Below are 102702 nucleotides of genomic sequence, written 5' to 3'. Positions count from 1 at the left end.
GGATCTGCCCACTGTACAGAGGGCTCAGAAGGGCCCTCCTTTTGAGCCGCTACAGTCAACCAACAATCGGTCATTGTCACTGAAGACTGCTCTGCTTCTGGCAATAGCATCAGTAAAGCAAATAGGGGACCTGCATGCAATCTCTCTATAAGACCTGCCAGCCTGGAATTCGGGCCTAAGAACTCTAAGATCATCCTGAAACCAAGGCATGGTTACGTACCAAAGGTGCTCTACACTCCATTCAGAGCAGAGGTCATACGCTCTCTGCACTTCCCCCCTCTGAAGAGGACAGAGAGTTATCTCTGTTCTGCTCTGTCAGAGTTCTGAGAATTTACATTGAGCGTTCTGCCCCTAATAGATGGTCGGAACAACTCTTTGTCAACTTCGGTAACCACACCAAAAGGCATCCTGTCACGAAGCGAAGACTCTCTAGATGGATAGTAGATGCCATCACACTAGCATACTCTTCCTTGGGCCTTCAATGTCCCATCGGAGTTTGGGTCCATTCTACCAGAGGCATCACCTTGTCTTTGGCATGGTCCAGTGGTGTGTCCATTGCAGATATTTGTGAGTCGGCCGGCTGGGCCTCGCCATCCACATGTGCAAGGTTTTACAACCTGGAAGTCCCAGCCTTGCAGGTCAGGATCTTCTTCGCTTGAAGGGACATGCGCTGTGTTACACAAACAGATCTAAAGTACAAGTGTAGTATCGACAGAGAATGTACTCGGTTACTAATGTAACTTCAGTTCCCTGATATACCATGGCCGAAGTTGCAGGAGTACTCTGAAACGATTCACCAGGCCGGGTATGACCTCAAGAAGCTCAGCCCGTCTTAGCCTTGGGTTGTTGTTAACTTCTCTATGGGCATTGTTTTGCTTATGGAATTTATGATACTTATAGTTGTTCCTCTGCCATTGACAGTACAAGTGTAGTATCGACAGAGAATGTACTCGGACAGTACAAGTGTAGTATCGACAGAGAATGTACTCGGTTACTAATGTAACTTCAGTTCCCTGATATACCATGTAGCCCCTATCCCTATGTAGCCGCACAACTCAGTTGTCACTTCAGTCGAAGTAATCTGAGAATCCTGTGGCAAACACACGCTTATATAGCCAGATGCTATATTTTTATAGTTTTTTATACACTGCATGAACCAATGGCCGTGTAGTTTCACTGCATGATTGAAAAAAGACCAGTTCAGGAGAAAAAAGGCTTTTTCCCATAACGCTTAGCAGATGCAGTACTCATTCCCGTATCTCAGAGAACCATGGTTACGTTAGTAACCGAGTACGTTATTAAGTTCTTTTATTCAAACTATGGAAACTACAGCTATTTTTTAAATTAGAGTTTGCACATTAAGTGTAGGTTGTTGTGTGTAACAGAACATTTTTTTTACAATAAAACAAATAAACTGTGACACAAATTTGTTTCAATGTGAAATTAAGGGGGAAAAAAATCACTGAAAAATCTTAAAAGATGAGTGAAGAAAAATTACCTCTTTCTCCAGATTCTGAATCTAATAATCAAAACGAAGTATCTTGATACAGTAATCAAGACATAATAAACATTTATTCAACACTGCAGGTTATTTACAGTGTCATGCAGTGTTAGCAGCTGCATAAAACTAATAAAATATTAATTGCTTATGCAAGACAGTTTGTTTCTGTTATCGTCTGATACTCATTACCTGTTAGTAATACCAGAATAATATCACAAATGCTGGTCTAGACCAGTTCACTACTCAAAATGCAAAATTAACTGAGTACCTTTTACATTTACATACCGTTTCAATCAATTAAATCCCATGTGTGCAAACTGATCCATCACATTTAAAAACATATACTCTGCCTTGCATGCATTGATTAGCCAATTCAATTATTCAGCCTTTTGTTGAATTGGCACAGACCCTGCAATTTTACTTACATTTTGTGTACCAAAACCATTTAAAAACGACTGTTTTGAAAAGTGGCATCAAGGGCACCAACAGCACTGAAAGGCCCTTTGCTATGAAGTAGGCTATGACAAATGTACTTTTTAGACTGTGTAGTAGACAAAGGTCAAAACATTGAATTTGCTTGATTTGTATATTTTTGACAGCAGTTGTGCTTTATATCTTGCCTCAAAGGTTTAATTTCTATTAAATGTGAATCAAAGCAGAATAAACAAAAACAAAGTACAAATAGAGCATCAGGAACACTGTGTAATAGAACAAATCACACCTCGTCACCTACCTCACCTTTTCTCTTTTTCTCACCACTTCTCCTCAGTCAGGTAAACAGAAATGCTTGTAATGACTGCTCTTTATAGATGTGATATTCTTTGTGGTGTCAGTCAGAAGAGCTTTGATCTGTGTTAAATATTCCCTCACTCATCTTCATTCCCTCTGCACATTTCTATATGGTGTCTGATTTGAATTCTTATTGTGTCCTGTTGAATTACAGACAGTGTGGTTTGTGATCTCATCATGCCAGCTGATGCTACTTAGGTATCTTTATGTTGAGATGAGATGGAAGCTGTTTTTTCTGTCTGGAATCCAGTTTTCAGTCAAGGCCCACAAGTTAAACGCAAAAGGATAATTTATAAAAAAAAAAAAATAAATAAAAAAAAAATACAATTTTGTCATTATTTACTCACACTCATGTCATTCCAAACCTATATGACTTTCTACATCTTTGGAACAAAAAAAAGAAGATACTTTAAAAAAATATATAAATTTTCCTGCAGAAGAAAAAAGAAACAACAAGAGAGTGCGTACATTATATTTTCATTTCATTTTAAATTTGTATTTGTATTTCTTTAAAGATCTGTGCTAAAGTCAGGATTCCAAAAAAAAAAAAAAAAAAAAAAAAAAAAAAAAAAAACAGATTTACTAAATTACAGGTTAGAAAAATGTCCTTTAAAAACCATTTTATATTCAGAATATTTTTGTTTATACAAGTAAAACTTGTAAGTAAATAAACAAAATGTCCTTTTTCTTCAACTGTCTTCTCTTTTTCTGATGACCAAAGTGCCTACATAAACGTGTGGCCCAGCAGGATGACCAAAGTGCCTGTAATGATTTAATTTATGCACATGTATTATTCTGTGACTGGGCATCTACATGCCAAAAATACAGATTCTTTATTGGCATCAATGGTTCTATGAAGAACATTGAACATCCATGGAACCTTTCAAATGCAGAAAAGGTTCCTTATAGTTGATAAAGGTCCTTTAGATTTTTAAAATGTTCTTCAAAATGGTTCTTTTAGGAACTGTTCACTGAAAGGTTCTTTTGGGAACCAAAAATGGTTCTTTACTGCAAAAACACCCTTTTGGAACCTTGATTAGTTGCAAAACCTTCAGAGTGGTTAAAGCAAATTTCTTCAGATGTACTTGCAAAATAGGACACAGTGTACTTTTCAAGGACAAAGGAACTCCACAGCACAAAAGAAATGTAGGCTGAGTGATGCAGGGCCAGACAGCTCCACCATATGCTTCATGCTGGAATCTGAGAATGCTAGGTTGAAGTACATCTTCAAAGTGTGTCTCATCACATGCTGAATTCCTACACCAATCCTTATGAGTGAGGATCTGTGTATTTATAACCACAGCTAAAACATATTAAAGGAATTTAGCAAAAACCATGTTTTATCAGCCTCTATTGGCCTTATAATAAAGCAAAAAAATATGAAAATAGGCATTAAACATACAAATCTTAAGCTCTCTGCACTATTGATATCCATTAGAAGCAAGATTTGGTCACTCGAAAACAGCAAGTGCAGACAAAGGGAAAATAAATAAATAAATAAAAATTTACTAAGTTATAATCCTTAGATCTGAAATAGAGCATTATTTTTAGCTACATTGTGCACATTGTGTTTTGCATGTTTTCATAAAAAATAGAATATCTGCATTTTCGGCATAATTTTATATCTTTATAACTCTCTATATCTGGAACTCTGAGACTCAAGCAGCTTTCTTTTCTGTTCACTGGTCCTTGATGGCCCAAGCTTTTGCAAATCTTTATTCAAGATTCCTTCTCTTATTTCAGGGATGATTTGTCAAATAAGTCTCTTTAAGGCTTTTTTCTTCTATTTTCATTTTTGGTAAACTTATCATTCCACCCTGTGGGCTTTGAAATCATTTCCAGCCAATAAAAAACAGCGTGTTAGCACCTCTTTGCCAATGCATAAATGAGTTGTGCTGGGCCAATTTTCAGTAATGGCAGGAAGTGAATGCATTAAAATGTTCTCTCTCTTATTTCATCCTTATTTCTTTACCAGCGGCAGTCTGTACTCTCGCTCTATAAACAGGCCTCATGGATTAACAACATTGGTACCTCAATTAGCACATTTATTATGTGCAGATGTTTTCCAGCAGGCTGTAGGGTTCACTGATGTATTGAGAGTGTCCGCACATTATTATGTGGACATGTTAGTTTTACACTTGGGTGCCTGTGTGTTTGCAGTTTAGGACATTATGGAGTAAAGATGGAGGAATTTTCACATTTTGAGTGTTATTACAGAGTCCACAGGGCCAGAACTTTCCTTTCAGGACACATAAAATGGATTTGGTTTAGGTGTCCAAAAGATACTGCTAACCAATCTCAAATCATCAGGCCTCTTCCTCTTCCTGATTAACAGCTCTTGCTGATTTATGCATTTAATAATGTTTGCAAACAGCTTATTGTTCTTTAATGGACTCCTTGCAGTACAAAATGTATTATAACAATAAACCTGACATTTTCTGATTATAGGTACCATAATCTTAAGTAGCCACAATTGCATTCATAATATTTTAGAAAGAAACACTATTGTTCAAAAACAATCAAATCATAACTGCTGATATTATGGCTTTATTTATATAAAAATATATTATCAGACTCTGCATGACTTAAAAAAAAAGATCATTAAAAAATATATAAAGCATAATCTCAGAGACAGAACTTCATATGCAGTACTTTATTAGAAAGCAACACATCCGGTGACTTTCTCCCTCCTTTTATTCTTAAATCTAGCACTCAAAGAGAAAAAAATCTCAGTGAATTAATCAATCAGTCGATGTTTCATTGACTCAAAAATGTGTAACTACATATGTGATAATCCTAAATATGAATATACTTTAGAAAGTTTTGATATGATGAAAGTGGAAAAGGAGTAAGAGAAATTAATTTAACTAAATTTAAATTAATTTAACTAATAAATAAATAATAGTAATGTGAATCAAAAGTTTATTTGGCATCATTAATTCTTATATACAAATCAAACCATTTATTTCTATTTTATTTTAGCTTTGCATTTTACTTCCTTCATTGAGTCTGTCCTGTGGTCATCCATAACTGTCTGGTTTGGTTGAGCTACCAAATCAGACATCAAGAGACTACAACGTGGAAAAAGAAAAAAAAAACAAAACAAAAACCTAAAGGGAGATTAAATTAACTAAGCAATTTGCCAAATGCTCTCTTATGATGTAACATGTAATTGCAAATGCATTTTCTTTGTAAAGATCCTCTCCAGATGTATCACATGATTTGTCAGTGAGCTAGAAAGCCCTAAATGATACAAGCTAAATGACAATGTAACAAATGAATATGGCTGAATGCAAATACTTTCACACAAACAGAACGATGAACAATTTTCTGAAGGAGGATAATGTTCACAATTGAGAGCGATATAGCTACAAGATCTCTGTGTTGAATTTAAAGTTGTTTATGATGTTTGTATGCATGAATGAAGATGTTAATTATCTCTGTAGCATGAAGCCTCTGAAAGCACATTCAGAGTGGTTGCGGTCACAGGGTCCTGCTCTGCCTTGGAATTCACAACCAAATGAACACAACTGTTGCCATTAATTTTCCCAGATGAAAGGCAGTGTTTAGCATGTTATTTGCATAATGAATGTGATCTTGAAAAGTTCTTGGCCTCTGAACTAATGAAGAAAAATATTGCCATTCAGTCCGTTGCCTGGGGAACAAGCTCAGCTCACAACAATCTTATTGATGACCAATTACAAAGACTGAGAACTAATAGAGATGCTTTATCCTTCCTTATCCCTGATGTTATTGCAGTTAGTGTGGTCAGCCTTTTCTCAGTTAAATGTAGAAAAGTTCTGTCCACAAGGATCAAAATCATTGTTCTACCTTGTTGTTTGTATTCTATTGTTGTATATTTCAGGCTGGCAGAGGCAATAGACTAGTCTGCCAGCATTCAGGGAACAAAAGAAGCAGAGATACCTCTAAACAGAATGTGAACAATGACAGAGGATGACACTAGACAAATCATTGGACAAATAATGCAGACACACAGTCTGTCACAGAATTTCAGTCTGTCGATAAGATGAAAGACATCACACAGAAGAGGAAATAAATATGAGTGTGAGAGGAGAATAAAAGTTCAATCTAATGAGGACAGAGTGTTTTTCCCTCTCTCAATATTAAAAGGATTTAAAAGATGAAACGCTCATGCAAAACTGAGGTTGCTCAGGTTAATACATAAAAGAGTCTGGCTTTCACCAAAGTGCATGTCAAACATGAAGGAAATTCAAACCAACACATATTTACATATAAACCTTAAAACCTGAAATCCCTCAAACCCTTACACACTTACTCACTTTCTCGTTTTCTCCAGCAGGGGGCAGAATATTAATAAAGCGGAGTCTCGGCGTATCAAGAGGTGGCGCTAAAGAGCCATGTCCAGCTTCACTCTGTTTAAACTAAGGTTGCAAACAATTTTATATATATATATATATATATATATATATATATATATATAGAATTAGTCTTTATTTTGAGATTTTCCGTTTTCATTTTTATTTTAGTTAAAGTTTAGTTTTTTATTAGCTTTTATTTCAGTTTTAGTTATTTTTGTAAATTTGCAAAAAGATGTAAACTCTTGCCTTGGAAACTATATATATATATTTTATCATTTTATTTCAGTAAACATTTATATTTATTTTCAATAATGGAAATTATTATTTTGGTCACACTTTATTTTAAAGTCAAATTCTTGCTATTAACACACCATCAACTATGATTTTTGCCTCAGTAAACTCCTAATTTGCTGCTTATTTATAGTTAGTAAGGTAGTTGTTAAGTTTAGGTATACTGGGTAGGAATAGCGATGTGGAATATTGTCATGCAGAATATGTGCTTTATAAGTACTATTAAACAGCCAATATGTTAATAATGGGCATGCTTATAAGCAGAGAATTGGTCCCTATACCAAAGTGTTACCATTATTTTTAGTGGGGTTAGTTTTAGTAAGCAAACCCTGAAGTAATGTTCCAGTAAGCTTTTGAACACACTTTGTAGAGAACCGCAAAGTGCACAAATTTGGAACAGTGAAAATAGCTTTTTTCTGTCTCTCAGTTTGTTCATTTGACATAATCATTCAAATGAACAGCTGACACTCTAGCAAAATAAATGGAAATGTTCATACACTTATTGAGATGCACCACATTGCTTGTATCATTATAAGCCATTTTATTAAATTACAATGAGATTTACATTAAAAAGAGATTCAAATATAAATAATATCTATAAAAAAGATGCAAATTAGAAAGCACAAACTGTACAGTAGAACCAAATGACTTGCAGCCTAGATAATGTCATTCAGTAATGTCAATGAAGCATTGCTCAGTTGGACCAAACACTCATTAACCTTGTGGGAAAGGGACAGAGCTCACAGCTTTTATTGAGCTGATACACATAACCTCCGCAAACTGTGTCTATAAGGTTAAAGGAATGTCAGGTCAAAGTGGAAACTTACATCAAAAGGTCACATGCCAAATAAATGTGAGTTTAAAGTCTTCAGATCAAATCAAGCCTGTGTTTTTGGACCATCTACTGTTAAAAAAATAGTGTGTTATGTCCATTAATATATAAAATTAGAATTATTACTGTTAACTAAACCTACAACTAAAATAATAAAATAAACTTTTGCTACTTGAGCTTGATCTAAAATAAAATAAAATATAAAAAAGATTGAACTTATTTTATTTCAGATAGTTCCCAAGGCAACATTCTTATTTTTATTTAGTTTAACTTTTTATTACTTACAAAGTAATAAAAATGATATAAAAAATACATAACATATTGGGGGGGGGGGATCAAAATATTAATAAAACCTATAATAGATTTGCAATAATATTAATACTAGCAATTACTATACAATGTTTCCTGTGAGGGGTAGATTTAGGTGTAGGGTTGGTGTAGGGCGATAGAAAATACAGTCACTATAGTATAAAAACCAATACTACAACACAATGACCAAATAAAACAACAAAAAACAACAGTGTCTGTGTGTGTGCATGCAGATTATATGTCTAAATAAACATCATATATATGCATGTGCGTATTCATATATTTAGGCTACATTTCTGATGTTTGCATTATACAGTATAGTCAGTGTATTTTGCATGTTGCCTGGCAACAGTCTGGTCAGGTATGATTAGTACAAGCAGCGAGAGAGATGTTACATGATTGTCTTTGCAAAAAAAAAAATTTTAATCAAATACACACTTGCAGAGTAACATAATTATGTATTTAACAAAATATAAAAACTTCTCTCATTATATTTGGTCTTACCTCAGCTATAGTGAATTGTAAAATATTTATTTGATCATTATATGTGTGTAGATGTGTGAAGCACAGTGAATTATGCCTGGCTCTGCAGTTCTGTCAATGTGTGTTGTGATGAAATGTCATCCTCGCATCAAAGATTCCTCTGGGGTCGTATCAAGAGAGGTTATCTTATGTCATAAAGCACTAAAGGACAGAGTTTCTCTCAAATACATCAAGCATTATTCGGTTCTCGATATTTAATCTTCTTTTATTTAATCTGTGAGGAATGTCAATGTAAAACAAAGCGCATATTATCACTGCTCCTCCCTATGGAGTCCATTATGACTGTCATCCCGGCATCCATTGTGCAGACAAAAGAAAGGATGACCACAGACCGATGCATTGCTTATCTCAGCTCAGCGGTACAGTTGATAGGCTTTCAGGTCCTTTTGTGCTGCCTTTATGGCACAGGAGTCATTCACAGGCCCTGCTGTCTACACGCCTGAGGCAGATCCTCTTCACTCACTTCTTTTCCTACTTTTCCCTCATCCCTCACTCCCGATTCCAGGAGCATATGTCACTTGGAAGTGCTCTGCTAATTAGAGGGCTCTTTTGTCTGTGGGTTTCTCTTTTCTCTGCTCTTGTTGTTGATGGTATTGTCACTGAAGTATCTGTGGGAGTCCTGCCGTCCCGACAGAAGGTTTTTATTGGACTCTTAATGAGTTTACCTCAGGTGGTCTCCTCTGCAAATCTGCACCTCTCATTCTGTGCCCAGAGGGAGCAGAGCCAGATTTCAGCCATCAGGGGCTCTTATTTCTTCAATTCAGGGTGTTTAAATGTGCGTATCTATGTGTGTGTCCTGTGCAGGGACACAGAGAAAATCATATTCTCAGGAATATGTGCTTTAAACAAGTTCAACCTGATTGTTTTGACAGTGCAGTACTTTACAGAGCACAAAAAAAAGTTAGCGTGAGGAGAATTGTCAACAGTGTCGACTTGATTTCTCATTCTCTTGAGAAAGTGGCACGTGTGCCATGTCACAGCTAGTAAATAAGAAGGGACCCTCAGTGACCCTGTCCTGGCATTCTCTAGGGTCATCTCTCCTACAGCACCTGCTCTCTAAAATAAAGAGATCAACAAAGGTCACGACCCCTGTGTACAAATCACCTCAGTGGGTCAGAGGTCAAGCAGAGGTGAGGCTGTCCCAAAGTGACTCCGATTCACTGCATCCAATCGTAACGCGACCCGGAAGCATTCAGTTCCCTAGTGGGCTGTCGGGACATGTCAGAGGTTATGGTTATTAGTTTGGGACTTTTGCTATTAAAGTGTGTTTCTGATCAAATTCTGTAAATAAATAAATAAATAAATAAATAAAGGTCTTGATATGCCATCAAAGAAATTAATTTGTGGAGGAAACTTAGTACATGTACACTACCATTAATTTTTTTATTGGCCTTTTTTGATCAGCTTGGGGGTTGTTTTTTATTTGTGTGTGTGTGTGTGTGTGTGTGTTTTTTAATAAAAAAAAGGTATTATTATTTTATAAAAAAAAAAAAATTATTTCATTCAGCAAGGATGCATTAAATTGATCAGAAGTGATGGTAAATACATTTATAATGTTACCAAGAATTTCTATTTCAAATAAATTCTGTTCTTTAAACTTTATCCATCGAAGAATTATGAAAAATGTAACACTTTTGTAATTTTCACAAAAAATTATTAAGTACTATATTACACACTGAATACCGGAGTAATGGCTTTCCTATCACAGGAATAAATTTCATTTGAAAATGTATTAAAATAGAAAATGGTTACTTTTTTAACTTTTGGAAGGTATATGCAGTGAAAATGTGTAGAGAAAACGAGTCTTAAAGGAGATGCACTATAAAAAGTTGCAGTCACATTTAACAGTTAGATCAAAATAAATACGGAACTTAGAAAAGGGAAATTTAAACTAAAATCAAACAAATCAAAATCTATAAAATAAAATATTTAAAATTATTTAAAAATATAAAATTAAATAGAAATAATAGAAATAAACCTAAAAAGTGGAAAAAAAAGTAATAATAGAACCCATTTAAATACCCCCAATATTTTACACGGGATTGAAAAATGTAAATGTGTAATTGCCTCTTAACCCTTTGTGATTCGCCTACCCAGTGATTACTTTAAATCACTATTATCTGAAAAGTTGCAGATGGCGACTGAGTATGGATATTTGAATAGGAATTTCCAAGCCAGCCAGTCAGCTGTGCATGCTCACAATATCCACCAATTTAGTCTTTGTAGTGCTGGGGAAAGCAGTCTCACCCCCCCTTCTGATGTATGTACTTTCTATACTATTTAGTTTATTTGCATACAGATGTCTAGTAAGCCCCACTTTGGGCCTGAAAGGGAGGGAGGGCTGCAGTCCTGGCAACAAGGCAAGAGTTGCTGACTGGCCCATAATTTCCAAGCATACTTTATAGCACCATGGCTACTGTGTTTCGTTCACTGGGCACAGGTGGCATCTTAATTATCATGGCTATTTTTGAGAGAAAGAGTGAGGGCCATTAGTATTGGATCACTAATTGAGCAGACCCTCTCAAAATACCATTAGCACCACTTAGATCATTAAATTTAAGGGCCTGATAACACAGAATTACATTATGGCTTAGCCAACATTTAAATAGAGCAACTTTTAGGGGACTTCTGCGCTCAGATATGAGGGTGGGTATCCATCATGTAAGAGTCAAGATCACCAATCTAGACTTTTGTGTCCAGAATGTGAATAATTAGTGAGGGGAATTGTGGGGCATGGGAACAGGTGGAGCAGAGACTGTGGATGAGGGGAGATTGTCTCAGTAGTGTGTGTGTGTGTGTGTGTGTGAGAGAAAGAGAGAGAGAGCAGGAGGGATGGTGTGAAAAGAGCTTGTCTCCTGTTCTTTTAGCTACTTTTGCTTTATTCTCTCACTAATACAAGAAAATCTATACTTTAGGACAGCTGCTAAGCTGATTTTCCCAGAGATTAGCTGCATATCAGTTGTCAAAGAACTGAACACATAATGCAGGCCATTGTCTTTGAGGTGTTAGTAGTCAGCAAAGTTTCCCAAAACCTGAAAGTTCTTATTGAACTTTTGAGGTTTAAGTTCACAGGCAATCTAGGACTTTGTCTTTTCACAATATAACAATATTGCACAGCCAGACAAAACAGACTAACAATATAAGCTTATATTTCGCAAGTTAGGACAAGTAATGTATAGGTTTAATATTTTGTCTGGCCATGTAAAAGTGTTTTAAAATGACTTTATGCTGTATATAGTGTGTAGGTTCTTTTTTGATTTATTCATATTTTATTTTTATTTATTTTATGTTATTTTGTTCATATTTTTATCTATATCATTATATAATATACAATAAAATATCCAATATACTTTTAATTTGAAACTTTAAATAAAAACTAAACAAAAAAGACTTTTAAATAATTATTTGGATAAAAAGATAGATAAAAATAGACAGATAGGATATTTAATTAACACTACAAGGAAAGTTGCAAAAGTTTTCCAAACATACACTTATAAAAATAAAGACAGTAAAATGCTTAATTTGCCATTTGTTCTGTTGATTGATGTTGTGCAGTGTATAATATCACTCATTGTCCAGTCATAACTTGATTGCTGTTATCTCATTTAAACTTTAGCTCTTTCTTTTCTCATTTCCTTCCCCCGTTTTTTTCTCACAAGATTCTTGAAAAAAGCAAACTAGCTGGGCTTGCCTGATATCACCCTCCAGGGTAACAGCTGTGCCAAAAAGCCCTTCACCACACACACATACACAAAGCTCATTTAGGGAGCCTGGCTCAGTGGCCTGGAAATCACACTCTAAGCTCCGCCCTAAAGTGTGGTTAGCCATTGTTATTGAAATGGGGCCATGTGCATGTGTATAAAGAAGAAGTAAGTGGGTTTAGACTTCTTCCCTCCCCGTAGACCTATTCCACATACAACCACAGAAGTTTGCCTGAGTTTTCATTCAAGTTAAAGACTACTAAAATCTCTACAATATGTCATATAATAATAAACAGTCATCATCAACCATTATGTATGAGGCAAGAGTGTAAATAATTAATAATTAACACTCTCTCTCAAAGAAACAGAACCAAAACAGACACAATAAACTCCTTTATCATCAATATTCACTAACATGAGACGATCTGCAGTTAAACACATAAAAGCCACTGCTGACAGACTCCAGGTGCTCATATGTTCATATGAGTCCTTTCAAATAAACCTCTAAAAGCTTTTCACACTTTCTACAAGCCTGGTGTCCACTAAGTGCAAATGCCTTAATAAGCACCCCAGGTCCCCTCTGCACGTCCCATGGTCCCCCTCCTTACTCACCATGGCAACAGCAAGTTGGAAGTGTTTGGGGGGGGGGGGTTGGGGTTCTCAGCATCATTATCAGCAGGCCCATCTGTCATGGGGGGTAAGAATTCAGATCATGTAAAGAGGCCTACATGGGCTCCAGCAGCAAGCAAGCACATGCATATGCCTTCTCACTGGCCTAACAGGGGAAATGGTGGGGGAGAAGAAAGGGAAGATAGGTACACAAGAGTGCACAGATTGAGTTTGGGAAAAAATGAGAAGGCCTGATCTGAGGGCATGAGTTTTCATTGATTGATTGATTGATTAACTGATTTATAGAGTTTATAGAGACTAAAAGTCTTTCTAAAAGAAAATTTCTAAATTTTTTTTTAATTATAAGAAAAGTTTTTAAATATATGTTTTTATTTTAAAATTAGTTTCCCTTTTTCCTTTGTAAAGTGACCTGAAAGGCCCTGCCTATTATATATATATTTAAACACGTGTGTGTGTGTGTGTGTGTGTGTGTGTGTGTGTGTGTGTGTGTGTGTTGTTGTTATTATTGGGGTGAACATCAGTTAAACCAAACCGAAATCACAGGGATGAAATGTAATATAAACAATATAATATAAAATTTCCTGTCTGCTTTATAATTTAGGATCATGTTACTAATGTTTAATTTGAACATCCACATAAACTTTGTATTTGGATGTCTAAAATACTATAAATGTCATAGCCGACCAGTTTCAGACACACAGCATAAAAGTAGTGGCAAACAATGAGCCAAAAATTATCTTAACTCTTTGTCTCTTTTGTCTTTCTAGAAAATTTCTCTAAACAAGGAACAATAGTTTCAGGGTGTGCTCTCTTACCTTGTGTAAAAGTGTTTAAAATATGTATTTTTTGAGGTAATGCCATTTTTTTTTTTTTTTTTTTTAATCACTCAGTTAAAAGTTTTACAGAGAGACTTTAAAGTCCTGACATATGTCTCGAGGCGTACAAGACAAGCTTTTGTTTTCATTTTTAGAGGTCATTGTGTGGGGGACAGGCAGTGAGGCGCGCCCTCATTGGCTTCTAGAGATGAACAAAAACTACCCCGCCGCCGCTGATTGGCGGAAACAAGCTTCTAGTAAATAAGACCGCCCACCTCTGTCTGTAAGTTTTCTTTAAAGAAACTTTCTCTGTAATGAAGTTGAGTAGTTTTGCGGTGTCATAGGCGAAGAAATCACCGCAAAGATGAAGTTGTGTAAAACTTTTCTCGGTGAGTGCTGGACTTCTTACTTTTATCTTACTTCAGTCTTTTGCTCGCGTCAAACTTAGATTTAGTCTGGTGCGCCGTGGTTTTGTTGATAGCCGGTGTTTTTGGGTTTGGTTAACTTTTTGTTAACAATAACTCACAACACGTTTATTATTGTAATTTAACACGAGTGATATAATTATACGGACTGATTATACTGATTATAAACCTACAGCCTATACCAACAGACACCGTTGTTGTTTCTTTCTTTGTTTACTTTCATTTTAAGTATTAATATAAAATGTTGACTAAATAGACTTGGATTACGTTTTAATAACTAATTTTATTGCCGAACGCATAGTAGTGACCCAGGTCCCTGATTTGTTGCATCTTTTAAAAGTTGCGAATCGAAATCCCTGTCCAGTTTTTAAACAAAGGCAACTTTTGTCTCCCAGAGGGAGTTGTGCTACAAACTCAGAGGCCGTCGGACTTCTGGCGTATTAAAACTTTTGTGTTCAGATCAGTCCATCTGGCTGTGGGGGATTCCTTGTGTTGTCGCTCAGCTGGCATCCTATGTAATATTTATACACAGTAGTGTCTGGCCAGTGGGAACAGGCTGTGGCTTTAATTGTATGCTGGGCTATCCATCTGTATACGAAACTTTAGGATCAGGGGGTGAGCAAAGTTCCAGCTGGTAACCGAAGAACTTCGGTGTCATTAAATATGCAAAACCCTCAATGGCTTTTGCAAGCTTCATATATGATAAGAAAACTTTTTTGAAGTTTAGTAAAGAGTTCCACTACCCCTTTATTATAGAGAAAATGCATTTTCCGTTTTAAGTTACATCTCTTTCCACTACAAGTAACCTATAATAACTTATTGTAATATATTATTATTTATAGATTGATTTTGATATTTTACCAGTAATCGAACTTTGCCACTGCGCTATGTTTGGTTGGTTTACTGCACTGTAAAATGATTTCAGTAATAATATTAACAACATGTTTTGTTTTGTTTTGTTTTATTTTTTAACAGTTTATTTTCGAAAAGTGAAATTAACTTATTTTTTGATGTTCATTACTCAAGTAGAAAATTTTTTTTTTTTTTTTTTTTTTTTTTTAAACAGTTAAAATCACTTTGACATCATAAAATAAACATAAGCTTCACTTTTATTCAACATTTTACAGTCTGGCAACCTAGGAAGAAATCATAGTAATTTATCCGATTACTTAGACAGATGAAGTTAATTCGATAATTTTCCACAAAATTAGGTCATGTTGTTAGGTTTCTAGAAGAATTTCAGCGCTTTTGAAACAAGGCAAATGTGTCACTAAGCAAGAAAAAAAAAAATAGATCCATATTAAAAAATTGTTTTTCCAGTTACAGAAATTATTATTTTTCTTGTCAATACCGAATAGTATCGTGTATGGCAATCGGACAATAGTCTTTTAAAAATAAAACAAATGCTTGTATTTGATGTTTAAACTACTCTCTTTTTTTAAAAAAACGTAATAGTCATTGTATTCATCGTTAAACTGCTATATACTCATTGAAAACAGCGTTTTCTTACTAGACACCTGCCACGGAAAGCACTCTTGTCCATGGTACTGAAACAGCGCTGTTCTGGGTGCTGAACTTTCAGGGGAGCTCCTGCTTCTAAACGTAGAGATATTTTCCAAAATAACCAAATTAATTCGTTTAGATTGTAAGTTAAATGTCAAACTTTTGTGTGAGTATTTTATATCGGGTGGGTGGGGGTCAGTAGCGGCCCTCTCTCCATCTTGTGTTGGTTTACTATGATGATGATGTCACGGCGCAGGGTAGAGGAGGGGTGGACAATGGGCCTGTGAGCGAAAGGTAAGTCAGAATCGTTCGACAAAGCGTGTGGAGAGATGATTTTGGCAGCATTTGCGCTCACATTACATGTCGATTAATGGATATATGCGTCTTGCTTACAAACATGAGGAGGTTTTGGACCGGTCCTGAGCGAATTATTAAAGGTTTTTAACGGTAGCGGCACGAGACTCATTCTGAAGGGGAGGTGTACAACACTGAAGTTAACACACAGAGCCTACAAAGAGCAAGAGGCCGCTGGCATCTCCTTGAAAAAAAACGTCGTTTGCTTGTGGTATTTTTTTAAATTTACTAATTCAGATGCTGTTGTGGATAAAAATTCAATGTTTGGAAAGGTTTGCTGGTTTGGATTTACGTTACTATTGAAGCCAAATGGATGCCGGACTTGTAATCTCTTAAAGAAGAAGTGCCATTCCACCGTGTTTGAATTCCTTGCACATTTTGTCTTATTTTCGCTTGCGTACTATACGCCACAATTACGTTGTTTAAAAAGAACGATTCTAGAATGGTTTTTGGATAATTGTATTTGCAGTTACATCGCTGCTCTATTTTCAAGAAACCCAAGAACTTAAAAGGGCCTCTATCGCATCTAGCTATAACACAATATCCAGCCTCTCATATTACATTTTTAGCGTTGAGCTTGTTTTAAAACAATATCTATAGACGAATTGGAAATGTGGAAGTTTAAAGCCAAAAGGATTATTAATTGGAAGTTTGTCTATTCACACTAAGTCAGAGATACATGTACAAATACAATGCATTTTATGGGAGCGGACAAACAGTAACCCTTAAGCAACGCAAAAGCAGCATATGTTATATCGTCTTGTGTGCGTGCGTTATCTACACGAACCATCTGTTTACTTCAGGCTAGGCCTACATAATACACCATTCATTTATTAGATGATCGACTTTCTTTCTGTTTTACATTTTAATTGCTTTTTATTCATCGCTTATTCTTGTTTTAGGACCTCTGTAGGTTGGGCTCTAACGTTATTGCTCTAATAATACAGTCGCAGGTCTTGTAAACATATTCTGCTAGATATTGTTTATCCTCCAGGAAAGTGACAGTGTTTTAAAGGCGGAGGGTTTGGCTGATAATAATTGAAAGGCGTGGTGTGCTAGAAGAGGTTATGCGCAGCAGCATCATGGTCCTTTTTTGAAGTTAAGGGCCTGATGCGACAAAATAAATACTAATATTAGTCTATATTAAAACGTAATAGCATTTTGGGGCTAACATGTACTCCCATTGAACCATTTCATGCATAGGCCTACTATATAAGAGTCAAACTGTTTTTTGTATGCTGGGAGATACAGTAATTTAAGAGAATGGGCACTATTTTGTCCCTTTAAAGGGATGACTGAAACTATTTAGGTCAAGTGACTGGTATAAAAAAAAAATCTGTCATCTACTCACCATTTTCATCTAGAAATAACATGTAGCAGCATGCAAATGTTCCTTATCTTTTACATGCCATTGTCTTTGGAGGTGTCTTTGAAAGGAATATTTTGAAGAATTTATGTGTATTTATATTACTTGACTCCTAATGTGTTGGAAAATAGGATACATTATTTTCAAAGATATTATGTTCCTCCCTTTTGTATTCAACTTACTTTTATAGAAAGTTTTCAGCAAATGCAAAGAAATCAGATTAATTTGTTTCCATGCAAACAGACACGGGTCACTGACTTCTAAGAAAGGTTTGCATTGCATATTGTATAATATGTGGCAAGTGCCGCAATTGTTGCAGTTCTCAAGGGAATTCCCTCCCCTGGTACGTGTGTGATTTGACTGAGCACCAGGTGCTGCTTAAAACGTAATCAGACCACATGTAATGACGCCCTGATAAAAAACAGCTGGGTCACGGCCAGATCTCTCGTCACCCAGGAAGAATAATCAACACCAGAGCCATGAAGGCACGCAGACCATGATGGACTGCTGGAAGCCCATTCAGTGACCAAAGTGCATGGGTCCTCTGGGGGCTTTTTAATGTTTGCTTCTGGATTACGGTTTTTTTTTATCTTTTATAGTCATCCTGTGGAAAATGACATCACAATAGTTGCATATGAATCAGCATTACTGGCATAGATTAGCTTACTTTCTGATCTTAGAGGCACCTTCTAATGCACCTTTAAATATTTGGACATGTCAGACTGAAATTGTTGTCTTATTCTTTCTGTCCAACAGAGAATGAGTTCAGAGGGCAGCTGCTGAGCCAGAGGTGGACACGAGGGGACAGAGTCAGCAGCTGTGAGAACAAGAGGAGTAGGAGACTAAAAGTGAGACATTATGTGTGTTTATGTATGTCACAGTAGCTTCATTTTCATTGATTATCTCTTGTCTTATACTATACCACAAAACCAAAGAAGCTAAAAGTACATTTCCCTTTCTGAAGCTCTGATATCTTTATAAGCCTGGGAGGGCCTAGTTTCTTTCTTATATTTCACTTCACTTCCACTAAGGATTGGGAGGGATGTGCAACTTATTGGATGTGAATTATTGATAGAGCTCTTTACAAGCATTTAAGAGGATTGGGGGCTACTCTGGTGTCTGTAAAATTAGACCTGCTCAGATCTTAAGACAAAAATCATAGTCTATAAAAGCCAGGGAACAGTGATATTGTATGATTTTAGAAACACATTAGAGAAACGGATAGTGTAAATATCTTAAGACTTTAATAAAATTTTATTATAATCTCATAACCACTCATGTGTTTGTGTTCCAGATGAGCCAAGATGCAGATGAGAAGTGGACAAGGACACGCTCAAAAGGAATCAGAGGTGAGAGCCTCTTAAAAACTTGAAAAATATGTTTTGTCCATTTCAGTGAATTTAATGACTGACAGAGCTTTTATCTCACTCCTTATATCAGTTCCTCTTGAGCTTGTTGGACAAGAGTATAGGTGAGAGCTTTTATGCTTTTGTAGTGCTACTCATCATGTTTTTAAAGACCAGAGTTTAGTAGGTTAATGTATATAGCTAATAAAAACCCCTGTTTTACAGCTGCCCTACACCAGGATGTGACGGCTTAGGCCATGTCAGTGGAAAGTATGCACGACACAGAAGGTAGGTAGTAAGAATTTAGTCTCTTATAGATATGGCAATATAAAAAAAGAAAAAAGAAAAAGTGAGCAACTGAGTTTTTTTGTCAAACCTTTTCATCTGTTCCAGTGCATTGGGCTGCCCATTAGCTAAGAAAAGAAAACTCCAGGAGGCAGAGGAGAATCAGCCAGCCCCCCAAAAGAAGTCCAACCCCCTAAAGCTGGCCATGGATGAAGGGTTTAATGCAGAGAGTGACACAAACAGTGAAACAGAAACAAAAGATGAGGGAGTGGAATCTGAAGAAGACACTACTGATAAAGAGATGGAAGCAAAAGAAAAAACACCTACATCAGAAGCAATGATAGGTGGGTTAATAACCTATTAACTACAAAGAAGTGTATTATTTTTAAAGTTATGTACCATGCAGTTCACATACTATGGTCTTTATGTATATATGCTTTATTATATCACCCAAACTTGTCAAGAAACATCAAAAAATCATTTAGTTAATGATGGCCTTTTTTGGCATTCCCTTAGAAGAAATATCACAAGTGGATTCAGAAGAGAAAAAGACACCTTTCAGAGAAACATCAAGTTTAGTGCCAGAGAGCGAAATTGAGAAGGAAGAAGCCAATATCGAGGCTACGTCTATCCAACAAATCACCATGGATGCTGAGGCAGAGGAGGGGCTACAGGTCACCGAAGAAATTCAGGCTCGAGAGGAAGAGGTAGAGGAGGAAGAAGAAGAGATTACAGAAGAAGAGCGAGTGACCCAGCAGCTGAAAGAGACAGACGAGCCTTTGACAACTGTTGAAGAAGAAGAGGAGGAGGAGGAGGAAGAAGAGGAGGGGGAAGAGGAGACACAATGTTTGAGCCAGAAGAACAACTCAGACCACCAGTACTTCAGTGGAGACTTTGGCAAAATCCAGACCAAAGACACTGGGGAGACAGAGAAGGACAGTGAAGATGATGATGATGATGAGGAAGAGGATGAGGAGATCCAATCCCAGGTAGAGCCTTCCTCCCTAATTGCCCCTGTCCCCACTGCTTCAGATCAGGAATTAGATATGATGACACACAGCGACATCAATCTAAACCACCCTCTTGGAGAAGATGAGGAGGAGGAGGATGAAGAAGAAAGAGATGATGCTTCAGATAAAGACTCACCCACTGTAGTCATCGAGCTGGGTTCAGAGGGAGAGGAAGAGGGACTAGAGGAAGAAGAAGATGACGGAGAAGAAGAGGAGGCTGATGAAGCGGATGATGACGAGTTGGACAGCATGTCACAGAGATCAGATGTCACAGATGACTCAGAGACGTACGACATGACACGGGGGAACTTGGGACTTCTGGAACAGGCCATTGCACTGAAAGCCAAACAAACTGGCCGCAGTTCTGAAGAGAGCTGCTCTCCTGAGCAGCAGCACTACCACAGCTCAGAGGAGAGGATGAATAAGACCATGGACATCACAGCTCGCAGAGCATTCTATGGCAAAGGTGACAGGAAATTGCTGCCTACCTCTTATGACCCCAATTAAATTTAGATAAAATTATCATGCAGGTACAGTGTGTGGGAGTTTAATTTGCTTTTGCCTCCTCACTCTTGGGCACAGAAGGTTCTAGATCGGAGAAGAAGGAAGTAAAGTGCCCTACTCCAGGATGTGATGGGACAGGTCATGTGACTGGATTATACCCACACCACCGCAGCCTTTCTGGGTGCCCACACAAGGACAGAATCCCTCCAGAGAGTAAGCATTGTGTTGCACTATTATTATAATATGTGATACACACACACACACACATAATATATATTAATACAAATTTAAAACACATTTACATTTATATACATTTATTTGTAAAAATTGTATAAACATGATAAAATGTGTACATATTTTATATACATTTTTAATATATGTATATTACCGACTTTAAAAAAAGTATTTTGCTGCATTTATTTGATTAAATATACAGTAAAAACACATTTAATCACAATTTAAAATAAATGTTTTCTATTTTATATATATATAATATAATTTATTCCTGTGATGGCAAAGCTGAATTTTCAGCAGTCTTTAGTGTCACATGATCCTTCAAAAATCATGCCAACATGCTGATCTGGTGCTTAAGAAACATTTTTTATATATATATATGTATATATATTTTATCAATGTTAAAGAGAGCTTGTGCTACTTAATATTTTTGTGTAAACCATGATTTTTTTTTCAAGATTCTTTGAATAATAGAAAGAACATTTATTTAAAAAGTTTATATATATATATATATATATATATATATTATAAATATGTCTTTACTGTCACTTTTGGTCATTTTAATGCATCATTGCTGAATATAAGTATTAATTTCTTTAAAAAAAATAACATTTGAACGGTAGTAAGCTAATGTGTTTTTTCGGCACTAGTCTTGGCAATGCACGAGAACGTACTTATTTTTCGGCACTAGTCTTGGCAATGCACGAGAACGTACTTAAGTGTCCAACACCTGGATGCACTGGACAGGGACATGTGAACAGCAACCGCAACACACATCGCAGGTACTGCTCCATAACTATTGTAAACTTTCCAGGCTTCAATTTCTGTTCACATCAGGTTTCCCTAAAACCATGTGTTTTCTTACTTTGTACACTTTTAGTCTCTCTGGCTGTCCTGTTGCTGCTGCAGGGAAACAGAAAAGCAATGAAAAGCAGTCACAGCCGCAGACTTCTGTCAGTGATCCTGCCAGTGGAGGCTCAAACTCTGACAGAGTTCTCAGGTGAGGTCCTCTCAAGTCCTCTTCTCAACATCCCAGCTAGATCTTTAACAGGCAAAAGAACCTGATAGGGAAACATTGTGACTAAACACTCTTTCCTCTACAGGCCGATGTGTTTTGTGAAACAGCTAGACATCCCTCAGTACGGTAGCTACAGGCCCAATGCCATGCCAGCCACTCCTCGTGCCAACCTGGCTAAGGAGCTGGAGAAGTATTCTAAGGTGTCTTTCGACTATGCAACCTTTGATGTACAGGTGTTCGGCAAGCGCTTGCTTGCACCCAAGATGCCCACCAGCGAAACCTCACCTAAAGCCTTCAAATGTAAGCACCCCCTAATTCCCTTTAAAATAACAGATACAAATACAACAGATATTACTAGATAATGAATTATTGATAGCATACTGAAACATATATTATTATTATTATTATTACTATTATAATGAACAGCCAAACCATTCCCCAAAGCCTTGTCCCCCAGCCACAGCCTGTCAGGAGGCTACACCAAAAGCAGCTCCTCTTCCACCTCAAGTGGGTATGATTATACCCATGATGCCGAAGCCGCACACATGGCTGCCACTGCCATTCTCAACCTGTCCACCCGCTGCTGGGAGAGGCCTGAAAACCTCAGCACCACACAGCCAGATCAGGCCAGCAAAGTGAGTTCCTCTCTGTCTATATCTGGAAAGTGGAGTTCCATAACATCCACGTTATATATACGCTAGATTCTAATTAATGTCTTCTACAATCTAGGACATGGACATTGAGGTGGATGAGAATGGCACACTGGACCTCAGCATGAAGAAACCTAAGAGGGAAGGAGTCAGGTCACCAGACCCATCTTCATCCTCGTCATCATCTTCTCAACACCATGGCATCACCTCACCCCACTCCAGCCACACTAACAAACAAGAGGAGTGGGAGGGGCCTCTGGACTACACCAAGTCAAACCAACAGAAAGAGGAGGAGCCAGAGGAGGTATCAATCCACTGTAAAAAAAAAAGTCTGTAGTTTTTACAAAATAATTTTGGCAGCTGTGGTTGCCAGAATACTTTTGTAAAAAATACAGAAAAAAAATTACTGTAAACACAATTACGGCCAAAAACTGTAAATTTTACAGTACACTGTAAAAAAAAAGTCTGTAGTTTTTACAAAATAATTTTGGCAGCTGTGGTTGCCAGAATACTTTTGTAAAAAATACAGAAAAACTGTAAACACAATTACGGCCAAAAACTGTAAATTTTACAGTACACTGTAAAAAAAAAAGTCTGTAGTTTTTACAAAATAATTTTGGCAGCTGTGGTTGCCAGAATACTTTTGTAAAAAATACAGAAAAAACTGTAAACACAATTACGGCCAAAAACTGTAAATTTTACAGTATAAAACTGTTATTTACAAACAAGAAAATTTGAATGTAAACCAGTAAATTCAACAACGCACACTGCTATTAAAATCTGTTTTGTACCTTTAACATACTGACAACCACCATAATAATGCAGGTGGTAAAAGAGAAAGCCACATGAAGAATCGAAGTTCATCACAAGTAGCTTCGCCACAAGCAGAAGTTTATATTAATATTTAGAAGGTGCACAAAGTCATTCATGCAAACACAAAACACCATCATGGTGACACACGATACTTAAACAATTCAATAAACTTTCATTAAACAGCAGAAGATGTAACATAAAGCCCAAATGTACAACTGATAACAAAACACTATTAAAAAACATGATTATTTAAACAAAATACTTTTCAAATGTGGAGCGTCACACAGGGAATTCTGGGAATATCAGTTTACAGTTTTTGACTGTAAATTATACATTGATTTGTTCTTTTTTTATTTCTAAAAAAAAAACTGTAAAATTAACAGCATTTTACTGTAAAATTACATGAAATGTCTGGTTAGATCTTTTACAGTTTTTTCCCTGTATATAGTACAGGAACTTACTGTTAACCTATTAACACTTTTTTTTTTTGTAGCGTTTTTACAAAATTGTACAGTTAAAATGACACTTATTTTTTACAGTGTACAATATGCTACAAACACATAGCCTAAATTATAAAACACAATATTCTTATAATTGTAGCCATATTTTTATATATATAGATGGGCAACCTCTCAGGTTCACAATTATTTTTATTTTTTTTGTGGAAAAAAATGTATTACCTCAATTTGCATTGTTTCATCAATCATGCTAAAATTAGTCTACAGCATAAACTTGTAAAGTGACATACATACTTTATTTGTATTTTTAAAAACAACAGACTAAAACTTTAGTTTTTACAATATTTGCATGTCAAATTAACAAAATTGTTTTGTTATGAGTATTACAGTATTTCTCTGTTTTTGATACCAATAATTTGTAATTTTAACAAATAATTTTGATTACAATCACATATTGTTATTGTAAATATAACAAAATATTATGTTTAATAGTTTACAAAATTCCACTGTGAATTAAACAAAAAAATATGTTTTGGGGTTTACAATACTTTTCTGTATGGATTATAAATAAAAACCCTCAAAATATCAATTAAACTTTCAAAAATGTATATCAATCTGAGATATATTAATATAGTCTCACTTCATGGTTAAATCATGGTTAATGAATAAAAACCTTCATTCTATGAATTAAACTGTCACAGTTTTGCACCTGTTTGACTGTTGTTTGTCTGTTGTGTCCAGGTTGAATACACCACACACTCATACGCTTCCTCTGATGGAGACGATGATGATGCCACTCAGGAGAGCATGGAGGACAGAAAGTACCCTGGTGATGTCACAACCTCCAGCTTCAAAGTCAAATTCCAGCCCAAGGACAGCAAGAAAGAGGTCTTGCTGTAAGTGTCTGCTGCAACAACAGCCTTATTTAAACACAAAACACATCTGCTAAGCCAATAAAAGAAGTCTGTAATTTTAGTGTCTTGCAAAGGTTAATAAATTACCTGAATGATTCCACAGGGATTTAATACTCTCTTTACCTCCCTCCAGATGTCCCACCCCAGGTTGTGATGGCAGTGGACATATAACTGGGAACTATGCATCACACCGCAGGTATGCCAGAAGCTGACACAGTATTTCAGCTCTGAACACAAGCCCTACTTGTGTTTTCTTTTTTTTCTTTATCTGTTTTCCTCTCTGTTGAACCCTAACAGCTTCAGCTCTCTATAACATAAACCTGTATATTGACTGCAGACAAATGCTGTATGTCTCTTTAATGCATTTGGGTAACTCATTTACTCATGTCTCTTTGTATGTATATATTTGCTAAAATACATACATAGAAATGACGAATCAGTGACATACTACAAAATATATATCTCTTCCATCTTCAATGAAATCTTCCTCCCTCTATTCTTTCTTCCTGGTGTGTTTCTACTGTTCTTCAGTCTCTCTGGTTGTCCCCTTGCTGATAAAAGTCTTCGGACCCTCATGGCTGCCCACACTGCTGAACTCAAGTATGTCTGTGCTCTATTTTTTCCTCTAATGAATCCTTTACCGATTACTGCTTCTACTTGACTCTATATAATACTGCTGTTACAGCAAAACACTGTTTACTGTCCCTTTTGCTGGCTATTCTTATATTCTTGAACCACTAATCACTTTATATTTTCAGTGGCCAAAAATATAAATTTCTTGGACTGTATCCTAGAGATGCATCAAACCAGCTGAGACACATTAAGCATCCAGGCTGAAGCCCAAATGTTTATTTAGATTTCCAGTATGATTTTATGTGGGATACTTGAAATGTATCTTTCTAAAGCAATGCTATGTTCACACTAACCTGTCTTTCTCTTTGTGACCTCCAGATGCCCTACCCCAGGTTGTGATGGATCAGGACACATCACTGGAAACTATGCTTCCCATAGAAGGTATGTTAATTAAAAGATATTACATTTACTGTACCTACTTTCAAGATGCACTTTTTGGATTCAGGGTCAAGCTTTGCAACAAGTCAAAATTAGATGGCGGATGTAAAAAAAATAATAACATTCACATTTTCTCTATTGCAGTCTGTCTGGGTGTCCACGTGCCAAGAAGGGAGGAATCAAAACCACCCCGACTAAGGATGACAAGGAAGATTCTGAGCTCCTAAGGTATGTTTTTTTAATTTTTAATTTTTATTTTTAAAAAACAATCTCAACATTTAATGTACGAAAATTGTTGCGCACAGCCTGTATATTTAGAGAATGCCTAACCTGACTGCCAGTTCGTCACTTACCTCTCTATAGGTGCCCGGTGCCAGGTTGTGACAGTCTGGGGCATATCAGTGGGAAATATGCCACCCACCGCAGTGCCTATGGGTGCCCGCTGGCAGCACGCCGGCAGAAGGAGGGCATGTTAAATGGCACACCATTCTCCTGGAAGGCCTTCAAGGCTGAGGGCCCGACCTGCCCTACGCCAGGATGTGATGGATCAGGACATGCCAATGGCAGCTTTCTCACTCATCGCAGGTACAGACGGGACATAGTAAAATTTACAGATAAATATTAGTATTATGGTATTAAATAGTCCTGATAAATGGCAAGCTGTGAGTGAATTAAAATTGCTATATATGCTAGATATATAATAAAACTAATTGTCTTGAAAATGCCATATGTAAGTAATATGTTTTGAAATATTAGAAATGGCTTTCTGGGGTTACCGAAGGATGGTGTAATAAAAACAACAAATCTAAGACAATACATCTCTTAATCATAATGTTTCTACAGTCTATCAGGTTGCCCTAGAGCTTCAGCTAACAAGAAGAGAGCCAGGTTCCCAGGAGATGATTACATCAGCAAGAAATTCAGGGCAAGTGATGGTAAGAGCAAATATAATTTGCTTCTCTTCTTTTATCCCCATTATGTTCATTTTGTGCTCTTCATTAACATATGCATTGTTTTTCTATCCCCTCAGTTCTTGACAATGATGAAGACATAAAACAGCTGAACAAAGAGATCAGTGAACTGAATGAGTCGAACTCTGAGATGGAAGCAGACATGGCCAACCTCCATACACAGGTCTGCTTTTATTAAATGCATATTTGTAAATGCATATATACACTACTATTCAAAAGTTTGAGGTTTGTAAATTTAAAAAAAAAAATGTTTTTGAAAGAAGTAACCAAAGCTACATTTATTTGATCAAAAATACAAAAAAACAGTAACATTGTGAAATATTATTTCAATTTAAAACATCATCACTGAAAATCCCGTAATTGAAAAAATAATTTTTGTGACTTCTTTCCATAAGAAATATAATGATAATGATATGTACAGTACCTTAAACACAATATTACAAATGACAGTATTTTATCATCACAAAGATAGAATACACAGTTTGACCTCACAGCTGCTGTTTATTCATGCAATTCTATCCCTCAATAGATCTCATCCATGGAGAAGAACCTCAAGAGCATGGAGGAAGAGAATAAACTCATAGAGGAGAAGAATGAGGCTCTGTTCATGGAACTGTCAGGCCTGAGCAAGGCTCTTATCCGCAGCCTTGCCAACATCCGTCTACCACAGATGGTCAGTCCGCTTGCTGTCTACCTTTGACTACGCCCAGCAAGCATTGTACATTATACTTTTATGTAGCTTGCTTTTAACAAACTGTAATCTGTTGTTTACCACAGCAAGAGCCAATTACTGAGCAGAATTTTGACGCCTGCGTGGACACCCTGACCCACATGTTCACCGATAAGGAGTGCTATCAGAACCCAGAGAACCGAGCCCTACTCGAGTCGATCAACCAGGCCGTCAAAGGCATTGAGGTGTGAGCAGAGGAGCAGCAGCTGCAAGACACTGTGGGTTAAATAACCAGACTAACAACATAAAAATACTGTTTAAGGACATTCAGGTTTTGTATGTGGCACCCTCCGAAAATGTGGAACGTCACGAGACCCGTGGAAGTCAGAGAAAAGGACCAAATTCCAATTCCAAACTATGCTGCTTAGCAATTTTGATCCTTTGCCTCTTAAACCAAGCTGGCTTTTCTTGTTTTGGGGTATCTTTTGGAGCAAACCATTTGTTACTGTTTTCTAGAGCAACTCTCACCGACACTGATCTGCCTTTTTACTTCCCTCAGTGCATGGAGGTTGCCGTGAACAATAAGTTGTGAGACTGTCGTGTGTCTGTGGAGGAGAGTCTATGTGTGTATGTGTAACAGAGTGTTTTATGTGTAACGTCCGAAGATGAATTCACAATTAATGACCTCCCTTGACAAAATATGATTAGTATGCAGCACTGCTACATTTGAACCCTGTATGATAATGTTGTCTCATAATTGGTGTAAATGTTCTCCTGTTCCATTCAGTAATATTTATTGTATTTGAGAACATAGATATTGCACTTCCATGGATAGTTTGTAGTTCCATCGTCATGTTATTATTGTAATAATTATTATTATTATTGTGGCTATTTAAATTGTGTCCTTGAAATGTAAGTTTAATTTATTATTTATTCATGTTAAGGGTTACTTTATTTATTTATTAATCAGTGTGTATTTATGGACTTAATTTATTTCACAAAGCAAAATTCTATACACAGCTTTTAAACAGTTATGAAGAGGAGAGACGTTGCCTTCTGCGTTGTGAGAAAGGCAATATTTTAAGAATATCGACAGCAAATTGTTTTTATAAACCTTCCTATTTATTTATCTTTTTTAAGTGCAAATATTTTCTACCTAACAATTTTTATATTGTTTTTTAATATTCTTCTTTATTTAATGAGTTCTGTTTTCCATAAAAGTATTTTGACACCCTCCAGAGTGAAGTGGGTTGAACATATATGATGTATTTATTATTATTTATTTAGTATTTAAGAACAAATTGAATGGAGATCTTGTTGCATATTTATTTTGTAAATGTCTCTGTGTTAGTGGTTGCTGCATATGGATATTCTTTGCCCATGTTGTTGATAAAATAAATGGGAATTCTATCACCTACAACAGAGAGCATTTAATGCTGGTGGCTTCTATTGAGTTATTATGACTGCATATTTACAAGCTTGTATTTGCCCTTGTTCCAACAATGATATTTTGTGAGACATTGGTCAGTCCCAATAATTTTGGATTCTCTGACATTTATTAGAGCAAAGATAAAATACGAACCAAACACACTCTCAGTAGGATACTTGGCTGACATCTGCTGGATACAAAATTATTCAGTCACGATTTCTGTTCAGCTGATAAAGTCTTAAAGCAACATTTTGAAAGTGTGCATATAGTGATTCTTTCCTTCATATTTGATTTGAAATGGTCAAGGAGACCAGCTAGTTGTCACGTCTTTTAAAAGTTACAGATTTATTTTACTGTCTACATGTCACTGAAAAACCATTAATAGGCTATTGATATATGACTCCTCTGTGACAACTTATCCCATATGGTGTGACATCATGCCCTGCTACAGGTCAACACTCTTTTCTTTTGTGCAATAAAGGTGGAAAAGTTCAATCTAGGCCCTATATATCTAAAATATATATGTGCTCATACAATAATTAAACAGAAATGACCACCTTGAGAATTATTCACCAATAAAAATGTGTTGACTGCTTCCGTTTTCCCCCTATCCTTATCGACGCCAGAAGGCTGCTGTTTATGAGTATGTCATAAAAATAATGTAGTGCAGGACCCATGTGCTCCATGGCCCATATTTTGTGTTTGTGTGCGTGACGTCACAGAATCAGCTGGCCAATGTTTACATCCAGCGCTGCTCGCCGTGAACGTTTATGGGAAGAAACCAAGAGATAGAAACAACAGGAGACAGTTAACCGAATGGACAGCTAACGGACCTTAATAAGGGTGTTTTAGGGTGTCAGACGATTCAGCTCTGTCGACTGTGAAGTCATCGTTGGGGTGTTTCCCGTGACGAGTACCCAAAACACCTCCATCCCGATTTTTCCCGTCTTCGTCTTTATTTGCGTCTACTTTTTGCAGGTAAGCGCATTATATGAGTCGTGCTCGCTGTTATCTAGTATAATTCTGGCGTGATAACAGAATGATAAACTCTTGGTTAGTGCATTTTCACTGAGCCTAATGAACGGCAGGTCTTGATGATTAAAAATACAGGGCTGGTGTATGTTATTTCATATTTAACTGTATTTGAGTAACTACCCGGATGTTCAACAAAACACTGCACAATATGCGTTTGTTAGCGAATGGCGCAGCTGCATTTGAGCGCGCGGTGATTGGTGGGAGTCTTCCTCACATCTGCAGTTTCTACACAGCGTCTCTGGGGAAGCTTTAACTTTCCAGCAGCGCAGCCCAGCGCCACCACCCGTTAACTGGACAAAAATGCTGTTTTATTAGGCCCAAGACATGTGCAGTAGCCCCAAAATTATTTGGACACTTAAAGACATATGTATGTCATTGCATTAGATAGGAAAAAAGTAAATACAGTGGCATTTAAAGAGATACATCACTAAAACACTTCTTAAGCAAAATGTTCCTCAAAAAGAAGTCTTATGGACTTGTGAACGGAGTTTTCAGATTGATTAGAAAATGTATTTGGACAAATTTTGCTTGACAGTAGTTAAATGCCCAGATGTATAAGCAGACATGCAATCCATCATCTTTTAGAGAAGTGGTTCTCAACAAGTGGGCCACAATCTAAAGTGTTGTGTGGGACAGCAATGCGTTATATGCATTTTATACAAAAACATAAAATTCCACTAATATGATTGTGCATAGTTAGGATAGCAAAATAAACAGGCTTACCACAATTTGTCAACCCTAGTTTGATTTGTATGTTTAATTACTGGCTGCCAAGAGCAAGGAACCACCAAAATTCAAGTGAAATTTAACCAAACTTAAGAAAACATTTGGCGGCAGTAGGTAGTATATTTTAAAAAATAAATGAATACTTTTATTAAGATGCATTAAATTGATCATAAGTAACAGGAAAAAAAAACATATCACAAAGGATTTCTATTTGACATAAATGCTATTATTTAGAAATTTCTATTCATCAAAAAACTAAATAAAAACAAAAATTATAAAATAAATAAAAAATAAATAGAAGTTGTTTTCAACATTGATAATAATGAATGTTAAAAGTTATCTTAAATTGTAAAAAAAAATTACATTGTGATAATATTTCATTACTGTTTTACTGTATTTTTTAATCAAAAAAATGTATCCTTGGTGAGCATAAAAGACTTCTTAGAAAATTAAAAATTATTACTGACCACACTTTTGAATAGGAGCATAAAAAAAATTAAGAAAATAAATTTGTGAATTTTCCTATTCAGCCTATGTCAAGTTAATAATTTAGCACATTATTTGGTCTATTCATTTCATGGTAATATTAATAAATTTCAGTTTTATATGTTACTCAGTCCTGGTACTATGTTGGGGTGCCACTTTTCTGAAGCAAAATCAGTTCAGATCCAGTTATAACAAGAAAGTAATGAAAGTGTTTCTTTATGAGTTGAGCTTTTATAAAGGCCCAAATCAACATGAAGTATGTTTCCAGTTTTTCACCTTTCTTTACATGCATTCTTATGTTTTTTTATTTTCTTCTCTTCTGTTTTGCACCCAAAAAAAGAGCTAAAATGGGAGGTGCAGTCAGCGCTGGGGAGGACAATGACGAGTTAATTGACAACCTGAAGGAGGCCCAGTACATTCGCTCAGATCTGGTTGAACATGCCTTCAGGGCCATTGATCGTGCTGACTACTATCTGGAAGAATTCCGTGACAGTGCCTACAAGGATCTGGCCTGGAGACACGGCAACATCCACCTCTCTGCACCCTGTATCTACTCTGAGGTGATGGAGGCTCTAGACCTGCAGCCTGGCTTGTCCTTTCTTAACCTGGGCAGTGGCACAGGATACCTCAGTACCATGGTGGGACTTATACCATTCTCATTGATAGAGAATATGAAGGCTTTCATTTTGCTCTGCCATCATTTACTCCCCCTATGTCGTTATTGAATTTCATTGTGTTTTTTTCATACAATTGAAATAAATTATAACCAAACCAAACAATTTAAAAAAATTCCATTCTCATTGAATTTCATTGTGTTTTTTTCATACAATGGAAATAATTGAGAACCAAACCTATTTGGTTACCATCATTCTTCAAAATATCTTCTTTTGTGTTCAAGAAAATATGCCATAATGTGCTCACTGAATTTTTCTGTCATATTTCCAGGACCATTTGGTGTGAATCATGGTGTGGAATTACATGAAGATGTTATGGAATATGCTTATCAGAAGCTGGACTTCTTCATCAAGACAAATGATAGTTTTGACAGGTGTAGTAACTTTTGGGTGTTTGCTTTTATATTAAAGGGTTACTCCACCCCAAAATGAAAATTTTGTCATTAATCACTTACCCCCATGTCGTTCCAAACCCGTAAAAGCTCTGTTCGTCTTCGCAAAACAATTTAAGATATTTTGGATGAAAACCTGGAGGCTTGAGACTGTCCCATAGACTGCCAAGTAAATAACAGTGACAAGGTCCATAAAAGGTATGAAAAGTCGTCTTCAGAATACTCCATTTGCCATCAGACATGCAATCTGGGTTATATGAAGCGACGGGAACTCTTTTTGTAAGCAAAGAAAACAAAAATAACGACTTTATTCAATAATTCCTTTGTCAGCGGTCTCCTATGTGTCTTTCCATATCACTGTATGCTGTGTATGCTCTTCTGTGTCATCCGCGCCAAAAGGATGCGCTGTTTCAATGTGTATTTAGCTTTGATTTGAAATAAAATTGTGCATCCTTGTGTTCCCGTCTCTTCATATAATCCAAAATATCTTAAATTGTGTTCCGAAGACGAACAGAGCTTTTACGGGTTTGGAACGACATGGGGGTAAGTGATTAATGACAAAATTTTAAAATCAGAACAGATTATACCAAAAATATAAACTCATTCCCTTGTTCAAAGTGTAGTGTGCAAAATGAAGTGACTGACACTGTCAATATATTTGGTCTAGGTTTGAGTTCTGTGAGCCTTCCTTTGTGGTGGGCAACTGTCTGGAGATTGTCCTGGAAAGCAGGCAGTATGACAGGGTTTACTGTGGTGCAGGGGTCCAGAGAGAACATGAAGACTACATGAAGAAGCTGCTGAAGATCGGGGGCATCTTAGTACTGCCTCTGGAAGAAAAGGTGAATAATCGAAAGGCAAAGCAACTTTACAGTACATCTGGTTTCAGGTAATCCAGGAGAGATAGTGTGTGAAATGTATGTGTGTCTATGCATTTCTAATTTGTTCTAGCTCACCAAAATTACTCGGACAGGATATAACACATGGGAGACGAGAAAGATAATTGCTGTGTCCTTCGCACCACTTGTGCTCCCTAAACACAGAGAAAATGGCAAACCTAGAGCAGTCTCTCTACGTAAGTCACATGCTGTATTTTAAATTGTTTTATTAAATTAGATTATTGTGGCCTTTTCTTTATTTTGGTATGTTAAATTAGAAAAATACAAAATAGAAGCAATTTCACTTCTATTAGACATTTGAACACCACTACGGTTCAAAAGTTTTTAAAAAAAAATGTATTTAGCAAGGATAAGAAGTGTCAATAAAAACTTGCATTGTTACAATTTTTTTTACATTGTTATAATTCATATATGTTAGAATGCTGAAAATATTCATATGGTTTCAACTGTTTTCAACATGATTTATTACTCTTGTCACTGAAAACTGGAGTCATAAAAGAAAAAAAAACAGAAAATAAATCAAAATAATGAATTACATTTTAAAATATTTTAAAATGGAAAACAGCTATTTTGAATTGTAATACTATTTTACAATATTACTGTTTTTACAGCATTTTGAATCAAATAAATGCAGCCTCTGTGAGAAAAAAAAATGTAGAAATAATGATAAAAAAAATACTAGATAAAAAATGATAAAAAAAAATCTTACCAACCCAACTTCTGAACTGTAGTGTATACTGAATATAATGATAATAGGATTGGTGTATATACATACATGCAGTCAAAACCCCCCCATGTTTCATGCTGTCCAGCTGCCATGTTCGAGGTGCGGAGTCTTCAGGATCTGGCCCGCATCTCCATCCGTCACATTCTAAAGAAATCTGGTTCTGGATCCTTGCCGCTTCCACGGAGAAATGGATTGAAGCGAAGAAATCACCTTAAACTTAGACGAGAGCATCGTGACACCCCTCTTCTGACCAATAGTTATCTGTTCATGAGTCGCTTGATTCCCGGACCCATGGACAACAACAACAACCAGTCATCCACAGACAATGAGGATGAAGATGAAGACTGCAGAAGGGTTTGTGAACAACTAGAAGAGAATGAGAGAAGGAATGAGGGCAGTGTTTTGGTGATAGAGACTCCAGTTAACCTCTTAAGAGAGAGGATCCTTAGCCTGCCTTTGCCAGAGCCTCTCAAGATGTATCTTCTTTACTACAGAGAGAAGTAGACTTCTCCTTCCAGTGAATAGTCTATTCTAAACTACTCACATCTACCTAGCACTGTCACATCAAGAATTCACTTTTTGCATTATCCCGATAACCTTTCTCATAGAATTTTACCTCTCTTTGTTCTGCCATGTCAGATGGCAGACATACTTAATTTTATTTATCTATAAAGGAGAATTCTCATTTGGTTTAATGCTGGATCTGGATTAATGGTCTAGAATGCTAACCATTAATCATGAAATCAAGAAAAAGTGAAAACTGATTTATTAATCTGTGTTATTTGTGCATTGACATTTTAAAATTGACATTAGTGGCTAACAGTTTACTAAATCATAAATGCAGTGTATTCCCACCTGTTTTGTGAGTTATGTGACATCTAGTTTCAGTTCAGATTTACCATGAAAAGTGAAAATCAAAATATTCTTCTGGTGTATGGATTTGTAAAACAATGTCTAATTGTGTGCTGAATACACTTATATTGTGTGAAAATATAATGGCACATTTAAAAATGTGATCGTCCAACATAATCAGATTATCTGAGGTGTTTTGCCAAATTGAAATAGTCATGGGTTTGTACTGTGTTCACGGCCTTTGCTATATAGAAGTATAAAAGGTATAGTCTATAGTTGTGTAACAAGTTATAAAATGGTGCTCTGAATTGTGGTTATGCTCTGATGTGCACTTTGTCCAGTGATGTAGAATGCACTAATTGAAAGAAAAAAAAAATTGTTTTTTGAATTATACATTTATATAATCTATATCATGACCAAAATCCTTCACCTTTAAAATGAGATTCTTTTCATTATGCAAATGAAAGTGTGCATGTGGCATACAATTAACAATGAGGTGCCAAATGTAGCAAAGGCTAGAGGGTCCAAATTGACTTGTAAATCAATTTACAGTTTTTGGAGAACACAAACCAAAGCATCATGTATTTTTAAAACAAACTCAGACCGTTGTCTCTGCAACCATTTAATGTAAAATTAAATAAATTCTAAACACTGATAAACATTGGGCTCACATGTGAGACAGATTAAATGATTAAATGCATAATTTAGATTTCTGAAAGTGCGGACCATACTGTATGCATTATTATTATTATGAGGGCTGAAGACAATAAGTAGTCCCTAAATGGGTGACATTAAAAGAAATATCAGCACATGCTGTGGAAACAAATACAATGATACCAATGTATCACTGTGATGATACAATGATACCTTTTTTCCCCAAACACAACTTTGGCCCACTTTACCCTCAGTTAAAAAAAACAAATAGAGAAAATACGCTCACTTTCAGCTTTATTAGATTTGAATACTGTGCTTAACCGCCAAGTACAGACTGGACTTCGCTTTGGATAAGAAAATAAAAATGGAAACAAAAAGAAGAGAGAAAGCACTTATAAAATAACAAAAATGTGTTTTCTTATTTAATAATTAAAAAAATAATCTTTGCAAGACATTACACACAAAATTCTCCTAAAGCTCTCTTCACTGAGAGGAATTCAAGAGAAGAAAGCAAACAGGAACGCCACCATTTTCACACTGAACTGATGACTGGTGTCAAGAAGATGAGGTAAATGTTTTGTTGGGGGAAAAAAAGGCACAATTTACAATCAACCGTGCCATGTAAATCCATGTAATAATACCAATAATAATAACAACATCATTATTATTGTAATCATAGTAAGATTAATAATAATAATAATAATAATAATAATAATAATAATAACACCATAACAGCAATAGAAAAAATATGCAACAAAAATACAGACTGAATTTTTATCTTACAAGTAATCTTCCAGCCCTATTGTATTGCCTGGCCCATCAAAAAAAAAAAAAAAAAAAGGAAAAGAGGAAAAAGAAAACAGTCCCATTTGAACAATGCAGTGTCCTGCCTTATTCTTTGCTCAAAAGAGTCCAAGACTTCCAGTGGTATCCAACCACAGGCAAAGGGCTAGAATTGTCTGGAGTGGTCAAAGCATTTGCTCTGACCAACCGGCTCAGTTTGGAGGAGCTGCAACAAACTATCTGACAACCAGACATGACACACACAGTTTTGATGGGCCAATGCAATCGTCATGGCAGAAAGCGCCACAGCCCTGGCACATGATCATAGCCTTAAGTCGGCAGGAACACTTGAGAGCCACTTCTTCTGCAGCACTCTCCGCGAATGCCTGAATGCTAAGTGTAGCATTCTGGCCTCCACTGTTGCTGACACTCACACGTGGCCTTAGCTGCAGCACACCATCGGCTAAACTGCGGGAGAACCCGTTACCGTCCACCACGGACACATTAGCTGTATAACTGAAGCTGGATGAGGACCCACCGTTGCCCCCACTCTGCTGTAGTTTTGGTAGCTTGCCATATAGCTGGTAAGGGAGACTAGAGGCCAATGAGGAAGGGGAGGAGGAGACAGGAGAAGCCGAGGTGTCTGCTTGGCGGGCATATGGATTTTTGACTTGTTCCTTCTTGGCCATTCTAACAAGAGACATTTCCATATTTAGCAGTCCTTCCATAGCTCCACCACCTCCATGAAAATTGTCCAGAGGCTCCTTTTTGGTTATTACAACAGAAGTATTGCCACTGTTTGGAGCAGGCAAGTTTTTGGTCAGAGCTTGTTGGCACGAAGGGCGTGAGGAGACTTCATTCTTTACTGTAGCTACAGGAGACAGCTGTTGCTGATACTTTTGATGCTGAGGTGGTTGGGGTTTGCTCGGGCGCCAGTTAATCTTAACAGTAGGTACAACCTCCGATGGACAAAAGTCGCCATGTGGAGGTGAGGGAGCATCAGGTGTGGTTCTGCACACAGACTGGGAGAGATTGTTAGGATGCTGTTGAAAGCCAGCTGGCCTCTCTGGAGTTTCACCCCTTGGAGGAAGAGGTCCAGGGTGCTCTTTAATGACAGCTGATTCATAAACTGGAGCATTCTGAGAGTTCACATCCATTGAGATTCTAGCAGAGGAGTTTGAAGGGAGGGATGTTATGACAGGTACTGCTCCGGGGGGCACTGCACCTCCGGGTTGTTGAGAAGTGAACTGAACATTTGCGGATCTTGGGCTAGCTTCCTCAAACAAGCATGCCATTCGAGATGGAGTAGAACCCGGTGGTGAAGAACCAAAGTTCCGACCAGGTCCAGGAGACACTCGGGTGGATGGGACTTTGTGCTGGAAGTCAGATCCACCAGTTTCTATAGGTCCTCCTGACTCAGACGGGCCTCTAAAACGTGGTCCCAGATTTCTTGGAGGTTGGCGACTGGTTGAGTTACTGGCAGGGTTACCTGGAAATCGATTAATTTCCAGCTTGCTGACTAAGTGAGGCTGGGGTAAGACCTTCTCCAAGGGTAGGCTGCCCTGAAGAAGTTGGGTTACAAGAGGGTTGTTGGCCTCTACAGAGGAAACTGGTCGAGATGAACCTTGGACTCTTCTGGCAACGGGAGGAACTGCAGAATTCTTTAAAGCAAAATCTTCTCCAGGCGCTCTGCCGAGAGGTTTGGTGTCATCATCTGTTGAGACAAACAACTTCAGTCCATTGCCATTATCATTCAGTCGTAGATTTCTACTTTGGTCCCTCTCTGCCTGTGTCTGGTAAGCTTGCACTTGGGCTTGTGATGGTGCAGTGGCAATCTGGTCCTGAGCATGGTTTATAGCATGGCTATGAATTTGATGCTGCTTGTGGGGATGAATGATGGGCTGGTTTGGCACACCATTAGGGAAGCGAGGCTGAATGACAGTTTGAGTATGGTTGGGGTTAGATATATGGGCTTGTATGACTGGTTGCTGGTGCTGAGGAGGATTCAACACTGAAGTGAGTCGACTTGAGGTCTGAATGACAGGTTGATTCTGCGACTTTGTATTCTGAGCTTGCATGCCGTTACTATTCATCTGGGTTTCATGCCAGTCCAGTGTTTCATCCTCTTGAGTTTCATTTTCAAAGTCAGATGCTGTCTCCGTAGAATCACTGTGTGCTCCAGTGTCTTCCTCGCCAGCATTACTTGGTAGACAAGGCAGAGAGGCTGATTCATATTTGCCATCAGCATCACTTCCTCCATTCCTATGCAAATGTAGCATCTCCTCTCTCATGGAATGCTCTTCACTACTTTCTACCCATCCATTTCGGGCTGTAACAAGTGTCTCTTTGGGCATTTTCAAGTCTGAGCCATGCTGGATAACTCCAGTTGTCCCTGGTTGATGTTCACCACCATTCTTTTCACTTTCCCAGGATTGAGAAGAAGCTGCCAAGGTCCTGATGACATCCACACCCTGGGCACCAAATCTTGGCAGCGAGTCTGGTATAGAGGTGGGCATTAAAGAAATGGCATCATTAGATGCTGAGGTGCAAACAGGTGTAGTTGTTCTGCTCTCACTGGACTCTGCCTCCTCACCTCTCCCCTCTTGGTGACTGCAAAAAGACTCTGGTTCACTTGGCGTAGGCACTGGGGTGTCTAAGGTCTGCTCTGAGGCTTTATCACTTGGGCAGGCAGTCACCTCTTCCACTCCACAAATCTCCTCCACCTGATCCTGGGAAGCAGGGCTGTCAGTTGCAGGTGACGATAGCGTGAGTGTTTTCGGAGACTCTGATGGTGGTAGAGATGGGTTTGAAGACACAGAAGAAGGAGATGGTTCGGTAGGTGGGGTGGAGGTTTGAGGCCTGTCTGTTGAGTCTACACTGGACAGCTGTAGTTGTGCTCCAGACGAATAAGAGCTTGCAGGCGATTCCTGCTCCTCCAAATCAACTCTTTCTCCTCGTCTTCCTCCTCCTCCAGGTTCAACGGGACCTGGGTGCTCTCTCGAACGCCTCCCGCTGGAGCGATCCGGTATCCCAGTACCACCCCCCGGGCCGCTCCCCCCAGGCCCTCCCCCATCCCCAGAGGCTGCAACAGCAGCAGCGGCTTCCCGCTGGGCACGGGCTTGCTGTGCACGGGCCTTGATGTCCGCCAGGGTGCGCGCCCCTGTCCCAGAGCGCCGCGACCCTTCACTGGGGGAGACGATGCGGGGACAGATTTGGTACGTTGGCGGCCCCTTGACCCAGGGCGGTTTGATCCGGGAGAGCTGTATCTAGTGAAATGGGCAGAAGAGAAACACTCATATGAGTTGTGATTTACATAAATACTGTTTTTAACTACAACGAGGTGTACAAGAAACTAATCTGGAAAAAATAACGTGTCCAACATACCCGGATTGGCGGGACCTTGGGCTCCTCTGTTGTAGGTTGTGGCTTTTCTGAGTGCACACAGTCAACTGTGTTACGAAAGGACTGACGCTCATCCAGCCGCGCCCTTTTCTCGGGAAAGCTGGTGAAGGCCTGGGACTCGTCTGGCCTTCTCTTCTGCTCCTTGAGCTGAATTGCTGGACTTGATGTGGCAGGACTGGCAGCGGGGCTGCTCTCTCGGCTGCTTGTGCCAGTGCCTGCTGTACCAGTGGTAATGACTGAAGCCACATCATCCAGCGGGTCGGTAGCAACAGCAGCCATGGAGGAGGAAGAGGAAGAAGAGGAATCTGAGCTTGCAGCAAAAGTCTGTCTTTCTGAGGCAGAGGAGGGAGAAGAAGAGGGCGATGATGATGATGATGATGATGATGTTGAAGAGGAGGATGAGGAAGGAGAGGAAGTGGATGCAACAGCTGGTTCAGGAACTTCAGGCAACAGGTGTGTGGAGGCTGCTGGTTCATCGCAGGTTGAGCTTGTAGAAGCTGGAGGAGGTGTGGGTACAGGAGCAGGAGAGGGGACTGCCTCTGCAGGAAGGTTTTCTTCTGGAGCTTCCAGTCCGAGGTCTGTTTGAAGGACCACCTCTCCCTGAACTGCTGTCGCTTCTGGGACTGGTGATGCAACTGATGGTTCAACATCTGGAGTTGCAGTGCTTTCTGTTGTCTCTGCTGGAGGTACAGCTACTGTTGTAGTTTTGCAAAGTGTTCGCCGAGCTCTGCGTCTGAGGTCAGCCCGTGAACGCCGCCGGATACGGCCTTCCCTCCGTCTTCTTCCAACACTTCGCCTCTTGGGTGTAGCCACTGTAGCAGAATCAGACTCAAGAACTGCACTGGCAACATCTCCAGTATCACTCATTGTGAGCTTTAATGCCTCTTCTCTCGTCAACCCAGACCTGAAGAAATAAATGGGGAAAAAAATATTTTAAATCAACATAATAATTCTAGGAATTAAGCGGTTTAAAAATATTTTAAAAAGGCTATCGAACCTTTGGCCATGGTACTCCTCAAAAAATTTCTCCTTCCATGCTTCTACTTTTTTCTCCTTTTCCATCTCTTGCCTGAAGCGAACCTGCATCTCATGCGTGAACTCACCTTCAAGAGAGTAAAAATATTCCCATTTTATCCACCATTATAGTAAACTATCTAGAGTCACCTGTCTTGGTCAGTTTCTGTCACTTCTTTACATATATTACAGAAAAATACTAAGAGATTTACCCTCAGCTAGACGCTCTTTCCAGCTCTGGGATGCATGAGTGAAGAATTCATTATTGAGGGCCGAGCTGCTTAGCCGAGCAAGGCCATCAGGGCCAACCTACACATTAAAATAAATTTTACAATTTGGTGAGAAAAAAAAGAAAAGAAAAAAAGTACAAATAAATACAAATATAGCTGTAACAAGTGAAAATTAAAAAGCCTTTAAGAAACATACCTGTCTGTCCACCTCTGGTAAAAGCTGGAGTAGTTGCTGCTGGGAGTGAGGAGGAAAAGCAGCAAAGGTGCGTGTGTTGATGAGAGCACGAATGTTGGTGTTGACTAGGATGGAGCCTGGAGTCTCAAAATCCACCTCCACTCCGCCTCGATTCCTTTTCATGGGACCTGCAAAATAAAGTCTTACATTGAGCATACAAAAGATCATTGCTTAATGAAACCTTGCACGGCAGGGAGATATTTATGTAATATATTTAGAGCAGACTCTGGTCTACATTTACAAAACTGTGAGTGTATGATAATGTAAATTCAAAGCGCCAGTAAATCTAAATAATCAGAGGGTGTTATGGCAGAACTAATAAAGCAATAATAATAGTTTAATTCCACCTGAGCTATTGATCAATCCACACAGCTTTTATATTATTTATCAACTGAACATTACATCAGCCAGTGCTGCCATTAATAAACCAAAGCATAATGCACACTACAAAACATATCTTCAATGAAAATAGACATGTAGACATGACAGTCTCTCACTAAGCTGGTCTTAGCTAGATCTGACAGAATAAAACAAAGTACACTGACACTGGAAAAGGTGTTTGAGGTGTAACAGGTCAAAACACATGTTTACACACTTTGAGACACTGGCATGACAAGATACACATAGCAACCTATGTCCTTCATTTAATAGGATCAAGGCAAAAAAAAATAAAAATACACATACACCCTTTTTTGCATGCAACCATCCACTGCAAATAATAAATGATAAAACTAAAACTAACTGAATAATTGGTTATTTGTTTATTTTCCCCACTCCAGCCAAATGCCTAAATTTCTGGTTGGAAATAATGAAGACTGGGACAAAGTTTGTCATTAGATTGGCTCAAACTTGTTAGCTATTCACCCCCTCTGTGTAATACCTGGAAAGGAGTTATTGAATTACTGATGTTCTATGGAAAGTGGTAAGCAAGGGGCTAAGGGGTAGTAATTAATACATGGGGGTCCTTGGTTTTCATCCTCTGTACCTGAACGAAGACCACGTATGCTCTTGAAGTGCTGGGTGCGTTTCCAGCCCAGCTCGGAGCGGGTACGGAGAGTGGGGCCTGGACCCCCCCTAGAGCCTTCCCTGCGCCTCCCCGCTGCTCCTGAGGGTAAAGGTGGGGGGAGGATGGAGGCTGGTGAGACTCTCTGAGAACGAGTGAGTGTGGGTAGGGCAGCTGAGGCATTAAGGCTAGTGGCACTAAAGAGGCCAAAGTGACAGGCAAAGATTTGGCATGTGCGTGAAACACGAAAAGTCAAAGGGACGGATATCCCAAAGCACAGAGACAAAGAGGAAGAGGGGTGAATGGATATCTCTAAGGCACAAATGCAAAGCAGATATCCAAGGGGAACAGAGCATGGCTGACAGGACAAACCAGAAACACTGCTTTTACACTGAGGGGTATTGATGTTCAAGTGACAAACACGTCAGTGGCTTCTAGAAAAGATGCTGCTTTTAGTGCAAAGTTAACCAAGAAATAGAGGAGGCGGCTGTCAACAGGAGGGAACTGTGGGAAAACTGCCCTTGAGGAGACTGCACTATAAATGATTAGAGTGTGTCAGTGCATAAAATTACAAACACTGTCAGGCCACTCAGATATAGAGCATCCACAGTCAGAGGGAGCAGGTATACAAAACCACTGCAGAGATGGGGGAAAACAGAAAGAAGGGGGAGGAAAAAAAGTGAACAAGAAAAAGAGCTATTGTAACCTGATGGGACGTGTTCACCGTTGACCTTGAGAGGGGTGAGCACTACACGGGGCATCATCACAGCTTTCTTCCTCTGTCTCCCCTAAGAGAGATGGGAAAAATAATCATGAGCACATACACCCAGGTCCTCCACAGACATGGAAAATAGCAGCATGCTTGGAGGAGAATTGAAATGGCTGAGTGGCTGGCAGGGGATTGTGAGACTGACAAGAACTTTACTAATAAAATATTAAGATTAATGCAAGTACGAAGAATATAAAAGTGTGAGACTGACAAGAAGTACAAGCGTCTAAGTTCAACAATAAGAAAAGAAGAGAGGAGCTGAGTGGCTGGCAGGGGATTGTGAGACTGACAAGAAGTACAAGCGTCTAAGTTCAACAATAAGCAAATGAGAGGGGAAAAGCATGAAGGCACCCTTAAGTTTCAAAATCTGCTGATTGATGCCAGAGTTTCTTGTGGATTCAGTGCTTAAATCACAAAATATTTTACTGCATTTACTGTAAATGATCAACCAAGCAAATGATCTGTTTAGAACCTGATGATTTATTCAAATCAAGAAATCCCGGCCTGTAATTGAAACGACAGTGCAAAAAGCAAAAGGTCTTAGTCATGACTAATGTTGTCAGCGTTATCTGTGGGGTTTTCTTGATTTGACTCATAACGTCAACTTTCAGCACTTCACTAATGACTCATTTTCACATAGTGACGTCATGCATTCATCTGCCTTCTGGCATAACTGGTGATCTGAGGAGGAGTTGAGTGCTGTGCATAAGAATGATGGTGAGATGGAAATCCATTCTTGGAGGGTCCTGCATGTAAAAAGTAGTTATGAAGGTGATGGTTCAGTGCAAAGGTGAAGTTAGGCACTGCTGGTACCTGTGAGGAGCGACTGAGTCTTGTCTGTGGTTCTGTGGAGCAAGAGGCACTGGAGGATGTCTCATCCACAGAAGCTGGAACAAAGAGGAAACAAGCAGAACATCCATCAACAATATTACTGCAGCAAATCACATTTTAATCCTGTTCTTGTGTTAATTTGATACACCGAGAGAAAAGGAGAAAAAAATATACTGAGAAATTATAATTTTGGTAAAATAGTGTTTCTCATTTCAGATGCTCATTAAAAAGATCAGATTAAATATACACCTTTACAACTATCTACAGCACATTACAATGTAAATACCGTAAGTAAACATCTTCATAATTCAATAGTGTAGGTGCAGTGAATTATTGTAATTTCTCACGTGTTATTTACTGACACATGGGCCTAGGTGAACATTTATGTTTTCTTTGTTATGTATTGTAGGTTGATGGTTTGGTATCGGGAGTAGAGAGTACGGCAACCTTCTGTTTGCCGTGTGTTGCGTTTACATTGCATTTGTCCTAAATATGCTTCACCACAATAAAATGAACATATATACATATATATATATACATACATATATATATATATATATATACATACATAAAAAAAATAACACACACACACATACATACATATATACATATACTATATATATATATATATATATATATATACACACACACATACATATATTATATATATATATATATATATAAAAACACAAAAAAATATAAAAACTCAAGGACACACAAATACAAATATATATATACACACACACACACACACACATACATATATATATATATATATATATATATATATATATATATATATATATATATATATATATATATATATATATATATATATATATATATAAACGTGTTTTTTCATGACAAATAAACATGTTTTATATATATATATATATATATATATACATATAGGGATGAGTGCTTGTAAATGAGTTCCCCCACTATCTAGCCTCTCGGTAGCTACTGGTTGTTGCTAATGATAAGCAATCACTTGTCATAAACATGCGATATTCATTGATTATAAACTGCTCTGAACCCGTAAGCCAATAAAACATGCAAAGATCAAATTTATTTACTAAAATCCCAGTCTTTTTAAAGTATAGTCATCATATTAGGCTGTATTGCAATTCATGTCTATCTGTACTCAAATGTAAGACTTTATCAAAAAGATCATTAAAACTTACACCATTCAAGATATATGATTTTTGATCAAACTAATTTTAAAACATTTTAAGAACTTGCAGGAACCCGATAGAATAGCAGCTATTTCCTGACTGATCAGATTCTGAAAAGACAAAATATTTATCATTGTATACTTTTATCCCCCACATACCATTTATAATTATTTAAAGAAGGTAGTATGTAATTTATACTTTGCAATAGGTGGTAAAGGTGCATGTATTCCATTCCATAAACTTTCTAAACCAGAGGAAAAAAGATAAATACTGGGTTCCAGCACCCAATTCAGTGGTTGAAAAACACATGCAAGTACTGAATACTTGTAATTGCCTTATAATGCTTATGACATCTAGTAATCTTTTGCATTTTTTAGTTATGGTGAATATTATATATATATATATATATATATATATATATATTTTTTTTTTTTTTTTAAAGATACTGCTGATGTCTAGAAACATCAGTCTTTGAAATACCATCCTTCCACATCTATCAAGAACAAAATGAATCAGATTTTCACACAAATTCAGAAAATAGAGCAAATGTGAAATTCATTGTCATTTCCAGGTATAATCTTGCACGTATTCTCCTTCACGCAACACACAAATACATGTTCTAAACCACTCTCATCTAGGTCACTGCGGGATGTGTCATGTGCTGCAGTATCCATGGCAACACACACATCCAAAGCAAAAAAGAAATCAATGTCTCTCAGGCACAACATGCTTCTTAAGCTCAGGGTATTTAAATGTTCATCACCATTTGGAATCAAAGCTTTTCTTAAAATGAAAATATGGGGCCTCTACTTTTCAGTTCTTTTATACGCTTCTTTAATTTATAAGCCTGTTCCACTTACTGGAAAAAAGGCTGAATGAATCAATTCTGGGGGGAAAAAAAAAAAAAAATGAAAAGAATGAATAGTCCACACACCATCATTTTCACCACTAGCAGCAGCCGTCTCTGTGGAGTCACAACTCTCCTGCTCTGCTCCTTCAACTGTTGATGTGGTGGATGCTGTTGGAGTGCCAGTCCCATCTCCAGACTCATTTGCAGTCGGGCTCTTTGTCCACTGAAGTGCATTTTTCTGTAGGCATCAGTGGGTACATGCAGACACAGGATATGTAGCTCTTTCTTTGCGGGTTTTGGCATCATAATCCAGTTGCAAAACCAGAGTGAAATGTGTAAAGCACTGAAAGGAAGCTAGAGGGATTTATAGACTCTCTACCTTTAGGGTAAACAAACTCATCCTTCCAGGAAGCTTGAAGAAAATACTGTTCTTCACTCTGTCTCCTCTGACCTGAGAGTGAAGCATGGTGACCAGGCAGGCTAGTGGAGCTGTGCCACTAATGAAAGATGGAAAGTAGGGAAGAAATGTCTAAGTGCTGCTCAAGAAAGTAAGATTAAACATAAAAATACAATAGATAATTAAATTCATCTTACCTTCTATTTTGGGGTGAAAAGGGTTTGAGAAAAAGAGAGAGAGAGAAACACAAAATAAAATTTTACTCAAACCCAGTAAAGACGCAGCAAAAATTTACTCAAACAAACAAATCTCAAGCATAAAAAAAATTATTCTCAAAAACAGTACATAAATATTCATGAATAGTTTATACTAGACCTCATTTCTTTGAGCCCCTTTGTTTGGATGACATGCAGAATCTGTTTGGGTGTCATTGGGGCATCAGAAAAGTTCTCCAGAACCTGCAAGAGGTCAAACAAATCACATCAAATCAAATCAACAACTATACAATTTAGTGTACATTTAACTCACTCATTCATATTACGGATAGGAACAGTTAGGGATAGGTTGGTGGGTTGCATGAACAATCAGTTGTTTAAAAAAGCAATTGTAATGACAAGAGAGACTCAAAAACAGTTGCATGTCCAACTGTATCTATATGAACATAGCTGTGGCATTTAAAGAGAATGAAAAAAAAGGACAGTCTGTGAGGGTTTTACTGTGAAAACCACTTAACAGTTAAAGCACAGAACACTCTCAGCTTGCCAATTACAGTGCCACAGCAACTCATACTTATTTTAAGACCATGTCAGTTTTTACAGAAACACTCAGCTTTCTTCTGTTATGTCCATATTACACAGGTTCTGCACAACATACAAAGCATAACATCGACCTGCAGCTGTCACACACAGCTGAGTAGTTCCAGGCATAAATGACAGGCTTTTAGCCTGAATGACTAGCAAAAAAATAGGAAAGGAATTGTGGAATGGAAGACGGATAACAATACCAAACATTTCTCTCTCCATTTATAAAGAGCAAATTATTTCCTCCTAGTCCTGGTGCACAAGAGCATGTAACCTTCTGCCTGTATGGTGGTTAAAACGGGAAGCACTGCTCCCGCTGTGCTGTGCTCTACTAAGTCTAGAACCAAGGACACTGGAAAAGGAAATGGAACAGCACAAGATACAAAAGAAAGGTGCACTAAATTATAAAATACAAGGTTCACTTCCTGCAAGGAAGCAGGCACGAAAAACGTCAAGCTATGAGAACTACTAGGCCAATGACAAGAAAAACTTTCCAGTTATTTATAATAACAAAATTTGAAGTGTACAAAATGTGATTGAAAGGAGAGGCACATTTAAGCATTGCTTCTGGAGAGTCATGCATTGTGCCAGCCTGGTCTTTATTCCTCTCACTCCAGCCATTTTATGGTATCATAGGGAATAAAAAAAAATGGAGTGATATTATACACCATCATAATTCAGAGAACAGAAAACATAGCTAATGTTTCTGCTCTTAAATATATGTGGTTCGGTATTCTTAAAGCCATGATAAAACTGAAGTAGCATCTTCATTGCTTCCATATTTGGGGCGTACATCTGAGTGAAACAGATTATCCAAAGAGAAAAAAAATAATAAAGGTCGGGACTTTACTTGTTGATTGGATGCAGGTAGATCTGAATGCGAAGTTGCAGTTTAAGAAAGGAGTGAGGTGTATGCAGATGAAATAACAGAAAAAGTCATTATTTTAATATTATTATTTTATTATTAAACATGCATTTAGAAAAGAGAATTTCAATTTCATTCCAACTTTGAAATAATGTATTAAAGGGATATAAAAGGGACCCAAAAATTATTTTAATATTATTATTTTATTATTATTATTTTAAATAACCCGATTAACCAAAAAGTTATTGAACTATTTTAAATAATGCGGGTAACCAAACAGTTGTTGATCCCGATTGACTTCAATAGTATGGAAAATATACATCCAAAGTTTTGTTCAGGAGAAGAAATTCATACAGGTTTGGAACAGCTTAAGGGTGAGTAAATGACCATTTTCATTTTTGGGCAAATTATTTCTTTAAGTAGTAGGCAAACATTTTCTGAGAACTATCTAAGACTAACAATATTAGGTAAAAAATAACCTGAACCAAGTGTAAAATAATCTTTTTAAAGACCTTACATAGAACAATTCGTCACTATATGGATTTCAGGAATAAATATCCAACAGACTGGGCAAGGGGTTAAATTTACAAACAAAACTCCTGCTGGATGAAAAGGCTCTGATCCTCATTTAGCCTAAGTCTGTGACATTTTCCTTGTTCCCACAAACATCCAAACCATTTGTAGAAGACCCAATATTAAAACCACAAAAAACAAACCACAGCTTCACCCACATCCAGAATCAGGACTAATGAAACCAAATTTTCTCTCACAAAAATAGGTTCTGTTTTTTTTAAACACACCAAGAATGGCTATATACACTGTTACAATCACCTTAAGCAAGGAACTGTCGAGAAGGACCAGAAAGGCTAAAATAGGTGGCCTGCTTTACATTTCCTATTGCTTCCAAGAGTATCGCCAAGATGATCTGATATACAATGGCCTTGAGCCCAAGCATCTGGCTGCATCTTACTCCCAAAGCTGCCATTTCACACCGCTGCTTTTGTTTTAAAGTCATTATATAATTCTGCAATGCTCTTTTAAGCTCCAAGATCATTCACACAACTGAATCATCTAAAATATCGGATCATCCTTTAATTAATGAAATTCTACTTTCACATTTAAAGTATTCAGTCTATTTGGTTGTGAGTGTTCCCTTTTGCCTGCATCTCCCCGAGAGCCTGTCCTAATACTACAGAAGAGGAGCCAGACCACAGACAATACATTAAATATACATTCATATGAGATCAGAAGTGGCTTTACAGACCTGGCATCACATTTTTTATGAATTATAGCTTCTAAACTGTGACATACATAACACAGCATTGTAGTAAATGATACAAGTTGTTGTTTCTCTAGCACATGAGATCCCCACCCAAAACGGCACCCTTTGAGTTTCAAGATGTACTTTTACCAGCTAGCACGGTCTGTGGCTCATCCAACCTTTCTTGCTCTTAATCTCAAACTAGCCACAAGTTAAATTGCAGAAATGACTAAAATCAAAGACAGTCTGGGCTGTTTGGGCGGATCAAATTCAAGAGCGAGAACTGCCAAGATCACCTAGAAAAGCAGACAAAGACCTGACAGACATAAATGACTATAACCACCTAAGATTTTTCATAGACAAAGCAAAAACAGGTTGATGAATTCAACTGCACAGGCTCATTTTGTCTGAGACACTGTATTTAACATAAGGTCTGGTACATTCTCACATTTATCAGGTCTGTTTCTACTAAAGCTTTTTATAACATCACTAAGATTAAAGTCTAGAGGTCAGACACATGAAGAGGCTAGTTTTTGTGTGAAACAATACTTACCGTGACACATTTTCCATTTAATCTACACTAAATGTAACAAAGAAACTAGGATTATGCAGATAATCTAAGAAAAGCATCTTCCAAAGAATATAAACCACAGGATGTAGAATTTACAGTTAATATGCCACAATATATGCATGACAGACCAATTTTACACACCCTTGGACCACCACAGTGGAGAATAAAGGAGAAACCCTACCATCACAATAGCAAACCTGTTTAGTCTTAACATATTATTTGCCACAATGCATGTTTTGATCCGGAGGTGTAGCATTAAAATGCTTATTGACCCTAATAGTCATTTTATTTATTTAGTATCCAAAACTGCATAAGATGATCAATGGCATACGAGCTGGATAGAAACATACAAATATGGCCTGCTACATTTTAACACAGTCACTGCTTAAAACAAACAAGTAGTACAAAGCAGCATTTAAGACACAGATTTGGTATATAAAAGTCTTTAATGACAGACAAGGATCCCACAATGGGTATTTTCAGCATTTTACTCAGCTCGCTAAAAGGAGCCCTGCAAACAAAGGGTCAAACAGAAAGAGCAGCTAATTCGCTAGGCTACCAGCAAGGGCTCTTTCATTCAAATGGGACACACACACTAGAAATGTGACGCTTATGTTGACAGGGTAGGTACAGGACCGTGGATTAAGAGCCACGTAAACACAAATGTAAAAGCCGGGTTATGAAACATCACATACTGCCTTCAGATACACAAAACAGCAGCGGTGGCGGCGCCTGCATGTGTCCAACCCGACAACAGCTCGAGCCCACCGCGACACAGCTTTGTTCGCGGCTCCCGTACAACACCCCTAACCACACGCACAGGGATTAAACCGCTACAGTTGACTTAAAACGATTAATATATTACCATACGAGCTGCCTCGGCCCACGTGCGCTCCTTCTTTCTCTTCTGTTTGTCCTTCATTTCCTCAGCGTTGTCGCGCGGGTGCGGATTCCTGCAGCGGATATGAAACGTGTTCGTGATACACGGCAAGCCCGCTAGCGTGCTAGGCTAGTTGCAACACCAAACGGGTCTTTGATACCCTTTCGCTCCAAGTACTTGCGTAGTCGCTCTGTTCAAGCACGCACGCGTTTCCGTATAACGGCTTGCCAAAAAAAGCTGTCGGTTGTTGCAGCAGCGGCGTTCCAGATAGTTTTTGTAACGTCTCGCTGGTTAAACGGAGGTAAACAGAGACAGGGAGAAGAACAGGCAAGCCCCAGCAGCCTTTGGCATACTGCAGGAAATCCTTGGTGAATGCAAGACGAGGAGAACACAACAATGAGGTCAAAGGTCAAACACACTGCAGGAATGCAACACAAAAACAATTCTCCCCATCCCCCACTTTTTCAGTCGCTCCTACAGCCGCGGCTCATCTGACGCATCTGACGGGATGAGGCCACGCCCATTGTTGTGTGCGGCGAGATCAAACGTGATTCATGTCAGCACGACACATATATAAAATACTAGAATTATTGTTTTTTTGTGCTTTGTAAAGTTTCTCTGGTGATTTTTACTACACAAAAAAATCGCACACTTATCAAAGCATTATTTAAGCAAAAGAAATCACTGCAAATAAATAGTTCTACATGCAAATTAAAATACAATACGTCATGGTTCCGTGGAATCACTACGGATTCCACGGAATCATTATATAGATAAGTGATATTAACCAGTTTTAACAATAGTAGAATAAGCGTTGTAGTTAAATAGCAGCTGTACTGTCATGTTTTACATGCTTCCTTTTAAGGAGTTTTCACATAGATTCATCCTTTGGGTGGGACTTTAAAACCGTGTATCTCTTAACCTGTCATGTAAAATGTTCACATAAAGTCAAATCTTTTATTTATAATTGTCATAGCATAAATAGATATATTACCAGAAGAATTAAATGGGTAAAGAAATCTTGCTTAAATGAGTTACCAAACAAAGTCCCTCAAAAGGACTTTTATGGATTTCTAGTGTTTGACTGAGGTGCACCTTCATATACGACCTTAGGACTTTTATTTTGAAAAGTTCGGAGGCGAATCACCGGAAAACGTAACTGAAATCAATAGAACACAGTTCGTTTTAAGGATTGTTTTTTTGTGAATAAGAAAATGTTATCTCGGAGTTATCTAAGTTTTATTGATTGTGATATAATGAATATATCAAACAATACAGCAAAGATCATGTTCATGTTATAGGTTTTAATAATTTTGAGACACTGCGGGGCTTTTGATAAGCGCCATCTTTGTTCGGGGCAAAGATGCCGAAAAGTTGTTCTGCATATAATTGCACAAATAGGTACAATAACAAAAATCCCGAAATCACGTTCCACAGGTAGGTAATGATGGACAGCTTACTTTCAAGATGATTAAACACAACCTAAATACATTTCGTAAGACATTTCATCTTTATTCCTTGCCAGGTTTCCTTTCAGTAAACCATCGGTTCTGAAACAATGGTTAGAGAACATTGGACGTGATGACTTTCAGCCAAGGAAGCACATGGTTATCTGTTCACTTCATTTCACCCCTGATTGTTTCAGTGGTTTGGGGAACCGTAAAAATCTATTGTGGAACGCAGTGCCAACTCTCTTTACAGTCCCATCTCAGGATACAAAGGTAAATAAGGTCACAATATACATACATTTTAATACAAAATGTGTTTTTCATCTTAGTCTCGTTGTCATCTTTGTGCCGTCAGCAAAATAATTGTAGGAAGAGGCTGAAGAGAGCTTTAAAATCTGCTGCTGATAAATGGGATGACACAGCACCTGACAGGACACCTCCTTTCACTGAGGATACCAAAACTGAGCAGATGCATGAGGATGCTCAGCACTCTCACAGCAATGAAGAGGCTTACTGTCAAACCACAAAGGTGAATCTTTTATCTTACAGCCTACTCTTATATTCCTGTGTCTATATAATAATAGTTATGGATTAAATGCTTTTTTGTTTTTTATACAGGATTTAGCTGCCACAGACCACACCTATTCTCTTTTGGACCCATGCACGACTAAAGCCCGTTTGTTTAACGTTTTAGATGCTAACAGCTGGCTACAGAAAAGATTGCAGACCAAATGCAGATTGATAAAAAGAATGAAACTCAAACTGCAAGATGCTCAAAGAGAACTTCTGACTTTGCGTCGACAGCTCAGATATAGATATACGAATCGCCAAAGATATTCCGAGCTCTCAATGGGGAAGTTACTTCAAGACCTAGTCAAGCAATAATGAAGACCTCGGGTTGCACAAACATCTTTGAGCTTTAAAGAAGCCTGAACTTTTGGTCATGGAAAATGTGTTCAACAAATATATTTCATGAAAAGCAGCAAAAGTGACAAGTTTTTTCTTTAATTGGACAGATATGTCCAATTAAAACTTAAATTACTGTGCTTTTGACTTGTGTGAAAATTTTTAGGAGAACATTTCTAGAATAAATGGTAACATTTTACAGGAAGGTCCCTTTCATTAATCTTTGTCAGCATTAGTTGATAAAAATATAAAAGTTAATTGCTAGTAGCTCAGGTCCATCAAATATTACCAGATAAAACTTCTGATTTTAATAACGTATTAGTGAATGTTGAAATGAACATGAACTAGTTAACTGCTGTTAAACAGAACCTTATTGTAAAGTGTTATTGACTTAATTCAATCAAATGTCACCCTGCTGAAAACATTTGAGGAAACATTGTTGTAAGTTTGCTCTATTCTTTTTCTTTTTAAATAAAAATCATGTACACCATTCAAACACAATATACGTTTCCATTGTTCCTTGAAGATTTATTTAAAAAAAATGACAGTCTATACTTGCTGCAAGTGGTAGGCCATTAGTTAAAGTATAACAAACACCTTTGAACTCCAGCCAACAATTATAGATTGTCTTTTTTTAACATCATTCAAATGGCAAGTGTGCAGAATGGACACATTTCATATAATTATACTACTCAAAAATTAAACAGGAAAAGACATTCCATACAGCCAGTCTTTTAAATAAATGATTAGTCATTTATCAAGACAAATGAATTTTCTTGCATAAAGATCCCAAATACCAAAAAGGCAACAAAAATTTAAATAACCCAAAGACTGTAATGGGGGTTTAGATCTTCCCTGTATGAATTATGGCACTAAAATGCATGGATTAAGGGAGATACAAACAGAGAGGATGTTCCACTAATATCCCTTCATCCACTGCTATTCAAGTCTTTGGACACAAGGTGGGAGACTAGCCCTACATGAAATTTAGTGTACAGTTCACAATACCGGCATACTGTGTGCATTGGCCCCTTCAATTCCTATGACACTGCTGGCAGAAGTGAAGTACGAGAGGTGGGCCTCCAAATATTAGACTCGAGGGAAGGGATGAAAGAGAAAAATAATGCAAATGATTAAGCAGCCAGGGTTTCACTAAGAACATGTTTTGCCTCCTAAACACTTGCAGGATCATTTATTTGGAAGCTGGTGGTACAAAAAGTCAGATATAGAAAGAAGGCTGACAGCTGGGGTACACCAGCTCCCGCGGGATTCAGTGAGTCGGATCAAGCAGCAATGTTTCTGTGTGATGTAATGAGGGTAAAATAGCTCTCTCTGCTGAGTGCTGATTACTGATTACAGGCACCGTTGTGGCTCCATATTTGAGGAGGGCGGCCTTTGTTTAAAAATGGTTTTAAGGCCTACCAACACAAAAATATATTTGTTGTTTAAGCTTTTTTTCTGGGAAAAGACATACTTATTCATGGAAATCCAGTGAATTAAATGTTCCAATTAAATGTTCTAATTTGCAAACAGACATCATGTAACGTAATATTTAAAACAGCAACAAAATAAAGGATAAATAGGTATATGAAGACTTTTAAGGGCACAGAGTTTTTCCAGGGCACTACTCCAGAACATCTGTGTCTCATCAGTCTATACCAGTCCAAACTGTCCCTTTCAGCTGAAGAGATACACGTTCCTAACTGTCATTATCAATCCTGTGTGCTACAAGGGAGAGGAAAGACAAAAGAATATGAGATTTTAAATTACAATTGGGAATAGCATTCATCTTTACTGGTGGTAAACACAATTAAGCATTTGCCATCATAAAGTCAGGATATTACAAATTAAAATAAATGCTCTAAAACAACTGGTGATTGTTTTGTCTGGTTTGCGTACTCACATTGTTTTGGTATCCTGAGTGCTTCTGTGTCACCACACAGAACTTGGTGCATCACGCCTCTGAACTGATACAGCACCTTCAGACTCTTCTCCTCAGCTACACAGGGGTCGTAGAAGCCTGGTAACCCAGCCTGAGGACATGCATGCAAAAACAATCAATTAATACCCGCTACAGCATTTAACATTAGGGGTGAAACATTTCAGATTGCTCAAGGTATGTTTTTTGTATCTTTTTGTTTGTTAAACATTTCATGCAACAGTATTATAGTGCAACATTAGGACAGTTGAGGCTTTTTTTATACATTAAGCTATATTTCAAAACTACAAACTTTTTCTTTTTTTTAATTTCAACATTTATTGGAATATTAAGGAAACCTACACTATAATCTATAATGCTGAAAACAGTTCTTCAGGTTAATATATTTGTGGAAACTGATACTACTTTGATGATCAAAGCTCAAAAGAACAGCGTTTATATGAAATTGTAGTTTTTGTGACATAACTGTCTTTACTGCCAGGGCAGTCGTGGCCTAATGGATAGAGAGTTGGACGTGTAACCCGAAGGTCATGATGAGTCTCGGGTCTGGCAGGGATTGTAGGTGGGGGGAGTGAATATCCAGCGCTCTCTTCCACCCTCAATACCACGACTGATGTCAGACCCTTGAGCAACCCACCGAACCCCCAACTGCTCCCCAGGCTGCCCACTGCTACGGGCGTGTGCACTTGAATGGGTTAAATGCAGAGCACAAATTCCGAGTATGGGACACCATACTTGGCCACACGTCACTTCACTTTTTTTACTCATTTTTTATCCCTTATTTGTCTTCTGGACCAAAACCTATGACAAAGCAAGCATAACTGTGCTTTACCTTAGAGGCTTCTGTGAGAACGAGCTTGGAGTCCTTCACCAGGCACTGTAGAGGCACCGTCACATCAATGACCCTTGCCCTTTCGTGCTTCCGGCTGTTGTCTGTCACAAACTTGCCATACCAGGCATTGAGGATGATCAGACCTGGTACACAAGGAGTTTAAGTCACCAATCCTCACTTGGCAGAAAGTTCAAATCATAGTTTGATCACGTCCAATGCTATCGGGTGTTTTGCGGTCATACCCATTCTGGACTCTTCTGCTTCGATAATTCTACGCACAGACTCTTGCATCAGCAGAACCTAGAGAAAAGAGTGATGTCAAATAAGACTGCTTGTATATGCACATAGTGAAGGCACACATTTATCACCCTGACACAGCGACTGATGTGCAGACAGGAACGATAGCCTGATGCTAACTCACTGTTTCTCTAAACACATAGACCCTTCTGTGAAAGTTATGACCACTTTAAATGGTCATGCATTATAAATTCTTTGCAGTGTATTAAGACATTATGAACTCACAGCTGCTTCTGCCTCTTGCTTCTTTTTGGCAATGTCTGATGCCGAACTCTCCCGCTGCTTCTCAAGCTCCCTAAACAAAAGACCAAAGGTTCTATTTTAATTTACTGTTTTGCTCTTTTACTCAGTTTCACAACCACTTAGACGGATTTCAGTCTATTATTTTCCAGACTCACAGGGGATAAAGGTTGGAGAAGAGTGTTGAGAAGTGAACTGGCCAATAAAAGACAACAAAATGAAACATGTTAGTGTGACTCTGCACATTTAATCAGCTAAAAAGGCTTACTGTTCCTGCTGAGCACGAAGGTAAGGTCTGATAACTAGCCGCTGGATCGCCAAGTAGAACACCAGGGGTCCGACAGTGGCATAAAAAATGGCGCTTGGTAGAAGCTGGTCTGTTAAGTGAATAGGGAACAAGTATGTCTGGCTTGCTCGGTTCAACCTGGGATAGACAAAAATAACATGATTTCAGAGCTACTGAGAAACTGCTATTGGAATATAGCCTCAAAATGATCAAAAGCATTTTACTTGATCTTGAGAGAGACGCCTTGAGGTACTCCGACACTGACAGTTGCGCCCAGGATACTGTGTCGACTGATCTTAGTTTCAGCACCATATTCTACCACCGTACCGAAAAACCCTGACCTGCAACACAAGTGCTGTTATTTTACCAGGCTAGAAACAGAAAATGAGAATTATTAAGACAGCTGGTACTGATCAGCAACAAATAAACTGCAGGTCACATGAACACAGAATCTAGCGTATCAGACAGATGCTGCATTTATACTGCAGGGACAAATACACAGATTTTCTGTTTATTTACATGCAATAGACCAGCTAGGGAGTCCGAAGCAATACTGCAGAGTGTTTTCTATATAATATTTTAAAATCAAATGTGAAATAAGCAAACAAAAATACAGGGCTAACCTAATTCAATTACAAAACAGCTCAAACCAAAGTTTGCAGATGATTAAAATAGGCAGTACTAATATGATTAAAAGTGATTTTCAACATGTATATGGTTTTCAATATACAAGCATTAAGAGGTCAGACAGGGTACAGATCTGATTCAATCCAAACTAGATGCAAACCTTGTTTTTTAATTTTTTTACACGTGCAAATATTCAAGATAAACTCTGTGCCAGATAGGGTGCAACTATAAAGTACAACAATGATAAAGAATTTGATTAAGCAGAACTCTTCACAGCAAAAGTAATGAAATAATGTAAAAATAAAAATAAAATAAAAATACAACTTTATCAACAAATAATTATTTTAAAAAAAATTGTGCATAAGCAAATATAGGCTGAAAAATTCTACCGGTACCTTTTTTGGAACTACCTGTTTTAACTAACCAAATTCATGAACTATCTGTTTAAACTAACCATCTTCTTTTTGGTTAAAAGTCCAAATGTAGCTATATAAAAATACAACTACAATCTGCATCTATATGCAAAACACAAAAAGACAAAGGCAGCATCCACAGATACATACTTGACAGAGCCCTTGATCTTGGTCTGGTCATCATCCTGGAATTTGTGCTGGTAGCTCATCATGATAAATGTGTGTGGAATTCCCAACTATGGCAATAATAAAAAATCATGAACAGTGGTTGAGAAAAAAAAAAACTGGAATAAAGATCAGGTGGTCCTGTGCAAAACAAGCAACTGACTTGCACAGCGAAGGTGAAGTGGCTGCTTTTGGTGTCCCTGACGATGCTGGTGTTCATGGAAGACTGAGTTCCCCAGCGCCACTGTAAATAACCCATAGTGTTTTTGTCCAGGTGGCGTGCAAGCATAGTAGTGAGCCCCGGCCGTATGCCGCGGGATGAAAACTGCATGCCACAATGAGCCGTTGTGAAGCTAAAAAACACAAATATATCTTCAATATACAAAGGGACAATAGTTAAACTAAATTTCTCAAACACAAGATGTGCTATACTCACCAGCGTGAAGTTAAGTTACGGAAAATTTTTAACCCCAAGAGAGGGCCATGTGTGTCTCCTGCCCCAAACTCAACCTGTATTATACATGTATGAATCATGTTTGATTAGAAGCTCAGCAAAAATGATAATCTAGTCCATTATTATGTAATGCATTTACTGAAAGCACTTACTTCTCCCCAGCCCTTTGCCGAGGTGACTCGCCGCAAGGCCAAGTTTATGTTTCCTCCCCCATTTCCATTGTGTGTGGAGAGAGAGCCGGAAAGAATGGCTGTGTCTGAGGTTGTCAAAGGGGCCTATGAGAGCAGAGATGGACAGTATATAAGCCCCATGACTGTATTAAGATCAGGGCCAATGACATATAAGTGCACTTCCACAATAAATGAAAGTAAAAATCTTTTAAAAGAAAGGAAATATCTAGTTTAAATCACAAGTTTCTTAGAAAGTATTTTTTTAAATTTAGGTTTCATGTTTGAATTTAATGGATTAAATATAAATATATTTTTATAATTCTATATATTTAACACAGAAACATACATTTCTTTTTTCAAAGTGAAAAGTGTTTCAAACAAATACAGAGAATTGTATACATGAAATACCAAGTCACTGTAATGAATGCATTTTTAAATACATAAATACAACAGGACAAAAAAATGAGCATTGTGTCATTTAACCATACACAGAAAGCATATTTATATGTAAACACTTGCATTGTTCCCTATTATAACTTCATAACTGACTGGAGTTAATATGTTTTCTTAAGTTTTTTTTTTTTTTAAGAAGTCTCTCATGCTCACCAAGGCTGAATTTTTAAAAACAAAATACAGTGAAACCAGTAATACTGTGAAACATTATTAGTATTTATTTTATATATATATATATATATATATATATATATATATATATATATATATATATATATATATATATATATATATATATATATATATATATATATTTATTTATCTCTGTGATAATCTGTGAAATCTGAATTTTAAGCAGCCATTACTCCAGTGTCACAGGATCCTTCAGAAATCATTCTAATATACTGATTTATTGCTAAAAAGACTGATGCAGTATATAATCAACAGTTCTTATCACACCAGAAAACCGCTGCACTACTTAATATTTTTGTGGAAACATGATTAATTTTTTCAAGTATTTTTTAAAAAACAGAAAGCTCAAAAGTACAACATTTATTTGAAATAGAAATCTTTTGTAACATTACACAGCTTTATGGTTTTTAATTCCATGCATCCTTTCTGAATAATATATTTGTCTTTCAAAAGAAACACAAAAACCTTCCTGACCCAAACTTCTGAACAGTAATGTATCTATGAGAATATACATCAGAAAAAAGATGATGTAAGGGCTATACCTCTATTGACTGTGATATGTGCATCCTGTTGATCTCAATGTGCGGTAGGCCACCACCACCACCAGAGATCTCTTCATAATCCTCCTCATAGCGATCAAAGAGGTCTGTTGCATCAATACCCACGCTTATCGTCCCCTGAGTGAGACAGAGAACAATCAGCGAGACCTGTATTAATGATGACAGTGACTGCTGCTTTGAGGGCATTAGGTCAAACCTTAGGGTTGGTCCTTTGCTGTAGTCTTCTCTCCTCTCTCTCTCTTTGAAGTCGCTCATACTCTTCACGGATCTCTGCTGGTGTTCTTTTCCTCTCCACTACCTAGAAATCATTATTGTGGTGAGCAGAAAAAAGATGACACAAACGCCCACTGGGAAAGTGATTTGCTTGAAATGTTATGGAAGTATGAAACGAATGCTGAAGCATTTTTTAGTCTTATGAATAGCCGACTTACCTCCCATCCTTCCACATCCAGCCCTCTTTTCCCATATATGTCATAGATTGCTCTAGATTGTGGGTCACTTAGTACTGCAAAAGAACAAATCAAAATTATGAAATATTCATGACTTGGTATTAAAAACTTGTTTTACTACAGAGAAAGCGTCCGTTAAAGAGATAGTTCACCCAAAAATGAAAAGTTTGTCATCATTTACCTAATGATGTTCCAAACCTGTATGATTGTGGAACACTGAAGATGATATATTAAAGAATGTTGGTAACTAAACAGTTTCAGTTTTCATTGGAAACAATGGGAACTGGTTTGGTTAACATTTTTCATAATATGTCATAAAATGCATACAGGTTTGGAACAACATGAGAGTGATTAAATGATGACTATCCCTTTAAAAACAAAATGCTTCCTTGACAGTAAAAACAAAGACAACAATGCAACAAAAGTGGCTTTTTTGTCAAAGGCTTTAAAAGACTGAGCGTGCAAAAACAATATGAGCGTGCAATACCTTCATATGCCTGGTGAACCAAGTTAAAAAGCTGCTCTGCCTGACTTTTAAGCTCTGGATCTCTGTGCTTGTCTGGATGGTAGAGCATGCAAAGACGTCGATATGAAGCCTTGAGCTCATCCTGTGTGGCCTGAATATAAAGTTAAACAGAAATCATTCATCATAAACCTAAATTACTAAATTGCTCTTGGGAGGACATAACAGAAAAAGGTGCAAAATCAAGCCCAGAAGCTTCAAGAAATGTCCAAAAACAAGTTCCGAAGTTGAAATCAAGACAAATCAAAATCCTTTCAAGGCTTCTGTGAAAACTTTAAAGTGTCATAAATGTTGAACTTTTTGTTCTGTTCCACTAAATTAGATAAAATGAAAACGTCAAAGTCACAATTTGATTACGTTGTATGCCAAAAGATGGCTGTCTGTCAGTCAGTCCATAACATTCTGCATAACGTCTCCACAGAAGAAAGTTATACAGATTTGGAGCAACATGGGGTGAGTAAAGGGTAGAAGATTTTTCATTTTTAGGTAAATTATTCTTTCTAATAATCTTAACAGCTGACAAAGACAAAACAATGCCGTTTAATAGATGTGTTAAATATAGTTTCCAAAGTTTTGTTGATAGAAGTCAACACTTTGGAAGCAGTTTCACTTTTACAGTTGAGAAGCAACAAAAAGAATCACCTACATAGTGTTTTCACTCAGTGCTTCTCGTTTAAGGTTAAAGAGAACAGAAGGCATATATTATATGCATCCGATCTATTAATGACCATGCAGTCAAATTCCTGCTTGAAGACAATGATAAGTAAGGGTCACGGTGTGCTGAGTGAGCCACAGCTTAACGACATGCTGTTGGATCCTGTTTAAAAGCTCGATAACTGAAGCGCCTGCATTTACTGTTCACTTGCGGCTTTCTCTTCTTAAGCTTCTCTGCTAATAGCAATATGGCATACCTCCCTGCGGACGTTTAACAGAGAATAATAATCATCATTGTCGATTTCATCTTCTTCCAAGGCCGCCGCCATATTTACCACCTTTCAACCCCGCCCCAGCGCCAGATCAAACTACGCTGATTTTTGGTGTGTAGAGTCGCAGCGCAAGCAGGGCCTCAGCGCCACCCTCAGGATGGGAGGAAAGACTGGGCAAAAGGATACAAGGAAGCGTTCTTTGGGCCTGTCCCAAATAGATATGTATACGGACCCAATACCCACACTTGTGGTCCTTTCTGTATTTAGATCGCAAGTGTTGGTCGAACTTTGGGGACAAAAACATGTTGTAAAAAATGCACAGAGCCTTATTTTCGCATTTTGCACTTTACAATAAACTTCTAAATGTTTGTTCAGTAGTCCAGGCGACATAAAAATAGTTTGTTTCATGCTTTATAATTAGGAAAATCAACATACTCATCTATGTACCAATAAAATATGCAACATTTTATATTTTACAACCACATTATGTGCTATGTAATATATAGCCTATTAATATAAATAAATATACAATAAAAATAACTCACCGAAAACTAGAAATTTCTCCCCAAACATTACCAACTTTCAATTCAAGTTTATCAATGTTCAAGTGTGTTTTTATTAGTCTACTGATGGGATGTTAAAAGTATGTTCTAATTTAAATAATTTTACGTGATGCAAACGCAAAATATAGACTTTAAGGAGCGTCATTCAAAAGTGTCCACAAAGAATATGTAAAAAATAATAAATACATTCCAAGTGAAGACTTAAAATATGTTTCTAGCAGATTTTTATTCATTATAGACATTTTATTCATGCAACGTTCTAGTTTAATTGAATTTATTCAGTTAAAAAGTCAACCGGCGCCCCCTTTTGGCCTTAATTAACATTCAGTTAGTTAATGGGCTGTGGTTGACGTCAGATCCAAGCTGAGTTCCATTAGTGTTTGAAAAAAAAGCCAATGATAAATCAGTGTCATGTCAGTATGTGTGCAATCATTAAATAAGTCCACTTGGATTTTAATTACAGACGAAAAAAATCAACTTCGAAAAGTCATAAAATCGAGTAGAAATGATTGTGATAAGTTTAATGGATGGAAACAAAGATGTTGTTGTGACGTAATGGTATTTAATTAAGGAGCAGATAGCCTGTGAAGACCTCTGTGTGATGCCTTGTGTGATACTTGGCAAGAATAGATTGCAGATGTTCCATAAGGAATTGTGCTGTAGTATAATTTTCAGTCCCTTGGAGAATTGAAGTGCCTCAAGAGCTGTTCTAAACCAACATTTTTCAAGAGCTTTATGTATTATTATTAGCCTTCTGAACACGTTTCTAATCCTAAATTAAACCTTTGCTACATATACATTAAGCTTGATTTATTCAGTCATATGTTGTTTATAAGTCACAATGTTATGTTTATTCCATTACCAGATAGACTGGCCCGAATGTTTTCTCCACGGGTCATTTAGAATGTTTTATTCAACAATCCAAGATTTTTCTCTTCGAAAATGAACAGATAAGGATTGGGAGAGCACTCGTGTTATCAAGCAACTGCAAGCAATAAAGATGACGCTTTAATGATAACATTTCATGGAGGGTATTCGCTGCGGGCAGAGAGGCATTTAAGCCATTATCTATATGCTCAATGCAATTAACGAATGCTTAATCTAACGAATAATTAATCAGCTCGGTTATAATACGACATCAATATTCCTAAACGCAGTTTTGAGGTTTTCTAAGCAAGTCAGATGGGACCCACATCACAGCATTATGCATACACTATTGGAATCGGCTGTTAGAAACTATTTCTCTCGCAAGTTCAGCAGTGTAGGATACTTTTCGGATACTTTCAGTGAACCATAAGACATTTAGGAGGTCTGGGGTTCTACATTTTTCGTGAAAGCGCACTGTGACAGTAGACCGCTGCTCCCACCTGGAGCTGTCCGTTCAGCACCATGGCGCACGCTTCAGCGCATTCAGCCCAAACGTTGCTTCATCTTCAAGGTTATCCTATGGATTGCTATGTATCTATCTCTAATGGCATACATTGCTTAAAAAAAATAAAAGTCAGCTTTTGCGCTTCAACGCAGGTGGCTTTATATACAAATCAGTAATTTGTAAAAAAAAAAAATGTTTCCATAATTGTCATACAACATCCATTGAACTTGTCACAATGACTTCTGCCATTTTACGTGATTCTATGAGTTTTCAACTCGATTTTATTAATTGCAAATTCAATTCAACGTGGTCGAAAGTTTTCAATCTGAGCAGTAAAAAATATTACACTGCATTGGTAGCAGATATAAAATAAAATGGATAAAGGCCATTAACTTGACGTACAAATAACCTGTCCTGAATTGCTTACTAATAAAATTTCAGCGCAAAAAGCTCAGAAAATACGTTTTCTGCCTTTGAATTTAGCAACTTGAAACATTTGCATCGTCTTTTCATTTGCACGCGTACGTCTCACGAGCGCTCACTTTGGATTGGTTCGGTTCTTCTTAAGGTGTATCTACACATCACGCTTTACCCAATGGTTCTCAGAGACACTTTGAAGGGGAGGATATTTGCTTTGCTCTCGCTAACCATTTTAGAACAACATGGTCAGTCATAGTTCGACAGCCAATCGTGAGTGCGCTCCGGTTGGGCTCGTCTCTGCCTCGCCAGTCCCTGCTTCTCGTGCTGCTGTCCTCGGCGTGAACGCGCGTGGTACCCAACGCTCGTGAAGAGGAGGAGGAGGATGTGGCGCGCGGAGGGGAAATGGCTGCCGAAAACAAGCCGGAAGGTAAGTCAGAAACATCGGGGATTTTTTTTACTTGTACGACAAGAGTGTGCGAGGGGAAAAATTTGGAGGCAGCCAGGGAAGAGCCGCCAGTTGAGAACCGAGGAGCTTTTGGGATTGTAAAGCCTCTGTGTTTATCCTCACACACTCGTTATTCCAGCACGGAGACATCACATCACCCTAGCCAGCATCGGTAGCTAGCCAGCAATGTGCATCACACATATTTAAAAACAATCCGGAGCAAAAGCGCGAGCGCCTCTGAAAAATTTAAAAATATCCGTCTCGCGCTCCGTTTCCTTCAGCCTAACGGTCGCGCTCAAAGCAAAACTTGTGAGCCGCAACGACTGTCGATTTCTAACTTCTATTTTCGATTTACCAAGCTTCCTCGGATGCGTGAATTGTTTCTGAGTTGGCGGGGATAGAGTTCTGGAGACCGTAGTTTGACCTAAAACTACCATACAGCCAGGAGTCATAAAAATACTGCTGGTAAGCTTGTTTAATAGTAGATTATTTTTCTCTCTCGGTCACTTTCACGCGTCCATAGACTCCAACTGACCTTCTTTTTTGCGGTTTTGTAATGTGTGGTCAAAGCTATTTCACTTTTAAATTTGCTTCAAGGACACATTCTTCTATACCAGTTTGCCCCCTTTACGTCAGATACACATAAACAATAGTTTAAATCTCTGAACTAGATTCTTGTATAGCCAAGAATGGAATGTGGCGACCATGACGCAAAATTAAATTTTATTCTTATGCAAGGAAGAAAGAAGAGGTGCTATTGAAGATTATACATAACAATTTCTCTTTAACACTGTTTCGAATACTTTTACAGATTTGTTTCATAAATGAATAAGGCATCGAGTTTTTTTTCACTCAGAGATAACTGTTACTCTAATACAGTTGCATCGCAATGCATGTCCTCAGTATTTCGCTGCTAAATTTGGCTGAAATACGATTTTTAATTATTATTGTCAGACGTAGTTGTTTTTAGTATTATTGAAGCTCTTTGACCAGAATTACATTATGAACAGTTGTGTCAAGCTGCCACCAGCTCATATGACAGATTTCCTTGAATATAAAATGTATACACAACGAGGTTTTGGCAAGTCGTCATTAGTTGCGAGGGTTTTTTTGTTTGTAATTCACCGTCAGTGTGAGATCAAAGCAAAAAATTGTTTATTAACCACAAGGTGGCGACATTGAGTTAAAAGAAACTTTATTTGGGGAAATCGTGATAACATCTCGAAAAAAATTACGTTTGGCTAAAACAAAAATTCTGTCTATAAATCGTTTTTGATAGTTAACAAACTAGCCTCTAGGGAACCTTTGAAGACAGCATAACGAGTTGATAAATAATGGTGTGATGATGAATTGTCCATTTTCATGATGGTGAATAGCCTAGTAGAAGGTGAAAGATACGTTTGATCATAAAACCTCACTTTTGTGTAGTAAAATATGCATATTGATAAACTATAGATAAGAATAAATTATCCTAATATAAACTGACATTTAAACATGAATCCAGACAAACACAGGGATCCGAACATATAGATATCCACAAGGGGGTGGTATTGAGCTTCCTAAATGTTCACTGTTATATTTTTAACACTGTGTCAGCTAAGAATACAAGCGTTACCATAAATATAAATCTACGTTTGTTTTCAAAACAGCACTGAGGCTAACTACCTAAATCAGCTTTTTCTTTGTGTGTGTATGTGTGTGATTGTGGGTGTATGCATGTGTTTGTCAATCTCTGCATGTCTGTGTGTGCATTTCAGATGCAAACAAACAGAACCAGCCTTGAAACGTGTGTCAGACTGGCCTGCTTCCTGCCAATGCATCTCAGTAGCCAAGAGCTTTTTAGAAACCCTGACCTGTGTCTCCCATTGCAGAACAGGCTCAGTTATTTTTGTCATGCTTGTCAGGTCAATATATGGGGGAGGAGCTAGTGTTCCACACCTCCATAGTAATATAGAGTGCTCTGCACCGTATGGCTACAGCTAAATTCAGAATCCCATATAGCCAGCAGTGTGTTATATTTAATTTCTAGGCCTATTCACTTTAAGCATGTAGTTTGCCATTATATGTGTTGCACGCCATTCATTTTAGCACTGATTGTTGCCTGTATTTTAACCTTTTGTCCTTGAAGCATTTAAAATGTTTGCATAGAGCACGGTTCTCCAGGGCCTTATTATTTGGCAGGGTTGTTTGCACATAAGGACAGGCTGTTCTTAGCTGGAGGCTGCTATGAAAACATGGTTAATGTCTCACACACCCCATAGAGTTCTTCTGTCTCCTGATATGACCTAGCTCACATTTTAGATTGCCAGGAACTGGGACTGTACCTATGGAAGGTGGCGACGGTGGATTGAGATGTGCGAAGGAACTGTACATTTAAAGGGACAGTTCACCCAAAAACAACAACAACAATAAAAACTCACTGTCATCAAGTTCCAAACCTGACTTTCTTTCTTCTGTGAAACACAAAAATAAGTAAATGATAACAGATTATTTAAATTTTTGATGAAGTTGGTGCTCCATATTTTTACACACGTCCATTTGAATTTGGTGGTTAATTCAGAGACTAGGGTGCTGTTTATCACAACAACTGACTGTTAGTAGAAGCAGGAAGGATCACCACAAGTTCTCCAAAGAGGGATTTGTGACATATTGAGCCATTATGTAGAAAATCAACTTTTAAAGATCTCTGCATAGTCATTTTCCTTAGTTTAAAAATATGCTCTGAGATCTTTTATTTTTTAAATGAATTAGTGAATGACAGGGATAGATGGAGATGCCACTACTTCCTGGGGAGTCATAACAGGTCCTTTCGACTTGTCTCGATCCTTCCCTACCTGCCTCACACAGAAACACATTAAGTTCATCGATTGGTGTAGCTTACTAAAATTGAGCCTCACCAAACAGCCCTGGGACCACAATGAATTTGATTGCTGCCCTCATTGCTACCTGTTAGGGGCTGTTTCTTGACTGTTTATTTCAGCACCTACAGATTTATCAGATAGACTGAGGTGAAAAGTGAAAAAATACAAGAAACACAGGCAAACGCACAACAAGTCAGGTGATTTTGAACAAACCAGTTAGCATTGGAGTTACTACTGTATATACAGTGGTCTAGATAGATTGTTTTCTCCCTTGGCAGTGTAACACTTCTAGCCATTAACAGCTGGAGCCATCTATGACACTTTGTTATAGTTAATGAAAATGTGCATGCGGTCTGAAGTTACAAGGGAACCAGGTGCTTTTACATTCCTCGTCCATACCCCTGCCTGCAAATGAAACTGCATTTTCTCCCCACAAGGCAGCACCTTAGGCCAAAGTAATCCCTTTAAATGCACCCTTGAATGTGCTTGATAAAAAAAGGGGGAGAAGTAAATAGGCACACTGAACTCTGAGGCCGAATGGTGCATTTTGTTTGGGAGAGGTGTTCTTCAGCATGGAGATGGACACATTTGGGATGCATGGGCTTGCTGATGGGAGGGAGACTGGGGTTCGGCAGATGCGACACTGCTGACCCTGGTAAACATTCTTATAAGTTTCTGCTATGTGCATGGGGGATATAAAAACTAAAACAAAGTTATACATCCGGGAATGTGTACTTTTCCCAGAATTCTTTTTTTTCTTCTCCACTCTCTCTTTGCTTCCTGAAGGACTGAAGAAAATCCGTAATCCGGATCGAATGTACAGATCAGCTGTGTGTTATTCGGCCCATGCTCCTCCTAAGAGTGTCAGTGATGACACAGAGACGAACAGTAAGAGCTGCTTATTAATATTGCATTCGTGACATTGCTCGAAGGGGCCACTTGCTGCCTAATCTATTATTCATCCATCGATTCATTTATTTACCTCTTGATTTCATTTGTCGTCCTCTCCTCCCTTGGGACTTCATGTTGGGGCTTTCTGTGATGATTGACGAGTCAGTGCTTTGACAGGGGTATGCTGTCGATATCAGATGTGTTGTTAGTAACTGAAAGTGACAGTGGGTGGGTAAGGTCTGGCACACCTTGGTTATGTACACACTGTAAAGCTTCAGGAGTGACAACCGCATTTAAATATGGGAGTAAATTCCCCAAATTATTGTTTTGTGTGTTTATGGAACAAAACTGACTGAAATTTTCATGATTGACTCCATGGTAAGTAAGTAAAAGTGTGTCTCACACTTTTGATATCCTCTATTACCAAAGTAATATTACAGTGACCAAAGAATTGCTATGTTTGGTGATTTTAACTAGACCACTCTCGACAGAACTGTCATGTTTTGTTTAAGATGGGAAAGTTGTTTCACAGAGCTCACTCTTGAAGTGTTGCCATGCCCACTTATTATAAGTGTCTTAGGGCTTGTTGTTTGGGCTCATATGGCCATCCAATTTATGGAAATAATAAAGTAGGCAGGTTCAGGTCATGAACATTTTGGTCTTCTTTCCAAGATGAAGTATTTGGATTTATTTGGGCTTGTTCTTGTTTGCTGTCTTTTTGTTGGCAAGATCTGGCAACAAGAATGAATCAAGACACCTCTTTTCCAGTGATTTCTTGCATGGCACATACAGAAGAGAGACACAACTGTGATGCATTTTTAAATACATCATTAATAACTAGTTGTTTAGTTAAATTCTGTACGCAGTGCATAGGATTTTTGTAAATTGTCACTACCTACATTTTTCGGAACTTAATTCTGTTGTAGAATGTGGTTGTCAGTCCAATAAATTACTGAACTCTGTGTGTACAGAACGGATTTAAGCACTAAAAGGTGAGCTGACAACCAAATTTAGCTGCAGTGTGTATGTAGCCCCTGTGCTTTAAATGCTAGCGTCGACCTTTGAAAAACATCCATCCAATAGTGCAGCAAGACTGAGCTCTACTTTTTGTTGAAAGGATTTGTCAACACTACTAGACACATTTCCCCTTAGAGTATAAAACATGCATATTTTATGTTGGACTTTAAGCATAAAGCATTTGTTGTGGGATCATGTGCATGTTAATACGGGTTGTGTGTTGTATGGAGCTCTGGTTACCCTAGAAGTGGCTCTGTTCTCATGTTTAATAGGCAGTATATCTTCTCTCTTGGCACCTCTGAACACATAGTTGATCTGTGTAATTAAGCCTGTTCATTTTTTGTGTAAATTTGTAAGTGGAGTTAAATCAGCCTCATCTTCTTGTTATGCTGTCTGCTCATTATGCCATTGAGTGAGTCCTTGCCATTTCAAAGCTCAAAGATTTTAATGACCATGCCCAGAGATGTAAAGTAAACGGCAGAAGCGGCTGTTTGCAGTCATGTTGATATTATTTCAAATGGTGTGTGTACATATGTGACCATGCCGCCCTGTGTATCTGTCTACGCTTTAAGTATTGCATCTCACACTCTCATACTCCAACATGATGTAACTGCTGTGTGTGCCTGTCTGTAGCGGCCCAGTTAGTGTTTGGTGCCTAGTGGTTTTCGTATCACTAGGACAGTAAAAATGCAGCATGGCTTGGCGGAAACAGGTAAACCACTCATGTGAGTAATTGTGGGAGTAGTTATGATAAGGATAAAGGGCTTTAGTGAGGATCTGGCGGCGTGTCCTTTACTGTCTGCTGTGTGCGAGTGAATGTGTGTGCGCTCGCAGGTCTTCACCTCCTCTCTCCCTGAGATGGGATTTTCATGGATGGGTGAGCTTGGCTGAGGCTGAAAATACATAAGAAGGCTCGTTTTTCTCTTCAGTTTGTTGCAGGCACTTTGGTAGCTGAATTAAGTTGCTGTTTTGGGCTTCGTGGATTCAGGCCAGCCCCCTACTGTATATGAATGCCGACAACTTTGAGGTGAAATGTTCGGAACGATTTAGTCAGCGTGGAACCAAAAAGGCTAGATTTAGTTTAGAAATTACTTTAACTATGTGAAAAAGAAATACAAAACATGCAAACTTCAGCCAGAATTCTGATCGCTCTAGTGGATATGGCTGGTCACTAATGTCTGCTGAGAGCTCATCAAATGTACCCAAGTCTCGGACGTCACCCATTAAACCACATCAGTGTTTTAACAAGGCTGCCTGCTGGTGATTTGTCACAGTGGCTATAGCCAGCCTGACAAACAGCACTATGGGCAGACACAGCTGTCTAGTCTGAGGATTCAGGGCAAATATTGAAAAATAGAAAGTGTCTCAGTATTTCTTATGGCCATATACTAGCAGCATTCAAAGGCAGTGAAGGCAGACAGTTTGTCCATACATGGCTGGTTCACATTATTAATGTATTCTTTACATTATGCTTCTAATATGAGCTCACTTTGTCGTCTGTCCTTTTACAGACAATATTACTGCTTTCTAATACATCAAAAAGTTGAACAACAACATAATCAGGTGAAAGAGAGATGCTGATATGATGTTGTTTGTGCTTCTTAATTTAGACACCATCATCCACAGACCAGGTTTTTGCAATTAATCAAGCATTGATTTTTCAAAAAGCAAATCATGAAAAAACAAAGTATGTAATGTATATTTAAAGAGATGACACTGATTAATTGTCCGTTTACAACAACACAGTAAAAGACCACAAAGCATTGTATGCTGCAAACTGTGGACAGGATTGTGGATTGTTTCCTTTAGACTCAAATTTTTGGACAGAAAAAAATGGTCTGTCAAAAAAAGAATACTTAATGGCCAAAGTTGTAAAGCTACAGTTGAAATAAGACTTATACATACAAAGTAGTTTAATATTACAATAAATCTATCAAACTCTTATGAGATGCCCATTAAAATAAAAAAAGTTTTAAAGGACCATTACTTTTGCACTTTGGCTGAAGTGCCATTATGTCTGTTGTAAGTGTGCTTTATTTTACTTAAATAAAAATATGAATGTTGATATTGCTGTTTGATTAGCTAAGAATATCAAGAGATATTCAGTCACTCACAGTCAGTCGTGCCAATAATCATTTTCTTACTTCTCACAACTATCACGATTAAGTATAACTGATTGCCACTGAATAGTAGCAGATGATTTAGTCAACATTATGCTGGTTCAAAGGGCTTTTGGTATTATGCCTCAATCCATGCTTCTTTTTTTTTTTTTTTCAAGATAATAGTAAGGTCTGGCTTCTTACAATGTAGAAATACTCCCAGTGAAGTGGTAATTGTGACTTAGCATTGGGCCTCGTTCCAGGTAACCATTTGTTCCTAGTTTGACATCCGTTTAAGAAAATTGATGGTTTATTTTGAGTCATTGATTTATTGATGTGGTGGTTTCAAAGATGTTTATGATTTTACATGGTGAATCTGTCTCTCAAATTAGCTAAACTAATTCACTGGAGAGTTAGTGAGTGGAATATCAGTCATATGTTATTGGAGGAAATGAAGTGAGTCTGTGAAACTGTTTTTATCCATAATAATACATTGTATGTCTGTGGTAATTCAGCTTGGCTTTTCTAACAGCTGTCTAGTATTTGCTTGTGGGCCTTGTGCACACATGCCTGTCGCTTGTACTTTAAGCCTTGTATGCTTGTCTCTTCTTAATCCATAATGTCTCAGAAGCTACATCTTAATAAGTTGCCCAGCAGAGCTCTCAGCATTTATTCTCATTGCCCATTAAATAGCTTTAGAATGTTCAATAACAAACGTACATTATTTTCCCAAAACCCATGCTTCTTTCAAAATTTAGACACTTTGGGGCCTGTGATTTCTGTGAAAAACACAGACAGAAAAATAGTAGAATAAGAATTGCACAGAGAAGTTTTTAATTTAATGAATCCCAATTTGGGCATAGTAAAAGTTTATAATGCGAAAGACTAAAATTCTAAATGTCTATAACAAACAAATGACCAATATTAAAATTCTATGCTATTTTGTCTAAACAAATATAAAAAAAAAATAAAACATCAAGAAAAAAATTAATGCTACTGCTACATTTAGGTATGCAGAGCTCCAGACTAACTATTTTTTACTAGGAGCATTGTAGCCACTGATTGAAAAATTTTAGGAGCACAAGCAGAAAATTTAAGGGCACACCTTAAATCAGCTTACAATGCAATTTGCTAGTTGCTAATAAATAGACTTAACTCTTTTACAACTTTTAATTTCAGAGAGATATGACATATATACACACTCCCTTATTTTAGCCCAGAGAGGATTCCAGTCCCCGAGTCGGGCACAGAAAGGGCTCCACTTCCCATGTCCAGCCCAAGGAGGGCTCCAGTCCCCAAATCAAGCCCAGGGAGGGCCACAGTTCCCGAGTTAGGCCTACGGCGGGCCTCTGAAACTGACATTCTCCCCATGTTTTTTTTTTTTTGTGGGGTGGGGGGGATGGTAGTAGGGGTCTGTCCGTGGAGGCCAGGCCAAGTGCCGAGGCCAGGCCCCCTGAGTTCCCTGTTCCGCCATGGCCTCCTGAACAGTCTGCACCGACATGGCTCCCCAAGCTCCCTGTTCTGCCATGGCCTCCTGAACTGTCTGCTCCGCTATTGCCCCCTCGAGTTCCCTGTTCTGTCATGGCCTCCTGAACTGTCTGCTCCACTATGGCCCCTTCGAGCTCCCTGTTTTGCCATGGCCTCCTGAACTGTCTGCTCCGCCATGGCCCCCTCGAGCTCCCTGTTTTGGCATGGCCTCCTGAACTGTCTGCTCCGCCATGGCCCCCTCGAGCTCCCTGTTCTGCCATGGCCTCCTAAACTGTCTGCTCAGCCATGGCCCCCTCGAGCTCCCTGTTCTGCCATGGCCTTCTGAACTGTCTGCTCCGCCATGGCCCCCTTGAGCTCCCTGTTCCCCCATAGCCTCCTGAACTTTCTGCTCCGCCATGGCCCCCTCGAGCTCTCTGTTCTGCCAAGGCCTCCTGAACTGTCTGCTCCGACATGGCCCCCTTGAGCTCCCTGTTCCCCCATGGCCTCCTGAACTGTCTGCTCCGACATGGCCCCCTTGAGCTCCCTGTTCCCCCATGGCCTCCTGAACTGTCTGCTCCGCCATGGCCCCCTTGAGCTCCCTGTTCCCCCATGGCCTCCTGAACTTTCTGCTCCGCCATGGCCCCCTCGAGCTCCCTGTTCTGCCATGGCCTCCTAAACTGTCTGCTCAGCCATGGCCCCCTCGAAGTTCCCTGTTCTGCCATGGCCTCCTGAACTGTCTGCTCCGACATGGATCCCTGAGCTCCCTGTTCCCCCATGGCCTCCTAAACTGTCTGCTCCGACATGGATCCCTGAGCTCCCTGTTCCCCCATGGCCTCCTAAACTGTCTGCTCAGCCATGGCCCCCTCGAGCTCCCTGTTCTGCCATGGCCTCCTAAACTATCTGCTCAGCCATGGCCCCCTCGAGCTCCCTGTTCTGCCATGGCCTTCTGAACTGTCTGCTTCGACATGGCTCCCTGAGCTCCCTGTTCCGCCATGGCTCACCAAGTTCTCTGTTCCGCCATGGCCTCCTGAACTGCCTGCTCCGCCATGGCTTCCTAGTCTGCCTGCTCCACCATGGCTTCCTAGTCTGTCTGATCTGCCATGGGTCCCGGAACGTGTAACGCCCTGTAAGCCTGTCCTTAGAGGCCTCCAGAGCGTCCAACCCCCCTCCCTGTTGATTGTTGATTGTTATGAGGCACGTTTAAATGCATACCTGGATATTACAATAAACAAATACTACATTCCTCTCTTGTTACGCATTTTTCTCCCCCAACCATTTAAAAAATTACAAAATCCCCCATGGGGTGTGTCCAGCCATGTGACAAAGTTCAGAATCCTTCAACTTTATGCAAATGAAGAGCGACTTTCGGGAGCAACAGCCAATAGGAAAGAAGATGTCAGAACTCATGTGATCGTTCTTCTCTCAGCCATAAATTAACATACGCAATGGGAAAAAAAATAGGCCCTGTTTCTCATTCATTTTTGTTTGTATGTAAGGATTTAATTCATATTTATATTATATTTAGTCTTTTGTCTCCAAAATGTTTCTATTTAGTGGCAAGAAACCTGATTTGCTGTCAAAGCAACCAGTAGTTAGAACGCCCACTAGCAACCTCATTGCCAGTCTCTGCTAGTGTGAACGCAGTTTAAAGCTGTTCTGAGCTCGGACAAGTTTGTTTATGAGCTGTTAAATGGTCTGCGTTGCGCAGCTCAAATGAGTAGCAGGATTTTGTTTACGCTTTTTGCCATTTGATGTTTCTGTCAACCCTAAAAACAAAATGCAACAAAAAATGGTCATTTGGTCGCAGTCTGGAGCCCTGGTATGCATTAACTAGCATGTACAATTAAATATAGAATATGACTGGTACTGATATATCAGTCAACCCTAAAAAGTAATGCTAACATTGTTCAGTGGCATGTTGTTAAATTAGACACTTGTTTTATTATAAAATTAAATGAAACCAAATAGATTCCAGAAACATAGATTCCAGAAAAATTTAAATGTAATTTGGGTAAAAATAAAAGAGATTTCATGGGACTCTACTCACCCTCATGCCATTTGAGCCACTTTACACCTGTCATTAGCATCTATTAACATCTGCTTTCTCAGTGTACTTCATTAAAATGAACTTTTATGAAATTTTAGGAAACTAAATTGTGTGCAATCCATTTACTTTTGTAAAACATAAGTTTAATTAATCGATTTGGGATTAATCTTTTTTCCTAGCATTAACATAGCTACTTAGCATAGCTTGCTAAAACTAGGCTGGGGATTTCCATCTCCCAGCATGCTTTGCAAGGAACTGAATAGGGAGAATTATTGTTGATTTTAGCAATATGAGAAAAGGGAGAGACTTGTTTTTATCTGTGAAATGTTTTGTTATGTTGGGATTTAGAAGAGTTGTTGGTGTGTTTTGTGGGGTTCCCCTGTGGTGAAGAGTGGAGCCTATGCTTAGGTTGTGGAGTGTGCTTTATGCTACCAAAAATCAGTTTCTGTGCAAGAACCAAGAACCAATGGAGTCTTTTCTTGCTTTCATTTCTTTAATTTTTTCTCTTTGTGCTTTATACTGACACCGTGTCAAATAAGGTAAATAAAAGTTTTTGTTTAACATGCTAACATGTGCTAATGCTTGCTAGCTGCAGAAGATTTGGTTGAGTTAGTTTGATGTGTCTGATTTTGTTGCATTTACACTGGTTTCTGCTAGATGGTTTTGAATTTATTCAGTTTTTGAGTGTACAATTTCATTTAATATTTAGAAAACCTATTTTCAAAGTGTGGAACCACTGTTCACAATTGAATTAAGTTTTTGTGTGTGTGTGTGTGGAAGAAAGTCGGTCAAACAGATTTGGAACAACACAAGGGTGTATAAATGATGATAGCATTTACATTTTTTTGGTGAATTACTTTTGTAACAAAATCAAAAGAAAGCCTTGTGAACACATGGAGATTAGACAGAGGTTACTGAACAACAGAAGCTATTCTGATTTTTCTGAAAGCAGCACCATCTTTTTTCTCAGGGAGTTAAATTTAGATGACAGCCCAATCTCTGGACAGCACAAGCTTGCCTGAGAAGTCAGTGGCCCCACCAGGCCTTAGTTTAAATTGAGTTCATCAGTTGAGCTGTGATAGCAGGATCAGAGGTTCTGTGCAATGGCAGACTTCTAACAAATAGCCCAATGGCTATGGCTCTTCAATAAGAGCAGCCAGAAATTCAATGATGGAGAAAAAAATTGGGTTTTACCAGATCATTCCAAAAAAAGGGAAGCCCAGTCTTCTTATCACATTGGTTGTGCTTTTGCCGTATATTTTATGTCTGTTATATAAAAGCTGTGGAATATTTCATCATAATAGCAATCTGATTATTATTTCAAGTCAATTCTCTTGCTCATTGGTCACAAGAACCTTTTTAGATCACTATTGAATGGATCGATACAGCAGTTGAGAGTGGCTTTGCAAATAGTGTCTGTTCTAATGTTTAGTGATTTTATGGGTGGACTACAGGGGGAAATGCTATAGTCTCTTATGTTTTCATTACGTTCAGGGTGACACTGCCAATTGCCTACAGCGTGTTACAGGGGGATGCATATTGAAGCAAATGTCAATAATGTATTTGTGAATTTTGACACAACTAGACCCGAGCTCTGAAAAACCGACCGCGTAATCGTAATCGCCTTTGAAAGTGCCTGGATTTATGTAATGTGCTATTGATATTTTAAACCGTGACTGATGATAACTTTTAGATTGAAGGTTGAATAAACTGTCCATTGGATCTTGCTGAGGGAAGCAACAATTAAAAGCAAGTGTCACTCAGTGCAGAAGTACACACAGAGAGAGAGAGAGAGAGGGAGGGAGGGAGAGAGAGCAGAGACTTTTGCGTTGTGGATGATATTGATTTTAGATTTGTTTTTTTCAGACCTCTCAAGTTTCATGACCCACACTTGTCTCCAGGGTGAGACTAGCTCAAGCTGGCGTGACTGATATTGTTAAAGCTCCTAAACCATCTCCTTCAGGAGTGGCATCTCAGATAATCTCAGGATCAGTCACCTTCTCCCCATAGAAATATATGTCCACTTTTATACGACACACTTACACTTCTATATGACACAAGTACCCAAATACTTGAGTAATTGGACATAACAGCAATGGCTCTACATTTCACACCAACGGAAATGCAGAAATATGTCTCAGAATGGACCTTATTTGTTTTTTTGTGTTGGTTATTGCCACTTTTAGACATTTCATCATATAGCAGTTTGCATCATCACTCTTTAAAGTGACTTTCAGTTCATGATAGTAATGCTCTATTTGGAAGTGGTTAGAGGGTGTTCATCCTTTTCTAAATGCTGGGATCTTTCTTTTTAAAATAATAAGTATTTCAGAGTAGATGTGGGCAATATGACAAAAATCTTATATCAGGATATGAGTGAAACTAAATATCACAATATAGTTATTTTTTCTTGAAATAAAGTTGTTACGATATCAAAAGTTTGAAGATCACTGGAATGTTATAATTCTTGATACCAATTTTGATATCACAGCAAAAACTACTGGCCTAATTAAAGTAAAAGTTTTTTTAGGAATAATAAGTCAATAATAAAATAAGAACAAAGAATCTAATTATGGACCAATAGGACAAAAAACAAAAAAAAAACTATTCCAACATATTGTAACACTATTGCTTGACGCAGAAGATAGAGAGCTCACAACGAAATAGATCAGAGAATGCGTTTACACTTGGGATTAACATGCGACCTGTATCCGGATGTTGGCCACATACACACAAGTGTAAATGCACTTGTGATCGGAATGGTATTCAAACAGCGTGTCCTGGTCCAGAGGTAGTCAAGGACGCATTGTGATCAAATCTCAGTGTAATGTAAACGCAATCCAGCCATCGTGTCTGCATTCGCAGGTGGATGTCACGCAAAACCACTTCAGGTTGACTTTGCACCAAGCCATTCTCTGCAGACTTATTAAAATATTGCTTGGGAAAGACAGATCCTATCGGTTATCCAGGTAGAAAAGTCAGTTTTTTGTTGTCAAGTGTAAACGCGCCGTGTTCTGATTGACTGATGAGCTGATCTGCTTGATCGGATCACGGTGATCGCATGTTAATGCCAAGTGTAAACACAGTCTGAGACAATAAATGACACAGACAGTAAGAGTTACAAATAAAATAAATCATGCTTAAAGTTTTTCAGGTAGATCTATCTATTGTAAATAAAATAAAAAAAATACTACAGAAATTGAATAAAGTAATCAAATAAATGAATACAAACACTAAATCAAATATACATTTAGTGATTCTCATCAACTCAGTTAGAAGCAGTGAATGATTTGTTCTCTTTCTTGTGACAGCAGCAGGTATATTTTCTCCCAACTGTTCACTTAATACATAACTGACTGAGTAAAAATCAAGAACGTATAAAAATCTAGTAGTCGGTACTGATACCACTAAAAGTACACGATACTCAATACCAAGTCGATACCACAGGAAAGATAACAATGATACTTAAACATTAACTCCTTTATTTAACATTACAAAAATTAGTGGCACTTGGCCTATAATACACACGCACACACCTATACTCTGAATGCAAGCATCAGTATAAATTCACTTACATACTGGAAGGCCTAAAATATTTTTTAAAAACATTAACATAAACAACGATTATTTAAACCAGTAGCCAATAATGGTAATAATGATAATCCGCAGAAGGATACACAATGACTGAACAGGCTGTAAGCTGTCAGACAGTTATATGTGTGCATGATCATGCACAGCGCTTGTGCTTTCAGAGCTGTGCGCTTTCATTTAAGTCTTTAACAATCATATTCATATATTGTCAGCATCTTCCACATTTAGTTCTTCTGTGTGCTTGTAGGCAACATTTTTTCTTTACCCTAGGGCCGATTGAAACACTTCCAAGCTTATGTTCTGCCTGCCCCCATCAATTCCACAAGCAGCCTTGCTTATGCTACTGAAGAAAAACAAGTACCGGCAGGATTTCAAAATTTTTATACCGACTTGGTACCATAGTACCGGTTCTCAAGACATCCCTAGTTTACATAAATACCTGCCAATATGGTCATTTTGAGACATTTCTTTTCTGTATTTGACATTTAAAGCTCAATGAACAATAAAGAACTTGAAGTACTCACTTATTTTTGACTGCCAGCTTTATTTGCGTGCTCTTTGTGTGTGCGTGTACAGAAACGGGGTCTTAGAGGGTCCTGAATTGAGCTCTTTTCAGCAGCTTATTGCACTTGAATGGTTCAAAATCACTTGAACTGGCAAGGCTTAAAAATGCATGCAAATGATAATTTTGTAACATCTTGTGAGCATAGCTGTGTCGGGGATGAAAAAAAAAAACAACAAATAAAAAACTTCCATCATATTATATCAACCACCAATATAACCAAAAAAAACTACATAAAAAACATTTTTTTTCTTTTGTCTCAGCTGTTGTTTGAAGACTTCACAGATATCAGATAAATACATAGAAATTATAATGAACATGGACCCCCAAAGGATTTAGTTGATTTATCAGTTGAGCACTTGAGTAGACAAATTCACTAACATAACACACAAGGTGTCAGTATTTTGCACCTAACATGAAGTGGACAGACTTGTGGAGAAGGTAGTTGTCCTCCCTGAAATAATAAACAGCCCCGTTACAGGCATTTGTAAAAGCAAAAAGCAGCAACATGTCTTTTGGGAAATTCTGTGTTTGCAGTTAGTAAGTGTTGGACTGGGGCCCATCCCACTTCAAACCCCACAATCCAACAGTAAGAAGTTGTGAGTTGGATACGAGCCGTGTCTGTAGGCACAGCTGTGTCAAGACCTGCTGGTGTGATATTTTTCCCATCCTGCCTGCCCTTCTAATGAGAGAATTCCCTTCTGAGTGGGTGGCAAGCAGAAGCAGAAAAACCGTTTCTGTCCCTCCACTACTTCCTCATTTCTCTCTAACTCTCTCTCTGTTTGTGGGAGCTCTTTCTATAGGCTATCTATTATACTCTCTTGGTCCTCTATCTATTCTGTGCTTTTTTCCCCTCGTGCACCTGACTGGAGAGTTGCTTTCTCTTGATCAGGTCTGCTGTAGTAATTGGCTGCCCCCTCAGCTCAGCTCAGCTCGGCTCAGCACAGCACATCTTCCAATATAACAGGCTACAGTTTCAGCCTGCCTTGCACTTTAGGATCTGACAACTAAATTGTTGTTCACGGGTATGGAGACAGAATTATGTTAATGTCCACATTGTCACTGCTGTTTAGGCAGGAAAATAAAGGAAACAAGAATGCATTAGAGGCTGGAGTTACACAGCAGGATGTGCTGTTTATGTCCATGGGATCAAAGCAGGGAGAAGAGTCGTTATGGCTAAGGCTCAGCAGACATAGTCGTGGCTGGAGCTGGGTTGTTAAACCAGACTACATCCTCTGACGCTGTCTTGTTGGTTTGCAAGACAGTCCATGCTAGGGTGATCCAGCAGCAGAGTAAATCTAGTCTAAGTGGAGGTTTGTCACCTCAAAAACCTTATTCTTGATATTTATGTCACATTCAACAAATATAAAGAATAATATATAATACACATATAAACTTGCATTAGTTTCATTTTGCTGGAAAACTCCCATAAATGTTCAGTATACTTTTTAATCCACAAAGCACTTTGTGTGTGTTTATTTTACAAATTAAGACATTTTTCTGTGTTTATACAAGCAGAAAATGATATTGGATGAAGTTGGCTGTAGTCACAAATCTAGATTCAGCTTATCAGTTAAGTCATGGATAATGTTATCTCTAAGTTGTCTTGAATTTAATGTCTAAATTCATATATGCACACATAACGGCTAAGCTTTTGTCAGCCTTCTGCTTCGCCAGTGTTTCTGCTCACAGTCATAACAGCCCCTTTACTCTGAATGTTTTTTGGTTGTTTGTTCTCTAGCGCTCTCTACAACTTTCTTTTTATTTTTTATGACGCCAGAGCTCATTCCCAGTCCCCGAGCCACAGTAATGTCAGATAAGGGTGTGTGTTGACATTGATAGACTGCTCTTTATTAAAGCAGCCAGCGTTAGAACTTTAGTGAATTAGCATTCTGCTCTGTTCTCTGTCTGCTTTTAACTGCGGAGCAATGAGCCCTCATTTCAGTGCCATTCATTTTATTTGGTGAAAAAGGAGCAAAGCCAAAACATCTCAAGAGGTCTTTCAAGTTGTGCTCTGGGAGGAGTTAGGAGGGATTTTATTAGTATGAGGGGTTTTTAATTAACAACCAGTCATCTAATCGGAGCAGTGAATGTTTTTCACTCTCCTGGATGTGTGCTTATATTCAGCACAAGTCAGTTTCATACCTGTCTTCAAGTCCCTAATAGCATTTTTCATTGATAAATGTCTGCTTTTAATTCACAGCGAATATGGTGGACGGCTTATTTGAGCTGTTTTACCATTTAATTATCACCCCTCACACTGTTTTATAATCATAATGTTCCATTTCATTATTCTCAAAACAGATAGTAACTCACTGAACTAACTGTCTTATGTGGATACTCATATCAGTGTGCAATAATGGCTCTGGAGCAGGGGCTGGAACAGTTGAGGAACCGCCAATAAAATGAATGAGAATGCTAAACTTTATGTATGGTTTATAGACCTCCTTGCTCTGAAGTAAATGATGTCATCAATGGGTGTGTCAAAGGGAATGTGTTTGTTGGCTCTGATGGGTGGTAGGCCTTGGGTGTGTGCTGAATGTGTGTGTGTGTGTGTGTGTGTGTGTGTGTGTGTGTGTGTGTGTGTGTGTGTGTGTGTGTGTGTGTGTGTGTGTGTGTGTGTGGTCTGAAATGATTACAAAAGGGCAGGTATTAGAGTCTTGGCCAGTCTGAAAAGGCTCTGCCCACACTGTCTGATCTCTCTCTGAGGTTGTCTGGAGATGACCAAGGCCTTTCACCATCCACTCATCTTCGTAATCTTTCATCAAAATGTAATAAACATTCAAGTCTGGATCTATTCTGCTTTGAAACGCCCACTTTTCTCGACCCAAGCAATTCCTGATGGATAAAATCAAGTGTCACCATACACTCTCAGAAAAAATGGTAGAAAAGCTATCATTGGGCGGTACCCTTTAGAAGGTACTAATAGGCACCATTTGTGTACACTGTATGTTCTAATATGCCTTTATACAGTTCTAATATACCTTTTGAAAGGGTACTGCCTCAGTGGCAGCTTTTGTACTTTTACAATTTTTTTTTTAAATTCTGTATTCTGTTGGGCTTAAAAATGTTTCATAATTTGCATACATAAAATGGGTAGTGAGTGCCATTTCTTGTTGACTTTAAATTGTTCTTCATGATTAAATTCACATATTTGTATTTAACAGAATAGCCATTTGCCAGTTTAAATGTCTGTGGCTATATTTAAAAATGATTGGGCCATTGTGTTTTTGATTTTACCTTTGCTTTCACTTTTGACACTGGTTGCAATACAGATAAATCGTTTTTTCTGTGTGTAGGAAGGTGGCTCGTTGTCATTCTTAAGCAGGTGCTCTATGCTAATGTTAATTGAGTGAGTCAAATGATTCCAGATACCAGTCACAGCTCTCTACTGTAAAACTCATTTACCCTTGTACAATCTCTCCCATCAGTGTATGCCACATTCAGCACATACTCCAATCTCCTGAATTATCTCCATGCTCCAAACGAAAGAGCACGGAGAGTTACACTGTTGTTTCACGGCCTTATCAGGTAGCTGTAAACTCTTTGTTAGGACCTTGCTCCAGGCTGGGATTACTTCTCAGTGAGCTGTTTTTTCCCCTGTCTCCCTTTAAAGATTTCACAGTCATCCTTTAAGTCCATATTCTCCAATATTGTCTTTTATAACTTTAGACATCCAAACATCTGAGCAAATTAAAAATAAAGGTGTAATAGAACGGACAGGCAGGGTGACTTTGCCTTTAAGAAGCACTGGGGACATGGGGGTTTGCCATTTGAAGTGTACATCTTTGATTTCTGGTCAGCTTGTGCTTGAGACACAGGTCTTTGTTTTATATTCACAAACAGAAGCCTGAGCTTTCGTGGGGTTCTCAGACAAATTGAAAAGGGTTCAGGTAACAAGAAGCGCTCACTTGAGAATCACATTCCTTGAATAAAGTATAAGACTTTGTTGAGCACAGTCACTGTAAGACATTTTCAAAGGTGGCATAGCTAGACAGGAAGGACAACTAAAAGTCAGTCCCTCTAAATTGAAACACTATTTTGCGAAATTCTTGAGAACGCTTATATTTATTAAAACAATAAAATATATGTAAATAGAAATTAAGAAATATCAGATTGACATAAAATAATGGGTAAACTATTACATATACAAATTAGAATAACTAATTGCCACCAATGAACAATTCTAAGATAATAAAATCATGTCTCAAAGCAATATTTTATATCTGTATATTTATTTAATCAGCTAGTAGCTGTGTAATGAGTGGGAAATAGTCAGTCGATCATTATTCATTCAGGATGATACAAGAGACCTCTACTTTGTGTCAGAGGCTTGATCACCCTGTCAGAGTTTGCCATTGCGATAATGACCAGCTGACTGTATGTTATCCCTCACTCAGCTAAGGGATGACTCTCATATTTAACCTCTTCCCATCACACCACTGTACGATTATAATGAGAATTATGGCAAGTAAAGAAAATCTGTTCTGGCTTTGTAGACAATGATAAGTGTTGTTTTTGTACATTTTTCACTGAATGAAAATATTATTTTGGGTGCAGAAGACAAAAAGAAAGAATACTAGAGATCTGTAACAGGATAATGTCATTTAAGGCCATATTTGTCAGTCCAAACTGATTTCAAAATCCTATTTTTTTGACATAAACAGATGTCTGCAATATCAGTTGATTGTCTGACAACTGGGAAACAATGAAAGATTCACAACTGGACCAGTTTAGCTGATGCCACTGTCATTTGAGAAAAGCAAATATCTTTCTTGCTGATGTGTAGAAAGAGGCCCTCATATGAGGTTTATTTAAATTTTGCATAATCGTCCGACAGTGCAACACAAACCGTCAGACCTGGAGATGCGTAATTGGCTGTAGCATATGTGTCTTGATTTGTCATCAGTGACGTGAGTGGCGACAGAACACATGGTGACGTGTAAGCGTATTAGCTTAGAGACAGAGGAAATCGAACTGATTTGCAAGCATGCTCATAACCACATTTACTGGATTTGGTATAGCATCTCATTCGCAAATGATAGACGATTGTTTGTCACAATTACAGCCTTAGGAAAATAGCGGGGGTGTTTTTGACAGTGACTCAGGCATATTATGTCATATTTTTGACTCCCTGTTAGGATGTTTGTTATGGATTAGACATCCCGTCATTGTGCTGGTGCTGAAATGTAGGTTGAGCTCATAAAGTAATGACTTGGACATGAACATAGAATTGAGTCCCTTTGAATATATTCCTGTTTTTGTTTTTAATCAGCATAATGTCAAGACATCTGAGAAAATTAAAAATAGATGTCTTACGCACATTTGTTTGCATCACAGTAAACACAGTTGTCCACATTGTAGTGGTCTCTCTCTCTCTCTCTCTCTCTCTCTCTCTCTCTCTATATATATATATATATATATATATATATATGCACGCACACACCACATTATGTTAAATTATTTTACCCAAAAAGGTATTTTACAGATTCCTTTATTCAGGCTGGTCAAAGCTTTTCCCCCCTTTCATCCATTCATCCATTCATCCTTACTCCTGCAGGGGTTTTAGTGGAATGGAATGTGAATGTCATGTGGGTGTGGGTTACAGACGAATGTATAATCAGCAGTTGGTTGTAACAAGGTGATTATAATTGGACTCAATTTACAGTTGTAGACAATTTCATTGTAATTTAGAAATTCTGCCCTGAAAGTGAACTTTCATTTAACATTGAAAGTTAAATGGCAATGATTTGACTGGCCTGCCAAGCCCTTAGGAATGGGAACGAGAGACAGACAGGGTAAGAATGGAAGAAAGCCTGATATATAGCCCTGCCTTAATTGCCCCTGAACAAATTGTATTCCCTTTTTCTTTTATCTTTAGCCAGCATTTGTGCTTTTTACTGTTCTTTCCTGCAGTCAGGATCAGGGTGGCTGTGTACTTTATTGGGTAGTTAAAGTCTTAATAAAGCTTAGCATCAGTTCCCCTTAAGCCCTTGAGAGTGGACTTCCACTACTGAAACACCTGAAGTCTGATGATTCTCATCATGTCACTATTTCTTTTACCTTTTTTATAGCATGCTTGGCCAATTAGTTCACATTTTCATTCATCTAACATTTTTTACCTTCATTCTGCAAGTTGCTCATTAGTCGCTCTTTGCAGTCAGAATAATTGGCGGCCATTAATTAATGATCCTTGTTATGTGGTGTGAATGAAGAATGTAAAAGAACTGCAAAAGATAGTCTAATATTAAATCATATATACTGGTTATTGTATTCATACACTGAGCCCTATATATTAGCATGATTGCATCAATCCATCAGGGGTATTGATTAATGACACAAATGTTTTACTGCCTCTTACCTTTATTCTTTAATGCAAGCTTGTTTTTTTGTTTGTTTTTTTCAGATGAACATGGACATTTGAAAATATACCTGCCCAAAAAGCTGCTTGAATGTCTACCAAAATGCTCCACATTGCCAAAAGAGAGACACAGGTAAAACAAAAAAGATAAAATCACACCTCTCCCCCATCCACCTCCTTCTGTCTTTTTTTAACTCCTGCTGACTTTATAGAGATAAAACCTCATTTATTTTAAGCAGTGAAACGGACACAATGTGTTAATAGAAACCTCTCTAGGGATTCTGTAGTCAGTTCAGATATTAACAGCAACTGTGTGATTGCCTTATTTTTGTGGCAGGAGGAAGTTGCCTATTTTTCGTGCTGTGCTTGCAAAGGATTTTCACTCACCGGACATAGATCGAGTGTTTTAGGAAACAGCAGGTTCATAAAGCTTTCTGTATATACAAAGATCTAATTTTTACATTTATGCAAATATAAATTTGCAATAGTTTATGATCTGCTCATAAAACATTTATGTTCTGGCGTTCAATATTTCAGCTCATATTCTGTTGCTTTTTTGGTGGTGAATTGCACAGCAGTTTGTAAGTTAAAACTCCAATGTATATCATTTTTGGCCATCTGTTCCAGCATCACTTTTATTCACAGATGTTTTAATTCTCTGGAAATATAGACAGGATGTGATTATTTATTTATTTACTTGTGTGATGAAAGGAATCCTGCCTGTAGTCATTACATTACTAAATCAGAGAAGAATATGAATGCTCTGTTTTTTTTCTTAGACTGACTCTTCATTTCAGTCTTCCTTCATTTCTGCTTATTGGTGACATTTGTAACATTTTCAATACTCCTTGAAAATTTTCCCTGGGGTCAAAGCACTGTGTGATCTTATATTAACAATTCAAGAAAACGAAAATATTTTTGGATTAGAATTGTGCAAGTCGTTTAGCTCGGCTCAGTTGTTTATTGACTTTCAGTAGATGCTGACATGCTATTTCAGACCCTTCTGTGCCACTGCATAGAAGCCTCGCTATCTAACAAAGCTATATACCTAATAATCTACATATGAAAATGTGTTTTAAGTATGCTTATCACAGCCTGAAGGCATTTCAGACACAATGCATCAAACAAATAAGAAAAGATAACAAGCCTCTTAGATTTCGGTATTGAAAATGAAAATGTGAAATGTTTTTATTTGTATGACTGGGAGGAAAAATCGGAGACTGTTTGCTCCAGCTGTCCTTGACCTATAGGCCAGCCGTTTTAAATTAGTTCATTTCTTTTCAGTGCAGCTACTTTATCATTTAATGGAAATGAGACGGTGACTTGCTTGATTTTCACATTTTATTTGTTGTTCGTGTTCAGTCTGTTGTGCGGCGTGGCTCCCTCCGTGTGGAGGCTGCGGGGAGATTGAAACTAAACATTGTTTCACTGCCGTAAGCTAGAGGGATTTTAAATGACTGCGTTTCTCTAAGGAGATTCATAAACTCATAGCTCAGTGAAGGCGATGCAGTTTTATTACAATTGATCCCACTGAAGCACGCATGGCTTTCACACATTAAATGACAGGCATCATCAGAGAGCAGGAGACAAAGGAACCTTGTGTGTGCATGTCAATCTTTTTGGTGTTTTTTCTTTCTTTCTTTTTTAAAACTTGCCCCCTAAAATTAATGACATCCTTGTGTGCAAGCTGGTAAAGAGAGGGATGAGGAGCGCTTTGGTTGGGTAGTGAGCCTGCCTGCCTCCCTCAGTAATATCAAAACGCCTGCCATAGCCACATACATAACTCACATGTCACCTTTACATCAATTTCAGCTCTGCCAAAAGTCCCCAGTGACAAATCACCGACGTAGCCCTCTTAAAGGGATATTTATGAATTGAATACACTGCTTTATCCCTCTGCGTATTCTTTATAGAGTGACAAGTGGCTTTTTTGAAGGGAAAGAGGTGTGGATGTGAATGACAATGCTGAAATAGACATTGAAAGCACCAATCCGTTGAATGTTTGTGTCTTGTCAGATTTAGCTCTAAATGTTTTCCCTCTGCGGTTCTGGTAACCAGAGACTCAGTTTCGTTTTGTTGAATAGTTTGTCTTTGAAGTGCAAATATGGCATTGTGGAATATTGTTGATTGTTTGGCTTTATTTCCATGTAACGTGATGCAATATCCAGAGTAAGAATTGAGATTTCTGAACTATGTATGTGCACTTGTCATTCAAAGGCTGTCAGCTTACATCCGGCAGTCTGTGTATTTGTATATTTGAGGTCTGGTTTGAAATGATACAAGTGAACTAGAATATTGCTTCAGATCAGAGGCTGCCTTTCTAATTGAAGCTGATGGTTTACTGCATTTGACCTGCGATGTTGCGCTTGCAGTCAAAATTAATTAATGTGTTTTTTGGAATTGATTTAAAAATGTCAGCATTTATTATGGAATGTTGTCACCTTTGTCATAGTATTTCATGTTTGTTCCCCAATTCTTAAGGAAACAAAATATTATGCAAGTTGGGTTCATTTGTGCAGAAGCCATTCATAATGAGCTATATCCTCACATATAACCTATGAAGATATCAGACAGAAGTACATTTTTGCAGCAGTGCTCTTATTAGCCTCACTTGCACTTCTCTCTTCACCATAATATAGCGCTTTGTCTTATTTTTATCCCATTACACATACTGAATAAAAGTAAATTCAGTTATAAAATAACAAACCTAGATTCTATATTCTTCAATCTGCATAAAAATGCTTGGAAAATGCAAACTCAATACAAATCTGCAATAATGAAATAATATAATAACATTACCCACATTTTATTGACTTAGTCTTCTATATGTAACAAAGATTTCACAAAAGTGAATCATTGTAATGATGTTATGGTATTTCTTCAACTACAGGCACTTTTTTTTTTTTATTATCTTTTATGGCCTAGTGGATTTTTTTTTATTTTGTATGAAGACTACTTTTGAAACTTTTGAAAAATGCCTTTACTTTTTGCTACTTTTAAATCTTTATGTACATATTTTAATAATTAATCCTTGTCCCGGACTTTCAGTTTATGAAAATATTGATTTAAATTGATCATCTAAATCTTCTCCTTGTATGATCTATGCACAAAGACTTGACATAATAATAAGTAAGTGTGTAAAGTGTCTTTAAGAGTTCACAGGGTTAAAAATGGCCATAGCTGAAGAAAAGGCCATTGTGATGGTGTTTTCATGTTGCATGCATCAGAATGGTCTGCACCATTGGTTGGAGGGAAGACAACCTTCCCCAAAAAGCAAGGGCATTTGTGTGTCATGTGTGCCAGGCAGACACTGAGGCTAGAGTGAGTCACTGATGGCAGACTGAGAGGTATTAAGCAGTCTCATTGCTGCTGATTGTGTGACTCTTACTGAAAGTGACACCTCCTGTATTTCCTCTATATCCCTCCTGCTGCTCTTCCCACTTAGTAGTGTTTTTTTTTTCTCGAAATAATGTCTTCTTAACAATGAGGGTTCATTTGGAGTTTATGTGGCAGGAAATATACAGGATCAACCTCAAATCAAACCAAATTTGTCACACCACATCATGTTATACGTTGCGTTTTTTCTATTCTCTCACCAAGTCTGTTGTTGTTTGAGTTTCCCTCATGTTACATCCAGTTCTCCATGTTGAAGTGCAGTCAGATGACAGCATAACTTCTAACGCAGTCCAGACAAATCAGGCTAGCTGGAGTGCAGCGGTCATGTGTGGGAGCCTCTCTTTTCTTTACTGGATGTTCAGAGCTCTGGGCCATTTAAATCTGTCATCTTTTCTTGTGTGCATTTATACAGAGAATGTGAGTTGGATTAAATTTCAAGCATTTGCTGGAAAGTTAGATAAACCAATCTGCTTAAAATGAGGTAGATGGCAAGAGGAGGAGGTAAGAATGTAGGTGGTTTAAAAGAGGTGATGTGCACAAAGGCACAGCTCGGCTTTTAAACTGTCAGAATGAGATTTGAAGAAAATATGGGCAAAGGATTGACAATTTATTTAACTGTAGCAACCACAGCACCACAATCTTTATAACAAAGAAAATAGGCTTAACAATAAAGGCACAACAGATAAAAGAGTTTGAGGCAAACACGAAAACTAATTAGAAAGGGGATCAATGACATCCAAGAACAGGAATCAAAAGAACAGGTTTTATTCAGGTGAGATGCTGTGCAGAGAGATATGTGAAAAGTTAGTACCAGAAGAACTCACATTTGACCTTTCTGACATAAGCTGATATAAATTGGTCCAGATAATGGCAATATTGTGTTATTTTAAATGTGAATGGTATACATTGGTTTTGGGGGCAACACTTCTATAGAAACCTCTTGCTCAGGTTCTTTTCTTTTGGTTTTGTCTTCCTTTCGACACATGATTTCTAGTCTTTCAGGCTTATTTTTTAAAGGAAGCACACCATATATTGAGGATAGTAACCCATGGTTTCCAAACTGTAGTTTTCAGAATGATTCCCCATACCATAGCTAAATTTAAGAGCACTTGCTCCATCCTGCTTGGCGTAGTCCTTCTCATGGTGAAATGTAGGAATGTAACGATTCACTTAACTCACGATTCGATTCACAATTTTAAATTTCACAATTAGATTTTCTCACAATTTTTTTTAACAAAATGAGATTGAAGACAAATTATACAGTAAATGAAAATGTGTGCTTTTATTAGGCTATTGCTGTACATTTCTTTGTGAAATTGAAATGTAACAAAACTAAATTGAAATTTCAAAACAAACCCCAAATCAAATAAGCAAGTTACTAGCATGTGGAAAGTGTTAGTGGCACTATCAGAAGACCGAAAAAGTGCTGGCCTCTGGAAGGGACCCTTGAGGAAAGGGAGACAGGCAGGAAAGAGGAGCTAAGCTAGTGTGACACTCAGCCTCTAATGAGTAGCAGCCACTTAAGACCTGTGAACCTTCTCTCGCCTCTGAACTGAAGCCCAACTGCGGATGAGAGCGCATCAGCTCAGTCGCTCTAAGGACTTCTACACATTTAATGCCCTGTCATCAGGACTAATCCTCTCTGCCCAGCACTGCCATGGCACGGTGCCCGCGTGCAATATGCCTCTGCTCCTGCTGGGGTGCCATCGTGGACGCACATGGCACTGGAGGAGCCCAGGGAGAGTCGTGGGCAGAGAGAACGGAATCTTCCGGTTACAGTCACGTCCGGTGGCAGTGTCCAGGGAGAGGGTTCTGATTACGCAGGATATGGAGGGGCTGGAAAAAAGAGAGGTTTGGCTCACTGGGCCAGGAATGACTGCATTTCCCCCACCAAATCGGAGACAATATGATACCCCTCGTGAGAGTCGATGCACCTGCTGAAGAAAGCCATTTACAGATTAAATACTGATCAGAGCAATCTTCTATTTTTGATTATAATGCATCGAGAGCCTCCCGGTGCACAGTTGGCCTGAAGATTACAATAGAGAGGTTAAATTCACACAAAATGCTTGTTGGGCACATTAGACTCAGCATTCCTCATTTAGAATAGGGAATATCATCATGTCTTTGTGATGGGAATGTTGATTTGCCTTGCTTTTGTAGAGCTGAATGTTTTTACTTTGTGTTACGTGACCGTCTGACCTGTTTTTTTCCTTCTCTTCTTTGAGAAAAGTAGCTGATGTCGCTTTTAAGAAGTCAGCCTCACACTTTACGTTACCTACTTTTGATTAGTTTAGCTCCTCTGCTGGCATCCTAACACTAAAGGGAATGTCCTTCTATTTATCTATGCCTCACATCTGAATCTTTCTCGACCCCCCACTTGCCGTCCCTCCTGTGGAATCTGCATCACATCTATTCAATAACAGTTTCAGGTCATGGCTTCAATTATATCCACATCACTCTGGTGCACCTTTGAAACTATAATGACTGTTTTGTGAGCAAAGACTGAATGAATAATAAAAGAGCTGGGTATGAACAAAGAGAAATCTCTGCGTAACCTTTGTGTTACTCGTTTGTAGTGGTAATTTGTAATATGAGGCTGTGGTTCACTTACTTGCTACAAGCTTGTTTTAGTGAAATTGCCTTGTCTGCTGATATATAATTAATTGGCTTTGCACCAATATTGAAATTCTGGCCGAAAATCTAGTGATTATTTGCATGTTATGTCTGATAGCAAATAAATGGCCAATATAATAAATTAAACTGATTGTTTTTTTTTTTCTTGAACAAGAGGTTTGAACAAGAGCCCGCAATTATCCAATGTGGACTGTCTAAATATTTAGTATTTACAGATACAGTGAAATTTGATATTGACTGATATTGTTCATAAATCTTGTGCATACCTATAATTAAAGTATATTTCGAAGTTCATATCCATGTAGGGCTCCAAGTAGACAGTTGTTTGTTTGTTTGTTTGTGTTTAGCACTATCACAGAGTAACACATTTAGTCAGTATCACAGTGAGCGGAAGGGGGGGGTGGGGTATTGCATCTTTTATATGGCAGTCATATTGACTTCCAGTGTCATCAAATGCAGACACTCATTTTTTTCTTGCTCTTCTTGTTTTTCTTGCAGAAAGTAAATATTTTCTTTATGTCAGTAGAGGCTGCTTCATATTGCTCTTATTATGGATGCCAAAGTGTCTGATCCCAGACTGAAATCTAGCTTGGCAGAGATCTGTTCCAGCACTGGATGGCTAGCATGCTGATGTATTGGCGTGTCTGTGCCTTTCAGAGCCCAGACTGCTTGTTATTTAGACTGGTAACCTCCACTTCTTCTCCGCCTGCTCCTTTCAGTGCCTCTATTCCTGAGGGCCTCCCTATCCCCCACCCAGACAAGCCTGAGCTCATTAGAACATTTCCCTGGATTAAAGTCCTCCTTTATGGATTACAACAGTTAAGATGTTTGAGCAGTTCTTGTCACAGAGACAGGTATTTAACTTTTAACGACTCATTTGGCTGATTACCGCAGTTTGATGATTTTGGAAGCCATTGGCACTTTTTATTTTCATATTAGTTGTTACCGTTTGATCCATCTCGTCTAATCGAACCTCACTCTACCTGTGATTGAATGTTTGTCTTCTTTTGATGTTGTAAATGGGACGTTCCTCTCAACTGTGACTAATTAAAATTATCCCGTATGAATTGCAAGTGTTTACTGAGAAGTTCATTAGCCTCTCTGGGGCAATCAGTGGAAATTAAAGGTCATGTTTGCTTGTTTGTTTTCGGTGAGAGAAATGCTTTAACATTTTTACGAACAGGTTTCCAAAACATGACTTTAATTTGAAATGCAGTGCTCAGGGGCTTCTTCAGTTGAGCTGCTGGTGTCTCCTCAAATGTTGGATTTGAGATTAAGGTTCAAATGCCACCTCGTTCTTTTGGGGAGCTGCATTTGCATAACTAGCTGCCTTTCATTTGCACACCAAAACAATTTCCTGTTATTTGTTTATTGATCTGGATAGACATTCATTTATTCCTCTTTATTTCCTGTTGAATATTTTATAATGTTAGGATTGCTGCCAGTATCTCATTTAGACCATTATGGTTTTGAAAACTACTTTCCTCTTGAATGTGACTGTTGATAAATTCTCCCACATAATCATAGTAATTGTTGTGTCATTTGTGTAATGTGTGAAGACAGATTTCATTACTGAAATCAGATAATTGCAAAAAAATTATTTTTATTTTTGATGTGTAAATTGTATAAAGATTATACATTTATACATTTGCTGCTTAAATAATAATAATAATAGTAATAATAATATGCTCATTTATATCCTCTTAAATTCTGTATTAATGTGCCACTTGTCACACTTTTATATAATTATTTTTGTTCACTGTTAGTCTATAACTTTTTTTTTTACTATTATCATTTCCTTTATTGCCTGTTATAATGCATCATTAAAAAGAAAAATCCAACTGCATTTATTAGTGAAGTTAAAATTATGATTTCCAAGTGTGGCTGGAAATTTGGTTTGCCTTCATTCTGTTTGTGTAACCACTGTGGCATGCAGTCAGAGGGCAGTTGTGTAGCCTGGGCCAAGCTGCTTTTGTCTGTAATGAGAACCTACCTGTGGGTCATTCTGGGGTCTTGAATGCTACAAGGACTTTGCAGTTTTCTCCTGGCTCTGAGGCAGGGGTCTCCAGTACACTCCAATGACAGGGGTGCCTGCTCAAAATTGCCTGACCTCTATTGTTGCACATACAGGTCACTTCACCTCCTATGGGAACTTCTAAATTGAACCCAGCTTGCGCTTTCATTTTTTATTGCATGCCACCCCACCTCCTCCTTTCTTTTCTCTCCTGTCCTCCCTTCCCATTCCTCTTATCTTCCATCTTTCTTCCCTCTCCCTCATGTGTTCAGTGAGGTGCAAAGTTATTCAGGGGTGGAGAAATGGATTTCTAGCTTTAGTTTTGAACTGCTGGGCCTGGCTTTTTGCATTGTGAAGGACTTAGTATTTATTTTTATTTTTTAACAAAGCAAAAGGAACAAGAGCACTGTTATATTGAGCTTATTTGCATGCTTGTCTCAGTGCATTGTTGTGCAGCTAATATTTACAAGAGTTTGAAAGTAAATGCCATTGTGTTCTCAGCTCTCTGGATCAAATGGCAGGGGAACTGAGGTGCACACACTGAAGCCTGATGTATTATTCCATTTCATGGAGTCTGCCAGCCTAGCACGCATACCCTGGTAATCTATACCCCTGCCGCTCGCCCCCACTTGAAATAAATAGGATGGGTATCTGTCTCCCTGACTCTCAGAGATGCAGTGATTGATGGATCTTGTACAGGATTAATTATTGAAGCTAGTGGTTTCCTCTCACAGACAAGACTATACAACACTGCCAAGAGCTGCCTGGAAGATGGTGTACAAATAAAACTGCCCTTCATTTATGAATACAATATCACTGGGAAGGCCTAATAACGTATTGTTTAAAATTTTATATATGTATAATTTGGTTGCGCTTATTTACTTCTCAAAGTTCCAAGTGTGTGTATTAATCTGGGAAGGACATATTTATCTTGTGAAGGACATTGACCATTATTATTGTTTTTTCTTTCTTTTCTCTCTTGACCTCGTAGAGCTGCAGTGTATCAAGGCTAACTCAGCTTTCTTAGTGTCCTGGTTCTTATGTCCCTCAGGTTTGGTCACGTGCATTATTTTGTATTTCATCTTGGTCAGCTGCTGTGTGTCAGGTAGTACGATCCTTTTTTTTAACCAATGGAAATGACCCCGTCCGCCTGTCTCAGTAGGGATAGGCCTGTCTTTATTTAGATGTTTCACAGAAAGCACATTAGACGGAACTGTGCTCCATCAGTATGGAGAAAGAGGATGCCAACTGCAGAGGTGATTCACAGAGACTTCGATAGACTCCCACATCCTGGTGCTTTTCGTTCAGATCAGTGGGTGGGAAGTTCTAGCTTAATCAGTAAAAGGGCACGCAAGCTCTTCTGCTTCACAGGATCCCTCCTCTTATTCTCTTTCTTGTTATGTGCTGGGCTTTGATCTTTAAAGGTCCTTGAGAACGAAGAGCCAGCAGGCTGGGACTCTCTTCCTTTGGATTCCTGCCCATCTGCAGCTCCATCTAACGGACATCCCTGGACACAGCAGGCCTTCTTGTCTTTCTCGCTCTCTCTTTTCCACTCCTTTTCTGCACTCTTTCTGCTCACACTCGCTTCAGCCCATCATTATACTGATTTTCTTTCTTCCTATGCACTCATTTGTTTTGAACCATGATATATGCATTTGCATTTATCTATCCTTTTTGTGTCATAGCAGGTAATCATTTTTACAAATTCAAAGCGGCACTAAGCGCTGACAAATGCATTTCTCCCCTGTTGGCAAAATCCCGCTCCTAAAGTCGTGACAACAGGTCGCAAGCATTCATTGCATAAGTGTGAAGCATTACACAGGGTTTGTCAACCAAGAACCTGAGCACAGCAGGACTCCCTGGACTTGCTGCTAACTGGATTGCCATTAAAGTCTAAGTTAAACATTGTACTGTTGTCAAAATCTGTAGGGGTTTTGCCAAGGTAACATGATATTTGCCAGATCACATTATCCCTGTTTTGTACTAAAATAGGGGGATTGTCAAACAAAGACATTTCTCCTGCTGTGAGCGCTATGCCTCTATCCACTCTTCACACTTTAGGTTTAGGATCTCCTAACACATGTTCTCTCGCAAAACACTTAAGATCTTTCAGAATCTTCACGTTACAACTTACAGAAATTGCAGAAATTCATCTGCTCTTCAGCAAGGTACTTAGATTATTGGGGTAAGGAAGCCTTTGATCTATGGATTCATATATCATTAGACCTCGTGCTACTTGTAGAGATGTCTGAGGACAGCAATGGATGACACTGCCTGACCTTTACTGCTTCCAGCATTCCATTAAATCACAATATGAAAGGTCACTCTTCATCGCTTTTATGCTCTTAAATGTTACTTCTGCCACATTGGTCAGAGTGTTGAAGTCCTGTGACAGGTGTCCTTCATGAAGGTCGGTGTAACAAAGTTCATAGTCAAGGGAAGAAGGAAGTGGGAACCGGCGAACATTTAAACAATTTTAATAAACAATTAAAAAAACAGAAAACAGCGCGACAGCCCCTCACAGACGACTGCCGTGCACAAACAAAACAAAAACAACAACATAAAATCCAGGCCTGGTCCTCTCTCGTCTTGCACTGTCGTCACTCCTCCTTTTATCCTTCCGGAGCATGTGTCACTCATTATCATCTACTCCACCGGCTTCGCTCCGTTCCCCTGGCTCTCAGTCCCGCCCCAGTCGTCACATACCCCCATTGCCCCTTGCAGGCTGGGGGTACTCACGAGACTGTGCTCTATTCCCCTCCGGGGGCCCCGCAGCACGTGGGGGTATGGAGAGACGAGGCAAGAGAAAAGGAGATGGAAGGATGAGGAGTGACAGAGACGAGAGAGGAGAGAGAGAGAAAAAAATTATAATAATTCTCAGTCTGGTTCCCGGACACACTGCCACTCGGCCCTCCACCAGCTGGGCAACCTCTTCCGCGATGCCTGGTGGTGGATGGCGACGGCTCCTCCACATTCGGGACAGCCAGCAGGAGTCCCCCATTCCCTGCTCTTCCCCCATCATGGCGGATGCCAGCACGCTCTGGCCTAAGGCGAATGGCGGCGACTCCTCCACCCACCCAAACACCTCAGCCAATGCCACAGACTACTCACCAAAGCTCCAAGGCACCTCTGACACAACTCACTCCAGCCCACCGCCTCGAGTGTCCATGGCGGCAGACTGCTCTGCCATGGTCGATGGCACCGTGGATTCACCACAGCGGCGAGGGCTCTCTGACAGCGTGTCCCTCCTTCCTCCCGGGTTTTGGCACCAATGTAACAAAGTTCATAGTCATGGGAAGAAGGAGGCGGGAACTAGCGAACATTAAAAAAAATGTAATAAACAATTAAACAAACACAAAACAGCGCGACAGCCCCTCACGGACGACTGCTGTGCACAAACAAAACAAAAACAACAACATAAAATCCACGCCTGGTCCACTCTTGTCTTGCACTGTCGTCACTTCTCCTTTTATCCTTTCAGAGCTCAACCATGGGACTTGAGACTGGTGAGTGGCGCATGTGTCGCTCATTATCATTTACTCCACCAGCCTTGCTCCGGTTCCACGGCTCTCGGCCCTGCTCCACTCGTCACAGTCGGCACTTGAGTTTTTGTCCTACACTGCTAGATGTTGGCCAGTGTCCACCATAGATCCATATGTCAGTAAATGCCAGGCTAAAAAGGCTGACATAATCGTTAATACCACCAGTTGCTACTCATGCTATATGGGATGAAAGAGCATAGTGATTGCTACTTACTGTCACAGTATGTCCCTGCTCTAATTGTAGTCTGATTGCTGATGATCGAAGGTGCTGGACATCTTCACATACCCAGGAGGGGGTCATTGCACACTTAAAGGTACTGTTCACCCAAAAATGAAAGTCATTTTTCAAACATTTTTAGTCCTCCTCAGTTTGTTACAAACTCACTTTGTTTCTTCCGTATAATAGAATGGTGAGTGATTGAAGAATATTCTGGCCACTCTTTTAATACCATTAAAGAGGAATGAAACTGTCATTGGGAAAAAGCACCGTAAAATATCATAAAAGTGATTATATTCCAAACCATTATACTATAGATTTGTAGAATTTAGGTGGAATTTAATTCACTCACAACTTAAAGGTCTGTCATCATTTACTCACCTTCATGTTGTTCTAAACCTTTATTTATTTATTATGCAGAACATAGAATAATGTTGGTAACCAAACAGTATTGGTGACCATTCCATTGTATGAAGCATGAGCACACACACACACACACACACACACACACATACGTTGGGACAACACACACACACACACACACACACACACATACGTTGGGACAATTCTCAAAATATCATCTTTTATGTTCCACAGAGAAAAAAATTGGATAGGTTCAGATTCACTTACTTATGGTCCAATTACAATGGTTTACAGGTCTCTGTAGGTGGAGGTGATGATTATTGTTAAAGGGTACATAACATACACAGTTTCACCTAATCTCATGTTAATCTTGAGTACCTATAGAGTAGTACTGCATCCTTCATATGTCCAAAAAGTCTTTAGTTTTATCATATTTATAAAAGAAAAATACAGCTTTCCGATTCTCTCCGGAAAAAGCCAAGCTCCTGGAGGCGTGCCGTGGGCGGAGCTATAATACTGATGTTTCATGTTGTTTCCATTAACATATATTCACTTATGTGCTGATTTCCAACAAAAGACAGAAATCTGATGCAAGTAAGATTTTCGGCACAGAAATTCTCCATCATTCGTCCAAATTATTTTTTAAAACTTTGGCCATGTTTAGCATGAGAATCCATCTCTTTAACACTGTGAACAACTCTGAATACATGAAACACCATTATAGCCCCCCTTTAAATGAACTTATTGTGGTCTTTTTGTCACTCATATTCTGTATGGTTTCAGAAGACTGGAAATTTAGAACATCAAAAGTACCATAACAAGCATTGTAATTGCATGGAAAAGAGCAACCAGTCCATTGTTCATTTTTCATATTGAGTTACTCAGAAGAAAGAAATTCATACAAATTTAAGTTTGGAATGACATGAAGGTGAGTAAATGATGACTTTTTTTATATTTGGATGAACTAATCCTTTAAGAAATTACTTACTCTCATAAGAATTGATGAAGGGAATTAAATCACCAGTTAAAATCACCAGTGTTTCTTTTGGTTTATTCCAGCACATGACCTTATTCACAATTTTTCAAACCTGAAATCTGTTTTGATGAATGAAGTAATTATTCAGATGGAGAAGCATGCCTCCATGCTTCTTAATCACCTTACATACAGATTTTCTTGCTGAAATCTAATTAGACTATGAATGCTCCTTCCATTTGAATGAGCCGAATTTTGGATGCGAACACACAGCCCCTGTAGCCAGAGGTACACAGTTGCAGTGTGTATAAGTTATTGTGTAGCAGTCCTGAACACAGGACCTTCTTCACATTTAAATGAATCCAGAAGTGACCCACTCAACCAGGAAATAGCTCTGATTTGTAAATGCTTAGCTGTGAGTTTGTGGCCTCGGATTTCTGTTTGTATTTCACTTCCACCTCGGACCATGTGATAGATGTGTATCTCAGAGAGAATGGCTCCAAAAAATTGCATTTCTGTCCTGTCTCTTGTCTGTCCGAGAAAATAGAGACTGCACAGCTGACTGTGGAATAGGTTTGGTAATCTGGCATTGCTGGGACATTCCGTATCATTGGCAAGATTCACAAGCACATGCTCTGCCGCCGAAGCCAGAAAGGTTGAGGTGTCGACGGGGTATGTTCGGGTAGTTCATTAAAACGTGCCCTCTCCTAACCCCTTTTCTCCTTGCAGCCTGTCCTTTAGCGAAACCTTGAGGTTCCATTGAAATTCCGCCGAGCTTTCCTCTTTTGAAATATCTGTTGATGAGGTAATGCAGTGCTGCGATAGCTCTCTGCTCCCTCTGCTGCTGAACATTTCTCTAAGTCATGTTTACATAATTAGCGAGCTCTCAGAGAGCCTTGGCAATTTTTAAAAAATGAAAGGAGCTAGTTAGTAGTCCACTCTGTGTGTCTCCCTCTCCAAGACCACTGTGCTGAAGACACACTGATATGCATACATTCAAAAAGCAAGGTAACACACAAAACCAGCTCTTTTCTCTTTGCTTGCATATTTTTCACATACATTTTATTGTCATTAACATGTTGTATGCTATGCTGTTGGATTAAGTATTTTGTGTTTTTGTATGCATGAGCTTGTAGTTTACATAATGAGCTTGCAGTGTTTTTCCTAAAATAAATGACTGAGGCATACTGTTAATTATTGTAAATAGATTTTTACTTATCAAGCCTGTCCAGCATTTCTCTGTGCTGCTATCAGCCTCTGAAATGCTATTGTTTCATTTACGGCTTCTCTTACAGTAATTAGATGTTTCAAATCGGTGAAGAAACATAATTAGTGGCCATTCATTTATGAGGGCCCACACTGTTGTTCATGACAGAGATGTGTGTATTAAAGTTATTTTTGTCCCATGGCTATGTAGAGACATTATGTGATTAATCATTTAAGTACAGCCCAGATTGGCAATGGACAGTGTGATGTTGTTGAGTCTCACTTTGCCCCCTCTTTGACCATTTCACTGAATCTAATTATGTAACCAACTTCAGAAGTGTGACACTGTTATATTAGCCTAGTTATATGCTGGAGTGAATGTTTTTTCAGTTTGGACTTTTGTCAAATTTTCATTTGTACAGTGCAAGTTAAAATAAAAATGCAAATTTTTAGAGTTCAGAATTTGCCTGCTTAGGAGAGCTTTCTCACCACAGATAGAAAAAAACACTCTTTAATTACAAATGTGATGAGGGCTGTAAATCTCTCTCCCTCTCCTTTCGTGTTGTCTTGAGAGATGAATCAGCTAAAGCACGCAGGCATCCACACACAAATCTTCATTAGATGTGGTTGATAAACCATTAATCCATTCTTTCACTCTTTTTTCTGTTTTTTGTTTTTTTTGGTCCACTCACATTCTGAGTTTGAAAGGAAAGACCACAAACCTTAGTCAATATAGACATCATGTTTAATTTAACACAGATGAAAGTGAGACTGTAAGGGATAGATTTACAGTTTTTAAATAGGCAACTCATACTTTGGTGTTACTTGTTTGTTTGCTAAATACTGAAAATAAATCTTTCCAGAAGGGATGTGCTCCAGGACCTTAAAGAGTTAAGATAAAAATTAAAATTCTGTCGTTTATTCACCCTCATGTCATTTCAAACCTGTTACTTTCTTTATTTAAACCAAGAATTTTACATTCTGAACAATGTCAAACTCCTAAATGACTAACTGACTGAGTAACTAACTAATTACAATCAGTCAGTCTAACTATAATCAAACTCGATTTGATCTGACATCAACTAAGTACAATAACTACCTTTAGTTTTAGCCTGTTTGTTAAACAAATCAATCGGCTTTAGAAGACTTTTTTATTTTATGAAAAATAGTGGTCAGTACATTTTTTTCAAATTTTAAAAGCATGTAATACGACTTTGGAATGATTTGAGTGTAAGTCAATGATGACATTTTCAATTTTGGGTGAACTATTATGCCCACTCTATGTCTAGCCTTTACCCATCATTTCAGCATTCGCAGACAGATCTTTGATCTCTAGTGTGCATGTAGATATGCGTGTCTGCCGCTACTCGAGTTTGTATTCTCTGAAATTGTAGTAATGATCAGCTTTCCAAAAACACGAGATTTAAATGGAGAGTAATGAATGCTATATTTGATAAACAGCATGCAACTCAGATCACAGAAGGCTGTAATTTGCACTATTTGTAGATCCTTGATTCTCTCTGTATCCGTGGCTCTTGCATAAGGGTCAGTGTTTCATTTGTCCCACTGATTGCTTGTTACTTTTTCTCTGACTCGCATGAATAATGTAAAATCAGACCATTTTCTGCCCCAGAACCAGTTTGTGCTGCAAGTTTATTTTCCTGTCAAGTGGCTGGAAATATTCCTCCCTCTGTTTGCAGCTCCAGCAGTTTGTGAATTTGATTAACCAAATTGCAGAAATTTCTCAAACATTTCCAGAAAATTGTCACCGATAGAGACACCGGGAGATGAAAACCGCCTGTGTGTGACCTTGCGAGAGGCAATCAATGGCCTTTATCTTGTCCAGCACATTATAAATCCTACCACCGGTGTGGTCAACAGGTCCTTGTAATATATTGACCTGCGGTGCAGCAATTTATCAGTTTGTCTCTGAGGTTAAATAATTTAGTTTTTCAGCTCAGCCCATACTTTCTCTTTGTTCCTCTTCATTCCCAGAGTTCCCCTCATCAAAGCTGGCCATGCGTTTTGGCTGATTTTGATGGATTGAAGTTGCAGATGTGGCATGAATAACAGAAACTCTTTTCTAATCGTAGATCTCATCTGGAGAGGAAACAAACATTGCTGCCTTTGTGTTTACCTCTGTAATTCTGCTCTCCCTGTGCTGTTGTCTGTGGACATGGGCCCTGGAGTTATAACCTCTTGAATCAACACAGGAGATCAGCGCATGCATAGTCGGCAAAAGAAATTGCTTTCATTTACTGCAGCAAACTAAGGATTTTTATTTTTTATTTTTTTTTCTGGCTCTCCTAGAGTTAAAACTAGCACCTGAAGGCTTCCTTCTGCTTTTTAAATTGGAGTAATTGAATGTAAAAAAAATACCACAGTGATTCTGTTCTCTTTTTTATTTTTGACAGGGCTTGATTTATTGTTAGAGTATGTATACTGTAATAATAAACAAGAGCCTGTGGCCTTCACATGAGACATTTATGGAAGGCGTGATGTGCTTGACATACCTAGGAAAAAATCCCCAATGTTTTCCCTCATCTACTTTAAATCATCACTTGCTTGGGAGCAGTCGTAAGCTGAAAATTCAGAGATGCTCTTTACGAGTGTTATGTCCCTTATTCCTGTTTGTCTCTTTCATTATCACTTCTTGAGCATGACGGTAGCAGCCAATACTTCTTCAAGCAAGATATATGCAGTGGGGAATTAACAGGAGATTGATGTAGTAGATACCAAATACCAGACATGAGAGGATTGAGTGGGCTTGAATAAGAAATACACAGCTAGGACGTGCCAAGGTCTGGGCTAAACCTTGAGCCAAAATTCCCCCTCAACTAAACTCTGCTCCCTGAGATGAAAGACAGAATTGTTCTGATATTCTGATCAAAGCCGGCTATCTCCAAACTCCAAAGGAACACCAGGAAATCTGCAGAAATATGAGCATGCACAAAAGAACATTGTGATGCATAATGTATCCTAAGTGCTGTTAAGATTTTTATATAAACATCTGACTACGGTGTATGTTCATTAATGAATTTATTTATTGTTTGCCCACCTCAGCATTTAGTATATTTAAAAGACTTTTAATCTAAAGCTGTTTGATGTCTCTTCTCACTAGTATGTTATACGCTTTGTGGTTGGTTCTGAATCCATGAGTACTCAAGATTTAAGGATTTATTTATTTATATATTTAGTTACAGAAGCAACTTCTGTATTAAAAAGTTTACTTCGAAGACAATTTTATTTATATAGACCATTAATTGCGATTTTTGCTGAAGAAAGCAGACAGGAAAATAGACTGAGAAAGGGAGCGTGATTGGGAAATGACCTAAAACAATTTTTTTTTTTTTTTTTTACAAAAGTCCATTCCACAGTAATTTGTTATTTGAGTGACCAGTACTGTTATTTGATTGACAGTCATGAATAATTATTCTATAAAGGCTTTCATTTTGTTGACCTGTGTAATTGTGTGCCGGGACTACACTGTGAAGTGAGCCATGAAGAACGCGATGTTCTAGTTTCTCCACAACCTGTTAACACGTCATGTTTTCCCAC

General features: G+C 38.2%; 5 protein-coding genes and 1 long non-coding RNA gene across 17 annotated transcripts; 4 read left to right on the top strand and 2 right to left on the bottom strand.

Annotated features, from left to right (window-relative positions):
- Window positions 1-14004: 14004 nt before the first annotated feature.
- LOC109048221 (myelin transcription factor 1-like) lies at window positions 14005-28703 on the top strand. 10 transcript variants are annotated; one of them, XM_042750271.1, is made up of 23 exons: window positions 14005-14140; window positions 18156-18247; window positions 18694-18748; window positions 18840-18870; window positions 18971-19033; window positions 19139-19374; window positions 19550-20506; window positions 20623-20757; window positions 21467-21560; window positions 21659-21778; window positions 21882-22096; window positions 22223-22431; window positions 22526-22750; window positions 24459-24613; window positions 24765-24827; window positions 25163-25231; window positions 25583-25645; window positions 25787-25870; window positions 26006-26227; window positions 26486-26577; window positions 26673-26776; window positions 27143-27286; window positions 27391-28703. In XM_042750271.1, the coding sequence occupies exons 1-23, from the start codon at window positions 14116-14118 to the stop codon at window positions 27532-27534; spliced, it is 3597 nt and encodes a 1198-aa protein (XP_042606205.1). In that variant the 5' UTR covers window positions 14005-14115; the 3' UTR covers window positions 27535-28703. The 10 variants fall into 10 exon arrangements, with proteins under 10 accessions (XP_042606205.1, XP_042606206.1, XP_042606209.1 ...); XM_042750272.1 differs by having other exon boundaries at window positions 19547-20506; window positions 20626-20757; XM_042750273.1 differs by having other exon boundaries at window positions 14006-14140; window positions 19547-20506; window positions 20626-20757; window positions 21470-21560.
- A 130-nt stretch (window positions 28704-28833) lies between these two features.
- Window positions 28834-34812, top strand: LOC109048199 (protein-L-isoaspartate O-methyltransferase domain-containing protein 2-like). The gene is made up of 6 exons (XM_042750280.1): window positions 28834-29690; window positions 31300-31609; window positions 31901-32007; window positions 32693-32864; window positions 32974-33097; window positions 33734-34812. Exons 2-6 carry the CDS (start codon window positions 31307-31309, stop codon window positions 34150-34152), a joined length of 1125 nt encoding a protein of 374 aa, XP_042606214.1. The 5' UTR covers window positions 28834-29690; window positions 31300-31306; the 3' UTR covers window positions 34153-34812.
- Window positions 34813-35431: 619 nt separating this feature from the next.
- LOC109048220 (polycomb group protein ASXL1-like) lies at window positions 35432-50725 on the bottom strand. Of its 3 annotated transcripts, none has more exons than XM_042750266.1 (13): window positions 50206-50725; window positions 46219-46301; window positions 46041-46043; window positions 45826-45943; window positions 45531-45684; window positions 43404-43477; window positions 42528-42609; window positions 41804-41923; window positions 40780-40946; window positions 40566-40662; window positions 40337-40442; window positions 39322-40243; window positions 35432-39197 (listed from the first exon to the last, which is right to left on the bottom strand). In XM_042750266.1, the coding sequence occupies exons 1-13, from the start codon at window positions 50260-50262 to the stop codon at window positions 36174-36176; spliced, it is 5007 nt and encodes a 1668-aa protein (XP_042606200.1). In that variant the 5' UTR covers window positions 50263-50725; the 3' UTR covers window positions 35432-36173. The 3 variants fall into 3 exon arrangements, with proteins under 3 accessions (XP_042606200.1, XP_042606199.1, XP_042606201.1); XM_042750265.1 differs by having other exon boundaries at window positions 35432-39203; window positions 50206-50724; XM_042750267.1 differs by lacking the exon at window positions 41804-41923 and having other exon boundaries at window positions 35432-39203; window positions 50206-50724.
- Window positions 50726-51322: 597 nt separating this feature from the next.
- Window positions 51323-53075, top strand: thap3 (THAP domain containing, apoptosis associated protein 3). The gene is made up of 4 exons (XM_019065901.2): window positions 51323-51657; window positions 51746-51941; window positions 52024-52197; window positions 52287-53075. Exons 1-4 carry the CDS (start codon window positions 51584-51586, stop codon window positions 52551-52553), a joined length of 711 nt encoding a protein of 236 aa, XP_018921446.1. The 5' UTR covers window positions 51323-51583; the 3' UTR covers window positions 52554-53075.
- Window positions 53076-53077: 2 nt separating this feature from the next.
- On the bottom strand, window positions 53078-61241 carry dnajc11a (DnaJ (Hsp40) homolog, subfamily C, member 11a). Its single transcript, XM_042750279.1, has 16 exons — window positions 61086-61241; window positions 60139-60268; window positions 59634-59707; window positions 59399-59500; window positions 59185-59319; window positions 57980-58102; window positions 57810-57883; window positions 57537-57726; window positions 57359-57444; window positions 56393-56509; window positions 56151-56306; window positions 55868-55937; window positions 55588-55645; window positions 55346-55488; window positions 54478-54607; window positions 53078-54299 (listed from the first exon to the last, which is right to left on the bottom strand). The coding sequence occupies exons 1-16, from the start codon at window positions 61155-61157 to the stop codon at window positions 54274-54276; spliced, it is 1686 nt and encodes a 561-aa protein (XP_042606213.1). The 5' UTR covers window positions 61158-61241; the 3' UTR covers window positions 53078-54273.
- A 2426-nt stretch (window positions 61242-63667) lies between these two features.
- On the top strand, window positions 63668-84913 carry LOC109048473. Its single transcript, XR_006158218.1, has 3 exons — window positions 63668-63882; window positions 67548-67649; window positions 84842-84913. It is a non-coding gene; the product is annotated as an uncharacterized LOC109048473 (long non-coding RNA).
- Window positions 84914-102702: the final 17789 nt, after the last annotated feature.

This window comes from Cyprinus carpio, chromosome B23 (assembly GCF_018340385.1).
Source record: "Cyprinus carpio isolate SPL01 chromosome B23, ASM1834038v1, whole genome shotgun sequence".
Lineage (NCBI taxonomy): Eukaryota > Metazoa > Chordata > Actinopteri > Cypriniformes > Cyprinidae > Cyprinus > Cyprinus carpio.
Note: the sequence above shows the minus strand (reverse complement) of the source record. Positions and strands in the feature narration are given on the sequence as shown.

Excerpts from the sequence above, each read along its gene's own strand:
- LOC109048221 (XM_042750269.1), top strand. The coding sequence starts at position 14,116 with ATGAAGTTGTGTAAAACTTTTCTCG. Across the intron at positions 18,749-18,839 it reads ACGCTCAAAAGGAATCAGAG|TTCCTCTTGAGCTTGTTGGA; the intron begins GTGAGAGCCTCT and ends TCCTTATATCAG. Across the intron at positions 18,871-18,970 it reads CTTGTTGGACAAGAGTATAG|CTGCCCTACACCAGGATGTG; the intron begins GTGAGAGCTTTT and ends CCTGTTTTACAG.
- LOC109048199 (XM_042750280.1), top strand. The coding sequence starts at position 31,307 with ATGGGAGGTGCAGTCAGCGCTGGGGAGGACAATGACGAGTTAATTGAC. Across the intron at positions 31,610-31,900 it reads GTACCATGGTGGGACTTATA|CCAGGACCATTTGGTGTGAA; the intron begins CCATTCTCATTG and ends TCTGTCATATTT. Across the intron at positions 33,098-33,733 it reads ACCTAGAGCAGTCTCTCTAC|CTGCCATGTTCGAGGTGCGG; the intron begins GTAAGTCACATG and ends CATGCTGTCCAG.
- LOC109048220 (XM_042750265.1), bottom strand. The coding sequence starts at position 50,262 with ATGAAGGACAAACAGAAGAGAAAGAAGGAGCGCACGTGGGCCGAGGCA. Across the intron at positions 45,685-45,825 it reads TGAGTTTGTTTACCCTAAAG|AAAAATGCACTTCAGTGGAC; the intron begins GTAGAGAGTCTA and ends TGATGCCTACAG. Across the intron at positions 40,244-40,336 it reads GAGGAGTACCATGGCCAAAG|GTCTGGGTTGACGAGAGAAG; the intron begins GTTCGATAGCCT and ends TTATTTCTTCAG.
- thap3 (XM_019065901.2), top strand. The coding sequence starts at position 51,584 with ATGCCGAAAAGTTGTTCTGCATATAATTGCACAAATAGGTACAATAAC. Across the intron at positions 51,658-51,745 it reads CCCGAAATCACGTTCCACAG|GTTTCCTTTCAGTAAACCAT; the intron begins GTAGGTAATGAT and ends ATTCCTTGCCAG. Across the intron at positions 51,942-52,023 it reads TCCCATCTCAGGATACAAAG|CAAAATAATTGTAGGAAGAG; the intron begins GTAAATAAGGTC and ends TTGTGCCGTCAG.
- dnajc11a (XM_042750279.1), bottom strand. The coding sequence starts at position 61,157 with ATGGCGGCGGCCTTGGAAGAAGATGAAATCGACAATGATGATTATTAT. Across the intron at positions 56,510-57,358 it reads AAGATCAAGGGCTCTGTCAA|GTCAGGGTTTTTCGGTACGG; the intron begins GTATGTATCTGT and ends CTTGTGTTGCAG. Across the intron at positions 54,608-55,345 it reads TTCTCACAGAAGCCTCTAAG|GCTGGGTTACCAGGCTTCTA; the intron begins GTAAAGCACAGT and ends GCATGTCCTCAG.